Below are 144,179 nucleotides of genomic sequence, written 5' to 3' on the forward strand. Positions count from 1 at the left end.
GTATTAAACCTGTTGTCTTGGAATGTAGCGGGTTAAAAAGGAAGCTGGATATACCGGAATGGCACTCATTCATCGAGAAGTTCGATGTTTGCCTTTTTCAGGAAACCTGGAGCCTACTACCCTTAAATAAATCGGGATATACCACCCACTTTTCGCCACCAGTAAGTAGAGGGAAGGGTAGACCGGCGGGAGGACTCACGGTCTGGATAAAAATAGATCTGGACTGGGAGGTCACACGCCACGATTTGGAGTGCAGTGACATACTCCATCTTTCTTCCAGAGGACACGTAGAGGGATGCAGGCTTGATCTATTTAACGTATATGCCAGAGGGGCACCCGGGGACACCGCCTCTTCAACCCTAGCAGCTCTGGATTCAGCCTTAGCTAACTGCCCTCCAACAGCGAAAATCATTGTGGGGGGGGATTTCAATTGCACGTTTGAACCCCTCCTTGGAGATGATCCCTTGGGTACTGAAGATGAAGATTCAAAATGGTCCATTCCAACTCTGTCTTTGCCCCCTATTAGAAAATGGTCAGCTAGGGCAATCCAACTCAATGCACTAACTAGGGATCACAAGCTAAGAGCCCTCAACGGTAGGACTAAGTCCGACCTGTTAGGTGCACTGACTTTCAATAGACTTACTGGGCCGTCCCGAATTGACTACATCCTAATGGATGTTAGTTTGTGGGCAGACCTTATTGATATGGAGGTGCTCCCAAGTCAGGATAGCGACCATAACCCCCTGTGTAGCAAACTTAACTGGGGCATTTCTAAAGATAGGAGGGCGAATGCCCTTACAAAGACAACTAAAGAAATTATCCCTTACAATAACAACCGCAGATTGAAATGGGATAAGGCAAATTTGAAGGAGGACGATCTAGGGACCATTAAATCCCTGGTGGATGGCTTGTGCTCGGACCTGGAGGGCTGGGATCGAGAAAATCAGATGAGTATGAATCCGCACACTTCCCTTGACTCAGCTTATAAAGCTATAATTGAGCAAGTTAGTCACTTCTTTACCACCAAGGGGAAAAGTTAATAGGAAAATCACCATACCTCCCATTTCAAATAAACCTTGGTATTCAGACCAGTGTAAGGGCAAAAGGAAAAATCTGACAAAAGCCCTACTCTCTAGGGATCCTTTGTTAGTTAGAGCGGCTAGGAAGGATTACTGGAAAGTACTATCGCTGGCTAAACGTGAATGGGAGGAACAGCATTGGCAAAATCTAACTAATGCTGTTAGCAGTAGGAACCCGAATCTCTTTTGGGATCTGATTAACAGAGCCAGGCAGGGGAGATCACAACCATTAGCAGCTCACATAACCAGCCAGCAATGGTTTAATCACTTTTTAGCCCTATATGGCGGTAATGAAGAGATAAATTGCCCCGGGGTTGCAAGTTTAGGTGGTGGGGATGCCACAGGGGTGGACGACCTCCCATTCACGGCCCCTGAAGTAGTAATGGCTATTAGACATTTAACCCCCAAGAAGGCGGCCGGTCCGGATGGGATCCCTGGGGACCTATTGATTGCGGATCCTCTGGCTTGGTCCAATTTAATCGCCACAATAATGAACTTGATTGCTAGGGGGCACCCGGTGCCAGAATCTTGGAAGGGGGCCGAGGTGGTAACAGTGTTCAAGAAGGGGGCAAGAGATGACCCTGCCAACTACAGACCTATTAGTCTGATAGATATAATTCAGAAAGTGGTTGGCAGGGTCATCATCTCAAGGGTTGGCGATTGGATGGAGGAGGCCAGTATACTTTCCCACCTCCAAGCGGGTTTCCGAAGAAAGGTGGGCACGATGGACCAGGTCTTCCGCTTTTTTGTTATCTATTGGAAAGCAGTTACCATCAAAAAAGGCAGTCTATATATGGCCTTCATAGATCTCAAAACAGCTTTTGACCTGGTCCTCCGGGCTAAATTGTGGGAGATCCTGGGAGGGATGGGATTCCCCAGTGGACTCCTGAGTTTAATCGTAAAGCTCCATGATGGGAATTATGCGAGGGTCAGATGGGGTACCCAGAGCCAACTAACTGATAGGGTCCCTGTGAGGAGGGGAGTACGCCAGGGATGTGTTATGGCTCCGACTCTTTTTTCCCTATTTGTGAATGGAGTGGTGGACCATCTGAAAGGGGAAGAGTCGGATGCCCCAACCCTGGCGGGGGAAAGAATCCCCACTTTACTCTTCGCCGATGACACCTTATTGATTTCTAAATCCCCAGTGGGGCTCCAAAAACTCTTGAATCGATTTAGTTCTTTCTGCACTAATAGAGGTTTAATTATCAATACCTCGAAAACTAAATTGATGGCATTCTCCCCCGCTAAAAGATTTAAAAATAACCTTTTGCTAAATGGGGCTCCCCTGGAGATGGTCGACTCATTTGACTATCTTGGAGTTCGGATAAATAGTCGAATGACCTGGAAGGATCACCTGGCCAAAATGTTACTTAGCCACCAAAGAGTATCTGGGGTAACTCTTAGGGAGCTTCGGGAGTCAAGTAGCAAACCTGTCTCCCCGGCCATGGCGATTTATGAGGGCCAGATACTACCGGCGGCATTATATGGCTCTGAGCTCTGGGGGTTCGAAAATGTTTCAGACCTCTCCATAGCGGAAAATACCTTTTTGAGGAAGGTGGTGGCCCTCCCAGCTTCCACCCCGTTGATCCCCCTGAGATTAGATTTGGGCAGAAGAGCCCTCAAGGACTTGGTGAGGCTACGCCCATTGCTTTTCTGGACACGCTTAAGAAGGACTGAGGAGCTTGCTAAGTATGCTGAAGGGCTGGATGACCTTTTAGTGCTCGACACTGGGAAAAAAATTGGATGGCTGAACAATGTGAGAGACCTACCGCTATATGTATCAAGCTATTTAGCATTCGCAAAGGCCGAAATTCTGCGAATTTCGGCCTTTGCGAATGCTAAATAGACAAATGGTATGTATCACACAAGTTTGATGCAAAATAAGGAATAGCAAAATTTGCTAATCCTTATTTTGCGATTGCACTTAAGGAATTGCAAATTTTGCGATTCCTTAAATGCAATGTATCAAACAAATAATATGCAAAAAATGCCATTAAGGATTAGCAAATTACCACCAACTTCTAGTTGGTGGTAATTTGCGAATTCTTATCAAAAAGCTTTTTTGAAAAAAACCAAAGGTGCCATATGACGCCCATACATGCCCTTAGGGCATGTATGTGCGCCATATGCCCCCAAATGTCTTTTTCAGGGGTGCAGCAGGGTGTTCTTGAGACACCCCTGCACCCTTGGAAAAATCCCTAATTTGCGATCAGCAAATTGCTAATTGCAAATTGCACTTTCATTCCTATGGGCCTCCTGGCCCATGGAAATGAAGGGGTAATTTGCGATTAACAATTTGCTAATCTCAAATTAGGAATGCTAAGGAATCGCTATTGGAAAGCGATTTTGTACATACATACCGTTTTGCATTTCCTAAATAGCGATTCCTTAAAATTCGCTATTTAGGAAATGCAAAATGGTTTGTTGATACATATAGCGGCTAGTCCTTAAACTAGGTCTAAGAGATGCATGGGAGACTCAAACGCCGCCGCCCAAGGAAGTGATTAAAAGGCTATATTGGGATTGGGTACAGACTGTGGCACTGAATGGGTTGGATGGGGGTTCACTCACGGATCGGTTCTTGGAATTTAAATGGGTGAAAAAACGGGAACCCTTCCTTGACCTGATAACCAAACCTTTAGATAGAGCGTTATATCTAAAACTAGGTACGGGACGCTACCGGTGCATGATTTCACGATGAGGTGGTCCAAATCTGGTGCCTCCTTGCGTTCGTGCCCAGGTTGTGCAGCACCAAAGGAGACTGTGGCCCACCTATTCTTTGCCTGCCCCGCCTTCAAAGCGGCACGGAAAATCTGGCTGAAACCTGTATGTAGGGAGCTGGGATTGAGGTGTCATAGCCTGGCACTACGTGTTCTTACTACCGATTCATCATCCTCCGCCATGATATGCGGGGTGGCAAAATCTTTGAGTAGTGTTTGGCTGACGCGCTCCCGGCTACTGAAAATGCATTCTAGGCTACCAATGGATTGATGCATGCTACCGAAGTTTTCCTTACTTAATTAATGACTGTGGAGCATTCTTTAGCCCAGGACACTTTTTATCGTTGTACATATTTTATTGTTTTAGTGGGTGAATTGTGAATTCTTATGTATGTGTACTCTTTTATGGTGAACAAAATTGCCGAATAAAGATTATTACTACTACTACATATTATAAATTAATAATACATACATTACCTGGTATTTGTAAAGCGCAAACTAATCACACTTAAGGGTCTCAAGGTGCTGGGGGCCAACGGGGCGATTAAGCGAGCTATTGCCCAGAGCCACACAGTGCTGGCCTGAGCTGCCTCTGGCCCTGAACCTTGAGCCCTGTGCTCCGAATTCAGCCTCCCTGTTTGTGGTGCAACACCTCTTTACTTTAGTTGAGGAGACATATGACGGCCCATCTTGTCTGATTTTTGGAATCATCCCGCCTTGTTCGTCTCTTCCTTATTTGTTCAGGACTTAGCAATGACCTTTTTATTCAGTGTCTGCAGATCTCCCATCTATTTTGACTGTATCCTGCTCTTTAATTCTCTTTGGGTGGTGGTCCAGGCTTTCAGTTCTCAGATAAATGTAGAGTCCCTGACGCACACTAATGGTTCTGTGAGACTACATACAAGATGTGTGCCTCTCTCATAATGTCATCAGGTCTGAGTCATTCACCCACACTATATGTTGTGCTACATTATTATTTTTTGCATTGACATCTTAGTGGAGGGTGAGGTAAGCCAGATGTTAGTGCTCAACATGTCTTAACTTGCAATTACCTTAATATCTCCCAAACTGTTGGCCATGGGTTTTTAAAGTTTTAGAAACAGAATCACAATCTTTCTGTTGCTTTCTCTCCAAGAAAGATTGGATACATTTGGTTAGGGCATCACCCCACCCAATGACACCATGCTCATGGGCATCAATTTACTAATGAGCAAGGGCTTTACATGTCATTGGAATGTAATATTCCTAGAGGTGTATAAAGCACAGTGAATAAATAGTGCAATATAAAAAAGGTAAATAAATGCACCAATGAAGTAGTGTGTTATGGCCCCTCGTTGGGTGTGTCCAAACAATTGACTTTCTGTTCTGAATTTTTATTCTAAGCTTTGACCCTTTGTCCTCATTATTTTTAGTCCTGTCCAGAATTTGCCTCCGTGCTAGGTGGTTACCCTAATGCATCTTTCTAATCCATGTGCACAGTCAGTGGCATAACGTAAAATGCAGTGACTTTCTTCAAAATGTAAAGAGGGGATTTGAGTCTTCCATATCTCACAGCTATTCATTGGCTTTGGCTTGAACCGAGTCACCCCTGAAGGATTGGTGCTCACCTTGCACCACAGGTGCTTGCTCTACAGTTGAATATTCAGGCCTTGCATTTCAAGCAGCACACACCCAATTGAAATTATGTCTTATGCCAGTGCTTCAGCTCCCCAAAGAGGTGTAGTAAGCGCTATTCAAATTCTACAATACAATGGGGCTGATTACGAGTCCCTTGTGATATTCCAACCCATGCGTAAACTCCTGTTGATGTGTGAGGTGAAATTACGAGTTTGAAGATATTTAACGCGTCTGATAATCATTATATATTAACAAAACTTCGATACATTTTGACAGGTTAAACCTATCAAAAGGTAACCTGGGAAAACATAAGGGGCCTCATTTACGAGGGTTTGACGCCGGGCAACACTGCAAGGAATCTTGCAGCGCTGCCCTGCATCAAAAGAAATGGGCAGGAATGTGCTGTATCTATGAGATAGGGCACATTCCTGTCCTTTTTCCCTGAACTGGCACCAATGCAGACACCCTTGTGTTATGGTGCAAGGGTGTCTGCATTTTACGGGTGATTGTTTTTGTGCAGGAAAGGACACCTCTTGCGCAATAACAATCACTAGAGGTGGTATCCTCTTTTGATGTGTGCTGCAGAATGGAAAACACGAGACAAAAGAAGGATATTTCTCCTCGTTGCACCTCCCTTGCGCCTCCCATTGGGAGAAATAGAATTTGGCACATTGCGAGGTTTACGATTCCTCGTGAATCTAGGAATGCTTCAGATTTCATGGGTGTTGCAAGGGAACAACCACAGCAACACCCATGTCACACAGTGTTCTGCGTGAAAGGGGCACATATTTTTAAGATTCATGAAAAGCTAAAGTCGCTTTGCATGGCATTGTAAATATGCTGTGGCATAAGTGACGCTCGGGCGGGGCAAAAGTGCTGTTAGGGAGCTAGTAAATGAGGCCCACCCTATTTACTGCATCATGCGAATTTTACTGCGTTATACAACATTCTCAATGAACTCGTAATAGGTGTTAGTTATCGCACCCGATAAATAACGTACTCGGTGGTATTGTTATTTATCATGGACGATAGATAACGCTTTCGCTTGTAATCAGGCCTAATGTGGTTTTTTTTTTGTTTCTTTATAGGCAGGCGATCAATCCATGGCTCGTTTGTTCCATTTGAAAATGTTCTATCAATGGTAATTGTCCGTGCACGGAGTTTTCAATTGCAGGCCAATACATTTTTCAGCAAATTGCTCAGAATATATGATTGTTGGATGTGTTTACTACTGAGTCTCCAAAGAGCGGCGTGAGTCTGGAGATAACTCGCTGCTCACCGGAGCACGTGTTTTCCGACCTTGCTCCTCAGCAGATGTCGAAAACCAACGAAAACAAAACCCTTGACTCGAAGTACATTTACCTCCGGGGTGGGTCTTGTTTTCGTCGCTCTGGCTCCGGCAGGAGGGATCGGTGGGAATCTCTAGTCGAATCGACGAGAGGGGATGTTTTCCCATCCCCGTACAAGCCTCGTTTCCTTCATGATGAAGCCCCCGTTGACACAATTGCCTCGTCCCCTACCTTCCTGAAAGCGCTGCGACCAGCATGCTATTTGAAGCCGGACAAGTGATTATTTCCCTGAAGCTATAGGAACCCTTCGTAGCCCGAGGCCAGTGAGCTAGTTCTTCGGAGTGCCGAGAAATCGCTGCGTGGAAGTCGGTGGCGGGGGCACCTACAGAGGTCTAATGTAAGCAAGCGCTCTTCCACCGAAGATCATCCTGACCGCTTGATCCCCTGATTGGCATGCTGGGGTTTAGTCATAGATTTGTTTATTTTCAGAAAAATATGCAGTGAACTCATTCGTCCACGTTTTATTTTTGCCTCTACTTTCCCTCTCCATGTTTTTAATTTCCTATTTGACCTTCTGCATTCCTTCGTTCTGCCTTTTTTTACTGTCTTATCTAAAACGTCATTTATTCTTACTTCATTTCTACCTTCCTCATGTCCTTGTTCTCTTACTCTCTTTCAGTGTGGTCTTCTTTGCTTTTGTACTTTTCCTTTATTCCGTTTCTTCTTCCTATCTTAATTTTTCTTTATTTCTGCCTTCCTTTCCAACCTTTTCATTCTTCCACCCTTTGGGCCTCATTTATGAAAAGTGACGCATCGCTGCGTGAAAACAGCAATGCGTCACTTTTCACTGCGCTCTCCCTGCGACACTAACGATGCGTCATATTTACAGTATGAAGCATCATGTCGCAAGGAGTTAGAGATACGTCAGTATTTCTGACGTATCTGTAGGCACAAAAGTGACGCATTGCTGGAGTGTGTCACAAAAGTGACGCAACTCCAGCAATGTGTACTTTCACATGGGCAAATCCCAAGGGGCTCATTTATGAGTCCGTGCGTGACTTTTACGCCGTCGGTGCGTCACTTTTTGTGACGCACCAGCAGCGTAAAAAATGTGCCTTGTTGCACCATATTTACAAAGTGACGCATCTAGGTAGATGCGTCACTTTGTAAACCCCTGCGCTACATTATACCTACGCCAGGTATAATGTATGCAGGGGGGGCGTTCTGACGCAAGACAGGGTCATAGAAGTGACGCAGTGAAATCTATAAGATTTCACTGCGCCACTTCTAGGACACAAATGCGTCAATTTTTTACGCCTGCCTCACAGCAGGTGTAAGACTGACGCAGTCCCTTTCACATGGGGCTTGCCCCATGTGAAAGACACATTGCTGGAGTTGCGTCACTTTTGTGACACACTCCAGCAATGCGTCACTTTTGCTCCATACAGATACGTCAGAAATACTGACGCATCTGTAACTCCTTGCGCCATGATGCATCATACTGTAAATATGACGCATCATTGGTGTCGCAAGGAGGGCGCAGTGAAAAGTGACGCATCGCTGTTTTCACGCAGCGATGCGTCACTTTTCATAAATGAGGCCCCATGTTGTTAGTGCCTGTGTCAGTCTTACAGCTGCCATGAGGGAGGCGTAAGATTTTGACGCATTTGCGGCCAAGAAATGGCGCAGTGAAATCTTATAGATTTCACTGCGTCACTACTATGAGCCTTTCTTGCGTCAAAACGCCCCCCTTGCATAAATTATACCTGGCGCAGGTAAAATGTGGCGCAGGGGTTTACAAAGTGACGCATCTACCTAGATGCGTCACTTTGTAAATATGGCGCAACAAGGCGCATTTTTTACGCCACTAGTGCGTCACAAGTGACGCACTAGCAGCGTAAAAGTGGCGCAGAGCCTCATAAATGAGACCCTTTGTTCCTTCCAGTGTTCATCCCACTTGTCCTCTTCCTTCTTTATTTAATTTCTTAGTTTTTAGTTGTCTCTCTTTGTTCTGATCTCCACCCCGAAATGTTGTTCTTTCTTTCTTACTTTCTTTCTTTCTTTCTTTCTTTCTTTCTTTCTTTCTTTCTTTCTTTCTTTCTTTCTTTCTTTCTTTCTTCTCTCAGTTACAGCATCCATTCTTCCGGACATGCTTTATATTCTCTTCTCTCCATTTGTCCATCTAATATTAAATGTTATACACCTTCTTACCTTTGTTTCTACTTCTGCTCTATCATTTGTGGTCGGATGAACATAGCCTTTTGAGATCACAAAGGGTCCGATTCACAGAATTGGGCAATTAGCAACTACAAAAAGGCCTTTTCTTATGCACAAATCTAAATCGTGATTCAGTAACACATTACCAAGTCTGATTTTATTGATTTGGTATTTGGAGTGGGTGTGTTTAGGGTGTACCTTCCAAATACAGAATTGGATTGGTATGTATTAATGTTTTGCAACTGAATTTGGTTAGCAAAACATTAATATCTTACGGATTACATACATGTAGTGTTAAGCCCACGAACCACTGCCTACACTTAAAAATGTAAGTAATGTTTCTAAATATTTTTTAACGTATCCCATTTGCATTTAAAGAAAATACTTTATTTACAAACAATCACAGACTTGGTGGTCCCATTGGTGGTGTGTGGGTGTTCCCATGCAAAAAACATGTATTTTGATGCGTTCTCGGTTGCACCATATGGTAGACCTGGGAAAGCGCCAAAACGTCCATATCTTCTCTGGTGAAGCATAATGAGTAGAAATATGTTTATTTCTCCTAATTTTGTCCTCTTCCTATGTGTTCTGCATTTTGGCAAATGCCTTGGGATTTTTTTTGTAGAGGAAGGTTCCCCGTCCTGTACTAAAAAATCATGCTTACCTCACAGACACCCTTGCACCATGGTGCAAGAGTACCTGCGTTGGCGCTAGGCAGCACATTGTGCGCCAGTGCTGGGAAAAGGCAGGAATGCACCATATTATGTTAAGTTCAGTGCATTCCTGCACTTTCCCTGTCAGGCAGTACAGTGCAACAAGGTGACCTGCTGCACTACTCGATATTGGTTTATATGCCCCAGGTTCTATTCTGACAAATTGATACAAGCTAGACAAAAGGTTGACCTAGGAGATTAATGAACATTATAAAGATTACACACCAGGGAAATCATAATCAGATTAACCTTCTTACTCATTATCAAAGGTGGCTAATGAGAATCCACAAAATGTGTGTAAAGCTTGCTAAAAGTGAGTCTTTTTGCTTCAAACAAAGCATTCCCTTTATTCCAAATACAATTTCAATTTAAGGTCCTCCGAATAATTATTCCCAAGTTAACAAGCCCACTATCTCTCACTTCTTGCTAGTAATATACCAACCAAAAACCAACCTATGCTTGAAAAACAACAGAAACTTTTTCATATTTACTATTTGTCCTTTTTTCAAAACTGGTAAAGTTGCTACACCTACCCCTTATGCTAATTGAGTTTTCATCTAGTATCACTAAATCATCCCTGTACATAATTCGTCTTAAATTCTTAATTACAGTGTTTGGTGAAAACCTTCTGGACATTGTCATTCACTGAATGAGATCTGCCAAGGATAAGCTAACAATTTGAGTATCTAAGTTATGGTCATGTTTATGGCTGTTAGTTATTAGGAATGTTTGTGTACTCGACCCTTCAGAGGTATGAAGGGCTCACAGGACAGTTATACGGAAAACTTACATCCGAAGCCATCTCCACTAGAGCCACAAAGTATGCTTATAAATCAGATTAAATGAAGTGTAAAAGTTCACATTGCATAAGCACAATGCTCATTTAGCTTCATTGAGGCACTTTTGTGCTATTTATTTCAAGGCATATCACTCGTGGAGTATGTTGAGTTCCTGCTAGGAGCTGGCTTGCTCTAATGATATTTTACACCCCTAGATCTTAATCTGCTGTAGAATCAATGTGTCCTAGCTTAGATCTCTCTTGTAGCAAGAAATTGATTGTCTCAAAAAAAGATGGGAATTTCAGACTGATATTGGATCCAAAGATGCTAAATAAATATGTCCTTTGCTCGTCATTCAGAATGGTTGCTCACCGTACAGGACATCTGCACACATACACACTGGCCACCTGTGTCCCCCTTATCAGATGGCTTTATTTATGGTTTATGACAAAGTCTTGATGTACATGCTTTGCAAGAATGTGCAATTGTTTTATTGTACCTCACAAACTATATATACATCTGGCCAAAACTTATTTTTCAATACGACTGGCGTCAGACACGACTCTGTTGATGTTTTCCCAGCTGCTGCGCTTATTTAAACCAACTTTGTTCCTGTTTTGCCAAATGTCTCTTGTCTTTTCATTTGTTAAGGTAAAGTCATGTTAGAGCAACGCTGATATGCAAAGGCTTTATGCGTGCACATTGATTCTCTCATCAGAACTCTTTAAGAGTATCTGTACTTACTACTGGGCTTCCCAGCTGGCTGCAATCAACGTGGGAACGTATGGGCCTGTAGACAACCCCGGATATGCGATGGATAAGTGGCTCCTCCCTGGAGATAGTTACCACAGGGCTCTGTATTTTAAGTCAACGAAGCTGAACCTGATGGGGCCCACTAAACATGCGGTGAGAATCTGGCACGATGCCACGTGTTCTTTGGGATGGAGGAACCGGTTGAAGCTAACTACCCTACTGTTCGAATCGGAGCGTCTGAGTAAGCTTTGGAATACGGAAGGTTTTGACAGGTGGGACCTGATAGGGATCTCCACCATCGGTGACATCTGGAGCAAGGGGAAAATTAAGACATTCGAGGACCTACGGCCGAATTTGAACTAATGGGAACTGAGTACTTTCGTTATGCGCAGGTCCGGCATGCATTGCAGGCAGCTCTGCCTGAGGAGCCGGACCTGCCTGACGCCTCACCTCTCGAGTATAGAATTTTAGATGGTCATTTACCCGAGAAGACTATCTCCCTGATCTATAAGAAATTGATTAATCATATTGCGAATCTCCGTGGGGAGTTGAGGGATAAATGGATGGGAGATGGCAAAGAATTAGATGATGAGGACTAACAATCGTCTGTTTCCTCTCCAAAAGTGGTTGTGGTACCAGCACGATTGCGGCTTGTTCAGTTAAAAATACTGCACAGGGTTTATGTAACAGGCCCCCGTCTTGTTCGGATGGGATTATCTGAAGTAGGATTGTGCAGACGGAATTGTGGTCACGTGGGTACATTCCTCCATATCCTTCTGGAGTGTCTTTATATCGCTGAGTACTGGGGTAAGATCCACAACACTATACAGGAGGTTTTGGGCGTCGCAATGCTGCCAGAGACGAAGAGATGCCTCCTCAATAGATGGGAGCCTACTGACTTTAATTTGGCGCAAACACAATGGACTACTCTAGGTCTCATGATAGCAAATAGGAATATTGCTCAGCTGTGGGGATCCGAGCGGCCTCCTGTCCTTGAGGCCTGGAAAGACGACCTGGATTGGTGTATGTTTCGTGAAAAGACCATTTACATAGCGCAAGGCTGACCTCAGAAATAGGGTTCAGTATGGGGGTCTTGGAACAGATATAGGGGAGAAATCTGTGTCCCGCATGGAGATTCTGTGTTTGATTTGCCCCCATCCCCGTGAAGTCTTAACATGTATGTACCTGGATTCCCTTCCCCCCCTAAGAGATGTAATGTGATGATATGATGTGATTCCTCTGTACTGTACTCTTTATTTTGATGCCTTGTTTCAATAAAAAGAAATATAAAAAATAAAAAAAAGAGTATCTGTACTGACACCTTTTCCCTTTATTATTCCAACTTAATTTAGATTAGGGAATTTCCTTTATTGAATATGCTTGCTACATTATGGCAATGACTACTATTATTCTAGCTCATGTATTGTTTTACCTTATTTATTTACTTATTTTTATTTATGCAATTTGTTAAGCGCAAAAATACCCTTAGGTGTCTCGGCACTGTGGACAGCTGAGTAGAGAAAGACTGCGGAAGGGTAATTTATTGATTGAATAGCCAGGTTTTCAAGTGTTTACAGAAGGAGAACAGAGTAGGGATCGTTTTGATATGAAGGGGGAGTGTGTTCCATAGTTTAGCGGTGGGGACAGTGAATCTTCTATCGCCCCAGGAGGCCTTTTTCGTTCTGCGGACAATCAGCAAGTGTGCTGCTGATGAGCGTAAGAATCTTGTCGGCCTGTAGGAACATAGAGTTCTCTTGTGGAACTCGGGTCCTGTGTTGTGGATTGCCTTACAGGTGATGCAGAAGGCCTTGAACTTAGTTCTGCTCCTGATGGGCAACCAGTGTAGCTGTCGTAGCACCTTAGATATTGGTTTAAACTTAGGGGTACCTGAGAGAATTCTAGCCACTGCGTTTTGCACCATCTGCAGTTTATGTAGGACTCTTCCCTGGGCGTTGATGAGAAGACCATTGCAGTAGTCTAGCTTAGACATGATGAGTGTGCTGAAGAGAGTCCTGCCCTCATTAGGTGGAAGGTAAGGTAAACGTTTTTTTATCATCATGATGGTGAAAACGGATGAGGAAACCACAGTGTTGGCGTGATGAATAAAAGATAGTTTGTCGTCAAACATGATCCCTAAGTTACTAACTTTTGTGACAGGGGACAGAGTTGGGCCTAACTCCGCTGACCACCAGGAAGAAGACCAACTAGGGGAGAGATTGCCGAAGATCATCACCTCTGTCTTGTCGGAGTTTAGTTTGAGACAATTGTTTGCCATCCAGGTACTTATAGCAAGCATTCCCTCTTGGAAGTTAGCCGAGACTGTCCCCCCATTGTTGTGGATCTCAAGCACAATCTGTGTATCGTCGGCATAGGAAGTTAGTCGCAGGTTGTAGGATTTAATGATCTTGGCCAAGTCCGACATGTATATATTGAACAGGGTTGGACTTAGCGAGGATCCCTGTGGGACCCCGCATGGCAGCGTAAAGAATGGGGAATTAAGGTTGCCGAGCTTTACAAGTTGGGTGCGGTTGGACAGGAAGGATGTCAGGAGGGCCTTGGCTTTGTCTTTGATACCTATGGCTGAGACACGGTCGATCAGGGTTGAGTGATCAACCGTGTCAAATGCTGCTGAAAGTTCTAGCAGCACCAGGACCGCTGCACCTCCCTGATCAAGTGTCATCCTGATTTAGTCATATGTCTTGATGAGGTCAGTTGCGGTACCATGGCCTATCCTAAAGCCAAATTGGGTGTAATCTATGAGGTTGTTGTTGTCAATATAAATGGCCAGCTGAGTGTTCATCACTTCTCGAAGATTTTAGCGGGGAAAGGGAGGCAAGCAATTGGTCTATAGTTCTTGGTATCTGTGGGGTTAAGGTTGTGTTTCTTTAGCAGTGGCTGATGATGGTTTTTTCCCAGATGGAAGGGTGTGTTCCTGTCGTAAACATTGAGTTGCAAATTTTGGCCAGTTTGGCGCCTATGATATCCGGTGTAAGTTTTAATGTGGTAGGGGGGCATGGATCATTGGGGGATCCAGATTTGATGGTGGATATGAGATCAATAACATAATCTGTGGTAAACTGGCTGAATTCGGAGAGTGTGGGGGAGGGGTTATTGTTAGTGGGACGTAGTTCTGGGGAGTTAGTGGAGTATTTTTCTACGTTGGGTGCGTTGGTCTGATTGTTGGTTGGGGGGTTGACAAATTAGTGTAGATGTGGGTGGCTTTTTCTTGAAAGAAAGTGCAAGAGAATCAAAGAAGACTTGCGTGGGAGTTATGGGCGGATTAGTCTCTGGTCCTTAAAGCTTAGTAATGACCTGGAACAGCTGTTTCACTGAGTCTTGTGCTGTTTCGATTTGGTTGAGGTAGTATTTACTTTTCTCTGTGATTAGAAGATGCTTGTATTTGGCCATTACTTCCTTGTAGCGTATTTTCATTGTGATGTCATAGTCTCTGCGCCAGTGTCGTTCTAAGTTTCTACATCTACGTTTTTCCAGTCTTAGTGCCTCAGAGAACCAGGGGGTGGATGGGATCTTTCTGTTTTTAGAGGTGTTTTTTAATGGTACCAAGGTGTCAAAGGCGGTATGGAGCCATTGTGTGTTATGCATGGCTGCCAGTTTGGGTTTGTATGGTAGGTCTTGCTGAGTAGACAGCAGGTGGGATTTTAAGACCTATGGGGAGATGCTGCCCCAGGCTTTGAACTGTTTGTGGAGAAGGAAACTGGCGGGACTGGGAGTGTTGTTTTCGGTATTGATGTTAAAGAGAACCACAGAGTAGTCGGTCCAGGATAAGGGGAGGATGTTCAGTAGGGAGATGTGTTTATTATTGGTGAACAGCCCATCCAGTGTGTGTCCGGCCGAATGGGTGGGCATTGTTACTAGTTGGGGTGTTAAAACTAAGGTCAATGGACAATCAATATTTGCCCGGCGGTATCGCCTCTTTAACCCACATAATATTAACCAATGAAGAGGCAGGCGCTGGAGACTGGAAGGCAGGAAACAAGGTTTATTCTCTCCGGAGGAGAACACATCAGTTCAGACAGCCAGTATCGTCACGAGGTGCTCTACCCGCATCTCTGAGGCCTGGCCTCTTATACACAGTTAAATGAATTTTATTGCAGGTAACACAGTCTTGTAATGCTTTGAAGTATTGAAAGGACATCCTCTGAATCTCCCCTACAGGCCCGTTCCCACACACATTTACAGTTGAAGTCCCCACCCCGGTCACAACAGGTGATGATTATCGCGCAGCTGGACATTCCGCCGATTCACGGAATGTGGGGGTTTGATCGGATCTCATAGGGTGGGGGCTTTGATCAACTCGGGGGTCCTTTGATGAGGGAAGCTTTCTACTGTACGGGGAGGGGCAATAAACAGTATCGGCAGAGCTAGGTGTCGGCCTGGGAAAGAGGAAGACAAACGGGCACACAGGAAAAAGGGGGGGGGGTTGGTATCAAAGAGCCTGGGACCATGAAAAGGAATGAAGGGAGGTGTCGCGTTGGGAACAGGATGGGGTTCTGAGGCAGAGCTGCGTTGAAGGGGGGGTTTATGACCCAAGGCATGCGAGTGTGGGGGTTGTCAGCGTGCGGGCTTTGCGAGGGCAAAGGGCTATGCTGGGGGCCAGTGGCGTGCAGAGGGTGGTTCTGATCGAGGCACCTAAAATGGCGGGTGCACACGACAAAAAGTGTGGCATCCGGGGAAAAAGGCAAGATGGCGCAGATAATGTTTACCAAACCGCACTAATTTTCCACAGTCCTCCCTTTAACATATCCAAGACATCTTGCTGGCCTATTTCCTATCCACGTCTACTGTGGCGGTCATAAGTAAAGAAATGGGAACCCAGGTGAAGAAGCTATAAACATTACATTTAAAATATTTCGTCTTAGGAGGCGGGTCTATCGATAAACTCGTTTGCAGGAAGGTCATAGTAATGCAATATCGGACAAAACGATTCTGTAGTGTGATCATTGAGTACATTTCATAGATACTTGTGGTCATTCGGAATGTGAACTGATAGGTTATTACATATGTAAGTTCTGTTCATTTTTAGTTGGAGCATGATCAATACAATGGTGGTTGGGAGAGAAATGAGACGTAGTAAAAATGATAATCAGAGGCGCCATTGTTCGAAGGGGAGGTCCTATTGTCATGGACCGTTATTAGTGAGTTCTCAGCATTCTTTGTCGTCTTCTGTTGGCACGGTGGAGCGATGAGTCCAGCTCTCTTCTGAGCTCCGCGTTGCAGGGCATGATCTTTTCCTCGCTTTCCTGGTCAAGAAGGTCCTTTTCGCCCTGTGTCCTTTGGAGTCGATTGTCAAAAAGTTCAGGTGGAAGAAGAGTGTGTGTAAGTAGTCCATAGGGTAGGTCGGAGAAAAAAAAGGGGGGATGGAGCAGGGCCAAATCGGGAACAGACCAGGGGGACGGAAAATTTCAGGTAGGCGGGCTCATGACCGAATTCAGAGAGCGGGGACTTTTCGGCACATGTTGAACATTGAGCAGGGGCATCAGGTCAGCCCTTTCCTCTCATTTTGTCGGAAATAGTGCCTCGTCCTGCAACTCCTTTCTGTCGCGGTCTCGCCTTGGCCAATGTCGCAGATGTTCCACGATCTGTAGTCAGGCCACGTGCTCCCACATCCGGTCTCTCTTTCCTCCGACAGCGGTACCCTTAAATGAGTTTGAAAAGACAGTCTTTAGAGAATTGGCAGAGGAAGGTAATCACATAAGTCTATTTCTCTCCCAGCTCCACGCAAATGAGAAACATCCGTTACATTGGGGTTCACAACCATCATATAAATAATTGATGATGGGCTTGTTGGATTTCCTATAACTTTCCTTCGTAACTATTTCTTTGGTGCTTGTTGGCGTTACATTCATTGTCGTGGTACGAAATCTGGTGCCTATTCATCGTATTTTGTGTATTACAGTTACGTCAGATCTTCTGACAGAGACCCACCTTCCTAGTACGTGCCTTACAAAGCTATACCGTTCTCCAGGACTTTATATTTTTCAAAAAAAGTGCAACGTGCTATCACCATGGTCTGATGGGTATCTTTCTGAGGGACGAACATAGGCTAAACATTTTTCCATCCTATAAATGCATCCTACCTTTCAGCTAAACATTTTACTTTCAACAGGGTTAATTGCAACGATTTCTTCATTTCGGCCTAATCTTTAACTTCGCAAACATCAGTCTAGTTCCTACATAGCCTCTTACAACCTTATTACTTTATTAAAAAAAAAACGGGGTCTTATGGAAACAACTAGGGACATAGCAAACTGTGGTTAGGGACTATCATCTTGCTTTGTGTCATAAGGGCGTTATTTATCAGAAGGCCACAGTTCAGTTGGTAAGCGTTCAGTGACATTTCTCGAATTCTACAACTCCGTAGCTTGCTCACCAACAGATCATTTCTAGGAACAACGGCTGGCCCGTGTTAGTTGTAAGTCGACTTGTTTCCTACAACAGGGGGTGAGGGACATTTTTAAAACTCTCGTCCGGGGCAGCTGATACAAAACTGAGGGGGTTCTGGGAAGACGGGGATGTTTCGATCACTTTTTACTGTTCGGGGATTGCGACAATTCGGGATGGGGAAGGTCGCATTATCCTGAGGCAATTTTTTTATAGAAGCCACTGACATGTAGTTCCCTTATTACGGGCCAGATTAGGGAACCTTAGTCGTCTTACCTGTCCTTTCCCGTTTGGCCAATTCTAGGTTTCATCAATATTTAGCAGAAAGGAGAGGTAGTGACACGGCATCAGGGTGATTATATTTAAGACAAATTTTGTGCAAATACTTGCGGTATTTGGAGCCAATTGGGGGGTGCACTAGGGGTGGCGGTTTGCCAATTTTGGTGCTAGTCGTTCGGAAGAGTGAGAGTGTGGAGGGGAGAGAGAGAGAGAGAGAGAGAGAGAGAGAGAGAGAGAGATAGAGAGAGAGAGATGTGCAACAATAGGCTAAATAGTACACGTGTGACTTGGGGGGTGGCCGTGTATTAAGATAGGCTATTCAGCGCATTACACAACATAAGACATTACGGGTCCGTGTTAGAATTTCGAAAACATGCAGTTTGGGACGGACGAGCATTAGGCAGGGTAGAGGGGGCATGCATTGAGTAAAAGACACCATTGTATCGCACTTCTCGCACTCTTGGTCCGCCGACCAGTCAAGTCAGCGCCTCAGTCGCACAAAAACATGTTCTCATAGTTTCAGACATACGTGACACGTGTCCATTCGCACAGCACGGATTAGGGGTGACCGTGTTTTCAGACATACGTGACACGTGCCCATTCACGCAACACGGATTAGGGGTGACCGTGTTTTATCATATTATACAACTTATTAGCTCTTTCGTTACAAGAGCAGTTTGTGGGTGTGCTTAGGTGCCATCTGGCAACGTTAGTCCGCTTCGTGTATCAGACATGGCGGGGCTTCAGATCTTGACCATACCTCGGTCGTGATCTCCAGTGTAACCTGTAGGGGGAGGAAAAGAGGGGAAGGGAGGGGGACAACATTCGCGCATTTCAAATGCATGGGCACGAAAGTTCTTTACTTACCTCATACTCGTCTTGTCTCCTCGGGATAGAATCCCTGGGGTCTTGGTTTCTGAAGCCAGGGGGGGGAAAAAGGGGCAGTGTGTCTTTATAGGTCGCGTGTAGGGAAACGTTAAAATCAGGGGCTCTTAGTGCGTGGTATCTAGTTGGTAGATGTATCTAGCTATCGGGGCCCTTAAATCTTTTCCAATGCTGTGATGGTCTAAGGCATACCAGCTCTTCGGCCAACTCTGTTCCCTAGTACCTTTGAGTGTCGTACCTTCATAACGTTCTATCATTTACACCGCTTCACGTTACCCGTCCTCAGAAGTCGAGGTCCTTCTCCATGCGTTAGTTCCAGAGCCAGTCGCATACTTGGAGGCAGAGTATCGTGTCTTAGATTCGATCCTCCCTCTGGAGCTGAGCAACCATCTTCTAATAACCTTAAAAAGAGAACAAAGCAGGGTGCACAAAAAACTCTCCCGCTGACCCCACATTTTTAAAAAAAAAGCATGCAATACCCATTTCATAGTTCGGAAAACCTTTATTTGCACAATCGTTCAGCATGTAGATATGACAGTGCAATCGTATTTGGCCGGGCACGGCAATGGCTAAAGTGCGTACAGTAGGGGGGTTATTTTGCAGTATTGGGAATATTAAAAATATTAAAAAGGCTTATTCATTCATTTGCAGGGGACTAAAATGTCTATCGATAGTTGAGGGATCAAGGGGCATTCATTTCATAGTTGGCAGTACAGTTGGACTAGTTGCAATCAAATTTCCTATATGTATACCGTGGGTGTGTGTCGTAAGCGAGGTTATGTATCGGCTACAATAAACATCATAATAAATTGTACATTTGAAAAAAACACTTTTCACGGGACCCTTTTACATGTTCGTCGAGTGAACCCTCCCTCTTTTTCGTCAAGTGTACAAAGGATCATATACATATTTCAGAACATCGAGTCTTTTTAGCTAAAAAAACCACCACGAGGCGTTCGCAAGTTCTCATTGATTCCGGCGCCATTTTGGGCGGGGCCGGGTTAGTCCGGAAGTAGCATCAGAGACAAAATGTTTCCCATAACCGGCGGTTGGACCAGAGTCCTCTTCGGCAGTTCAAACACTCGTGCTAACAGAAGGGGTGGCTATGTCGTGGTTATTTTCGTTAGCGACCAAGGCAGTCGTTCCTCACCGGGAGCCGGCAGGGGCCGAGGGCTCCTGGGACTTTTGTAGAATCTTCAAGGCTGTGGGGATGCTGTCGGAGGTGGGGGCTCGTGCCCCGGTGGACAAGCGTCCGAGTTATATTGCTGGTCAAAGTTACTCTAGCGGCCTAGACCCGCCTTCCAGGGGGCCCAGACGCCATTTTGAGGCCTGCAGCAGCCGCCCTTCGTCGAGTCTGCAAGAGTGGAGGAGACCTTTTGGAGTGAAAGAAAAGAAACTCTGTGTCGTAGGAGCAGGACATTCGGCTAGGGTGCAGCTGTGGCGCCCCCACCTGGGGGGGCGAGGGAGACTCGTTCGCGCCGTCTCCCTCTCCCGGTGTACCCCACGCTGCTCTCTTTCATGGGCATGCATGATGGTCACTCCACATCCCGTGTTCCTCAAGTCCCATGTCCAGTGCTGCGGAAGTATGGCCACCTGCGGTGCATGTTCGGTGCTGTGCGAGTATTGGCGCAGCCGTTGCATGTTCGGTGCTGCGCAAGTATCGGCACCGTTGCATGTTCGGTGCTGCGCAAGTATCGGCGCCGCCCGGCTGGAGGATTTCGGTACCGGGCCGGGGGCTGGGAAGCCTCCTACCCGTGGAGGTGGGAGAGGCTCGTCCGCGTCGCCTCTCCCTCCCAGCCCAACCTGGACAAATTTCTGCAGAGGTATTTGTGATGGCCGGACTGGGGCTGGGAAGCCTCCTATCCGTGGAGGTGGGAGATGCTCGTCCGCGTCGCCTCTCCCTCCCAGCCCGACCTGGACTAATTTTCGCGGAGGTATGTACAAGACATCCCCCCCCCAGAGTTGTCGCAGCCATTATTCAAGAAAGAAGTGGCGCCTGGCGTGTTGCTGCTGCCATTACGGAGGAGAAAAGAAAGAAGTGGCGCCTGGCGTGTTGTCGCTGCCATTACGAAGGAGAAAAGGAAAAAATGTCCTGTCCGTCTCTGGGCCGGGCTTCCGGTGGATGTCGGCCGGACGCCCCTTGCTCTGGCCCCATGAACGGGTTCCTTGGCTCATCGGCTGCAGCCGGATCCAGTTGGCCCCAGTCCCCGGCCATTGGTGGCCGGACCGGGGGAGCATGTGGCGGGACTATCTGCAACTATCACGTGCCACCGCGGCCGGACTGGGAGAGAGAGGGAGGAGGGTCGAGGACATAGACATTCCCCCCTTACAACTCTCCAGTGTGGTCAAGGCGATCCCCTGGCTGGGTCCCGCTGGCCCCTGTCTCTCCTCCGGCTCCACCCTATGTTACGATTTCCTGGCCGACTGTTGGCAGCAGGACCCGCCTTATATGGGTTGCTGCCGGCTGGGCGTAGCCGCAACCCTGCCCCACCTTGGAAGTTTCCAGAGTGGGGGGGGGATGTTCTGCTGACTTTCATTTTCTACAGTTTTACCGTTCTTGTTTCTAACGTTTCCTGTTGTTAGGGCATTAATAGGTGTTATTATTACGTATTGTTATTGTTTCTTGCTCGTTATGTTAAATAAAAGTTCATGTTCATCAGTGGCCTACTGATTTCGTTTTCCCATTCCTTTCTTTCCAGGTTGTTTCATGCTAAAGCTTCTGATAACAGAAGTTAAGTAACACGGAAACACAGGCAGAGGGATGACGTAGATTCATGCATCACGTACACACAAACTCAGACGGGGAGACAGTACAAGTATTATATACAAAGACCCAAGACAAACATAAAACAGTTATTGGCCATAATTATCTTTTTCTGTATGCTGCGCATACTTATTGTTCTGAGTTCTTTTTACCTGTTTCTTGTCTTTTTATTCGTTGGCTGCCTTTTTCTGGTGGCTTTGATTGTACGCACTTACGCCTTTGGCAACTGGTCATGAACTAACCTAGTCGGGCTAATGTTCACAGAGGTTTTTTTTTTTCGAGTCACTTTAGCAAGTACGTTTCCAGGCTGAGACAAACCGTTGGTGTCAATTGGAGAGCAATGGGGCAGCTTTTAGTTATTTAGTGCCTATAAGGATGCGGAAAAGGAGGTAGGAGGTTTTCAAATATTGGCAATATCCCTAGTCCTCTCGGCGGAGGATACTCGTGTAACCCTTACCTCGAAATACCCTAAACTTTTCCCTACTTGGCTAAACGTAAGAATGCTTGATCACGTGTGTACATTATTCTTTTTGCTTTATTCGGGGTTTGTCGTGGTTAATTTTGAGCTAGACTGGGTTTACCGTCTTAGCGTTGTTTGATCTATGAGGACTCGAACATGTCGCTGAAATCGGCCTGGCGAAATCTGTGCCATCGGGCATAATCGAACAAGGTGGTTCTATCTGGCCTGTCCATGTCGGTCTGATTCATCTTTGTCTCGCGCCTTTTCCCTTTCTGCCGGCCTGTTATTCCTGTCGGCCCTCTGCTCCTACTCTCGTTCAGTAGAGTCGGACATTGGGCTTTCCAGTGCCCGGCATATTTACAAAAAGCACATTGGTTTTGCCCTAAGTCTGGTCGCCCTGTGCGCAGTGTCGGGGGATTACTTTCGGGTCGTTGTGTCCTGGGGTTGTCCTGTCGATATATTCCTTTACCTACTCTGTCCTCGTCTCTTTTCTTTCGTTGCATTGCTTCTTTGCGCCACATACCGAGACTGTCGAGCATAATAGGCGTTGTCTTATTATTACGAAGGGCTATTTCTAACGTTTCTATTTTATCAAGATCGAAGGATCCTATCAGTGGCCACTGTTTCTCTTGATTTTCTTTGGTATACCTGTGCCACAGTTTACTATAGGCTATGGTAACTAATCCATAGTTTATGAACATGTCTTTATTAGGGGTGCCTTCCAGCGGAGCTAGATGATCCACCTCTAATAAACGGTCCGGGCTGAACCAACTATCGACCAGTGGGGAGAAGACAGACATGACGGCTCGCGAAGAGGACAAAAAGTCAGCACTGCCTATCTTATCACTGCGTGCAAAGACTAGACAGAATATTTCTATTCTACGTTGTTTGCAGGCAGTGAATACCTCATGAACCAATATCAAAACAATAAATAAACGACCAGTGGGAAGAATAAGTAGATTCGCAAAGGTCTGCGTCCTCTACCCTTTCACTATCTGCAAAGGGGAACCTGTTCTTTCCTGTTTGTAGACAGAGAATCTCCAGAAAACAATCCGCGAACAGTAGCTCGGGGTCAAAAAAACAGTTAATCAGTGTGGGAGAGGGAATCTCCCGAAAACAATTCGTGAATAAATAATCAATCAGTGGGGGAGAAAGATAGGCACGCTGGCTGCGTTACTTATCCTTCACTGTTTGCAAAGAGAAAGAGCCCACTGTTTCTCCGTTTGCAGACAGTGAATCTTCAAATAGGTCAACAAAGAGTAATACTAGTATTTTCTGAACAATTAAACAACTATTTCGCAATTCGTCGTGTCTACACGACCTTACCCGGACCGTATGGATAGTTTCTTATCTTCCGAATCCAGCGCCCGATCGTCCTCCTTTCCTCGTATTCCTCGCGGCACTCCTGATGGTTCCCAGTCAGGACCGTAGATCACTCGAGAGAGGTCTGTTCGGAGCCAGTGAAGTTCGGATGATCGGCTGCCAGACGAGGGTCTATTGGGCAAGAGCTCTCCCGATCGTTGCAGTCGTTCACTCTGTCGTCAGGACCTCTCCCACTGGATCCACGAGTCACTGATGGGCCCCACGCTTGGGACGCCAATTGTTAAAACTAAGGTCAATGGACAATCAATATTTGCCCGGCGGTATCGCCTCTTTAACCCACATAATATTAACCAATGAAGAGGCAGGCGCTGGAGACTGGAAGGCAGGAAACAAGGTTTATTCTCTCCGGAGGAGAACACATCAGTTCAGACAGCCAGTATCGTCACGAGGTGCTCTACCCGCATCTCTGAGGCCTGGCCTCTTATACACAGTTAAATGAATTTTATTGCAGGTAACACAGTCTTGTAATGCTTTGAAGTATTGAAAGGACATCCTCTGAATCTCCCCTACAGGCCCGTTCCCACACACATTTACAGTTGAAGTCCCCACCCCGGTCACAACAGGTGATGATTATCGCGCAGCTGGACATTCCGCCGATTCACGGAATGTGGGGGTTTGATCGGATCTCATAGGGTGGGGGCTTTGATCAACTCGGGGGTCCTTTGATGAGGGAAGCTTTCTACTGTACGGGGAGGGGCAATAAACAGTATCGGCAGAGCTAGGTGTCGGCCTGGGAAAGAGGAAGACAAACGGGCACACAGGAAAAAGGGGGGGGGGTTGGTATCAAAGGGCCTGGGACCATGAAAAGGAATGAAGGGAGGTGTCGCGCTGGGAACAGGATGGGGTTCTGAGGCAGAGCTGCGTTGAAGGGGGGGCTTATGACCCAAGGCATGCGAGTGTGGGGGTTGTCAGCGTGCGGGCTTTGCGAGGGCGAAGGGCTATGCTGGGGGCCAGTGGCGTGCAGAGGGTGGTTCTGATCGAGGCACCTAAAATGGCGGGTGCACACGACAAAAAGTGTGGCATCCGGGGAAAAAGGCAAGATGGCGCAGATAATGTTTACCAAACCGCACTAATTTTCCACAGTGGGAGTCCTATTGATTTGTGTTCTGATACTAGGGCTGAAGTGTTGTGATCATTGTGGGCTTTAAGGTGGAAATTGAAGTCACCTAAGATGATAAAGTTAGATTCTCCTGCAGATGGCTCTGATAGGAGGTCTAATGCTGAAAGAAAGTCAGCTCGTAGTCCGGGTGGGTGATACAATAGGATGCCTTTGAAGGATTGTGAATGAGTAAGTGATATTGTAAAAATAACGGCTTTGCAGCTCTTGGTGGGGATTATTTCTGTCCTAACCGAGTATTTGTTTTGGTAAATGATTGCCAATCCACCACCTTTATTATTGATTCTGTCTGGTCTACTGATGCAGAATTTGTCGGGGGTTCCAGTAGAGAAGTCAAGTCTGGAGGAAGGATCACCCCAGGTTTCTGTTATGAATAGGGGATCAAGTTTATTATTTTCTAAGAAAGTAAGTATTTCATGCTTTTGTTTGGGTAGGGAGCGTCCATTTATAAGTGCTGAGTGAGTTGTTCCATGTTTGGTGGATGGAGGGTGGACCCTGGTAGGTAAAGACTTTTCACTGACGTTAAATGTAAAAAGGCATTTCGGGCAGTGTACAGTGAATTGGGTGGATAACGTCTCTGCACTGATGCAGGGGCAGGTTTGTGAGTCAACCTTATATTGAAATATCAAGGTTTGAACTATGTTAATTTCTAACGCTAATGCCTAAAATTTTAATTCTTATTGAATAGAATTGAGATATTTGAGAAATTGAAAATGAAACTTTAACCTGAAACTAAATCTCTTTATGGACTTCACTAAAGTTCTAAAAATTGTTGCTAAGAATTTATGTAGATAATCGCGCCTTATTTCTGTTTTTCTGATTCAACTTCAGTGTATTTGTAAAGTGTGTAGCTACCCAACAGGGTGTCCCAGCACTACAGCAACCGAACCAGCCGAAGCATCAAGAGCACCGTGGCTTTTTACACGGCTTTAGAATATGTGGGCTTTAAGAAGCTTTCTGAACCAAGTGTCCTACTGTTGGGATCTCAGGTCTGACGGGAGATCATTCCAGATTTTATGAACTACAAATAGGAGTGGCCACCATATCTCGCTCTCTTGATTTTCAGTACTGCTAGAAGTCCGTGTGTCTCTGATCATAACGATTTCCTAGGGACATATGGTGAGATCAATTTCTGGGTGATGGGAGAGCCACTTCTTTGAATTATCTGGTGGGCAATACATAGGGCATTGAAGTGGACCCTTTTCTGAATTGGCAGCCAGTGCAAAGCTGCCAGAGCTGTGCTAGCCAATTGATGTTTGGGAATTTTGTATGGAACCTTGGCCTCTGCATTCTGGACCTCTGTTAGTCTTTTAATGACATATTTTGTACCCCCTATGTACTGCTAAGGGATCTTATAATGCTAAAGCAACACCCCGCCAGTTTCTGAGCCTGCATCTCCATGGTAACCAGAAGCCAATACTTTTTATTGCAAGGGTAGGCTTGGGGAAGCCTCCTAGATGTTCCGACCAGCCAATATCAGTCCATCTTGTACGGTTATTTCCAACCACTAGAACCTCTGTCTTTGGCCCATTGAGTTTTAGGCAGCTTGTCGACATTCACTCCATGACCTCCTAGAGGCAGGGACTAAGTTGAGCAGATGTATGATTCTTGTCAGGGGAAAGGGGCATGATCATTTGTGTGTCATCAGCAAATGACATAGGATCAAGGCCGTATGAGCGAACGATCCCATCCAAAGTACATTGATACTAAAAATCATGGGATTAAGGGATGACCCCTATGGAACCCAACAAGTAAGTGGAATGATGGCTGAAGAAAAGACATCCTCACACACCTGGAAACTTCTATTTTCCTACACAGCTGTAAGGCATTTTATGGTATGCTCCTTAATTCCAACCTGCTTCCCCTTCTGGATGAGGGTGGAGTGCAAAACAGTATTGAAGGCCGCACTCAGGTCTAACATAATCATTGCGGCTGAACCACCCTGATCCAGGATGGTCTGCAGTTCCTCGGTGACAGCTAGTAATGCGGTCTCCATACTGCTATTGCATCTAAAATCTGTTTGTGTGGGATGGAGGATGTTGTGAGCTTCTAGAAAATCAGATAAATGTTTATTAACATGTATTTCCACTACTTTGCTTGCTACTGGGAGGAGTGAAATAGGCCTGTTATTTTTCATCAATAGGTTAGCCGTTGTTTTTAAAACAATTTTTTTAATATAGCCTGCTTTCAGGCTGAAGGAATCACCCCACTCTCCAAGGAAAGGTTGAGGATCTCCATGAACAGAGACATAAGGACACTGCTGCCTTTTAAGAGTATGTCCATGTGTGGAGGGTTAAGTGGAGATCCAGACTTAATGGATTTTAGTATTACCTCCACGGTTTCTATGTTGAGTGTGGTGAATACTGATGGTGTAGGGCTCTTCCATGGTCTTGTCGGGCACTCTGTTTGTTGTAGCTGATGATGGAAGGAGGTTAAGAATTTTAATGACTTTATTCTTGAAGAAATTGGCAAACTTATTGCATCGCTCTTCTGATGATGGGCAATTTGTGGCAGTGTGTTGGACTTTCATCAGAGGATTCAAAATCTTTGTAGGAGTTTGGAGTATTGTTGAATTTATCCTTGAAATATGGTGTTTAGCATGCCTTAAAGCGCGTTTACACTCTCTCATTGTTGTTCTATATCTGGTCTTATTTATTTTATTTATTTTACAGATTTGTAGAGCGCATGGCTGCCCGTAAGCGTCCCAGCGCTAGTGACATGAACCAGATGCAGAGGGAGCATTACGGGAACAGCCATGTCTTGAGTGCCCTACGGAATGAGAGAAGGTTAGGCTGGGCTCTGATGCCTGGGGGCAACGTGTTCCACAGTTTGGCAGCATTGTGTGCAAACAGTCGACCACCGGAGCGGGCTTTCTTGATTCTGGGAACAGATGCTAAATTGCAATTTGATGATCATAGCGTTCTCTTGGTGGTATAGGGTGTGATAAGGTTTTGTAAGATTGGTGGTGCCTTACCATGCAGGATTTTGTATGTCGTGCAGAGTGCCTTAAAATGTATTCTCTCCTGAATAGGCAGCCAATGCAAGGCATTCAAGGCTGGTTTGGCTGAGCAGCAACGATGGGTTCCTGTGAGGAGGCGGGCGGCAGCATTTTGTACTGTCTGAAGTTTTGATAGAACTTTTTTAGGGGCCGCCAGATAGAGGGCATTGCCGTAGTCCAGGCGTGACAACACAAGACCGTGGATCAAGAGTTGTTGGGACTGAGTTGGGAGTAGGGGCACAATTTTCCTAGCTGACCGTAGGAGGCCGTGACACACACCAGCCGTTTTTCTTGCTTGGGTGGAGAAATTGAGGCCTTCATCCAGCCATATTCCTAGGCTCTTGATTTCTTGTTTCGGATTGGGTGGGGTACCCATACAAGGCGGCCACAGAGAGTTAGGGTGGTAGAGAGATTGATTGCCTAGGATCATTATCTCTGTCTTGTCGTTATTCAGTTTGAGGTGGGAGATGTTCATCCATTTGGTTGTGTCGCTTAGACAGTTTTGGAGGTTGGTGAGGGATTGGTCTTGCTGACTTAGGGACACTACCAGTTGGGTATCGTCAGCGTAGGTTAAAAGCTTGATCCCAAAAGGGGTGACGATCTTTTCAAGAGGGGACATGTAAACATTAAAAAGGGTCGGGCTCAGGGACGAACCCTGAGGGACCCCACAGCTAATGGCAGTGGACCTGGAAGTGAAATTACCATCTGCTACCTGGAAGGATCTATCGTTAAGGAAGGATTCCAACCAGGCCAGGGCCGTTCCTGTAATTCCAAGCTCTCTGAGCCTGTGGACCAGTGTCGAATGGTTGACGGTGTCTAAGGCCGCGCTAAGGTCCAGGAGGATCACTGCCACTGATCCTCCTGAATCCACGATTTTCCTTGTCTCTTCGACAACTGCCAATATCGCAGTTTCTGTGCTCTGGCCGGGCCTGAATCCTGTCTGAGACGGCTCCAGGAGCCCGTTGGTTTCGAGATACTGAGAGAGGTGATAATTGATGTATTTCTCGGCTATTTTACTAATGCCTGGGAGCAAGGAAATCGGCCGATAATTGCCTAGTTCTAGTGGGTCCAGGTGAGTGCTTTGACAATTGCTTTTTTCCAACTAGGGGGAACAATGCCATAGGTGAGTGAGATATTAATCAGCTTTGTCAGGTAAGGGAGAATGGTGGGCGTAACTAACTTAAGGATGTTAAGTGGTGCGGGATCAGTAGGGGAACCACTTTTGATTGAGTTAAGTATTGGAAGGAGAGTGTCTATTGTCAGGAGAGTGAAGTGTGACAATTGACATGCTGTAGCATGAGGTGCAAGACCGGGCTGATTGGCAATGGAAAGAGCGTCCGACGTTATCGGCGGGAGGGAATTGATTATGTTTTTTGTCTTTGAATCAAAGAATTCTGCAAGTTCATTGCATCGGGTAACTGACGGCTCTACTAGCGGGGGAGGGTCCGGTATTTTGAGAAGTTTCTTAGCTATTTGAAACGTCTCCCGTGATGAGTTGGTAGATGAGCTGATTTTTTCCTCGAAATATTTGGCTTGAGCGATTTTAAGTGCCTTTTTATAGTTAAGAAGGATCTGTTTGTATTCAATTTTTTTAATGGGATCGAAATTTTTTCTCCAGTCTCTTTCTGATTTCTTACATGCTTTTTTTAGAAGTCGCATTTCCTGAGTAAACCATGGGGAGGTAGCTTTACCCCGAGGCTTACAGGAAGACTTTTTCAAAAGGGTTTTGTCCAGTGTCTCCCCTATCCAGATCGAAAACTCTGCGTCTGCGTGAGTGGGGTTGGAGACAAGTTTAGGGGGGGAGCGCTCTAGTTGGAGTTTCCATTTTTCTGGGTCTAGCGTAGCCCAAGAGCGAGTGGGCTTATTAGGTAGGGTTTTGAGGCGGGGGGTATGAGACAGCTGCCAATTTAGTGGGATTAAAAAGTGGTCAGACCAGGGTACCGGGATGTGATCTAAGATAGTAAGATCATTAATGTTGGAGAAGATCGGATCCAACAGGTGGCCCAATGAATGGGTGGGTGATCGATTTTGTCGTTTTAGCTGAAGGGTTTCAAGGTCTGCTATTAGGTCAGAGGCTGGTTTGGCTTCCTTTTTATCGAAATGGTTATTCAGATCACCTAGGATCATGAAAGTGGAATGAGTGGCAGCCAGTGTGCATGTATGTTCCATAAGAGATTCACTGAACTGGCCCAGGGGTCCTGGAGGGCGGTAGATAAGAAGACCCGACAGAGATCTACATGGGGAGGCTTGAATTGAAAACAGGACATTTTCACAGTCTAGAAGTGGACTGCCCTGCAGTCGGCAGGAAAGATGGTCTTTGTAGATTATAGCAACACCCCTTCCCTTCCCTTTGGATCGGTCCATATGTTGAATTAGGAGTCCTGGGGGGAGGGATTTAACGATGTCGGGATCGGAGTCAGGTCCTAGCCAGGTTTCCGTTAGGAAGAGAGCATCAAGCTCATGATTTTCAAGCGTTTGGTAGATTTCTAATGAGTGCTTAGGGAGAGATCTACAGTTGATCAGAGCCATGTGCATTGGGATGGGGGAAGAATGTTTGGGCACGGCGGGTGTAAATTTATACGGGCAGTGGAGACAGTGGTTAGGGGAGTCCCCCGATACAGAGTGTAAGCAAGGGCCCTTTAGCTCTCTATTTAAGTGTAGTAAAGCGTCCCTTGGGTATCTGTGTGTGGGGTGGATGGTATTATCTATAATGTCTGGCTCTGAGCTCTGCCTATGGCGGACAAGCACAGACGAGCTTGCCTTAAGCGCGTCTTCGGCGCGCCATCGTCGCGCCCGCTGCGCTCGGCCGCTGCGCTTCCGTCAGAGACACATGATTTATGGGAGTGCTGGGGGCGTTGGAGGGGGGGCCTGGCCGGCAGAGGGAGGCGTGTCTCGTGGCTCACTCACATGCAGGTAATGGCGGAAGGAAGGATGGGTTCACCCGTGACAGCGTTCAATCAGCTGCTCAGGGAGGTCTAAAGACTAGTGCCCAAAAGATCAGTGCAAGTTTTAAAAACACAGTATTTCACAAGCTAAAAACAATATCTATCGGCTCTCACAACTCCCGGCTTCCGCCTCAGGAGGTTCTCTGTCAATGCGGCACTAGTGATCAGCGCGCGCTATTTAAACCTGGTGAGGGGGGGGGGCGTGGCCAGCAGAGGGAGGCGTGTCTCGTGGCTCACTCACATGCAGGTAATGGCGGCAGGAAGGATGGGTTCACCCGTGACAGCGTTCAATCAGCTGCTCAGGGAGGTCTAAAGACTAGTGCCCAAAGGATCAGTGCAAGTTTTAAAAACACAGTATTTCACAAGCTAAAAACAATATCTATCGGCTCTCACAACTCCCGGCTTCCGCCTCAGGAGGTTCTCTGTCAATGCGGCGCTAGTGATCAGCGCGCGCTATTTAAACCTGGTGAGGGGGGGGGTGGCCAGCAGAGGAAGGCGTGTCTTGTGGCTCACTCACATGCAGGTAATGGCGGCAGGAAGGATGGATTCACCCGTGACAGTGTTCAATCAGCTGCTCGGGGAGGTCTAAAGACTAGTGCCCAAAGGATCAGTGCAAGTTTTAAAAACACAGTATTTCACAAGCTAAAAACAATATCTATCGGCTCTCACAACTCCCGGCTTCCGCCTCAGGAGGTTCTCTGTCAATGCGGCGCTAGTGATCATCGCGCGCTATTTAAACCTGGTGAGGGGGGGGCGTGGCCAGCAGAGGGAGGCGTGTCTTGTGGCTTACTCACATGCAGGTAATGGCGGCAGGAAGGATGGGTTCACCCGTGACAGCGTTCAATCAGCTGATCGGGGAGGTCTAAAGACTAGTGCCCAAAGGATCAGTGCAAGTTTTAAAAACACAGTATTTCACAAGCTAAAAACAATATCTATCGGCTCTCACAACTCCCGGCTTCCGCCTCAGGAGGTTCTCTGTCAATGCGGCGCTAGTGATCAGCGCGTGCTATTTAAACCTGGTGAGGGGGGGCATGGCCAGCAGAGGGAGGCGTGTCTCGTGGCTCACTCACATGCAGGTAATGGCGGCAGGAAGGATGGGTTCACCCGTGACAGCGTTCAATCAGCTGCTCGGGGAGGTCTAAAGACTAGTGCCCAAAGGATCAGTGCAAGTTTTAAAAACACAGTATTTCACAAGCTAAAAACAATATCTATCGGCTCTCACAACTCCCGGCTTCCGCCTCAGGAGGTTCTCTTTCAATGCGGCGCTAGTGATCAGCGCGCGCTATTTAAACCTGGTGAGGGGGGGCGTGGCCAGCAGAGGGAGGCGTGTCTCGTGGCTTACTCACATGCAGGTAATGGCGGCAGGAAGGATGGGTTCACCCGTGACAGCGTTCAATCAGCTGCTCGGGGAGGTCTAAAGACTAGTGCCCAAAGGATCAGTGCAAGTTTTAAAAACACAGTATTTCACAAGCTAAAAACAATATCTATCGGCTCTCACAACTCCCGGCTTCCGCCTCAGGAGGTTCTCTGTCAATGCGGCGCTAGTGATCAGCGCGCGCTATTTAAACCTGGTGAGGGGGGGCATGGCCAGCAGAGGGAGGCGTGTCTCGTGGCTCACTCACATGCAGGTAATGGCGGCAGGAAGGATGGGTTCACCCGTGACAGCGTTCAATCAGCTGCTCGGGGAGGTCTAAAGACTAGTGCCCAAAGGATCAGTGCAAGTTTTAAAAACACAGTATTTCACAAGCTAAAAACAATATCTATCGGCTCTCACAACTCCCGGCTTCCGCCTCAGGAGGTTCTCTGTCAATGCGGCGCTAGTGATCAGCGTGCGCTATTTAAACCTGGTGAGGGGGGGGGCGTGGCCAGCAGAGGGAGGCGTGTCTCGTGGCTCACTCACATGCAGGTAATGGCGGCAGGAAGGATGGGTTCACCCGTGACAGCGTTCAATCAGCTGCTCGGGGAGGTCTAAAGACTAGTGCCCAAAGGATCAGTGCAAGTTTTAAAAACACAGTATTTCACAAGCTAAAAACAATATCTATCGGCTCTCACAACTCCCGGCTTCCGCCTCAGGAGGTTCTCTGTCAATGCGGCGCTAGTGATCAGCGCGCGCTATTTAAACCTGGTGAGGGGGGGCGTGGCCAGCAGAGGGAGGCGTGTCTTGTGGCTCACTCACATGCAGGTAATGGCGGCAGGAAGGATGGGTTAACCCGTGACAGTGTTCAATCAGCTGCTCGTGGAGGTCTAAAGACTAGTGCCCAAAGGATCAGTGCAAGTTTTAAAAACACAGTATTTCACAAGCTAAAAACAATATCTATCGGCTCTCACAACTCCCGGCTTCTGCCTCAGGAGGTTCTCTGTCAATGCGGCGCTAGTAATAATAATAATAATAATCCACATTTGTATAGCGCACAATCACCCGTTAGGGTCTCTAGGCGCTTGGGGCCGTCGGGAAGATTAAGCAAGCTATTGCCCAGAGTCACATGGTGCTGGGCTAACCTGCCGCCGGAGCCGGGGATCGAACCCTGATCCCCAGATTCCAGCGTCAGTCACCCTGGCCGCGGCGCCACACCTCTCCCAGCTAGTGATCAGCGCGTGCTATTTAAACATGGTGAGGGAGGGGCGTGGCCAGCAGAGGGAGGCGTGTCTCGTGGCTCACTCACATGCAGGTAATGGTGGCAGGAAGGATGGGTTCACCCGTGACAGCGTTCAATCAGCTGCTCGGGGAGGTCTAAAGACTAGTGCCCAAAGGATCAGTGCAAGTTTTAAAAACACAGTATTTCACAAGCTAAAAACAATATCTATCAGCTCTCACAACTCCCGGCTTCCGCGTCAGGAGTTTCTCTGTCAACGCGGCGCTAGTGATCAGCGCGCGCTATTTAAACCTGGTGAGCGGGGGCGTGGCCAGAAGAGGGAGGCGTGTCTCGTGGCTCACTCACATGCAGGTAATGGCGGCAGGAAGGATGGGTTCACCCGTGACAGCGTTCAATCAGCTGCTCGGGGAGGTCTAAAGACTAGTGCCCAAAGGATCAGTGCAAGTTTTAAAAACACAGTATTTCACAAGCTAAAAACAATATCTATCGGCTCTCACAAATCCCGGCATCCGCCTCAGGAGGTTCTCTGTCTTGCTTGGATCATTGTATGCTTTCCTACATTTCATTCCATTTCCTTTTCTTGTTTCTCTTTTTAACCTTGTCAGCTCAAGAGCATACCACAGGCCCTGTTTTTTATCTGATTACCTTTATTGGCTTTATAAGAAATGAGCTGATTAAGGGAGGGATTTATCCAGTTCTCTAAAATATTATGCCTTTCTATAGCATCCACTTTTAAAGTGGAAGCAGACTTTGTAAGCACCCTCAGCCATTCACCGTTTTTGTAGAAGGGCTGTTTCAGTGTTCTCTTGGGGATTATGTGATGATCTGACCAAAGTATAGGAATTGCATCCCCCGAGGTAAAGTTGGCGATGTTTGTAAACACGGGGTCTAAAAGTTGACCCTGGGTAAGAGTAGGCCCATCTATGGTTTGCCTTAACTGCAGTGCCTCAAGGTGTTGAACTAACCTCTTGGCTGTTTCACATTTATCTTCTTCAAAATGAAGATTAAGATGCCCTTGTAAAGTGAAATTAGCTTTGTTAAGACAAAATTCTGCCACAATATCAGGTAGTGCTTGAACAAACTGCGACTACTCCCCCGGGGCCTGTACATTGCAATGCCCAAGAAGGTAAAGGTACACGAAAGTTCTAGATAGAGTTGTAAACTCTCAAAGCCGATAATCCTAATGAGAGTAAATGTCTCCTTCAAAGTCTCCTTAAAGACTATAACTATCCCTCCCCCCTCTTGTATCTTCCCTGCTGCAATGTTCTGTGGCGTAGCCGGATGGAAGAGCCATCACTACATCTGGGGATGAATCCTCTTTCAGCCATTTTTCAGTTAAGAACATAACATCTAGCCCTTTTTTTTCTATAAACATAAACAACGCTATACAAATTTTTGAGAGCGATCAAGGGTTTAACAAATAAATGGTTATTATGGTTGTTTTGTGACCCATGTGACTATGTAGGGCTTGGACTGGACTGGATGTAAGTGAATTCTTAACTTCACCTTGCGGGAATTACACCAAGTAGGTAGGTCAAGTGAAGTGATGACCTTCCTACAGTTGTCTCCCATGTCCTTCCTAATTGGAAATAGGCCTTCTGCTGAATAAAGTAACCTTGCCTGTGACGCAGGCAGCATTTCTGGTTTTCTGGTCCCATCCAGATGGGTACAGACAGGCTTGTCTTTGGCACGCCTTCGGCATGCAACCACGCCCCAGTGAAACTGGGACTGACTTAAAGGGAACACCTACACAACAACTGGACCGCCTCCCAAAATGGCAGCTATTGATGAACAAAGGTCCGTATGACCAGTGGTGGGGGTTATTCAATGATTACACCCGAAGACTGAGATGTAGAAAACTATGCTTCCTCAAGTTCTACAATAAATACTTCTTTTTGCATTATAGGTTGGATCTAAACAAAGCAGAGTGGGTATTGAATGTTATAGTTATGTAATTACAATAAATTCATCTACTTCCATTGTGGATAACAGAGTTGCTATTGTTGGTGTCCTTGCTAAGCTTTGGTATATCCTCATTTAGTTAGCACTGGGACAAGGAGCACGAACATGGGGTAATGCTTTTAGTACTTACCAGTAATCTGTATTACCCTGAGTCATAGTGATCCATGTCCCCATTCTCAGTCCACTCTGATTCTCAGCTTCACACCCAAATACCTGTTTTGCTTGTTATTTGCAGGAAACCCTCGGGAGAGAAAAAACGTTTTATAGTATAATTTAAAGTGAAAAAAGACACAAGTCTTGTGGAAAGGGGTGTCTTTGGAATGGAGTCACCTTATACAGTTATGACGGGAATGAGGTGTACTACCTCTCGGTGTAATGAAGATTATCGGAAAGTAATAGCACCATGTACCAATGTGTCATGAACTGTATGCTACAACAGTTTTGTTCGGTGAGTGTTATTAGTGTAGCCCCAGGGCCGGACTGGCCATAGCGAGCACCGGGCATTTCCCCGCTGGGCTGCCAGGGTGGGGCCACTTTTGGAACCCTGGAGGGCTGCTTTTGTTACTGGGGTCCGGGTTTGAAGCATAGCTGCAATATCGGGCCCCTGTAACACAAGTACTGCAGTGTTTTCAATGCATGCAAGTCACCGCCGTCCCTCAGCCATCCCTCTTCCTCCCCCCTCGCCAACTGAATTGCCAGTGCCAGTTTGCGTTCCCAGTCTGGCCCTGTGTGGCTCTATTACATTATAGCCATTTTGTAGTTCCACTTCTATGGCTGCAGCCTATCTTGATTTTATATTTAAAAAAATCAGATCACCCAAGAAGAAAGTTACAAAAACGTCTGTGCAGCATGTGCAATCGCCAGCTCGCCTATGTCATTGGTTTTCAGTTCAAATTTAGACAGATGAGGATTTTTCCATCAACTGTGTTTAACCTGTTTTAAAACTTTCCTCACTCTTGGAACCAACCGCCTTGTGTCTTGCCGGCGGGAACATGTTAAAAAAGAAAAGCTTACTGGTGTATGATTAATCGCGCTGTCTGTTTCTGCTGCTCATTTGCCAGCTATTGTCTTTTCAGTTAGTACCTGTTGGTATTTGCCCCCGAGAGTCCACCGTGCAACGCATATTTTATTCTGCCATTGAAACCTTGATGGGTTTCTAGTGTGGAGCTGCTAATGATTCCCGCAGCATGTGCCGGAATACTAAGAAAGGCATCTGCAAATGAGAAATATATGAGACGTACAGAACAGGATAATGGCAACTGCCGGTCACGCAGGAACACGGGACTTTCATGAACAGATTAAAAACAGCAATGTGACAAGATGGGAGGTCAACGAAGAATATTGTGAGGTAGCCAGGAGAGAATAAAAACACAAAATAGTGAGGTAGAAAGAAAAGTACAGCAATGTTACTTAGAAAAGGGAGCATAAACATTTTCTAAGAAAGAACGTTTATTTCACAAAGTGCATCATTTACAAGTATACAAAAAAACATTAAAAAAAGTATAGAATAAAGCATTGTGACTACATAGAAGAGCAAAGAACAGCAGTGTGGCAAAGATGGAAGAGCAACGAACAGCACTGTGGAATAGGCAAGAGAGCAAAAATAGCATTGTGAAGTAGATAGAAGATCAAGGAACATCATTATGATGTACACAAGAGAGCACAAAACAGAAGATGAAAGAACACTCACTCACGCTGTTGCATTGGTCCTACCCAGAGCACAAGTCCTAAAAAACAGAAGTGATGGGACAAACCAAGTTAGGCACTATGCAGGTGACATCATGGCACATCACATCACAGCGTGTAACATGAAGGCACGTGAAATTGCACGTGGCATCACCGGAAGTGGCATCACAGCCCATGACCTCACAGGAAGTGACATCTCAAAAAGTGACATCAGCTCTTAGGACCTCAAGATATGTTTAGCAGTTCTATTATGAGTATTAAGCGCACATACATGGGAAGCGTGCATTCTTGGGTTGTATAGGAGGACTAAACTGAATAAAGTACCGACCAGATTCTGGGACTTAGGGCTCATCGCTGCTAAACACATGCTCACCAAACATTGGAAAAGAAAGGAACCCCTGCTCACCAAGTTTTGGTGCACTTCCTTTACTAATTGGGCGAGAGCTGAGAGCATCACACTGCACTGTGAGGAAACTGCAGTGTTAAGGAAGTATCCGATCGCACAACTTTGGGACGATGCCTTGAAATCCTTTCAACGGGCCAGTCTGGCCCGAGGGCTCACTTAGAAGTTGGCACGACACACGGGGCGAGTGCCTGCGGGGTGAGACACCTCCTCATAGCCAGACCACACAGGCCCCTTGGCTCCTATGAGCCTAACGGCTAACCTCCCTACCATTCCCTGCTTCATTGCGGACCGACCCCTCCTGACCCACCGAGTAAAAACTACCGCACTTTCACCATACTGATCACTGACCAGGGCGTTCGCCCTCATGCCTACACGTAGACCCACATACTGACACTGTACATCTGTTAACGAGACCTGTCCCCCCACTCTTTCCTTCTACCCCACTCCACGATCACTTCGCGATTCCTGAGACCCTATTCTTTCTTTTAACACCCTGTTTTTAGCCCTGTTTGACCTCCTGTTCCTGAAGAGGTCTTGTTTGGGAGTTGTCATGGCGACCCGGATTGCCACACTTGTTGAATTACTGGATATGTTGAATTGGAGGTTTAGCCACACCTGGTACCCGATACACTGAAGGATGCTTTGCGTCTGGCGCTGCCGCACAGTGGGAACCGAGACTTGGGTACACATGGAACGAGGCCGCCAGAGCATGCCACCTCCCAATGCGCTTTACTTGCTGATTTTCTACTGATACATAGCCCTGCACACAAAGACAGCTACTATGCTCACTACAGATGGAATATTTATAGCAATGGTCACAGCCTCGCTGTCTTACGGCTAGATGTGTATGTCATTTGCTCTGCAGAGTGCTGATACAGATTTACCATACAAATATGTCTTGATTCCTCTGTAACTGAACGTAGAAATATTCCTGTCTTGCTATACTGACATTGTATGACTGTGTATCATTTAACTGCATATTAAACCCAATAAAACATATTCAAACAAAACAAATGAGTATTAAGCGCACTATCAGATTTAGCAAATGAGATTTGCGTCGGAAGCAAAATTGAAGGCCTCAACTTATACACTTATGTTTTTTTAAACTCTGCTACAAAGAAATTAACAACAAGGAAAACATGGCAGTAAATCTGTTCTGTTTGATTGGTTTGAAAGTCTGCTTTTTAAAATAACTTATGGAGTTATGGCATCTGCTGCAGTGATCTTTGTGTGCCCTGTAAATCTTAGGGAATAATAATAAACGATTGAGGTTAATGCATTTGCTGTAGAGATCTGTGTTTTGTCTAGTCCCAGTTGTGAATCAAACTAGCATAGAGGGTTAATGTGTCTCCTGTTAAACACATCATGTAATATGCATATGTCAGATCTTTATTTTATGTAGATAGGTAAGTGGATACAGATTTTAACACAGAGATTCTTTTGCTGCTTGCAGTTCATAAGTTATAATCCTTCTAATATAGCACAGTGTGCTATGAAGGTACATCTTGTGACTCTCACTGTCTTATATAACACATACTGTACATTAATTTACACAGTGAACTAAAGCACTCTAACACCCTGCATTGGGATGAGTTTTGCTACAAAAGAAATAAAACAAAAAAGTGTTATTGAAATTGTTATTTGTGCAAATATTGGGACAGACTAACAAATCTGACATTCTTACAGTGTATACACATCCCATAAATAGGGACTGAATAAAGTCAAAACCATGGCTCTTTACTTGTGAAGTAATAACAAGCTGTGTTCCTTTGTCTCTGTTCCTTTGCATCTAGTTGTGGATCTCCAGATAACTCCCAGCCAGGATACTGGAACCAACCGAGGCCTGATGGCCCCTTAACTTTTGTTTTGGGCCAAGATGGAATTTAGAATACAAAGCCCACTGCTGCTTGCATGTTGCTTCTCAGAATGAAAGCAGACAACATGCAGGTGCTGCTGAATGTGTCCCAGTGTTGTAAAATTTCACTGGGATGTGTACAGAATATTTATGTGGGGCCCAGTTTCTTTACTCTGTAAAAATAGTAGGTGGATCCTATCTCTGTGCGTGTACCCCCACCTTGTGCCCTGGTCATACCCCACATTTGTCATCCCGGAAACAAATTCAAGGACACTTCATTGGGCGGGACCTAGCAAAATTTACTTCAGCCAACACATTGTAATGCCCATTTACAAGGTACCCACCGTAGGGGAACCAATTAGCTTATTGCTCCAGCCAGGGCTCTTTGTGACATCTTGGTCACATTCCAATTATTACTATGAGCACCCAAGGTAAGGCTAGAAGGTCTAAACCACAAACTTATCTGTTAACATTGATGGCAATGTGTGCATTGATACATGTGCGCATAAAAACAAAATCAAATGACTGTTGTCAAAATCTCCTTATATGATCTCTATATCAACTTCAAGTCAGAAATATGTGGTTAGGCAGTCCCTGCGACCTATGTCTGAGGCAACTTATTGACAAATCACAGGTGGGGTGACACATTACCAGCAGAACAAATGTGCGAGCAGGAAGAACCCAGCTTAGTCCCACAGATAGGCAGCAACACCACAATGGTCCAGGGATACTGGCACCACTAAAGCGCACGTGGCCAGAGGGGCGTGCATTCTCAAACCATAAAGTTAGTTGCCATATAAAGTTAGTAAAACCTAGCCAATCAGGACACAGCACATACAGCACATGCAGTGATCACACAATCCTCATGCTGCAGATCTGGACACGTTACCCATTTGCCCTCATTGTGTCAACGTAAGGTGTAGACCCACCTGCATTTGTAATCAGGTGGGAGCAACTTATAACTCCATGACTAGGCCGACATTCCTCTTCTTAAAAAGGATCCATAAATTGTTTAATGATGCTCCGATAAATGTATATAATGGCGCTCAAATCGATTGTACTTTGAGCCAGCCCTCAGACCCATTTCTGTATGCTGTACTCCAGGCTGAAGTGCTTATTAAACCAACTGTTCCTGTTTTGCCGAACGCCTCTTATTTTTGTATATTTCAAGGTAAAGTCCTATTTGAGTAACATTTTGGTGAACCAACCTGGAGAGCCTGGTGCTTCAAAACCAACTGAAGTTGAAGGAAAGAACCCCGCCATGATGTACTTTTGGTTGCCTGAATGCAGCATTTGAATAGAAAACTCTAGATTGAAGAATCAGTTCAAATAAAACTGTATGGTGGTCAGACCATGTTAGATGTAGCAGACCGAGGAATTTAAGGGGAGTATGGTTCGTAAAGATACCATCTAGTGTATGCCCTGCTTCATGTGTAGGTCCTTGTACCATTTGTTCCAGGCCAGTGCTAATCATAGCGTCTAATAGGCATGCCATTTCTGTGTCTGTGGGGATTTCATGGTGAGAAATAAAATCACCTAAAACTGTGAACTGATTGGCAGAAAGTCCGTCTTCCAGGAAGAGGCCTTCGTTAGCTGTGAAAATATATCTTGGACTTGGAGGGCGATAGAGAAGGATAACTTTAAAAGAGCAGTGCTTAAAAAATTCTAACTGAAAAGACCGAGCTTCACAAGCCTCAGTAGGAACCATGTTAAAGGAGGCTATAAATGAATCCCGATAAATGACTGCTAGGCCTCCTCCCCTCTTTAGGGGCCTGTCTAATGTGTAACATACAAAGCCCGGGTGGACGGCCTCAATCAAGTCTGGCCCTGAACTGCTGTAAGTCCAGGTTTCAGTAATAAAGGCAAGGTCTAGCTGCTGGTTATCTAAAAATTCAGCACACTCCACACTATGTTTTATCAGTGATCTGGCATTTAGAAGGACACTCGTAATGATCTAATAATACCTATGATGTTATTAGCTGTGCTCACAGGCAAGTAGTTGCTGGCGGTTTACCAAAGCACATTGGGCAAATGGAAGTGACATTCTTGGCAACCCAATCGAGGAGTATAAGATAGGGAGCTAAAGTTTAAGCATAAGCAGTTGGCCTTCTTACCGTATGTATTCAGGCTGTGTGAATCAGAGCTGGAGTAGTAGATGGAAGGAACCCAGTCTGATGTGGAACGGACAGGGGGGTTGGTGCTGAGCACCTTTCGAGTGCGGATGGGTGCAATCTGGCTTGCCTTAGGTGCACCTTCGGTGCTCAAGCAGTGTGTGCCGAAGCATTCTAACTTGGTTTAAATCTCCGTCCATGCAGGGTGGGTGTGGCCAATTAGCGCTTCGTAGTGCAATGATAAAACTGGTGGGGAATCAAGATTAGTGCTCAGAAACTGGGGTCCTGCAACCCCCAACTCCTTCACAGGCTCCACTGCGAAGAGGATATACTGGTAAAATAAAATCAATTATGGAGGAATAGAGGTTCTCTCTCAAATGCTGCAAACCACACACTAGGTTATACCAATCCACTGGTCAATGGAGCAGGAGGGCCCCGTACTGAACAATGAACTACTAGATCTAAACAGGGGAGGCCAACAGACCAGCAGGCACAGGCAATCTCAGCATCACCCCAGTCCAGTGCTAGAGATCTCCGAAGCTCAACCCCCCGTCCATTGCATTCAACCCATGGAACTCCAGAGGCACAGAGAACGTGCACTACCACCGATCTGGGTGAACGCACTCGGGTGACTGGGAGAGTCATAGCAGTCCTGGATAGTGACACAACAAGTGGGGGTGAAGAAAGGGGTCCCAGTCTTTCAGGAACCAGTGACAAGGGGGGAGCAGCAAAGTATGCTCAGGCAGTCAAAAACACAACAGAAAGTGAGTTTGAGGGCAAATTCCTACACAGAAGAACAGGGCCTAGTTCGGAACGAAGGAGGCAACCCATGTGGGAGTTAGAGGAGAGGAGTGAATTAAGAATGGAGAGAGAGCCCTGGGTACACAACGAGAAAATAGAAAAGTGAGCCCTCCACCTGAGGGGAGCTGGGGTAAGCATAGAGCACTGCTCGGAGAAGAGGCAGAACTAGAAGGGAGGCTTCTGCCTGGGACCCGAACCTCACCAGTTCACCAAAATAGGTGAGGGGCCGACCACAGGTGATAAGTGATCGAGATAGCCTACTACAGACTCAGTTAAGATGCAGGAAAAGCAACATGGCACTGTTGTATGAGCAAGAGGAGAGCAGCAACAATGTTCCGGTCTTCCCCCAAACACACGTGATAGACTCACTGACCCTAAGGGAAATAGTTACCACCTGCTATCTCACTGGACCAAATGGGATGGTCAGTATGATATACCCTGAACCAGAGGACATGGCCATTGCAAAAGATTGAATCTGGCACGGAGGGGAGATCTCAAGTGGAACTTTCCCTACATGCATGATTGCCTAAGAAGATGGGAACGCTACATTAAAGAGAAACTAGCGGCGCTACCCCAAACCAAAATGTGCTCGCTCCTGCAGAAGGGCACGTCAGAGACCATCTATGTGCCATGGGCCCATACGGATTAAAGAAGGGCTCAGACCCAAACTGCCGCCATTCTTGAATGGGTCGGGGAAATGGAACTCATGTTTTGAGAACACACTGTGGGAATAAACCTAGCAATAGACAATGTCAAAAGTCTGCTAAGCAGTGTCCTAGGAGAACAGACAAACACGTTGTTCGCCCAAGCCAGCATTCCAGCTTACAAACGCAGAACATGACAGGGCTGCATTTAGCTCATACAGGAACCCAATATGGACATCCCTGAAAGAACTACTGCCTGACTGCCCTAATGTAGGAGGATGCATGTCCAAGAGTATGAAGCATAGGGAAACCAAGACTGACTTTCAAGACAGAATGAGGGAACAATGGGGAGCAGAGACAGTACAGCCATGAACCGATATGGGTCCCTAGGTCTATTTCTTCAATAAAATCCTCAAAAAGCAGCTGCCCACTGAAAAACAGAATGGACTTGTACACACCTAGTCAAGAAAGTATGTCAAAAACGCGAAGACCGAACTCAGATCAATTTGTTTGTGTAAAATATTATTTAGTTATATTTTATTTCCTAGAACCAAACCAGGCCTGGTACAGGTAAGTATATAATACTTTACAGAAATTATGCTGTAAAATACACTTTGAATGCAGTTTGAATGCTATTGGATTGGTTTACGGGTAAGTCCTTTGTTTATAAAACAGTTGAATTATTTTTCAGATTACTTTTCAAGTTACTTTACAGATTTCTTTTTAAGTTACTTTTTCTACCCAGTGTGATATGCCTAGATGTTACATTGGGATATTTCCAAAAGAAAAGGTAAGTGGTAGTACATTTGCAGTTTCTTAGGTTTCCATTCAAACCAACTCCACACTTAAAAGATTTTTCAGAGAAAAACAGTCAAATCAGTCCTATGGGAAACAGTGGGGTCAGTTTATCAATAAGTATTTATGTTTTGGAGTTGGTATTCTGGGGTTAGAACCAGGGTTCCCCAAGGTCAAGTATGAGCTCTCAAACCACCCTCAGCGGCGCTAGGGCGTCTGGGTGCAGAGTGCTGGGGCCCAATGATATCCAGCGGGGATAGGGGGCATTCAGTTGGTGGCTGCTCACGAGCAGGCCACAATGTTGTCGGAGCAAAGTTCCTGGTATTAGGCTCAGGGTAAAGGGGGATCCGATTTAGAACCCAAGGTGCACCCACAGTGGCACAGGAGCAGCCGGGTGGAGGGTGTTGTTTTGGCGTTGGGTGCCCTGTTGATTGAGAACACTGCAGGCTCGGGACGAAGATCTTCTGGGGGTGACCACTGGTTCCGAGAGGTAAGTTTGGATGCCTGGGGATGCCGGTACACCGTTGGTTGGGCCACGCAAGGCCGTGGAACATCAGGTGCAGGGGGTCTTCTAGCATTGGGGTTCTTTAACGGATCCAGTTGCGGTCGTCGGGATCCTCCAGAAAGGGGCTGCAGGCATCAGTTGGAGACTTGAGGCAGGTCAAGGATCACCAGATCCTAGGTAAGAATCACCGGAGAGATCTACTCATGGTATTGAGCCACTCAGACTCGGGCTGTAGGTGTTGGGTGCAGAGCGATGCTAACGCGAGACAAAGTCTGGTTTAGGAAGGCAGGGCAGTTTCTCCGGGTTCTTAGGGGCTGCTGGCTGAAGAACACACCAGGATTTCACTGTAGCAGGTCGAGGACGAGACAGGCTGGTAGGGTTGGGGACAAGTTAGTTGGTGTCCTCTTCTTCTTCCCCACTGCTCTTTGGTACTTCTTGTTTCTTCTTGTCCGAGGATGCAAGGTTCAGGGTTTCCCCTAAATACTAAATTTAGGGGAGTTGCAGGTAGGTACAGGTCAGGATCAATGGGTCCCTTCCTTGGGGTGGGTACATCCCCTAATATGTCACTCTCCAGTGGGAGGGTAATATAAGCCTCACTCTGGTTGGCTGTGTCCCTCCATCTGCAAGATGGTGGGGACTGAGAGTTGTGCTTCACCTCGCCTCCCCCAACTGATGGGTGGGGTTGGCAAAGGTGAGCACACCTCTCCTCCTAACTTGGTTTTCCAACCGATTCTCCTGCCAAAGTGGGGGTCAGAATTGGTGGGGGCCAGTTGCTGGGAGCAGCAAATGGCTGGCATAGCTCCGAAAGGCGGCAAGCCTTTGAAGCTTCCCCTTCGTGGACCTTTCTCATGCTGGGGGAGGAGGTTTGGCACCTCATCCCAGGATGTGCTTTGTTTCAGGGCTCGAGTGCGTCAGGCTCTCAACGCTGGTGTCCATAAACATATCTGGTGGTGGTAGCTAGTGAGCAGCCACTCAGTCAGGACACTAGCTTTGGGTCGTTTTTTAGGGGGCATCTCCAAGATTCCCTCTGGGTGCATTTTTCATTAAATCCCACACAGGCATCAGTGTGGGTTTAATGTGCTGAGAAGTTTGATACCAAACTTCCCAGTTTTCAGTAAGGCCATTATGGTGCTGTGGGGTTCGTAATGGCAAACTCCCAGCACCATATACTCTTTATGCCATTACTGCACTTACAATGTCTAGGATCTGACTTAGACACAGTAGGGGTACAGGGCTCATGCCCTTGTACCCTCACCACTGGCAGGGTGCACCCAGCTAGAGGGGTGGCTTAGCTATGCCGGACAGTGGGTTGTACTCATGGCACACAGGGATGTGTGCCATGTTGACTCCGTGACGTTCTGTACTAAAACATGCACCCTGCAATGGCAGAGTGGGTGTGTAACGGGCCAGGGATTCTAAGGGTGGCACAATATGTGCTGCAGCCCTTTGGGGCCTTCTCTGATCACTGAGCCCTGGGTACCTATAGTACCATTTTCTAGGGACCTATTTGTGGCCAGAGAGTTGGCAATTGGGTTTTGCAACAATACACTTTAGGGAAAAAACAAAGGCCCTGGGTACCTGGTTGGCAGGAACCCAGGGCAAACTCAGTCAAAGTACATCAATATTAGGCAAAACGTGTGTGGCAACCATGCAAAAGGGGGCACTTTCCTTCATCCACTGAAGAACAGAGTTGACTGGGCAGTGTAGTAGGGTTAGACACTAAATCCCAGTGAGAAATACAGACCCATATATTACATTATTACAGAAAGACAAAGGAAAAGGACAGGGAAAAACAGGAGCAAGTCCAGAGAGACCTCGCCAAGTTGGTCCAACACAAGTTGAAAAGACTGCCCTTGAGAAGGCCACATTTAGCACACATGTACAAATGACACCTGTCTTGAAGGTGGCTCCACTACACAACCCCAGAGGGTTTCAATCAGTTATAATTGAAGAGGTCAGGGAGGTTGGCAGAACCGGATATCAGAGAATGTTATTATTGCCACCGATTGGGCCATGTGGCCACCTAATGCCAATTAAAAGCATATTATGAACAGGGACAAATAAATCTGGGCCAGTCGCCGTAACATCCTCATCTTCAAAACCAGGCCCAAAGTAACCTGATTGCAACTCACCCTGAGCCGCAGGGAGGTCAGAAAGCCACTACTACACTGCAGCAGTCCCACCTATGCAGTAGGCTCACACCTCCAATGTGAATGATCCACTTTACACACTTTAAAACTCATTTTAAAAATAAAGACTAGTAAGCCAACAATAGAAATTCAAGCCGTTACTTGCGTTCAGGTAACTGCTGCTGTACGTTTTGCCGATCTGGAACCTGCAGTATAGTCCACAATTTGGGTGCCTGCAGGGGCCTAGGCAATCTGACAAGGGGGCAGGACAGCTCCCCATCCAGTGCATAAAAGCAGACACCCAGGTCCCTTCACTCAAGTCTAATTGGGGTGGGTTCCACTAACCAGATCAAATGGATCCCACTCTCAAGCTATGGCCAGGGGCCAAAATTCCCTCATGACATGTGGTCCCAAATGCAGCCAGCAGCCTCCAGCCTCCAGGCCAATGGAGGCCCCTTTTCAGTTCGAAAACAGAGCAATGTTCCAGTGTCGGGAGTCAGGTTTCCCACAAACTCGGGACAACGAAGATCCCATAACATCTACAAAGCACGCACAAACTCCAACCGATTGCAACGTACCACATGGCGTTGAGTCAATAGGAAAGTTCACCAGAACAATCGCTTTTCCCAGTACATTCCCCGTATCGGGCACATTTTGAAAAGCTCTGACTTCACACCACACTTTGCATTCAGCAACACTCTACCTACTCCTTTCCCTCAAAGTGTTTTAAACATCCTGCTCATCGGGTCATGTCCCTCCATGAGGGTCCAGTCCATGAACAAAGCCAGTGACAGCAGACCCAAATGTCCTGGATAGGACATCTCTGTTGGCAAAGGTGGTGCCAGGAAGGAGAAGGGCCACAAAATTCCATCACAGTTCTGTGCAAAGAAAATCAGAAATATGCTCACCGCCATGTCTGGTCTAGCAATCAGATTACACACACAAGGCCTTGTACACACCGTCTAGGAGAGTAAACAGCCCAATCTTGGGCATGCCACATCAGAAACACTTGGGGGGCGTGGGACAGTTCTCCGACCCCCTCTTGACCCGACAATAGAAACAAGCAAGTCACATGAAAACCTAAGGAAATGCCCAAAATGAAGCCCAAAATTAGCCCAAAAAGTACCCTCTTGAAAAAGGGCATTGTCAACGCACCTGGTACCTTTAGGGAGAGTCCAATGGCACACCATGTGCCGGAACTGAAGAAATATACACGTGATCCCTAAGCATGTTGCAATCACCAACAAAACCTAATTGTGGCATGCCCCTTCTTTATATATCGCCCAGCCCCCACACACACACTCGGAAAGGTAAGAAATTAGAAGTCCACCAAATTATTAGTTAAAACATCCTAGACCATCCGCATGTTAATGAAGCCCACCGCTTAACAAACCTCCATTTCTGTCAAGGTGAGGGGGAGAACCGATGACCCATGAGACTAGAATTAAGGTGACACGGTGAATTTAGGCCCAGATCTCTGTACTGGGGTGAATGTATGATATTGTTCTGCATTCTGTCCATCAACTGTTGTTTTTGCATTTGTCACCCCGAGTGGGACGGGTATGCTCAGACGTGAGTCCCGTGCTCTCCACGCCACTGGAGTCAAGCTATCCTGGCTGAAGACGGCTGGTAGCCAGAAACCGGTCCTAGGATGCTTGATTCCGGTCCAGGGAAGACATGGCTTGGCAGTTCAGGCTGGACTGTTCCCATGAGGCACAGGGTCAAGGCTAATTTGTATATGGCCATGTCTGAAGTGGGGTGGTGTGGTGAGCAAAAAAACGATGGATTTAGGCCCAGATCTCTGTACTGGGGTGAATGTATGGCATTGTTCTGCATTCTGTCCATCAACTGTTGTTTTTGAATTTGTCACCCCGAGTGGGACAGGTATGCTCAGACGTGAATCCCGTGCTCTCCACGCCACTGGAGTCAAGCTATCCTGGCTGAAGACGGCTGATAGCCGGAAACCGGTCATAGGATGCTTGATTCCGGTCCAGGGAAGACATGGCTTGGCAGTTCAGGCTGGACTGTTCCCTTCAGGCACAGGGTCAAGGCTGATTTGCATATAGCCATGTCTGAAATGGGGTGGTGTGGTGAGAAAAGAACGATGGATTTAGGCCCAGATCTCTGTACTGGGTTGAATGTATGACATTGTTCTGCATTCTGTCCATCAACTGTTGTTTTTGCATTTGTCACCCAGAGTGGGACGGGTATGCTCAGACGTGAGACCCTTGCTCTCCACGCCACTGGAGTCAAGCTATCCTGGTTGAAGACGGCTGATTGCCAGAAACCGCTCCTAGGATGCTTGATTCCGGTCCAGGGAAGACATGGCTTGGCAGTTCAGGCTGGACTGTTCCCATGAGGCACAGGGTCAAGGCTGATTTTCATATGGCCATGTCTGAACTGGGGTGGTGTGGTGAGCAAAAAAACAATAGATTTATGCCCATATCTCTGTACTGGGGTGAATGTATGACATTGTTCTACATTCTGTCCATCAACTGTTGTTTTTGCATTTTTCACCCCGAGTGGGACGGGTATGCTCAGACGTGAGTCCCGTGCTCTCCACGCCACTGGAGTCAAGCTATCCTGGTTGAAGATGGCTGATTGCCAGAAACCGCTCCTGGGATGCTTGATTCCGGTCCAGGGAAGACATGGCTTGGCAGTTCAGGCTGGACTGTTCCCATGAGGCACAGGGTAAAGGCTGATTTTCATATGGCCATGTCTGCACTGGGGTGGTGTGGTGAGCAAAAAAAACATGGATTTAGGCCCAGATCTCTGTACTGGGGTGAATGTATGACATTGTTCTGCATTCTGTCCATCAACTGTTGTTTTTACATTTGTCACCCCGAGTGGGACGGGTATGCTCTGACGTGAGTCCCGTGCTCTCCACGCCACTGGAGTCAAGCTATCCTGGCTGAAGACGGCTGATAGCCGGAAACCGGTCCTAGGATGCTTGATTCCAGTCCAGGGAAGACATGGCTTGGCAGTTCAGGCTGGACTGTTCCCTTCAGGCACAGGGTCATGGCTGATTTGCATATGGCCATGTCTGAAATGGGGTGGTGTGGTGAGCAAAAAAAAACATGGATTTAGGCCCAGATCTCTGTACTGGGGTGAATGTATGACATTGTTCTGCATTCTGTCCATCAACTGTTGTTTTTGCATTTGTCACCCCGAGTGGGACGGGTATGCTCAGAAGTGAGTCCCGTGCTCTCCATGCCACTGGAGTCAAGCTATCCTGGTTGAAGACGGCTGATTGCCAGAAACCGCTCCTGGGATGCTTGATTCCGGTCCAGGGAAGACATGGCTTGGCAGTTCAGGCTGGACTGTTCCCAAGAGGCACAGGGTAAAGGCTGATTTTCATATGGCCATGTCTGCACTGGGGTGGTGTGTTGAGCAAAGAAATGATAGATTTATGCCCATATCTCTGTACTGGGGTGAATGTATGACATTGTTCTGCATTCTGTCCATCAACTGTTGTTTTTGCATTTTTCAACCCGAGTGGGACGGGTATGCTCAGACGTGAGTCCCTTGCTCTCAACGCCACTGGAGTCAATCTATCCTGGCTGAAGACGGCTGATAGCCAGAAACCGGTCCTAGGATGCTTGATTCTGGTCCAGGGAAGACATGGCTTGGCAGTTCAGGCTGGACTGTTCCCATGAGGCAAAGGGTCAAGGCTGATTTGCATATGGCCATGTCTGAACTGGGGCGGTGTGGTGAGCAAAAAAACGATGGATTTAGGCCAAGATCCCTGTACTGGGGTGAATGTATGACATGAAATGAAATGAAATGAAATGAAAAATTGCATTTGTATAGCGCATAACTGCCCTGAGGCCTCGCAGCACTTGAAGATTAAATGGCATTGTTCTGCATTCTGTCCATCAACTGTTGTTTTTGCATTTGTCACCCCGAGTGGGACGGGTATGCTCAGATGTGAGTCCCGTGCTCTCCACGCCACTGGAGTCAAGCTATCCTGGCTGAAGACGGCTGATAGCCAAAAACCGGTCCTAGGATGCTTGATTCCGGTCCAGGGAAGACATGGCTTGGCAGTTCAGGCTGGACTGTTCTCATGAGGCACAGGGTCAAGGCTCATTTACATATGGCCATGTCTGAACTGGGGTGGTGAGCAAAAAAACGATGGATTTAGGCCCAGATCTCTGTACTGGGGTGAATATATGATATTGTTCTGCATTCTGTCCATCAACTGTTGTTTTTGCATTTGTCACCCAGAGTGGGATGGGTATGCTCAGACGTGAGACCCTTGCTCTCCACGCCACTGGAGTCAAGCTATCCTGGTTGAAGACGGCTGATTGCCAGAAACCGCTCCTAGGATGCTTGATTCCGGTCCAGGGAAGACATGGCTTGGCAGTTCAGGCTGGACTGTTCCCATGAGGCACAGGGTCAAGGCTGATTTTCATATGGCCATGTCTGAACTGGGGTGGTGTGGTGAGCAAAAAAACAATAGATTTATGCCCATATCTCTGTACTGGGGTGAATGTATGACATTGTTCTACATTCTGTCCATCAACTGTTGTTTTTGCATTTTTCACCCCGAGTGGGACGGGTATGCTCAGACGTGAGTCCCGTGCTCTCCACGCCACTGGAGTCAAGCTATCCTGGTTGAAGATGGCTGATTGCCAGAAACCGCTCCTGGGATGCTTGATTCCGGTCCAGGGAAGACATGGCTTGGCAGTTCAGGCTGGACTGTTCCCATGAGGCACAGGGTAAAGGCTGATTTTCATATGGCCATGTCTGCACTGGGGTGGTGTGGTGAGCAAAAAAAACATGGATTTAGGCCCAGATCTCTGTACTGGGGTGAATGTATGACATTGTTCTGCATTCTGTCCATCAACTGTTGTTTTTGCATTTTTCAACCCGAGTGGGACGGGTATGCTCAGACGTGAGTCCCTTGCTCTCAACGCCACTGGAGTCAATCTATCCTGGCTGAAGACGGCTGATAGCCAGAAACCGGTCCTAGGATGCTTGATTCTGGTCCAGGGAAGACATGGCTTGGCAGTTCAGGCTGGACTGTTCCCATGAGGCAAAGGGTCAAGGCTGATTTGCATATGGCCATGTCTGAACTGGGGCGGTGTGGTGAGCAAAAAAACGATGGATTTAGGCCAAGATCCCTGTACTGGGGTGAATGTATGACATGAAATGAAATGAAATGAAATGAAAAATTGCATTTGTATAGCGCATAACTGCCCTGAGGCCTCGCAGCGCTTGAAGATTAAATGGCATTGTTCTGCATTCTGTCCATCAACTGTTGTTTTTGCATTTGTCACCCCGAGTGGGACGGGTATGCTCAGATGTGAGTCCCGTGCTCTCCACGCCACTGGAGTCAAGCTATCCTGGCTGAAGACGGCTGATAGCCAAAACCGGTCCTAGGATGCTTGATTCCGGTCCAGGGAAGACATGGCTTGGCAGTTCAGGCTGGACTGTTCTCATGAGGCACAGGGTCAAGGCTCATTTGCATATGGCCATGTCTGAACTGGGGTGGTGAGCAAAAAAACGATGGATTTAGGCCCAGATCTCTGTACTGGGGTGAATGTATGATATTGTTCTGCATTCTGTCCATCAACTGTTGTTTTTGCATTTGTCACCCCGAGTTGGACGGGTATGCTCAGACGTGAGTCCCGTGCTCTCCACGCCACTGGAGTCAAGCTATCCTTGCTGAAGACGGCTGATAGACAGAAAACCAGTCCTAGGATGCTTGATTCCGGTCCGGGGAAGACATGGCTTGGCAGTTCAGGCTGGACTGTTTCCATAAGCCACAGGGTCAAGGCTGATTTGTATATGGCCATGTCTGAACTGGAGTGGTATGGTGAGCAAAAAAACAATGGATTTAGGCCCAGATCTATGTACTGGGGTGAATGTATGACATTGTTCTGCATTCTTTCCATCAACTGTTGTTTTTGCATTTGTCACACCGAGTGGGACGGGTATACTCAGACTTGAGTCCTGTGCTCTCCACGCCACTGGAGTCAAGCTATCCTGGCTGAAGACGGCTGATAGCCAGAAACCGGTCCTAGGATGCTTGATTCCGGTCCAGGGAAGACATGGCTTGGCAGTTCAGCATGGACTGTTCCCATGAGGCACAGGGTCAAGGCTGATTTGCATATTGCCATGTCTGAAGTGGGGTGGTCTGGTGAGCAAACAAACAATGGATGTAGGCCCAGATCTCTGTACTGGGGTGAATGTATGACATTGTTCTGCATTCTGTCCATCAACTGTTGTTTTTGCATTTGTCACCCCGAGTGGGACAGGTATGCTCAGACGTGAGTCCCGTGCTCTCCACCCCACTGGAGTCAAGCTATCCTGGCTGAAGACGGCTGATAGCTAGAAACCGGTCCTAGGATGCTTGAATCCGGTCCAGGGAAGACATGGCTTGGCAGTTCAGGCTGGACTGTTCCCATGAGGCACAGGGTCAAGGCTCATTTGCATAGGGCCATGTCTGAACTGGGGTGGTGTGGTGAGCAAAAAACGATGGATTTAGGCCTAGATCTCTGTACTGGGGTGAATGTATGACATTGTTCTGCATTCTGTCCATCAACTGTTGTTTTTGCACGTGAATAAACACCCCATGCTTTAAAAAAAGTAGGCACCCCAATCGGGGCCATCTTCTGGTGCCCCACTAAAATAGCACGTATGAAGAAAAAAGCACACTCCTAAAAAGAAAGGCAAAGGAATATCCAAGAATGATTTATAATGATCTATTTAAGGATGCAAATGTTGTATAGCCTTAACCAATGAACAATCGCTCTAATCCAACAGGTTCACAATCGGGCCACCGAAGTGCACCACCCATACAGTGGCCCACAATCTCTTCAGAGGCTAGTTCAGTAATCCTAACAAGACCATAGTGTGCAAGTCAAAGGCCACAAACTTCTTCTACAAATATTTTCCACAAACCTTTTGAACTCTTCCAAAAGTAAATGAATGCACGATCACCAGAGGACTACAGACATCATCCCTGGATCCATCCCCAAGACCAGCAATGTTCAATACGTTTTATATTATTGTGTAATTGTATACCCTATGTTTACTGTGGGTGTGGCCGCATCCATACATTGCCAAAGATCTGCCTTGTCAAATGTAGTCCACCCCAACATTTGCACAGATTTTGCATAGGGACCTCAACCCATGTCACTTATAATTACACCAAACTGAACATTAGCATCCCACATGCACTACACAGCACCCACCTGCACAGCACATGGTATCAGCACATGACTGCTGTGGGTGCCCAGACATCAGCCAGTTCAACTTATGTTCAAAGATACTACATGCAGTAGGCACAGCCAAGCTTTATTTGTCCCAAGAGATAACCCCCAAAAAGCTAAATGCCTTCTCCACCTGTACTTATGTAGAATTTGAGCCAAATACAACTCAACAGAGAACAACCCCATAGAGTAGTGGTAAATCTGACCTAATACAAGGCCAATCAACGAGCACTGTTCCTCTTCATCGAGCCTAGCAATATTTAAATAGATCTAGATAGGATGCACAGGAGGGGCACTATAGGGGAGGACAATGTTTGGCCCCAAAACTTTCCAGAAAAGAGATTTTTGGACGTAGCAAAGCCACCGCACCAGTGCACAAACACATCCACTTCTAGTTCTGTCTATGGTCCCAGGGTGGGCCTTAGGATGTCTGGAGCAGTCTTCTTTAATAAAAGATGGATACCAGACATGGAATTCCAGTATAGGGCCATCCACCTTGATGACACAAAGGGACATGAGTCTCATAGAGGAGGGGTTAACACCAGCATTGATAACCCATGCTAGGAAATATAGGGACACTGCGACGGATAGGTACACATGGTTGGAAGGTAAGGGGCAAACCCTAATTGTACAGAAACTTACAGTTTATTCCTGGCATTTCAGAGGTAAAGGAACACTTGCACTCATCACACATCAAAAATGTGGGACAGTAGTACTCATACCAGTCATGCAATGGGGCACCTGCATGCTGATGAATACTCACTGGCAGTGCAGTGAATTTGCGTACACCCAGCTTGTCCCAGGATGGTGGGGTCTATGATCCCTCTTCAGCATACATACCTAGTCCCTGGTCATTCCTGGAGAAGATCTGTCAGAGTTGCTAGAGAAGAAGACAACCATGTTGCATCAGGCTTGAGAGAAATGACCTGCTGAGAATTTTGGCTGGGTACAGTTCAAGAACAATCCAGAAGAATTCAGACTGATTTCTGAAATGTAAGTAGATGCAGGAGATTCCTTGACTTTCCTCACCGCGCAGACGAAACTAAATGCTCACTGGTTGCAAATAACCGGATGGAAAATATTAATAATGATGAACAGTACTGAGCTCGGCTTTAATGCAATCAAGGTAGAAATAAGAGTCGTCTGCCTCATAGTGATGCAACATTGATATGTGTTGGACTTGATGATCGTAATGGAGGTAGAAGTATGTGTCACGAATGGTGCATCCTGTTCCATGTTTATCCCAGGCAATGACTTGGACAATAGGACTTAGACACTTGCCATCCAAGCACTGCACTGTCTACAAAGAGAAATGTGTGAGGAGGGAGGTGCCCCTGTACAGAATGGTCTAACAGTTAATTTCCTGGCTCCTCTGGTGGTTGACTGGTTTGTGTACGTTAGTCCTGCCCATTCTCATATTTATATTGTTTTTGCGTGTTTTCCTACATGTGGGGGTTTCCTGCTGTAAAAACTCAGTCTTCGTATTGTATAGAATGAAAGTAAATAAGGAGGTAGTAATATTTAAAATGGAAGCACGACAAGCCCGTAATAATGTGATGGTAATAAAGTATGGAGTAAATGATACAGTTGAAAATTCAACCAGAGGGAGGAATGTTAATATTGATGTTAATGTACGCAATGATACATGCATAAAAACTAAATCGAATCACTGTTGTTGAAATCAACCAATATGTCCCCTCCATCAACTCTTGAGTCAGAAATATGTGGTCAGGGAGGCCCTTTGACCTAGGACTGAGGCAACTGATTGACATATCACAGGTGGGGTGACACGTAACCAGCAAAACAAACACACAAAGAGGAAAATCACAGATTAATCCCACAGAAAGGCAGATACACCACAATAGTCCAGGGAGAGTGCCCCAATAAAGTGCACATGGCCTGAAGGGAGTCCCCAAAAATACCATAATGTTAGATTCCACATGAAGTTAAGAACACTCAGCCAATCAGGACACAGCACACACAGCACATGCAGTGATCATGTGCTCCCTATGCCGGACATCTGGAGATGTTATGCACTGGCCCTCATTGTGTCAAAACTTCTTCACCTTAGCCTCTGGGATCCGGCACACACCTCCTCACCTGAGGAGTTAATCTTAGTGCCTGGAAAGAATAGTCTGGCCATGGGGCTTTTAATTTTTATGCCCTGCTAGGGACACCCTAACTTCTTGGAAATGTCTCACATCATTCTTGCAGGCCTCGGTGCAGCGGGGCTAAAGGAACAGGAGGTCATTCAGACACAGGACTTTAAACCTACCAGAGCACACACTACACATTCAAGTAAGTGACAAGATATGCTGAAGTGGACATAAGCAATGGTGTTGCTCATTGGCATGCATTAGCCAATCTAGAATGTGTTGTGAGCATCCTGCACTTTATTATACTTTCATCGAAGTCAGGACAAGACATGAAAGCGAATAAGATACATTGGGCCTCATTTATGAGAAATGACGCATCGCTGCGTGAAAGCAGCGATGCGTCACTTCTCAGTGCGCACTCCTTGCGACACACCTGATGTGTCATATTTAATGTATGACGCATCATGTCGCAAGGAGTTACAGATACGTCAGTATTTCTGACGTATCTGTAAGCGCAAAAGTGACGCATTGCTGGAGTGTGTCACAAAAGTGACGCAACTCCAGCAATGCTTCCTTTCACATGGGGCAAGCCCCATGTGAAAGGGCTTGCGGCAGTCTTGCGCCTGCTGTGAGGCAGGCGCAAGATTTTGACGCAACGGTGTCCTAGAAGTGACGCAGTGAAATCTCATAGATTTCACTGCGTCACTTCTACGAAGCTTTTTGCGGGGAAACGCCCCCCCCTGCATACATTATACCTGACGCAGGTATAATGTAGCGCAGGGGTTTACAAAGTGACGCATCTGCTTAGATGCATCACTTTGTAAATAAAGCACAACACGAGGCATGTTTTACGCCGCCGATGCGTCACAAAAAGTGACGCATCGGAAGCGCAAAACTGACGCAAGGCCTCATAAATGAGGCCCCCTGTTTTTGCTAGGACTGCTGGCAGTTTAGTGCGTGATTGTAGAGTAATCTTGAGTTTTCCATATTTGTAAAATATTTTTTTCTTGACATGTCCCTAGTTGAGTAACCCATTCACATTCCAGGTGATGTTGCAAATAGATTACGGGTGGTGTTTCCTATGTCACTGGCTGTTTCATGTCATATTCAGAATAAAATGGATGTGTTGTCCTGTTTTAGCGCAGTCCTTTATTTTTTTAATTTATTGAAAGAGTTTTATATAGTGCTGGGAAGAGCCAAGGTTATCAGACCGCTTTACAACATCGTCAAGGCAGTATCTGTCAATAAAAATACAATATAATTGTAGTGTTAAGAGTCGAATAATTATCAGTTAAGAAGAATACAATATGATTGTAGCGTTGAGGGTTAAATCATTGTATGAGGCATACATGTCTCAATGACATGTATGATTGTAATTGAGAAAGACATGCATATTATGCCAGTGTTTCCAAGATGCTTTAGGTGTTATTTCTCGTAGGGTTAAGGTGCTGATTTAGTAGGAAATCGTTTCATTGTTTCTTGAAGTTCACGAAGGAGGGGTTAGTTCTGATATGTACTGGAGGAGTTTCAGATTTTTGGGGAAATGCCTGAGAAAGAGTGAGAGTGGGCTTTTTGTTCATGTCATGCTTTTTGGGGAGGAAGAGAAGAATTGTGGTGCAGCATCTTAAAGTTCTCGTTTGGCCTTCTTTTGTGAATTTAGATGTAACGTAGTCTAGTTTACCAGTGTGTAAAGCTTTGTGGGTGGGCCTAGCAGTTTTGAAGCAGCAGCGTGCTTCAATTGGTAGCCATTTTAGATTTTACAGTGATGGGGAGATCTGATTGTATCTCCTTATCTTCAGACCATCCTTGCAGCTGCCTTTAGAGTGGCTCTCCGGGGTCTAATTATGCTTCGGTGCAACTGTGATTATGGCATTCCTGTACTCAAGTCTAGACAGAACCAGTGCTTCCGTGGCAGTTTTTGTGCCATTTGGTGGGAAGTAGGGCTTAATTTGTTGAGGAAATTTTGGTTACAGATGGCACCCCTCGCTGTTGACCTTATGTGTGTGCTTATGTTCAAACTTTAATCCAGGGTGATCCCCAGAGATTTGGCAGAGTCCGCCAGAATCAAGTTGAAGTTCACAGCGTCCCTGTAATTTAGCCATTTTTGGACCTGTGATTATTGGCTGTGGTTGGAGAAAACGAGAATTTCTGTTTTTTCTTGGTTGAGATTGAGATGGTTGTGTGACAGCCAGATTTGAACTTTTATGAGTGTGGCATTAAGCCGGCTTATGCCTTTAAAACAAGACATTTCCAGGTAAATCTGGGTGTTTTCCACATACAGGTGGTTTTCATTGTTTGGTTGTTTAAGTATTCCTGTGAGGGGCTCCATATAGATATTGAAGAGTGTCGATGAGAGAACTGTGCCGTGGGGGATACCTCGGGTGATGGCAGAAAAATCTGACGTCTAATTTTATTAGATGGGAGCAGTTATGTAGAAATTAGGTGAAACACTCCAATTGTTGCAGGAAGTTCAAAAGTAGCTTATGCTCAACCTTATCGAAGGTCCCTGATAGGTCTAAGAGGATGAGCAGGCAGCATCTGTCTATGTCTAGAGATTTATGTAAGTCATCTGCTATATTCAGTATCGCTGTTTCCGTGCTGCATCACTTCCTGAAACCCAACTGGTGTGAATCAGCTAGGTTATTGGTCCCTATGTGTTGGTTGAGTCTGGAGAGAACACATTTCTCGAGATTGTTTACCCGGAAGGAAAGATTGGAAACTGGCCAGAAATTGTTGAAGTTCTCCGAGTTTGCACCTGGTTTATTTAGCAGCTGGGGGCTATGGCCATGGTTGAGGCAGTCAGGCATAATCCCGAAGGTCTGGGAGCTGTTTATCATTATTATTATTATTATTAATATTAAGCTTGTCAGGCACCTGGTTACTCTAACGGAGTGTCCCCGCTCTAGGACACCGTAGCCCACGGCAACTGGCCAAGACTCCCCCCCTCCAAGTCTCATAGGCCCTAAGATGCGTGAGGCTTGCTAACAAGTTTTTTGTTTTTAAACATGGTCTCTGATGGACATGTCCTCAGTTCCATAGGTAGGTCATTCCAGGCCTTAGCTGTGAGAAAACCTAGGGAACTACCTCCTGACCGAACCTTACAAACCTTAGGCACGATCAGCTTAGCATTATCCAACAACCTCAAATTCCAAGTAGGTCTATAGTCAGTGATAAAGGGCGCAGATATCTCAGCTCTTTCTCGTTGAGGATCCTATGGCAAAAACACAGCGCCTTAAAGGTGACTCTAGCCGGTATAGGGAGCCAGTGTAATTCCATCAAGGCTGCCCCCACTGATGCCCTCCTAGGGATGTTCAATATCAGCCGGGCCGCAGCATTCTGGACCTTCTGCAAAATATTCAGATATCTTTTGGTTACCCCTAAATAGAGGATGTTGCAATAATCCAATCGGGATATGACAAGGGTAAACACACTGGTCCTTTTGGTGTCTAGTGGCAGTAAGTACAGGATTGTACTCAAAATTATATGAATGCCTCAGCAGGTTCTGGCCACATGATAGGATGTTGTCGAACCAGACTCCCAAATTCTTGACCTTAGCTTTGGGAGTCGGAGTAGGTCCCAGCTCCTCCGCCACCACAAATGTGACCATATGGAGGGCTGCTTGCCAACTACCATCACCTCTGTCTCTCCTGCATTCAGTTGCAAGCAGCTGAACTTCATTCAGTTAGCAAGATCACTCAAGCAGGCCTTGAAATCAGATGCAGTTCCTGCTTCCTTTTGCTCCAATGTAACAACCAAATGAGTGTCATCGGCATATGACACCAGTTTCACCCCATGTTTCAGCACAATGTCTGCCAGGGGCGCATGTATACATTAAATAGAGTAGGGCTGAGGGCGGGCCCTGTGGTACCCCTTGAGAAAGAGGACACACCTTGGACTTAAAAGGTTATTGTAAGACCTGGAATGATCTATTCTGCAAGAAGTGTTTGATCCATTCCCATGAGCTACCACCAACCCCGGCCTCCCACAACCGTTCCAGCTGAAGGCCGTGGGGAGACTGTGTCAAACGCAGCACTCAAGTCCAGTAAAATCAGTGCGGTTGTCCTTCCCTCATAAAACTGCAATGTTCAAGGCCTCAGATACCAAAAGTAAGACTGTTTTGGTACTATGAAGCACCTGAAACCAGACTGGGTTTTATGGAGAACAAGTCTTTCTTCCAAGAATGTGGTCAGTTGAATGTTCAGATTTTTCTACGAAATTTTAGCAAAGTAGGGAAGCAAAGATATAGGTCTCAGATTCTCTGGAAGATCTCAGTCTAGAGATGGTTTCTTTAGCAGTGGCCCCACCATAGCGTGTTTCCAATTACAAGGAACCTGCCCTGAGCTAAAGGACATCTTTAGAAGTTTGGTGAGAACCGGTGCAAGGGCTTCTTTCCCTTGCAGTAAAAGTCTCGGTGGGATCAGATCCAGGGGAGACCCAGATTTAACTACTTCCATAAGTTTTAGGATGACACTTTCTTCAGGAGGACCCAGGAATCCTCTGTAGCTGGAGCAAATATATAATTCCTGCTACCTTCAGGGAAGGCAGCATATATTTTTTGTATCTATTCAAAGAAAAAATCTGCTACTTTATGGCAGTAGTCTGTGGCTACAGGCAGTATTGCTGTGACACGTTCTAAGGAAGTCAATTGTTTGACAACACAAAAAATATTCTTAGTGGAACTTTTTACTGATTCGATTTGCTCAGTATAAAACTCCCTACATGCTCTCCTAATTAATTGATGGTATAACTTGAGTGCTTCTAAGTATTTCAGCTTATTTTCATTCAAATACTTCCCCCTTCAGCGTTGTTCAAGGCATTTGCATTCGGTTTTAGGTAATGCCAGTTCCTCTGAGAAACATTTCGCCAAATGAGTTTGACGGGTACTCTTGCAAGGTTTCAGATGTATTAAAGAGTCCACTACCTCCCTGGTCCATAGAGAGACTTGATTCTCTGCTATCTGAGTGTCAGCCCTTAATTCCGGAGCGCTTAAAGCCAACTTATCCCTAAAGATATCATGGGTTAGAGAAGCCCATTTCCGGGTCATTATGGGCTCTGATCGCTTTCCCAGATTGCAAGGGGCCTTTCTTGTATTCACAATCCTGAAAGGGAGAATAGAGTGGTTGAACCAGACTACGGGCAGAGGTAAAAGCTGTAAGAAACCGACGCATCACCTCCCCACGCGGAGATGAATCAACACATCCCCTACGCAGCAGTAGGGTCCCAACTCATCACCGTTCTTTCTTGTAAGAAATCGACGCATCACCTTCCCTGCAACACTTTCGTTGTATAGCTTTACGCGTTACGCATTCAAAGGTACATTGAACTTAAAGTGTCACATTTTACATCTAAAGAGAACTAAGCTATTTCTACCATTTTTGAAGTACAGTATTGTGGATTTTTGTCGTTTGTGGTCTTGTGTTAAGTCTATATAAAAATACTTATTTTTATAATACAACTTGTGTGGTGTCCATCAGTAGTGTTGTCATTGGGTTACTGTATGTGTTCACAAATGCTTTACACACTGCGTCTGAGATAAGCCTGTCTGATTGTGCCAAGCTACCAAGGGGTTGAGCGGAGGTTATTTTAGGGTTTACCCCCTTACTCTGACTAGATGCAAGGGTCCTCCCACCACTCTAAATGCAGCCAAGGTCTATTCGGCTCAGCTATGAGTCATCTAGGAAAAGGCAGAACACACCTCAACTACTCTTGTGGCTGTCTACGGTGAATGCACATCCCGAGCCCCAGTCACTCCAAAATCAAACAACATGCAAAATAGCAGAAGCACACAAATATGTGTTATTACATTCTAAGTTCAGATAGCCTAAACTCCCCTTCTCTATCTAGTCCCAATGAAAAGTTATACCTGGGAGATGATACAAAATAACTTCCATGTTAGCCTATGAGACAGATAGCCTTTCAATAGAGACCAATGAAATTGGCGGTATGTTCACTATCAGGGCATTAGTATATGTCCTACCTTTCACATACACTGCACCCTGCCCATGAGGTACATTGGGCCTACCTTAGAGGTGCTTCACAAGTAAGAAAAGGTAAGAAAAAGTAATGCCTGGTCCCTAGCAAGTGGTGCACTTACCAGGTCGACATGGCAGTTGAAAACTATGTGCAGGTACTGTAGTGGCAGGTCTGAGATACCTTAGTAGGGCTACTCATGTGGGTCGCACAATCAGTGCTGCAGACCCACTAGTAGCATTTGATTTACAGGCCCTGGCACACTCATGATACTTTACTAGGGACGTGCCCATAAAATCAAATATGCTAATCAGGGATAATCAATCATAATAACTATTTACAAAGTGAGCACTTGCACTTTGACACCGACCCACAGTGGCAAAGTGCCCAAAGCATCGAAGCCATCAAAGCATCAAAAATACAGGTGGTAGAGTTAAAAAGTCATGGATATCAAGTCTAACAGAAGCTGATTCCACGTTGTTGGAGCAGTGTAGGAAAAGACTCTGCCCCCGTATGTTGTGGCTCGAACGTGGGACAGCAACATCTGATAGCTGGATCTTAATGTGCGAGAGGGACAGTAGGAAGGTAGTTTGTCTTTAAGATACTGAGGTGACCTGCCAAATAAGGATTAATGGCCAAGACAACTGGTCTTAAAGACAATGCGCTTCCTGACTGGAAGCCAGTGAAGAGAATGGAGTATAGGTGCAGAAGGAGAGCCTCCCGGGCTCAGCCAAACTATATCTAAGAAATTGGATTGGATTAGTGTGTGCTTCTCATTATTGCAATGGAGGTTGAAGTCACCTAGGAATATGCTGATGACCTTAAAAAGAGAGCAGTGTATTATCTGATCTCACACGCGTTCACCAAAGGAGTGCGTGTTTCCTGGTGGGGGGTAGAGGAGGTGACATTTCATCACTATATTATCTTTTAGCATTATGGTGGTATTGGAATATTCAAATGTGGGATAAGAGAAGGAATTTGATACTGCCATAGTGATACAGTTTTTGTAGATGACGGCTATGCCACTACCATGATGGACCTCACTGTCCTTAATGATGGAGAACCCTGGAGGGACTAAAAGGCCAGGTGTCTGTGATGAACACAATGTCAATGTCGTAATTCAGGATGGCTTCAGCCAGCTCTCTTGCATGCTTGGTTACTGACCTACAGTTTAAGAGTATGCAGTTTGTAATGCTGCTGCTTGTGTACTTCTGGAAGGGGATGCCATTTGTATTTCGAAGTACTGTGATGGATGCTTCGCAGCCGTAGGAGGGTTAATTACTCTGCCATATCTAGTGATAACCTGGATTTGCTGTTGGTTCAGTGTTGTTGTAAGATCGTAAGTTTTCCCTACATCTGTCGCCTGGCTCAGGGACATCTTGGGGCTCATTCTTTTTGGCCTATGAATGTGGTTGTTGAAGGGGGCTGTGAGCCAGGTGTTCAGCTGGGTTTGGGACAGCCTTACGAGTTGCCTAGTGATGTTAGAAGAGGGGATGTGTGAGTGTTGAGTGTATTCAGAATAGGTTTTAAGGTTCATAAGGATGCTGTTGATGCTCTGTGTTACTATGAGGTGTTGGCTTTCAAAGCAAGTTAGACATTCAGTTATGATATTCGTGGGCATAGGGTTCAATGGAGAGAGTGACTTGAAATGTCTTTCCATGAGAGTTAGATGTTCATTTAAGTTGATTGAGTACATCAGGTTCGATGGAGAGAGTGTAGGTGTGTCATGTGCATGTTGTTCAAGTTCATGTTCAGTCATTTGTATAGCGCGCTACTCACCCAGAGGGTCTCAAGGCGCTTGAGGGAGGGTGGGTGCATTACTTATCGATTAGCCAGGTTTTTAGCTGCTTTCTGAAGGAGAGGTGGTTCTGTGTAAGGCGGAGTTGAGTGGGGAGAGAATTCCAGGTCTTGGCCGCTAAGTAGGAGAAGGATCTTCCTCCCATGGTGGATCTGTGGATGCGCGGGATTGCGGCGAGGGCTTGACTGGCTGATCGTAGTTGGCGGGTGGGTGTGTAGAAGGACAGTCGTGTGTTGAGGCATTCGGGTCCTAGTTCGTAGAGGGCCTTGTGTGCGTGGGTGAAGAGACGGAACGTTATTCTCTTGTTGACGGGGAGCCAGTGGAGGTCTTTCAGGTGACCGGAAATGTGAGCTTGACGGGGGATGTCCAGTATGATTCTGGCTGAGGCGTTTTGGATGCGTTGGAGTTTTTTCTGTAGTTTGGCTGTGGTTCTGGCGTAGAGGGTATTTCCATAATCCAGTCGGCTAGTGACCAGTGCGTGGGTGACTGTCTTTCTTGCTTCGGTGGGGATCCAACGGAAGATTTTTTTGAGCATGCGTAGGATGTTGAAGCATGAAGATGAGACGGCGTTGACTTGTCTGGTCATCGAGAGGGAGGAGTCTAGGATGAAGCCCAGGTTGCGTGCGTGATCTGTAGGTATGGGTGCTGTACTCAGGGCCGGTGGCCACCATGAGTCGTCCCAGGCAGAGGGGGATGATCCTAAGATGAGGACGTCTGTTTTGTCCGAGTTTAATTTTAAACTGCTGTTCTTCATCCATTCGGCTACTTCTTTCATTCCTTCATGTAGGTTGGTTTTGGCGGTGTTTGGGTCTTTGGTGAGGGAGAGGATCAGCTGGGTGTCGTCTGCATAGGAGATGATGTTGAGGTGGTGTTGTCGCGCGATGGTTGCGAGGGGACTCATGTAGACGTTGAAGAGGGTGGGGCTGAGTGATGATCCTTGTGGTACGCCGCAGATGACTTCGGTGGCCTCTGATTTGAATGGGGGGAGGCGGACTCTCTGGGTTCTTCCCGCGAGGAACGAGATGATCCAGTCCAAGGCTATTCCTTGTATTCCGACGTTGCTGAGGCGTTGTATGAGGGTACTATGACAGACTGTGTCAAAGGCGGCGGAGAGGTCAAGTAGGATGAGGGCAACTGTTTCACCATTGTCCAGAAGCGTTCGGATGTCGTCTGTAGCAGCGATGAGGGCGGTTTCGGTGCTGTGTTTGGCTCTGAAGCCAGACTGTGAGGGGTCGAGGGAATTGTTGGACTCTAGGAAGGCGGCGAGCTGACTATTGACGGCTTTCTCAATGACTTTGGCAGGGAATGGGAGGAGTGAGATGGGGCGGTAGTTCTTGAGTTCAGAGGGGTCAGCCGTGGGTTTTTTCAGAAGGGCGCTGAGTTCGGCATGTTTCCAGCTTTCCGGGAAGGTAGCGGAGTTGAAGGAACAATTGATGACATCGCGGAGATGGGGGGCGATGATGGAGTCTGCTTTGTTGAAGATGTGGTGGGGACATGGGTCGGTTGGTGAACCTGAGTGGATAGAGTTCATCAGGCGGATGGTGTCTTCAGTAGTGATTGGGTTCCAGGCGCAAAGGTTGTGAGAGTGCTGTTTTTGTTCGGAGGTGGGTGGAGTGGACTGTTCTTCGGGCTCGTTTTTAAAGCTGTTATGTATGTCGGCGATTTTGTTGTGGAAGAAAGAGTCGCAGAGGTCTTGGGAGGGAGTGATGTCGTTGGTGCCGGCGGTGGGGTTGGTGAATTCTTTGACAATGTTGAATAGTTCCTTGCTATTGTGGGCGTTGTAGTCGAGTCGATCCTTGAATGCAAATTTCTTGGTGGATCGGATCAATTGGTGGTGTTTGCGGATGGCGTCCTTGAAGGTGGTCAGGTTGTCAGTGGTTGGTTTTTTTTTCCAGGTTTTATCGAGGGTACGGCATAACTTCTTGGATTTCTTAAGGTCATCGTTGAACCATGGGGCCTTTTTGCTACCTTTTTTGATCTGATGGTTTTTCAAGGGTGCTAATTTGTCAGCGCTGTAGGTGATCCATTGTGTGAGTTTGGTGGCAGCTTCGTTTGGGTCCGATGATATGGCAGGGGGGTTTTGGGTAAGCGATGTGAAGAGTTGGTCGGTGGTGATTTTGTTCCAGTTTCTTCGAGGAATAGGTTGTGGGGGGATGTGGGTCGTGGTCTTTTTGTAGCTGAAGTGAACGCAGCTGTGGTCCGTCCAGTGGAGAGCTGTGGTGTGATCGAAGGAGATGTGTTTGCTGGAGGTGAAGATAGGGTCGAGCGTGTGTCCAGCTAAGTGGGTGGGGGTGTCAACAAGTTGTTTGAGTCCGAGGTTGGCCAGGTTGTCCAGTAGGATGGTGGTGTTGCTGTCGTTTTTCTTTTCCAGGTGGAAGTTGAGGTCTCCCAGTAGAATGTAGTACTCGGAGGTGAGGGCATGTGGGCTGATAAAGTCAGTGATGTCTTCGCTGAATTGTGTGTGGGTTCCTGGTGGTCTGTAGATGAGGGTGCCTCTGAGTGTTGTGGTAAATAAATAAATAATACCCTATTTTTGACTAGATTTATAACATAACAGGTAGCTCAATAAATAAGAGTCAAGATTCGAGGTAGTAGGAGTTTCTGCAGGTTTATTATAGCATAAGGACAGGATCAGGACAACCTGCATGGGAATAGGACAATAAGGCCCGGCAGCTGCCGGGGCTGGGTCTGGGATGAGCGCGCTAACATTCAATAACAAAACACAGGCATATATACATAGCGCGAACACATAGCATTACATTGCAGTAGGTGTAGCAGTGGGTGGAGCAGAAGGCGTGACGCGTAGCAGTCGCGAAAAATAACAGTAAAAAGAGGTGTAACTGGGAGTATACATAGACATGTGATGCAAACGTAACAGAATATGTCATGAATGGGCGGAAACATAGGAGGGGGCTACCTAAGGAGCCGGGACCTCTAACCTAATGGTGCGCGAAAACTGGCAATGACGTATTACTAAGAGAAGCTGGGGGCTATGAACTCTGTGCTAGGAGCAGAGACTAAAGTCTGGAGGGTCGGAGCGACATGTACCTAAACCCTATCTGGTATCTAATGTTTAGGGAACATGTTGATATAAACTAGAAGTCATGAGGGGAAAAGCTAACTTGACTCTAAGACTGGACCATGCATTATTCTACATGTAGTGCGTGATGAAGAATACTAAATGACCATTAAATACAGTATTTCTCTAACGTGGAGCCGAGTAGGCTAGACAATGACGGAAACTATTGATGCAGTTCAGTAGCTTTAGGAATGCAGAAGAGGAGGACTGAACTGATAGCTGGAACTATAACATACTTTTGGCAGACTCAGAGGCAGAGCCAAGCTGCACCGGGCACTGCGAGGCAGGAAGTAAGTGAAGGGTCGAGGATACAGGTGGGGGCTGTATCGCTCCTCAGCGAGGCTTTCAGGAGACAGAAGCTGAATCTGTGGTCCGGGCCCTTTTGAGGCCTGGAAACGAGGACTTTATTATGGAATAACGTGCACACTGGGAAACGTGGCAACATAACTTTACATAGGCCTGATATTCGTAGTATTCACGAGGACTGGAAAATGACATACCAGAGGTGGACACAACTGGAATTGCGTCTTTAAGCGGACATGGGGAATAACATATGCATATTGGTCATGCACACATAACATATGATGGATGAGGCGTAGGGACACAGAACATGGCAAAATTTACTTTTCCACATTCCCTCCTTGTCACTACGTTTCCATCAGGAAACATCAATTTTCATGATACCATCTATCATTTCATATAGTACCATTTGCTCGTCTCGAATTGTCTTGGAACGGGATTTAGAACGGGGCTTGGGACTAGGAATACAAGAGGTAGCACACATGCTGCAAATCCCAGGGCCACATTGTATACAGAGGCAGCAGCTAAATATAATTGCTACTGCAATACCTAGAAAGGACAGGACTTTCCATCCCCAGACGGAAATTATATTCCAGAACCAACCGGACCATGTCCAGGTGCCTGGGTCTTGATGTAACAGATGGGCAATTTTATGGAGTCTGGTTATAGCTGAATAAACGGACGGCGCGTTATTTGGAATGAAAATGCAGCAACTAGATCCGATGACTCTACAGGCCCCGCCCCTATCGGCCAGTATGACGTCAAGGACGAGACGATTTTGCAAAACGACAAATCTCATAGCAGATTGTTCTTCGGTTAGGTTACCTAGAGCAGAGGCAGTCTCATTTACTACAGCTTCAAGGGTTCTTGTTAACCTACGGATCAGTTTACTATTCTGGACAGGTCCTACGAAGAAGAAGAAACCTTTATTGAAATCTGTATACTGTTCTAGAGTAGTTTCAGTATAATCGACAATTGGGGACTCCCTTCTATGTCTAATGTGTACTAGATGTGTGTTTCTGTGATAATCAGATGGGGCTAGGAAAACAGGTGGCAGTAGGAAGGCAATGTAACAGGTTCCCTCCCAATTGAGGGGCAGACGGACATATGCAGTTTGACCACAAATAAAATAAGAATGACGTGAAGCTTTGAAAACAGATTTCCCACTGTCACTATACTTGATAACAGTAGTACAATCACTATGACCTATGTGTACAGAACCATAACTACGGACACATAATTCGCCTTTGACTGGTAGTACTGAAATAGCAGGTAAGTCTGGAGTAGTATCAGACTGAACATTCAGGACCATGAAATTCGACGAATAATTACCTAAATTATAAACTTCATTTTCTAGATCTAAACCTGTTCTGTGGGGGAGACCTTGCTTGTCTGGAAAACATGTACTGTTAAGAAAAGACATATCTGTTGAGGATGACGTTAACGTGGACCATGCTCCACACGAACCATTATGTGAGAATGGATAAGGAAAGAGTGGCAGAACTCCCTTCGGTGTCTGGAAAGGGGGGAGTCGACCACACACCCAACAATTAGTGGCATTGCTGGTCTGGTGTGAATAATGTAACATACGGATAAATGTGTTGTTGCGCATAGCGAGGCGGTAAGAATATTCGTGAGGAGGCAGATCACTAAACGTGTGTTCTACTGTAGCATTAGCAGACATATTTACATGAGGAACTGGAAAACACAGGAAAAGTGCGTAACTAGTGCAGGAAATCATTATGCTGATGAATAATACGAAACTCAGAAAAACGATACATTGAAGTGAACTTCGACTGACTCTCTCACTATGGGGGTCTATTTTATACATGTCAGAAACAGTCTAACCGTTTCACCTAGGGGAGGACTTATACAATCAAACTGACTGACTTATTTTACTAGACCTTAATTTGAGCTTATACTCCTGTTGCGGAGTTTTCTCTAACAAGGGAGGGGTTGTAATAATGTCTTGTGCGGGACAGTCCTTTAAAACAATGTTCTGGCAATCTTTCGAATCCTGGAAATCCTTGGAAATGTTTTTGGAGACTGATTTCAATCCATTGAAAAGTTTTACATGAGAAAGATGGACCCACCCCTTCCTGGCTTCCAACTTGACGGCAGTTCGGGTGGTCAAGAGGACCTGACGTGGCTCCTTCCAACGTGGTTCCAGCGGACTTGATCTGTCGAAATTCCGGACCATCACAAGGGAGCCTGGAACGATCTCGTGCGGTGCCACCTCAGTATTGTCTGGAAATGCGGCGGCAACCTGTGAACGACATGAGTTGAGGGCAGACATCAAGGAAGCTAGGTAATCTGTCAGCATATTACATGAAACATCGGTAATACTTCGGGGTCTAGGAGTACCCCACATGTTAGGGGGGCGGCCGAATACGACCTCATACGGGGACAGACCTGATCTGGAATGTGCGACCATGCGCATATAAAACAAAGCGACTGGCAGAGCTACTAGCCAGTCTACACCTTTGTCCTTACAGACTTTTGCAATGCGGATTTTCAGAGTCTGATTGTGTCTCTCTACGAGACCGGCTGCTTCAGGATGGCGTACACAATGAAACTTCCACTGGTACCCTAACAACAGGGAAACGTGTTTCATGAGTTCAGATGAGAATGGCTGACCATTATCAGAATATACGACTCTAGGGAGTCCATATCTAGGGAAAAATTCACGAACCAACTGCTTGGCAGTGGTCGCGGCTGTGTAATCTGGGACTGGATATGCTTCTGTCCACCTGGACAAAGCGCATACTACTACAAGGACATACTTGAAACCTCGACATCGCTCCATCTGAATATAATCCATCTGGAGGACCTCAAAAGGGTGGTCAGGGGGCTGGAAACCACCTTGTTCCACCGGGACACTTTTACCTGGATTAAACTGACAACATATCATACAGGTACGGACTTTCTGCTTGGCTGCAGCTCGTAAATGCTTGTTGAACCAAATGTTCTGGATACTGTCTAACATAGCTTTTTCTCCTAAATGTGCTGGACTATGTGCAGTATTGATGATGACTTGAACCATAGAGTCGGGGAGAAACCATGTGGCTCTACCCTTCGTTAACCATCCTTGATCTGTCTGGACCCCTCCTTGTTCGGACCATTTCTTGATTTCATCGGGGGTAGCATGTAACTGTATATCTATGACATCTTGTGTAGGGTCCTTAACTGTCATGCATGTAATCGGATCTGGAGTATGTGTCTGATTAACTGGAATGTCTGGAGTCTGTGCTGTAAGCTTGGCTGTGCGGTCTGCTAGATCATTACCTTGGGAAATAATGTCTGTAACTTTCGTATGTGCTTTGCATTTCATGATAGCAATGGATGTCGGTAAATGTATGGCATCTAACAGGGCTTGAATAAGGAGACCATGCTGAATCTTGGTTCCATGAGAAGTCATGAAACCTCTCTCCTGCCAGAGCACTCCGAAGTCGTGTACAACTCCGAATGCGTAACGTGAATCTGTGTAAACATTAACTTTCAGGTTCTTGGCGTGTATACAGGCTTGTGTCAGAGCAACTAGCTCTGCTGCTTGAGCGGACAGGGTGTCAATACGGTGTGTCTCAATAACTTCAGTGTCAGTAGTCACTGCATACGCGGCGACTAGTTCTCCTGTACTAGTTCTCATACATGAACCATCTACATAAAGTGTCAGGTCGGGATCTGATAACGGAATGTCTGTCAGGTCTTGTCTTGGCTTTGTCGTAATGTTAACTACTTCCACACAGTCATGTGTGTCTGGATTTGAATTAACTGATGGCAACAGTGTAGCAGGATTCAGGACGTTGCAGCGTCTAATTTCTATGTGTGGCTGGAACAGTGTCAATTCATAACCTGTTAAACGTGCAATTGTCAAGTGCTGAGTTTGTGTTCGGTTTAAAAGAACTTCTACTGAATGTGGAACTTGTACGGTCAGGGAATGCCCTAAAACTATGGAATCACTTTGTCTGATAGCTAGTGCTGTGGCTGCAACTGACTTGAGGCACGCAGGCAACGCCTGGGCGACTGGATCTAATGTGCTCGAGAAATAAGCACAGGGCTTGTATTGTCCTGCTTGATCTTGTGTGAGAACAGATAATGCTGTACCTTCGCGTTCAGTAACGAAAAGTGTAAAAGGCTTACTGTAGTTCGGTGTAGCTAGAACTGGAGCTTGACATAGGGCTTTCTTTAACTCATTGAAACTAAGTGTATGGTCAGATGTCCAATGGAGGACAGTCGATACGGCTGCCTCCTGAGTCGTTAACTGTATCAGTGGCTTGGCTAGAAATGCATACTGGGGAATCCATTGTCTACAATAAGAAGTAAGGCCGATAAAGGCACGTACCTCCTTCTGGGTTCTGGGCTGGGGAAGACTCGCTATTAACTGGATACGGTCGGGTGTCAACTGCCTACCCCTCTTGGACAGCAAGTGTCCTAAGTATACCACTTGCTGGACACAGAATTGAAGCTTCGAAGGTGACACTTTGTGCCCCATCTCGGCAAGGAAATACAAAACTGTAAGGGATGCTCGCTCGCAAGCACGTTCAGAACGGGCAGTGATCAGTAGATCATCGACATACTGGAGCAGGGCAGTGTCAGTTGGCATGTGAATGTTGTCTAGTTGTCTCTTAAGTGCTTGACTGTAAATACTAGGACTTTCTGTGAAACCTTGAGGAGCGCGTGTAAACATATAGCTCCTTCCATTTAAACAAAATCCGAAAAGAAACTGGCTGTCTGGATGAATAGGGACACTGAAAAATGCATTCTTGAGGTCTATGACAGTGAAAAACATGGCTTCGGAATCAATGGCTGTTAACAGGGAAGAGATATCTGGGACAACTGGGTACTGAGGAATAATACATTTATTAAGCTCTCGTAAATCAATCACTAATCGATATACTGGGGGTGCATTTGGATCAGTACGTTTCATGACTGGAATGATCGGAGAATTACATACATTGGAGTCAGTTTCTACAACTACTCCTTGAGCCATGAGCTCGTCAATAATTTTGGATAAGGCTGCTACAGCCTCAGGTGGCAATCTGTACTGTCTGATTCGGGGTAACACTACACCTGGCTTGAGAGTCACACGATGGGGTGTGATTTGCATGTAACCTACATCAGTTGGACCTTGCGCCCATAAATGCTGCGGAACATTAGACAATCTTGAATCAAAATCTCGTAATACATAGTGACCCTTAAAGTCACGTAGGAACAGACGTATTCCCTCTGGGGAACAGCAAATAACTGCACCTAACTCTTTCAGTGTCTTAATGCCTAACAGATTTTCTGGACATGACTTAGTAAGTAACAGATCAGTAGTACGGGACAATGGACCTACTTCTAGAGTGACTGGCTTTGATATCTCGTTAACGATGGGTTTTCCTGAAAATCCAAGGGAAACATTTCTTGAGCCTGAGAGCGGAGCCCCTGGAACTTCGGCATGACTAATTGTGGTCCTACTTGCCCCTGTATCGATCAAAAACTTTCTGTCTTTCCCTAATACTTGACTGTGAACATAAGGACCTTCTTGATCTACAGGTATCTCGATGAGAGGGAAGCCTACCTCCCTCTCTAGGCTGTTTCATGAATATGACTGGTACTCTGGATACTCGGACTGTGCATACTGGTACATCTGCGATGTAACATGCTGTGTTGCAGCAATAGGCTGCGGTGCTGTAACTGTCTGTTGTGCATTCTGTGACTGAGGAATCTGTGAAACTTGTTCTTGTCTAGGCGGACGTGGTCTTTCTTTAGTCTTACCAGTAGCTATGTTATGTTTCAGAACTGCACACTCGTTTATAAAATGACCTGGCTGTTTACAATAATTGCAGTTCCCTTTAACGGGAGCTGCAGGATGACTGGCTTGATTCGGACCCCTCTTCTGACTGTCTTGAGGAATAGATTGTGCAACTAGCACTTTCATTTTCGTGTCTTTCATACGTTTTCTTTCGTGTTCTTGCTCTTCTCTGATTCTATTCTGGTGATACTGGAGCATCTGGAGCATCTGGGACGGAGTATTTGCTTGCCAGGTGCTTTCGACTTTCAAAACTCGGTTTTTAATTTGTGGACTTGAATTCTCGACTAATTTGGTAACGAAAAGATGAGGGTATGACTCACTACTTGTCTTGAGACCACTGTTAATACTGAAACATTTTTCGAATCTAGAATAAAAATCACTAATATCTTCATCTTGTTTCTGTTTACAGGCTGAGATTGCATCCCAGTCTTCTTTCCTAGTTGTCAATAATCTGGGTAAAACTTGAATCAATAATTCTGGTAATTCTTTACATTTATCTCCAAGACCGGTACCTGGTACTCGTGCCTTGTCTTCAGCTTCTAGAGCTGTCCAATCGATCTTTTTCTCTCCCACCTCCCATTCTTTTTCTTTTAACTTTTCATACACCCCTGCGGGTAACAGGACCTTTAACATTTTAATGATGTCTGGGTAAGTGTATTCTCCCATACGGAGCATGTCTTTTAATTCTCTATGGAACCCTGCTGGATCTTTGTCATGACAGGGAATTAATTTCTTCATTTCAAGAAGTTCCATCTTTGAAATCGGAGTGTATACAAACACTCGTTGCATTACGCCACCCGCCCCTTGGACTGGGTGGACTTCTCGTAACGGATTCTGTCTGTCTATGTAGAATGGCTTATTTTCTGGGGGTGAGACATGAACAAAATGCGGGTTCAGGAACGTTCTATATTTGTGGCGCTGTTCTAGAATGACACTTATTAAATCGGTACCTAGACCTCTCCATCTATACTGGAGTAACTCGTTCAGGATATCATGTAACGGACCTGGATCAGAATGTTGACCCTCATACAGAGTGATGAGGTGCTGGATCATATACATACCCACCAGTCGTTGCTCGGCTGGGGGCAATTTCAGAAACATTTGTGCCACTATTTCGTCTGGAAAAGTGGTAGAATCAGTAATCCATCGGACTGCTGATCGGGCTAGTTCTTGTTCATGCATGGTACTTAACTCACTGTAACCGATTCGTGATTTCAGAATGTGATCGGTAGCTTGAAATACTTGTTCTAGAGAACCTTGTTCTGGTGCTGGATGATGAAAAACAGACTTGGGTTCTAGACGTAAATGGCGATCTGGAAATCTGGATTTTCCTACATACGCTATTCTGGCGGGATTCTCGTTCTCTTCCTCTTCAGGATCAGAGATACTTTCTTTCTCGCTTACTTGTGCTGCTTTACGCTGGTCGTGTAACCTTATTATTTCTTTACGAATTTTCTTGTACATACTCTCCATGGCACTGACGGTCTTGTGCTTACCCTCGGCTATATTATCACTCCACCTTGTCAGGATTCTCATTTCGGCGGGATCTTTAGACGGGTAATCTTGTTCTCTTATTAAACAATTGATCAGGAACTTTAATATCATGAGCTGAATCTCGGCTTTCCTTTGAGACATAATCTCGCCAATACTTTCTGGATCATCCCCTGTACGGATGAAACGATATATTCTGTCTAGATCTTCTTTCATATTCGGCAAGGTGACTAGATACTCGGTCACTCTCCTTACACGTAAGGAATATAAAACCATATTATATTCGCCGGGAACTGGATCATAGACACATTCGTTAAGGGCTTGCCTGATTTCTGTGACAGACTTATTACTTTTAGGAGTACGCTGTGATGCTTGAGCATGTAATTCGAGTGCTGATAAACGTTTGTGTGGCGGTGGGGTTTGAGGAGTAGCTCCTCCTGCGGCCCCTAGACTGGAGTCGTCTACTGAGGCTCTACGTCCTGGCAGAGTGGGAAGTATGAGAGGTGGACCTGTAGGCTGGACCGGGGGTACCGTAACAGGTACTCCGGTGTCTGGAGGAACATGAATTACCTGGTTTACAGGGACTGGCGGAGCGCGAACAGGATTGGCATATTCGGGGACTGTGTCGTCCAAATAGGACGAAATAAAAATATCAGCTGCGGTCGGTTTGTGACGTAGCTTGGTCGGAACTAATGGTGGCGGGAAATTACTGGATGCCTCTGGGGTCGCTTTTGGTACACCTTCGGCAAGAAGAGGATACATACCCTTAATAAGGGCATGCCTCTGTCTGTCTGACTGTTCGGCTTTGACTTGTTCACCTATCTCGATTAATTCTCTTTCTTGGGCTCGTTCCTGGGATTCTCTACTTAACTCTGACTTTCTGACTTCCTTTTCCGTTCTTTTATGAGCTTCCTTACGCCATAACTCGATGGCATCTTTCTGTGACTGTCTGGCTTTCTTTTTCCATAATGCTTCTTCTACTCGCATGATACATTCGGCATCCCATGTACCCGATACGGGCCATCTATACTTTTCTTCTAACTGTTTGGTATACTCTACCCATAAATCTAGATACATTATGGCGCTTATGCCATGTTTCTGATACATAAAGTGACCTGGACTGTCCCTAGGTGGGACAGGAACTGCTTCCTCTAATAAACCCTTTCTAGTTTTTAACTGACGTAACTTGGAAAAGAGCGGCATTCTAAACTTGAATCGGAACACAATACAATACACGAAAAACAATAACAATTGGGAAAACAATTCAGGCATACCACGACATTGGAAATACATTAAACAATATCATAACATAACAGTTCGAACAGAATACTACCTGAAAATACTGAAAACAGAAACAGAACAGAATTCTCGAGAATGGAACAGACTAGAGTTACTGGATGCACTGCTGTAACAGTACGGAACATACCGGTCCCATAAAGGAACGCATCAAGACCCGTATCCACCTAGGTGAACACTTTGTTTGTGGGCTTGGGTACCACCAACCCACGGACCAGGAGTCAATTTAGACTGACCCTGTCTAGATACTACCCCAGCAATGGTACTCACCGGGCAGCACGGAACGGAAGGCCTCGGACTGAACTGGACGACGAACTTCGGACTTCAGTTACAGGTGGGCCTCCGGATACCTCGGACCTTGGACTCTCGGCTTGGGCTCTGGTCGGGACTCGCCGCGTTCCTCCACCGTCTCGTTCGGATGCTGGACCGCCTCCTCCGTCTCCTCCGTGGGCCTGAGGGATACTTGGAGCAGAAATATCTGCCAGTGCACGGTATGGTTCCGTCACGACTGCAGAGGGTCAGGGGGTCGGCGTGGCTTCACCGACGCGTGGGGAAAGGGCAAGTCCCTATTCGGGCGCCATTATGTGGTAAATAAATAAATAATACCCTATTTTTGACTAGATTTATAACATAACAGGTAGCTCAATAAATAAGAGTCAAGATTCGAGGTAGTAGGAGTTTCTGCAGGTTTATTACAGCATAAGGACAGGATCAGGACAACCTGCATGGGAATAGGACAATAAGGCCCGGCAGCTGCCGGGGCTGGGTCTGGGATGAGCGCGCTAACATTCAATAACAAAACACAGGCATATATACATAGCGCGAACACATAGCATTACATTGCAGTAGGCGTAGCAGTGGGTGGAGCAGAAGGCGTGACGCGTAGCAGTCGCGAAAAATAACAGTAAAAAGAGGTGTAACTGGGAGTATACATAGACATGTGATGCAAACGTAACAGAATATGTCATGAATGGGCGGAAACATAGGAGGGGGCTACCTAAGGAGCCGGGACCTCTAACCTAATGGTGCGCGAAAACTGGCAATGACGTATTACTAAGAGAAGCTGGGGGCTATGAACTCTGTGCTAGGAGCAGAGACTAAAGTCTGGAGGGTCGGAGCGACATGTACCTAAACCCTATCTGGTATCTAATGTTTAGGGAACATGTTGATATAAACTAGAAGTCATGAGGGGAAAAGCTAACTTGACTCTAAGACTGGACCATGCATTATTCTACATGTAGTGCGTGATGAAGAATACTAAATGACCATTAAATACAGTATTTCTCTAACGTGGAGCCGAGTAGGCTAGACAATGACGGAAACTATTGATGCAGTTCAGTAGCTTTAGGAATGCAGAAGAGGAGGACTGAACTGATAGCTGGAACTATAACATACTTTTGGCAGACTCAGAGGCAGAGCCAAGCTGCACCGGGCACTGCGAGGCAGGAAGTAAGTGAAGGGTCGAGGATACAGGTGGGGGCTGTATCGCTCCTCAGCGAGGCTTTCAGGAGACAGAAGCTGAATCTGTGGTCCGGGCCCTTTTGAGGCCTGGAAACGAGGACTTTATTATGGAATAACGTGCACACTGGGAAACGTGGCAACATAACTTTACATAGGCCTGATATTCGTAGTATTCACGAGGACTGGAAAATGACATACCAGAGGTGGACACAACTGGAATTGCGTCTTTAAGCGGACATGGGGAATAACATATGCATATTGGTCATGCACACATAACATATGATGGATGAGGCGTAGGGACACAGAACATGGCAAAATTTACTTTTCCACAGTGTGGTCCTGGGGTCGGTGTGGATCTGGAAGTGAAGGTGTTCGGCGGTAGCGAGGTTATCGTCGGAAGTTATCTTGTAGGCATCCGGGATGGCTATGGCGATGTTGGGCGCTGATGAGGCGTTCATCCAGGTTTCTGTAAGGAAGGGGACGTCCGGTGATGTAGTGTCGAGTAGGTCCCAGAGTTCAGTGGCGTGTCTGTGGACCGAGCGAGTGTTCAGCAGGATGCACTTCAGGTGGTTAGAGTCGGAGCTGTGTTCAGAGGAAGAGGATTTGGTGTGGCTCCTGATGCAGGCGAACTTGCAGGAGTGGCAGGTGAATGGTCCATGGGTGTGTCCTGGGGCAGCATCGCAGCAATGAGGAGAGCGTCCGGGGTTAAGGGCAAAGAGGGTAGCGGCGTCATACGTTATGCGGGTGGAGTGGGTTTTGCAAGGGCCAGGGGGTCTGGCGCTGGGCGCGGTCCAGGCGCGGACGGGCGTAGACGGGCTTATCTTTGGCACACCTTTGGCGCGCATGGGGCGCGACCGCTGCGCGCAAAAAGCGTCCGTCAAATGTGGATGGTGGAGGGGGCGGGGGCGAGGGATGGTCAGCTGGGAAGGCGGGAGTGGGGTGGAGAGGTGGGATGGAAGGCAACAAACAACAACAAAATGGCAGCACACTAAGATCGAAGCAGGACGAGATTGGGGCACAGGCACAAATATTGCCAGCAATGCAGCCTTCACAGAAAGTGCCACGAAGTCACAGAGGCATAAACACACAGTGCGTGCGATGTTGGCTATGCGCTAACAGCGTTACAGCAAATAACAATCAATCAGGTAAATTAATGCTAATGATGCGATCAGATGGCGAGCTCAGCAGAGAGCAGCAAAGCGCTACAATACCACAGTGCAGTCAAGCGCCACGAAATCACAGAGCAGCAAAGCGCCACGACACCAGTAGTGGAGCAGGGAGCATGGGGAGCGACCGCCTCAGAGCGAGTCAGGACGGTCACCTGACTTGGGGGCTGTAGGTTATTGGAAATGTGAGCTATTTTACCACTTGTTACTTCTCTGGTGTGAAATGGTATAGGGTACGGGTTTAGAGTGCACCCTTGTGCTTTTTAAGATATAGTTTGAGTGAGGGCTAATGGTAGGTTGGGTTTCTGGAGGCAGGTGCCTCATGATCAGCATTCTGCCTGGTCTAGGAGGGTGAGGGTGGGGAGTTAGGAAGGGGTTGATTGGGGGGAGGGTTGTCAATGTGGGTTGTTGTGTTGAGGTATAGGTCTGGCTTTGGTGATGGGTGCAGGACTAGCTGTCATATTGGGGTTGGCTAAGTGGTCTGCTATGACAGAGTGAGGGGTATGAATGGAGTTGAGAGAGATAGGGGTGGCAGGAACAGAGGCATGTGTCATGAGGACAGTGTGTATGTAGAGGTAGAGATGGAGTGTGAGCTTCTGGCGTATCTCGCATGTGTTACTCCCTGCATTGGGCCATGGGGAGCTGGTTGGGTTGTGATTGGATTGTTAATGGAATGGGAGATGGAGTTGCATAGCATTGGAAATATGTATTCAAATGAGCGCAGGTTGTTGTCATTGGCTTGGATCATGACATTTCCGTTTCTGTGTATAGTTCTGGTAGGGTTGCCTTTATAAATGAAAGCAGCAGTTTTTGACCATTTGGGATGTTGGTGGTATTATTTATTGGTAGGCAGTTTGCTAGGTTGAGGTGTCTTTCTAGGACCTCTAGGACTAGTGATGCGATCTGTGGAAAGATGTCTCAGTGTTTTGAGGGATGCTGCCAGGGATGGAAGTTGTTGGGGAACCTATATTAGAACTCACTAGCTCCAGTTGATAGTGGCCGTTCCTTATAGCAATGGTCCTTGGACTGGCTGCATGAATAGGGCCTAGTCTCTGAGGTCCGAATTATTTGTGCTTAGCCTGAGAATGAGCTGCAGTGACTGGTGACAGACCAGTCAGACCAGATGGCCCCCTTTTTGGGGCTCCAAGAGACTCCTTATCTTCTCCCATAGGTTCAGATGTATCTGACCCATATATAAGATGCAGCTTATGTGAGAGGGGAAGGTGAAAGTGGTCTTTTCCCTGGTGTAATGCTTATTGGTTATTGATAGTAACAGCAGGGCTGTGTAAAGTTTCGTTAATAATGAGCGATTGAATACTCAAAGATGGCTACCACTGTGTGTGCAGAGTGGGGCCTTTTTTGTTTCTATTATTATTCACATTGGTGTACATGGAGCACCCAAGATGGCCACATTTTTGTGGAGGTACCCCACAAATGGAGTCTTGGTCGACTCTGCCAACCGATCAGAAGTGGGATTCCCTAGGTAAGCATCCCACAGGGCCACAGCCAGTCGGGGAAGAGAGCGTGGTTTGGGAAATAATGCTGCATGCACTGTACAAAGGTCATGCTAGAGACAGCTAAGTTACTGGCAGCTGTGATTCTCCCTGCCTTTAACCGAGGGCTTTGTCAGTCAGTCCTATCCGGGAAACATCCTTTACAACGCAACTTTTACCACACAGTGCTATTACAACGCAGGTTTTACAACAAAAACCATTACAACGCATTGCGCTGGGGGTCGCTCTAGGATAGGGAATAGATTTAATTTACTATCCAACACCTTCCCTAGTGTCCACGGGGACTGGAGTTGGAATAGTAAAGTAAACTATTCACTATCCAGCACCCCAAAGCGCTATGCGTTGTAATGGTATGCGTTGTAAAAACTGCGCTGTAACAGCATGCGTGGTAAAAGTATGCGTTGTAACGTCATACATCCGTCCTATCCTCTCACTCTTGTCAGGGGAGATGGGAACTCGTAGCTGTGGGCTGTGCGGCTCCCGACCTAGCTATTATCAGCTGGGACTGTGGCTGCTGTGCCTCCTGGCTGAAGATGTCAACACTCTCTGTCATGGTAGAACAGCCTCGCTGTAGTCGGTCTCAGTGGGCGTTGATGATCCTGGAACAGACTTGGGAACCCAAGCCTGACATGGTCCTCTGATACTGTGTGGTCCTCCAAATGAGCAGGAAGTTCTCTCTGTTCTGTGATGCACTACCACCTCAATGCAGCGGTCCTCTCAAAGCTGCAGTGCTCCTTCCGCAGTAGGCTTCTAGGCGGTACATTTTGTGGTCATTTCTCTGTTCCTTGGACAATCGAATTCCTGGTCAAGCATCCCAAGCTCGACATTGCCCGATCAGGGCAGCACAGCATCCAAATCCTGGACGGTGGAACTTCCCTGATCTAGGGCAGATGTCATATCTATGAACTCAGTGTGCCATCCAGCATCTTCCTTTCCTCCCACCACCCTAAATTCTGAAAACTAGAAGCATTTGTGGTTGGCTCACTCAAGCAGATATGTGCAAGAAAACTCCCCATTCCTGAAATTAAATTGAACTAACATAAACTGGTCTTTGGCAACAGGGTGAATGTGGAGTTAGGGAAGGCTCCCAACTGTTTCACAAATTGTCACTGTTGTTGTCTTCTTACACCGATTTCATCCCCTGAACATTTTAACAGATTTAGTGGGTCTTCGATCTTGCAATAGTAAATGTATTCCTTTGAAGGGGACAGTCCCGTCAATAGCATGGCCACTCGCGACAGAGAAGGAGTCTCAAATTTCCTGCCATGCATTTGGTGCTAACAAGGCTCCAAAAAGCTTCTGTTTCAGTTACACAGTTACCTCTGTTATGTTCGACTTTGGCCAGAAAGGTTCTTTTCTTCCCCTGGGTTGGAGTCAGAACTCAGAACTCCTCATGTGGCTCTTCTTCCTCCCCTAGATATAATTCACTTGCAGTGTTTCCTGTTTCAATTCATAGAAAAGTTCTTCTTTGACTTTGGTGACATCTTTGCCATTTCATTGAATGCTTCTTGCTCCTGGTGCATTTTGCCTCAGCTACCAAATCCCATGCTGTCTCAGGGCGATCAAAGAATTATGACTTGGAGTTCTAAAAAAACCTTCTGTTTGGTTGTGTAGAGAAGTCAGTATTCAAGGTGCATGGCATGTAGTTTTGTTTTACTCCATGAATTGACTGATGTTGTTGAAATAATTTGGTCCAGTCTCAGGATATAAGATCTTGGTGGATTGATACAGAAATGTCCCATCTTGCCTCCTGCTTGTATAACAGAGTGCTGGGCTTTGAAATGTAGTGCCCATTGTGGTGAGTGGTCGAGTGGGTACTTTGAAAGGAGGTTTCTGCATCAGTATGCAGTGGGCCAACTCAATCATGAAGCAGACTGATAGGACCACCTCTGGAATCAAAGACCTGAACCACTCCAGTAAGAATTTCTCTGATTAAGTAATTCTAACCTTTTCTATAAAGACCATCAGTCCTACATTGTTCAGCAGGACAAACCACCATGCCCTCCACCCTTTCTACTAAGATCTTGATAATAGAGGATAGCTTTCTTAATTCAGTTTTAAAATCCAAGACCACATCTTTCATTTCTGAGAGCAATCCTTCAGTGTCACTGACCCTGTCCATTGTATTGCACAGATCATGTCATAGCAGGATAACATGTGAGCCAACTTCTCTGATGTGTGTCTCCAGGTGGGTACTCTAAATTCCCTGTAGAGTAGCAACAGGTCCGTGTTGCTTGCCAAAGTCTCCAACAATTATGAGACATTCAAATTGTTCCCAGTAGTTGACTGTTCCTCTCTAGGTGCCTGTTTTACAAAAGTCTAAATTTTAAGTTCTCCTGAGTTTATCCTTTACAACTGTGCTGAGTAGTGCTGTCAGAAGACCAAACCACCTGCATCCCAGCAGTTGATTCATTCAGAGTGTCACTGTGGTGGCATGTTTTTTTTAATTGCTGATTGTAAGGGTCAATAACTCAGCCACCAGATGGGGCACAACCAACCTGCTAGTATTACCATCTTAGGGCCAAACCTGTCATGGTAAAGGTGTGGTCAGATGCTTGAGGTAAATATGGCCCTACTCTAAAATCAACAAAAAGATAGAAGAGTGTCCTGTTAGGACCCTTCTTTGCCTGGCTCCCATCCTGCATTTATTCCAGTAGTGGAGTACCACCCTTTTCAGCACCCCTGAGGCTGCTTCTCTAATTTCTCCTTTAAGTTCTACAGCATAGGCACAAAGTACTTTCAATCTTCTCAAAAGTTGTTATGAGGTGCACGTTCAACACTTTTGATCAGCATCCATCCACAGTGGTGCCTCAGCCTTCACTCCAGCCAAGCACAGGTACCCTCAATAGACTTCCCCACTCACATTCCACAGTGTGCACCACTCTCTATAGACTATGCTGGGGAGAGAGGTCTATATTTATCACACACCCACCCTCTTAGCCGCCTTTCTTTTGTCTGTTTCCTAGTGGGAGGAAGGGCTATGGAGCTTCTATACTAGCTACCACTACCAGGATCTGATGTGGAGCTGGGTCTCACCCCTGTCATTAGGCACTGACAGACCAGTCACTCTTAGTCCTCTAAAATCAAAGCCCAGCAAGGCTTCACTCTACTCCTATGCAGCCCACATGGATCATGGCTACTCAAACACTGGTACACCTTGATTCCCTGGCACCACTCTGCTGCCTATGCCAGCTGGCAGTTGTCTCGCCTCTTTCCCCCACTGGTATGTGCACCGAATGCCTTTTGGGCCTCTGATGCAGCCTGTGTGCCTTGGCAAAGAGGCCAGTCTGCTGGCCTTCAGTGCTTCTGGTACCACACTGGACACTTTGTGGGTGACTCTGATATTTTAGGCACCCTATGTGGCAGGATTAGAAACGATTTACTGTTGGTGGGCTTGGAGCCTCAGGCAGAAGTGGCAGGCATGATGGATACCATTTCACACTCCTTCCTGAACATACTTGCCTGCAAGTTAGTTTTCACTGGATGCACAAACACTTTAGGCTTTATTCTTGATAAGCGACTGAATCTCCATTCTCAAACAATCTTACAAGAAAGGCAAAATGCCATATAATGGCCTTATTTAGGCAGATGTGAGACATCTGCCAAAAGTGGTGATCGTTTTGGGCACTGTATCTAGAGTGCATAGAGACCTTACAGATGTGAGATCCACTGTTTTTGTGCTGATGTCCTGCCTCTGCCAAACTCTTAAGTAAGGCTTTAGGACTCCAATGTGGGGTGAAATAGTAAATTCCAAAATCTGACCTTAAAATAGTTGTAACTATCTTATCTGGATCCTGCTCGACTACAAGTCTGGGTTCGGATAATGCTGCAGGATGGAGACCACTACCTCACACATCGTAGATGATGGCATTCAGACCATAGATGAAGATAACTCCTTCCTATTGACCCCTCAGCAGAAATATGATTCAGCACTCATATTGCACACAGATTCTCCAGGGAGTGTCCCGACGCAGCACCAACTAGACGGTTATGAGGGGAGCACACATATTTATTGGAAAAAAATAAAACAGATTTTCAGCTTCTTTGTAAATAACCATGGATCGCTTACAGCGCGTAGTTCCAGGGGAAGCTGATTCTATGCAACTGCCCCCAGCAAGCTAAATGATCTGCCGCCTGCTCTCTGTCTACAAATCGAGGGGTGCATACCAGGAATTTATTTGAAGTTCCCAGTTGCCTAGACAGGTTCTAGAAGCCAACTCTGGTAGGACCTTTGCCGTAAAGGGCTGCATTGACCAGCACCAGAAACTTGAACTTCACTCTTTCCTAATAAGAAGCCAATGGAGATCCCGGAGATGCAGCCTGGTGGGCACCCTCCTAGGAAGAATCAGCAGAAGCCAGGAAGCTGCTTTCTGGATCACCTGAAGTTTGTCAAGGAGATATTCTGGAAGGCTTGCATACAGAGCATTGCCATAGTTGATACGGACGTGATGAGTGCTTGAATGATGGATTTCTTAGAATGGAAAGGAAGGAGTGGCAGACATTTCACAGAGATCTCATGATCCTAAAGGAAACTCCAACCAGCCTTTTGATTTGAGGCCCAAATGACAGCATGTCCTCGAAACAGAACCCAAAAATTGTTTACAGCCCTTCTTTGGGATCCAGCAGGGACGCATCTCTGGCCAAAAGGAAAGGCGGCTTAGAGGGGGGAATTCCCCAAAGAGGAGAATTTCCATTTTGTCCTGATCGTATTTCAGTTGTGCTTTTTCTAGCCAATAGGAGACTGAGGTAAGACAGGTTTTTACATGAGAGCTATCCACCTCTTTCCCCTTATTCTAGGAGAAGAGTAACTGTGTGTCATCTGCATAGGAGAACACTTTTGCTCCAAATTGGTCTGCTAACTGGATTAAAAGGGTACGATAAATATTAAGTAGAGAAGCCGTGAGGGACCCCAGTGTCCAACGTTTGTGGACCTGCTGAGTAGGGGTGGTCCAGATTTGTTGGGTTCTTTCTTCCAGGAAGGATTTTAGCCCTTTGCATGCTGAACCTGTCACTTCTCTCCTGCAGACGATCTAATAGAAGGGCACGTGGAACCGTGTTGAACGCCGCCGACAAATCTAGTAATACCAGAGCCGCTCTATCCCCTGTATCCAGGGTACCCATTATAGTGTCTGCTATGTCAACTAGAGCTATGTCAACTAGAGCTGTTTCAGTGCTATACAAAACCCTGAAGCCTGATTGACTTGAATGAAGGAGTCCATTGATCTCCACATACTCCGATAGTTGTCTGTTCATCTGCTCCTCAAGAATCTTAAAAATAGCTGGCAGTAAGGAAATGGCCTGTAATTAGCCGTAGTTTTTTTAAGCAGAGAAAGAATCATTGCCTGCACCTTAGCTGTTTCTGGGGATAAATTAAGCATCAAATTAACCAGTAGGTTAATGACCTCCGACCCTGCAGCCAACAATTTGGGGGGCATGGATCGATCGTGGAACCTGATTTTAAAGTTTTGAGTGTCTTGAGGGAGCCCCCCCAGATAGATGTTTCGAAGGCATCCAGTTTTAGATTAGTTGCACAATTCTTCATATTAGGAGTTTCATCTTCTATAACTAGCCTTCTACCAGCTCCTAGCATTGCTTGAATACGTTGGACCTTAGCATTAAAAAAACGCCCGCCAATTCTTCACACTGTTCCTTGGAAGCCTTCTTGAAGTGAGTACAGGCTGCTGGAGTCAAACAACTCTTGACTATGGTAAAAAACTCTTTTGAGTTATTTCCAGAGTTCACAATCCGGTCCTCGTAATAAAGACGTTTAGCTTTTTGAATGGCCGCATAATAGCTGTTTTGTGCTTTTTCAAAGTCCTCTTTATCCCCTGAATTATATTCCCTCCTCAATTCTCATTCTAATATTTTGCAACATTGATTTTCCAACTTCAGAGTTCCTGAAAACCAGGGTTTAGAGGGGATGGCTCTCGATCCTCTATACTGGATGGAGGGGGCCCACTCTTCAGTAACCTTGTTAATCCTGTTATAGCAGCTCACTGCATCATCCTCAAATATGCCATAAAGCTCAGGAGTGTCCAGAGCTAGACCCTCCGTAAAATCACTGGAATCTATCTTATTAAAGGCTTTCACCCTCTGGGTTTGTCCATTAGGAAGCTGGTTTATTCGGGATCTGCCATGCAAACTTAATCAAAAAGTGATCAGACCTGATCAAAGGTAGAGGGTCATCCATTAGTAGAGCCCCATTGGAGCAGGCTTAATCTAAAAGGTGTCCCCCTTGATGTGTAGGTTTCCCTACAAATTGTTTCAGGTTTAACTGATTCATGGATTCAATAAATTCGATGGTCTCCCCATCTTCAGGTTTATCTAAGTGTAGATTGCAATCGCCTAAAAGCATAAAATGAAAATATCTCAGGGCCAGTTGAGTAATCGCATTGTACAAAGATTTTAAAATGGCATTTGCTGGGCCCAATGGCCTAAATACCAAGGCTCCTGTTACTGCATTATGGTGAGAGGAGTTGATACAGAAACCCAATGCTCCTGCCGCCATCAGCTCCGCAGTCTCATTCCACAGGCAATCCCATTGTCCTTCAACACGATTGCTAGCCCACCTCCCCTCCTCTCCTTCTGGTCTAACCTGACTACCTTACAACCATTAGGAATAGTCATCACACTGACTGGATTTGAGGCTTCAGTCAGCCAAGTTTCTGTAATAAAGAGCAAGTCGAGATAACCCATTTTTAACAAATCAAAGATGTCCTGTGCGTGCTTATGTATAGAGCATACATTGACAAGGGCTGCCCTAACCGTGAGCTTGCCCTGAGCAAAGGTCCCCAGTTGCATCTGTATCTGGATGCATCGCGTGTACTTAAAGTTGCATTCTGAGCTGCAGGTGGAATGCCCCTCCGCGGGATCGCAGCACTCCTTTATACAATTACTGGAGGTGTAGGCAGCAAGAGCTCCACTCTGCTGTATTTAGTGGTAATCGTTTCACCTTCTGTGAATGAACGGGCAGCATGGCTGGTGCAGGCCACTTCCTGGATGCTGACAGGCGCAGACAGACTTGCCTTAGGTGTGCCAGCAGCGCGCCCGCTGCGCCCATCCATTCAGAATGTGTCTTTTTAATCATGTGCTCCCCCAGATGCCTAGAGCATGCACTAACTGAAAATGGCATCTGTAGTCGTCTATCATAGATGACTCTCACATCCCACTCTCATACTTACCTTGGAGTCTTCTCATGGATGCAATGGCAATGTCCTTCACTTGTGATCCTCCTATATTTCCAACCAACACCAGTTTGCTCACATGGACACCCCCAGGTCACAAAAGAACCCTTTCAGCTGTGGAGTCCCCCAGGTACTCCGGTCATCCTCAATCTTTGCAAGGAGTCACTTGGAGCCATGGTGCTCTATTCACAGACAACAGCAGAAAGATTCAGCAAAATACAATTGATACACAACTATACTTGAAAGTCTCCTCTGCTTCGGACATCCAAAGTCAAAAGCACAACTTGAACGTCATTCAGACATGGATGTCCAGCGCCTACCTGAAGCTCAACCCAACCAAGACAGAATTTCTGTCATAATCAAAAGGAAATTGTCATTTCATCCAACAAGAGCTCTCTCCCATAATACCAGATGAAGCATGTAATACTAAATGCATGCAAACTTGAATGTTTTTTTTATATTTTTTCCTCAATGCAATTCTATGAAGCATAATCATGTGATAGAAACATTACTTTCAGCAAAATGTATCTAATGAACAGGTGGGAGGATCTTCTCACATGAAACTGAGACACAATACATGAACTCATTACTGACTTCATTCATGTTTCAAAAATGTAGTTATGGATTTTAGTACCAAAAGTGAAGTTACGCTTTACCACGAGATGTAAATATGGTGGAAATGTATTACTTTGAATAACATTTATTGAAGGCCTACAGGCGTCATTAAATTTGGCAAGAATATGGAGGCTACAGAACACTTCAAATGTATAAGAAACAACAGTCATATTTGATTATAACATATAATAGTGCACACAATAGAATCAAAGATTATGTTTTATACTTTGGAATGTGAAAGAGGAACATCTTCCCCTAGTGCAACCCTGGACAAGCACAGGACAGGTGCAGGAAAAAGCACAACAGAGGCAACCGCATTACAGACTGGTACTCTACTGCTCTCCTGCTCAAATACTCCCTGGGCGTGGCAATACTAATTTACAAACACAATCATAAAAAAAGGTGTTGGACTTGGCCCTTAGGGCAGGTTCACCCCTAAACTTTTTGCTTTTATTTGTGACCCTGTGTTAGTGATTTTTGGGTCTCTGCGCACTTTTTCCCTGTGTCCCAGAGTAAAGTGCGTGCGTGTAGTGTGGCTGGCCTGCCCTCCCATAGGAATGCATGGGGAATGTGTGTGTCCCTGGTAGTTCCTGATGCGTGGGGAGTGCAGGCTCGAGTTTGGTATGTGTGAACTCGTGAGAATGAATGCTGCACGATGGTATGTGCGGCTTGTATGTGTCTAGAAGGGAAGTGCTACTTCTGGACATTGATGTGTGTGTGCAGTGAGGGTGCTGGAGCGTGATTGGCTGGAGCTGGCTCCAGGAAGTCTAGATGGGTCTGCCCGGTGGTGAGTGTGAGATTAGCATGAGTGATGTGTGGGAGGAGTGTACCTGTGTCCTGAATGGGCTGGGTTTTTCCCCACACAATGCTGGCTCCGCCCCCCTGTGGTGTGTCCAACGACCCTAGCCTCCCCAGTGAATGAAAGGGGTGGTTGGCCCATCATGGGTGCTCCAAGACCAGCTGCGACTGGTCTCCCCCCACCCTGCACCTACAAACAAAGGAGTTATGAGTATAAGAAGGGGCTGTGTCCCCATGAAAAGTGTTCTGCTTTTGGATCCTGCCAGAGGGGGCTGCTGCTGTTGCTGGGGCCAGGAGGACCGCCACTTGGACTGTCTCCCTGCCTGGAGACCCAGTGTGCTGGCTCTGGGCCAAGCCTTGCCCCCCTGCCTGCCTCCAGCCCTTGCTGGAGCCTTGTCCTGTCCTCCAGTGCTGGGGAGCACTGAGGATTCCTGGCCTATAGCCCTGAGAGCGCTGCTCTCTGTCCTTCAGCGCTGGGGAGCGCTGGAATCCCTTGCCTAGCGCTTGAGAGCGCTTTATTTGGCTCTTAGCGCTGTGAGCGCTTTATCTCGTCCTGTGGCGCTTGGGAGCGCCTTTCCTTTGATGCTAGCGCTGCCAGCGCTTTGTGTGCCCAGCTGGTGCCCACCCGGCATCTGCCCGAAATTACGGCGCATAGCGAGTGCCTACCTCGCTTCATGTTTTGAATTTATCACGAGGGAGCCCACTCCTCGGATAATGGGACCCCGCCTGCCTGCCTGAAGCGAGCCACCGCGCTGCCCGCGGCGACCCGGAATTGATTGGTTGCTTGGCCAATCGCTGCGCTGCCTCTGAGACGAGGACCGGAAGTCCCGCCCCGCAGCCGAGCAGCAAGGAGAGGAGCCGGGAAGCCGAAGCGAAGTCCCCGGCGAGGCTCCCCGAGTGAAGGGAGAGCCCTGCAATCCGTGAGGAGAGCCGCCCCAGCCGCCGAGAAACAGGAACAGCCGGTGAGTGACTGCTCAGGGAGAGGGGGGCGTCGGGGCACATTGCCGGTGCCCGCCCCTCCCCTCCAGTGCGAGGCTCACGGCGCCACAGTGTTCTCCGAGCCCAGAAAGGCTCACGGTGCCCGTTCTTTGTTCGTGAGCCCGAGAGGCTACACCACCCACTTGATTTACGAGCCTGAGAGGCTCGAGGTGCCATTCCGTTCGTGAGCCTGCGAGGCTCTTGGGGGCATTTGTCCTTGCTCTGAGTCCCCCGTGAGGGACTCCATCGTGCCGCAATTGTAGTTACGAGTCCCGAGAGACTTGTTTAAAGAGCCCTGAGAGGCTCGAGGGCCCATTCGATTTACGAGCCTGCGAGGCTCGAGGCGCCATCTTTGTTCTTGAGCCCCGAGAGGCTCCACCGCCCAGTGAGGCGGCCTTCCTTCGTTCTGCGAGCCCAGTGAGGCTCTGAAGGTGCCAGTTGCTTAGCGAGCCCAGAGAGGCTCGAGTGCCCAGTCTTGTGTGAGAGCCTGAGAGAGGCTCAGGGCGCCATTTCCTGTCTAGAGCCCAGAGAGGCTCATCGCCCACATTTATCCTAGAGCCCAGAGAGGCTCAGCAGTGCCACAGTGGTGGTTCTTGAGCCCACAAGGCTCCAACGTTGCCCTAACTTTCCCTGCACCAGTTGCCCAGCACTTTGTGGGCAACTGCCACGTTTAGGCCCCCTGACTTTGGGACACAGGGCGTCCTAGCCCTAGAGAGGCCAGTTGGCCTAGGGACAGTCACAGGTGGTGACTTAAGTGAGTTTGGCGCAATTGTTCATTTCCTACACCTCTGAATGTATTGTTGATGCATCATGTGTTTTCCTTCCTTACACCTCTGAATGAATGTTATGCATTGCATCATGTGTTATGTTCTTACACCCCTACAGGTATTGTGATACTTAGGTGGTTGTTTGTCTCCTAGTGCAGGTGGTGCTAGTGAGGTCCTGGTTACCAGTGATTACTGGTTGTGTGCTCTATTTTTATATTGTGTGCTACAGTGATTTTACATTCTAAAGTGCTATTTCTGAAAGTGTTACTTCTAAAAGTGCATACCCTTCACAGTGGTCCAGGTGGCCCTGTCCTGTACATTATCCCTTGTAAATTCCGCCCGTGCCTGTTGGCACAGTGAAACAATATGTGTGTTTTATCTAATGTATATTTCTTATAATACAAAGGCTATTTTTATATAACCTTTTGTGGAGTTTCCTTTGTGGTGGGCCTTGGGAGCTGTTGCTGGGGGTGCGCGCGCAAACACTTAACTTACATCGCCTCCAAGTTTAGCCTTGCTGCTCGCGCCACGTTACCTAGAGGGTGAGCAGGGGTTATCTTGGCGTGTAACTCCCTTGCCCTGACTTGGGAGTGGTGGTCTCTGACTGACTTTGGCGAAAGCCCTGGCCAGCCAGGGATCCCATTTCCAACACAAGGGTAGAAAGGTAAATATGAACACTGACAGTAACTAGCCTTTTAACACCGATTCCTAACAATTCTGCTCCAACTGTTGAGCTGAGTATGTGATTATGGCCTGTTGTCATCAGCAGGTCCATCACTATGCAAAGTGTCTCAAGAGATAATGAGTCCCGCTTATTTTCTAGGGCCAAGCAAGACGTGAGCTGTTCTTCTGTGCTTGCCCTGCTTTCAGCTCCTGGCCCATTGACTGGCTGCATGTCCTGTTTGTGAACACAAGCCTGAAGCCAAAATAAATGCTGGTACAGGTTTATGCATCACATGTTACTGCACACAAATGTGCAGCCCCGTTTGTGTGAATATTGGACCATTTTCTCTCCACCCAGAAGCAAAAGAGGCCAAATGCTTGAAGCAAGGCAAAAAATCCCAGAATACTTACTATTTGGGGTTTACCCAAAAGTGGAGGCATAGTTAAACACCCATAGTATGTTTTGGTACAGTTATCGAGACCTTCAGAACATTCTGTAGCGATGGTAATGGAGACGAAGGAACTAAGGGACAGGTGCATTTTTGCAGTTGCAAACAGCCTGATTTGTAGAATCTGGCCATCTATATCCGCACAAATGTTTTTTCAAGTTTACAAAATGCAAACTATGATTTAGAAACTTGTAACAAAATTACACTTTGCATTTGTGATTCAGTATTTGCAAGGGTGCGTTTTGGGCGTCCCTTCCAAATACCTAACCGGTATGCAATGCAAATTCCGGTCTTAAAACAGTATTATTTTATCAGCAGTTTAAAAGTGGTGGTAACCCATACACAAAGGGAAGGGGGTCCCTTGGGGATCCCTTCCCTTTGAGAATGTTAAAAAGTGAAACTTCAAAGTTTCATTTTTTTCTTTTTAAAAGCATTCCATTTTTCTTCAAGGAAAACCGTGTGCATTAAAAAAAATTGCTTTATTAAAAAGCAAGCAAAGACATGGTGGTCTGCTGACCCCAGCAAATCACCATCCCTGTGATAAGTGAGATCCCTAATGGGTTGCAAATTGAAACCTATCTCATTAATATTCATGAGGTAGGTTGATTGAATCTCAATAGGAAATCGGGGTTCCTAATGTTTGTACATCTGGCCCTAAGAGTACATCACAACCTAATGGTTCAATGGCTCAACCCATGAGAAGTGGGGATGTAGCCCACAAGAGTAGGTATTAATCGACTATGCATGTTAGTTTGCATCAATCAGTGTTCCTTTAGGATGAATGTGATTGGCTTTGGAAGAGTTGGAGAAGTGGCACAAGGGTCTTTAAAGAAAGTACTATGACGGATGGGATAATAGTGCAGGTTTTCTGGCTCTGCATCCTGGAAGATGCCACTTGAAAAGCAGTGCTTAATTTGTAAAATAAAGAAGCCTGGTTCCTAAAGCTCTGCTTAGAAACCAGTGTCCGGTGCAATTAAATGTCTACCTACAAAATACCAAGGCTACGTAGTCTTACATCCACATCATGTCTCTCTCATCCACTACCAAAAAAATCCTTCCCCTTTAAATCACTCTTGCAGGTTTCTACTTTCTCCCTTTGTGGACATTTTTCCCCCTTTCTTTTCCTCCTCTTTCCTCTTCATGTGTTTTTCATTCTCTCTGTCTCTCTGGAAATTTCCGATCAGGAAAATTAAATGCTGGTCTATTGCCAGTGGCACTCACCAGCAACCACCAGATACAATTAATCACTGATAAGAGTCCTTTTTCCTTGCTGCCCTTTACCTTAATTGCTCTGACTAGTTACCTTGGGAGGAACATTTAAGAAGGCATATTAAAAGTTGAATGGAAGTATCTATTTACCTGGCCGCTGGCCAAATAGTACATTATCTCTGAAATCTGGCCAGCGGCCGGCAAAATAGTATACAATCCCTGCTGTTTAGGAGGCCACAGGCACAGTAGAGATGGTGTACAAATGTATCCATGGCTGGAGAAATAATATGAATCAGGTCTTTATGTAACAGGCCATGAAGAAAAAAGAGATTCCAGGAAATTGTATTGGGGAAGCCATCTCTTATGGGAATGCAATATAAATGAAGCATTTGAAAATAATTGCATATACAAATGTACAGTTGTTTGTACAAAGTAAATGCATGGATTAAATTAGGTTATTTATAGACGAAAAATAGTAAAATTAAATTTGAATATAAATATTTATGTTATTTTAATATTCAAATAAGAAATGCAGGAATCAAACTTATGTTTTAGGAGCTCAGGACATGGCAAACAGATATTTTGTGCTGCAGTCTAGTAGTATTTGACTTTCTGCAAACAATAATGAGTAGGTTTTAAAGTATTTTACATAAATGCTTTATTCACTCATGCAAATATATATATATATTTTATTGTTCATGATTATCACTTTGATGATTTCTGGGCTTCTTATGGAAGGCTCTATGTTAGCTTTAGGCTTCTTTTTAAAAGAGAGTTTGCTTTCCTAGTATTTGAAACCTGGCAATCCCACAGCAGTCGACAAGCAGTGGCCCAAAGGGAATGCAGACAAATAAATGTAATCTGGGTCACACAGGGAGGGATGCTCACAATAGACAATTAGTTCTTAGGAGCACATTGCTTTGGCACACTTGCAGGAGGTAAACCAAGTAAGACACAGTAATGGAGTCTCTGTGGAACGGGCATGTGAAAGCAGGAAACATGTAAGTAATGCATCTGGAAAGAGCACTGAGCTACCAGCTAAATAAACACACTTATTTAAATCTATTCACCCAGCTGAGTGGGTTTCAGGCGTAGATGCTTATTAGTCACATGTCTTGATTGGCCATTCAGCCTCACTGACATTTTACTTACCAATACAATGTATTTTGGATAATGTAAGTTTGAATATGCTAAGCATGTGTTTGTCATGTCTCTAATGAGCCCTCCTTTCTGTCCTTGACAGTGGTTTCTCAGAACGTGACCACCAGGAAGGCTAGGACGACCAGAGCCGTGATGACCAGGACAAGAAAAAACATTCCTAGTGAGACCTAATCCAGGAGGACCAGGTTTATCGTGGACAGGGGGGACTAGAAACAAATAGATGAAGAGGAACAGGATAAGGAAAAACAGGACTAGGGGTACAGGAATCAGGGTGAGAAGGATGAGGAGGGCCAAAAGGATGGAGAACAGGGTTATCTGGACCAAGTCGACAAGGGCCTGAAGGAAAAGAAGGACCAGAGGTAGGAGGAATAGAAGGACCTGGTCACTGACTAGGAGCAGAGGGACAAGGACGACCAGGGCCAGTAGTAGCAGACCCAGGTAACAGGCCAAAGAGGACCAGTACCAGGAGACAAGTAGAAAGAAGGAACAGACAAACAAGAACCAAAGCCACAGAGATAAGATCAAGAATGACCAACGAGCTCAGAAGCGAATGAACCAGGATCAAAAAGACCACAACCAGAATGGGCTCGGACTATCAGGACCAAAAGACCAGGATGTCCAGGCCAAGTGGGGCCAGGATCAGAAGGAACATCTTTGACGGTCAGACTCATACTTATCCTAAAGCAGGGTGACAATTACTCAGTGAACCAGGGTGAAACAGAAAATGGGAATTAGGAGGGCCAATGCCACAGAAATAAGGATGAACAGACACAGGAGAACCATTGCTGAGAGGACCAGATAGAGGAAACCATGGTAAGATGGAGAAAAACAAGATAGACCAGCAGTTAGTGTCTGAACCTAATCCCATTTTAACACTAAGGGCCTCATGTCTCAAAATCACAGTGTTTGTGACCACAAAAGTACACAGGGCCAGCTTTAGGGTGGTGTGACCGGTGCAGCTGCACCTGGTGCCACCTCAGAAGATGCTCTGTACTCAGAAATAACTTACTTTATAACAGCAACTGCTGTTTCCTTGAGTTTCCAGCAGTTGTCAGGCAGCAGTAAAAACATCAGGATAATGCCGGTGATTCATGTTTCACACCAGAACCTGGGCTTCTATGGGAATTCACAAGGGCATATTATCAAGCCCCTTATCGTCACTTTAGCTGCAGTTTCCTGCCGCTAAAGCAGCGATAATGTTATCGCCGGTCTTGATAATATGGCCCGAAGTTTTTTCCAGTGGTAGTTTTGACTCATCATAAAGTAGCACAAAGAGATTATGGGCCTGCTACAAAGAAGATGCACCATGCAGATCATAGAAATGTAACCCACATTGTTTTCTGTTAAATTTTCTAGATATAGACTGATTTATACATGTAAGATTCATTGCCTCTGTATAATGTGTGTGTGATGTAAAGTGCTCTGATGCTCTAGGGTTGGAATGAGTAGTGCTATAAAAAATGAATGTGAAAGAGGGGCTGTGGAGAGATGAGTGGCACTGTTCAAATTTAGTAGTGAGGGATTCTGTGGAGAAGGAGGTAATGGGGGGGCGGAGTGGGTGCCAAAAACGACTGTCATACCAGGCGCCTACTAGGCTCCTCTAACTCTAAAGCTGGCCATGAAAGTACAAAAACCCTTTTTATGTGTTGTAAATTCTTTCGACTAGTAGAAGGACTTTTGCGATTGTTTCAAAATCGTAAAAGCAGAAGCGTTCATGAAAGTGGTTTTCTCCCTCCCCTTTTTAATTCAGAAAGGAATTAATTGATATTTTTGACTGTACTTGTTGTTCCAAGTTCCCATAATCCTTTCTCTGTGGAAATCATGTTGTCAGCCACAGGAAGAAGTTTTCCAAAACCAGAAACCTTTTTTAAAAACCATGGCTGGTTACTTTAAAGCAGTATTTCCCAAACTGGGGGGCGTGACATATTCCCAGGGGGTCCGCAGGCAGCAGTTTTAAAAGCAATGCAAAGTTCCTTGTAGAATTAGCGGTTTTCAAGCAACAAAAAAAGTGTCAAGATAACACCAGTTATTAATGTACCTGCTGGAGGGAGATGAGAGTTTTGTCCAGTGGCAGGCTTGACTTATCTAATGTAGCGCAGAGGGTTAATATGCCTTCTGCTGCAAAGAACTTGTAACATGAATTTTAAAAAACAGTATTTTATGTGCATAGGTCAGTGGGTTACTGCTTTTGTCACAGAGATTTTTTTGTTTTTCTGCAGCTCATAAGAGACAATCAATCTAGCACAGTTACCTATAAATGGTCATCAAAGAGCTGCTTAAACACGGCATGGTACAGTTAGTAACTTATGTTTTTTCCCAGTCTTTCATTATCCTGATGCGGTTAAAGGAGTTTATTTGTGTGGAAATAAATTGTTATTGTTAGTCAATGCTAACCACTGTGTTATGTTCTGAATCCTGAGTTTGTGCTTTTCCAGACCAAGCACTCTTTAAAAATGCCTACCAGTATGAATGACATGTGAACCCTACAACTTGTAGTCCCCTTTACCTTATGTAACATTTTCTCTACACTGATTTGCAAGCATGATTCATTGTCTCTTTACGTGTGTGATGTAAAGTGCTGTGACATTCTATACTGGTATGAAAGATTCTATACAATAAATGAAATATATGTGCCAGAGGGGCTATGGAGAAATGAGAGCCTCTGTTGAAGGGTTATAATAAGGGAATCATTGAAGAACCCCAACAAAGATTGTTGTAACCAGGTGCATAGTAAGGTCATCATTTACTATTCTTTAAAAGCTAATACAATTCATTATATAATGATAAATATATACAATGATAAATGTGTCTTAGAATGCACCATTGTATCCTAGATTTTCTTGTGTAGGAGAGACTCCCAAAACACCCTTTGTAGTGGCCAGGCTCACTCACTGCACTTGGTGTGCACTGTTTGGGGACTGGTCTGAAAACATTGGCCAGGGCTGCTTTCGGTTTCCACTCCGGCCCTGGCAGGAGCAAGAGCCTTGTACTACGAAATACAACTAACCATTTAAAATGTAATCACGGAGATGAAGCACCAACCTTCCCATTAAAATGTTCTGTTTTTTGCAAAATCTTTCAAATAAAATACTAAAATCCTTCAAATTACACTTTTAATGTTTGAAAATTAAATCATACAAATTGCTGGGGGTCCCCAGCTTCCAGTGGTGAGTCAATGGGGGTCCTTAGGAGTCAAAAGTTTGGGAACCACTGGTTTAAGGAACACGGGCTGCTTTGAAAAAACAAGATTTATATTTTGGAATGCTGTCAAAGAGATGATGGTTTGATGTCCCTTGCAGGCCACCATCTCTGTGAATACAGCCATTCCAAGAGGGTCGGAAAGTAGCACCAACCTAATAAATATTAATTAGGCAGACTGTTCTGCAACCCCCTCCCCCACCCCCCAGCGATTCTGAAATTTTTTAACTGACCGAGCAGTACATATGTTGGGGTCTCAAATACTATTCCATTCAAAACAAGCATTTGCAATGCAAATTGGCCTCACATTTGCTAGAGTTTGAACGTCTTTTACTGAGCTTGTGGCATGGAGGCTTAGGTTGCATATTTTGGGAGGCATGTATAGTGGCATTGCGGTTCTGGAAGACACCCTGTATAGGAAGCAGTAGAAATAAATAATCTGTGAAAGAAATGCTGCATTATATGCCGGTGGCCAGGTGTGTTCTTGGGTAGAGAGAGGTTGAAATGAAAGACAAAGAGGGTTGCATAATGTGCCTGGGTATATTAGCGGAGGAGTTCAGGACTATGGGAGCAGGTGTGTGCAGTTGCACATTTGAAAGCTGCCCCATAAACGCAATTAATAACACAGCGATATTCAATAAAGCTGAAAGGTTTATCCCAGCTAGCTTCCTTTTGGGGCCACAGGTCCATATGCACCTTTACATACTCATTACACTTTGGATCCTTTCAAGAGGTGTGCTCAAGCTCAAATGTAGGTGCCTGCTCTGGCTGTGTGTGCCATGCTGTATATAACACTGTGGAATAGCATAAGCAAACAGTAGAGGGAGGGAAGCTGTGGGAATTCACCTTCAATGTCTCCTGCCCGCTCAGTCGTGTTCTAGACTTTCTGCCTCACTCCACTGCCATGGGAAGACACCATCATAAATAAGCAAGGGAAAACAGTGCTCACGCTTATTTTATGGAACCTGCTGCAAAACACAAGTGCAGCTTGGAAGGAAGCAGACACTTCTCAGTATAGGGACCAACTCCATGGAGTGTCGCACTGAACCCAGACGCCACCTTCAAGAAAAACTTCAAAACCCACCTTTCCTGAGCACGTTGTACAGGCACTACTTCCTACCGCGAAGCTCCCAGAGCCAATCCAGCTCAGGCCTGCACTATATGCATAACCCAGTTACTATGCAGTATTAGAAAGGTGGTCGGATGTGCCCATTTTAACCCCTCCCATGCTGGTGACGGAACCGCTCCGTCACTAGCTTCGGTCGCGCTGTGCTGGTGATGGAGCGGAATTGCAGCGCAGCCAAGGGGTTAAAACAGAGTTGATGAATGGCAGGAAAGTTCAGAGATACAGGCTCTCTCTGATAAAATGAGTTCAACAAAGTGCTACATGCTTACAAAAAGTGAAAAGTGAAAAGTTACAGCAGCAGTAAAAATAGAGCAGTTTAAATAACAGATATTTACAAACAGACATATTTGTGCGGATGTATGACGTTACAACGCATACTTTTACCACGCCTACCATTACCACGCATTTTTTACAACGCAGGATCCATTACAACGCATACCATTACAACGCATGTATTTACAACGCAGGTACCTTTACAACGCATACCATTACAACGTAAGTATTGGTAAGTATATAATATTTTTTAAAATGTAATTTAATTAAAATTAATATAATGTAATTTAATTTAATTTAATTTAATTTAATTAATATAATTTAATTTAATCAATTTAATTTAATGTAATTTAAATTTAATTATATTTACTTTTTACCCTGTACCCCTTTACCCAAAAACCCAAAACTGACCCTGAACCCTAAAAATACCCCTTTACTCAAAAACCCCAAACTGACCCTAAACCCTAAAAATACCCCTTTACCCAAAAACCCAAAACTGACCCTGAACCCTAAAAATACCCCTTTACCCAATAAACCCAAAACTGACCCTAAACCCTAAAAATACCCCTTTACCCAAAAACCCAAAACTGACCCTGAACCCTAAAAATACCCCTGTACCCCAAAAACCCAAAACTAACCCTGAACCCTAAAAATACCCCTTTAACCAAAAACAGAAAACTGACCCTGAACCCTAAAAATACCCCTTTACCCAAAAACTGAAAACTGACCCTGAACCCTAAAAATACCCCTTTACCCAAAAACTGAAAACTGACCCTGAACCCTAAAAATACCCCTTTACCCAAAAACTGAAAACTGACCCTGAACCCTAAAAATACCCCTTTACCCAAAAACTGAAAACTGACCCTGAACCCTAAAAATACCCTTTTACCCAAAAACTGAAAACTGACCCTGAACCCTAAAAATACCCCTTTACCCAAAAATTGAAAACTGACCCTGAACCCTAAAAATACCCTTTTACCCAAAAACTGAAAACTGACCCTGAACCCTAAAAATACCCCTTTACCCAAAAACTGAAAACTGACCCTGAACCCTAAAAATACCCCTTTACCCAAAAACTGAAAACTGACCCTGAACCCTAAAAATACCCCTTTACCCAAAAACTGAAAACTGACCCTGAACCTTAAAAATACCCTTTACCCAAAAACCCAAATAATATTTTTAATAAAATAATATACTTACCAATACTTACGTTGTAATGGTATGCGTTGTAAAAGTACCTGCGTTGTAAATACATGCGTGGTAATGGTATGCGTTGTAATGGATCCTGCGTTGTAAAAAATGCGTGGTAATGGTAGGTCATGGTAAAAGTTGCGTTGTAAAGGTTGTATACCATTTGTGCATGTAGTAGCATGCAGCGGACCTTAGGAGACAAGATAGTTTGGATGGGAGACATGTTTAAATTTTTGTGTTTTTCGTCAGAGTTTCGACTTCTAAGTTTGGTTACACCAGATGTTTGTAGCCTTTCCATTGCCGCTTGCTACATCCTCAGCCCTTTGAGTGCTGCACTCACACACCATACAGATTTTCATTGTAAAATAAACCTCACTTGTTAGATGCATCGAGAACATGCAATGCTACATCTATATGTATTTCATGGCTAACTCTGGAAACAGTCTCCTCTGTTCTCTCCCTGTTATTACGGTGGATAACTGATTAAATAGTCTCAATTTTAAAGTTTCTTTTTTCTCTTCACTGCTGTATTCCAATGTTCTTCAATAAAAAGGAAAAAGAAAAACACAATTAAACGAGAAAAAAACACTGATCATATGGCTTGATTCTTGCTGTGGTTGATTTCAATGTTCTTCTGCGGCACCTGAGGACTCCGGACTTTTGGTCGGGCAGCGTAGTAGTGCAGCATGACTTATATTATTATTTAAAAAACAAAAAATAAAAAAACCTTTATGCAGCCAACTGCGTCATTTTGTAGGAGCATGCCAATACACATGCTGACGCCTGCAAAATGCAGCAAGTACTTTATTTATTTAACAATATAAAATAGATTGGTAAAAGCAACACGAAAAGTGGTATTTTTTACTTTTAGCACAAAGGTGCATAAAAAAAATGGGGAAGCAAGTTGGGGGCAGGTTGTGAAGGCAGGTCACTGTAATAGGGGGAGAGAAGAGAAAGGCAATGCACTGTAAGATGTGGGACGGAGGGTGAAATGAGGTAACTCAAGTTTAATATGAAAAAATGGAATAGCTGTGGATACAGGTGACCATTTTGGAGAAAGAAGACAGGTAGCGGAGACAAGAACCTAGGGGATAGGCCCCAGTGCAGGAATAGGCACGTAATAAAGTGTTCCATGGTGTAGGTGAATGTAACAATAACAGAAGTATTGAGAAATTTCAAGGGCTGTAGCCCCACCTATCTCTCTTCTATGTCACCCCCTCAGCTCCTCCTTTCTCGCCGTTTATTTAACTATGAAGCACAGTAATGCGAGAGGGCCCACTGCTCAGAATGCGTGTAATTGTAGAGAACGTGAAACCTGATAAACACGGAGAATGTTGACCCCAGTGACCCCTCTTACTCTCTGGGCAGTCAGGCAGGGAGAGAGTCTGTGACACACCTCCCTCAGAGGGCAGGGGGAGGTACCGGGACAGATGGTATAAGGAGGACTTACACAGCTGCCCAGAGAGGGGGAGCGGAAATACTAAGTTCCACCTTACCTCCATCTACAGCCTCTCTGGAGCCATAGCATGTCTGTAGAAGATTGTGTTCCCTCATTATTACAATTATTTTAAGTTTGAAAGGCATTTAATCATTAAGAGATGATCCTGTGCCTGTTCCATTGCCGTTGCCGACCGCTCTTCCTGCACTGCTGCTCCTGGCTTCTGCTGCTGAGTAGTGGGGGCGGGGAGAGGGGGTGACTACAGGACGCAGTAATGCTGGAAAGCATAGAGAGCGTCCACTACCGTGAAAGTGAAAGCGCGGTATGGCACCCTGTTAAAAATTAGGAAATCAATTTTTGTAAAGTTTTTTGGGCAAGCAGCGCATAAAAAAACAGAAACGCGGCCGTCATTTCACATATTAACTGCGGTCTGCGCGCTATTAGGAAAGGGAAAGAGTGTGATGGCGTGCTATCAAAAATTAAAACAAGAACAAAGGAAAAGCTGAGGCATGCGCACTGGATAAATTAAAAAGATAAAAACATCGCATGAATGTGTTTTGAAATGAAAGCGCATTCATGCACAAAGAAACAACCAGCTGTGGATACGAGCAACACTACACTGCAGAGCTGTGGTCGAACTGAGCACCATAAAATAAGTGATTGTACTGTGATTCTGGGCAAATCGCTTAATTTCCCGTGCCTATTAAATAATGAATGCGTCCTTAACTGGTGAACTTCGGGCCAAGGTTCACGCTATATAAAACTACACAAAAACAACGTCTGACCTGCAATAACCAGATGGGAGGAGGGAAGAGAGGCCATCACATGCTGTACTGTTTGATGGCCAACCAAACTGCTCTCTGAGTGAAATCGCCGGAAAGAGAGCTAAACACACAAAGGAGGGACATTAGCAGAAATGCACCAATGAGAAACCAGCATTTCTGAATGCTGCAGCTAACAGGCAATAGCAATGGGTGGGTTTGCCAAAGCCACACAGAGAGATACAATAGGTCATCGCTGATGCTCGACCTAAAAAGTATGTGGGTGATTTGTGACCACTTTTTGCAAATGAAATATTAATACAATAGGACCCTAACTTTCATAAGGAGATGCATGATCATCTGGTTCAATATTTGCTTGCAGTTCTAACTGGTGGAATCTCCATAAGGCATACTAAAACAAAATTGAAGCTGTTAGATATTAGCTGGGGAAATAGTAACATTCCTCTGCTATTTGCATGGTTACTGGCCAAGTTATGTACACTGTCTAATATTTAGCCAGCTATCAGGTAAATAATGGCTTCTCTTTTCAAATTATTTGCAAGGCCACCAGCAGATTAGTATGTCATTTCTGCTATTTAGCCAGCTGCCGGGTAAATATTGAAATGTATTTGCTACTTGCCAGGCTGCGGGTCAAATAATATAAAATGTTTGGTATATAACCAGAAGCAACATAAATAATCAGGTTTATTTTAAATGTGCATGCCTGATGGCCTGATTGTACCTGTCTGCTGTTTTGTCAGTAGCAGCTAGGTAACAAGTAAAATATTTTTTGTTTGCTAGATTGCTGGACACATAGTACAACATCTCTACTATTTAGTCAGTGGCCTGGTAAATTGTGAAGTTTACTTGCTAGTTGCACTGCTGCCAGCCAAACAGTGCAACATCTCTGGCCAACTTCTCACAGCCATGTAAAAAGTGAAGCTTTTCTGCTAGTGTATGGCCGCCTGTCGAACAGTGCAGAATCTCTACTTTTTAACTATCTGTCGGGTAAATAATTAAAATTTTCGGCTATTTGCACAGTCGTCAGCCAAACGTGCAGAATCTCTACTGTACAGGAGCCGGATAAATTGTAAAGTTTTTCTACTATTTGCACAGCCAACAGCCAAACAGTGCTGAATCTCCACCATTTAGCCAGCAGCCGGATAAATAGTGGAATGTTTCTGTTATTCGCCCGGCTGCCAGCCACACGGTGCAGAATCGCTATTATTTAACCAGCAAGTGGGTAAATAGTGAAGTTTCTCTGCTATTTTCAAGGCCGCCGTCCAAATATTGAATAATTCCTACTATTTAGCCAGAAGCCATTTCAGTAGCAGACAAAATTCACTATTTACCAGCTGGACGGATAAATAGCTTCTACCAATTTAAATACTGGACGCAGTGGGCGGGTCAAAGGGAGAAGGCTAAGTCATATGAAAAATCATTTTGTAGAAACAAGCTGAACTCCACTAGCACAATATATAACACTGGTGTTTATATTTTTACAAACTTTGCAAAGTAAAGAAATACAACTACTGAAACATTGCACTGCGTTCATGCAACACCCATAAATATAACAGCATACAGCATTTAAATGGCACCCCGTCGTTCTGGAAGATAGATCTGCACTTCACAAAGACCCAAAATACAAAATAAACATTGATAAAATAGCAAGAGGCTGTGCTGCAGATCATTAAAACTCTTGGCTGACAGGGACCAACTGTAAACAAACTCCAAACACATCGCCACAATGCGAAGGGGAATTTGAATGAGGTGACTCAAAGTCAAATATTTCCTTTATTGACTGGAAAACGTGCCCTGCTTCCCCACATCCGGCAGTCTCCCAAACGAGCGTCCTGGGATACCCCCGCGTGAATATGAATGACGATATAAATAAATAAGGAGCTCCAGACAATCTTGCTCTATATTATCCCATGCAAATGTGTATATTAAATGGCCCGAGGTGGCGCCAAGGGAGCTTGCTTGCATTCTCTCAGCAAATGTGGTATGGGGGCAGAAATTATGATCCGAATTGTTCATTTTCATCTAGGACGCAGCTCCTTAAACAATTGTTTCAAAAGTTAAATATCCAGAACGGCGTTTGTGTTTAGCTCTCTCCCTGTTTCTCAAGAGCCTTGCTTCTGAGATACTTATGTGCCCCTCTCATAAATATAGATATTGTAACCGCATATGTTTATTTTATGCCTGGCAGTTCTTTTGCAGGCCATGATTCGCAAAATTCCCCTGAAAGTTGACTTGGGAATGTTGATAGACGTTAGCCATCGAGGGACACAGTCCTCAGAAACAACCTCCATTATCATTTGACGCTCCTTGTCCCAGTTCCAATTATGGAGATTCGGCCGTCTCCTGCAGCGTCCTCACGCACGCAACCTGTGAGGCAGTCCTTCTTTTCTTTTTGACTACTTTTAAAACTCGTCTTTGCCCCCAGGCACATCCTTTCTTTTCTCAAAGGTATGCTTCCTAGCATTCTGAGTTCAATAGATGTTTTAGAGAGTATCCCAGTAGGGCAGGAGAAGGTTGTGTGTGTAAGGTATTGTACATTTAGGTAGCGTGGCCAGCGTGGCTGATGGTGCTTTCCCATCAGCACAATGCCGCTGGCCGCGCGACGCGAAGGGGAGCTAAGCGAAGCCAGCATCTTAGTCCCACATTCCGCGCGCACGCCAGCTCTGGCATGGTGCGCAGGTAAACGGGCGCTTCGCTGTTTAAGGTCGGGGCCGGTGCATTGTAAATTCCGTATGCGGGATTTAGATGAGGAGGTAGGCCTCACCGGAGTGTTCAGCGTAGGCCGCATGGAGTTTTATAGGTTGTCGTAGGTTTGATTTCGAATAATGAGGTAGGCCCAACGGATTGTGCAGCATAGCGGGATCAGGGGTAGGCTGCGTCTGACTGTTCACGGTGCGCAGGTAAACGGGCGCTTCGCTGTTTTAAGGTCGGGGCCGGCGCATTGTAAATTCCGTATGCTGGATTTAGATGAGGAGGTAGGCCTCACCGGAGTGTTCAGCGTAGGCAGCATGGAGTTTTATAGGTTTTTCGTTCAAGGGTAGGCTGCGTCTGACTGTTCATGGTGCGCAGGTAAACGGGCGCTTCGCTGTTTTAAGGTCGGGACCGGCGCATTGTAAATTCCGTATGCTGGATTTAGATGAGGAGGTAGGCCTCACCGGAGTTTCAGCGTAGGCCGCATGGAGTTTTATATGATTTCGTATGCTTGCTTTCGAACGAGGAGGTAGGCCCAACGGATTGCACAGCATAGCGGGATCAGGCCGGTAGAGAGGGCGAGTGGACTAGGCCTCGTCGGACGGTGCATGGGGCGCGGGAGAAATGACACGTTGGTAACACTGCATGCGGGATGCGAACACTGGGGCGCGGGTAAAATGGCGCCTGGTAAGTCCCATGGTCAGGGCTGGGGGGTTGTGTATTCCGAATGCTCAATTGGCTAAGGAAGTAGTAGGCTTCATTGGTTTGAACAGCGTAGCCCCCAACTGAGTATAGCGGTTGGGGCAGACACTGGGTAAATCAGCAAGCATGACGCGAAAGACGGCCTGGCCTCACCGGAATGCGATGGGGAGGGACGGGCACGTCGTGCTGCATTGTCTTGTAGACAAAGATAGTGAGAGCCGGAGTCGATCAGGTAGTTGAGAGTCGGGCCCATCGAACGGTGCATGTAGGCCTCATCGGATTGGCATTAGGGCCGGCGAGCGTGTTGGGGCGGCAAATGCGTTTGGGCACTTTCACGGGCAGTATTGCATGATGGCGGGCTCCATGGACGGTGCATGGGCGAGGGCCGGCGATGGCGATTTATTGGGCAGTAGAGGCGGCGAGCGCGTTGGGGTACTTTTACAGGGTTAGTAGGTCGGCAGGCCCCATGGACAGGCGTGGGTCGAGGGTCGGCGCGTGGTGAATTCCATGTGAGATTCCAAATGAGGATGCGTAGCGGAGGTGGTGTCATGTGGGTAACGATTGCGGTTTTGTGTCGGCGTCAAAATAAGATGGGACAGGCGGCGGCCATAAAAGAACGAACATGGCTCACAAAAGTATGTAGATCTGGCAGGCCTGGATGGGATGCATCGTTCACATGCGAGGCGGTCGGGCGTCATGGGTGGCGGCATCGCGATAGGGGATTGCGGTGTGGCGAGCGCATACGGGTGATTAAGGGAACGCCCACACATATCGGATGCCGTCAACGGCAGGCATAGCCGTGAGAGTAGAAGAGCCCGGGGTTGGGGGGCTGTCGAAGGTATGCTCTTTCGGCATCGCGGTCGCCACCTGGTAGGCGGCTAACCGAACGAGTGCCGGCAAGATGATTAAATAAAAGGTGCAGGCTGGGTGTCATGAGATTCCCTGTATTTTGCGGTTCCACATTGCAGCGTGCAATGCATGTTAATTTCCAAATACTGAGATACCGACAAACACCATGCATCCTTGCATAAGGTGCCGCCTGAGACACAGTAGGAATGGGCAGTACATTTGTTGTCCCTCTTTGAGGTTTATTTAGGCACTTCAGTTACATTTCACGTCACCTTTCCATAATTAAAAGAAGACGGATGTGTAAACTTTATTCGCTACGCTCCCATTTCAATGTAAGCGCCAGGCTCATGCTTATCACTCCTCATTACGCCATGCTTATCAATCCCTGGACTCCAGTACCTTTGATGTAATCTGTTTAATAAGTCCGCATTCATTGAAATTAAATAAGGCAGTAGGGAACTGAGGCGAAGGGGTAGCACCTGCAACGAGGAGTCATGTCCCCTTTCTAAAGGGGTTCGGTCAGCCAAAAATAGAGAGTGCGACATTTAGGTAATTAACTAGGGCAGTGGCTCGTGGCAACGCAATCATGCACAGCATGTAACGCGTCCAAAGCACAGTTGGTGCATGCATCAGGAGTCGCGGTAACGAAGCAGCCACGTGAACGACGGCAGTCATTATGGAGCTAGCGGTTGCAATACAACAGGCCCCGCATTAACAAAGTATGAGCCTGCGGCTGTGAATGGCACAAGCGCTGGTTTGTGTGGGGCTCTGTGAAGGGCGAGCTAATAGCCGGGTGGGCCTCGGGAGTAGCGAGCCACAGGGCCGGCTGGGATGTCAGGCATTTGCGCTGGGTTGGTCTTAGGTAACAACCGGTTCAGAACGGGTGCCTCAGGCAGTTTACAGATTGGTGGCACATAGGTATATGCTGGTAATAATAGTGTTGTTCTTTCAGATATCGGACGCGGCAGCCATAAAGGACAAAGGAATAGCAGCGGCTGAATTTAAGAAGTAGCAGGTAATACAAGTACTGGCGTACGTCGGGGGAGCGGCTATTGCGTGGCGTACTGGACTGGTGAAGAGGGTTTGTGCTCATATAACACAGTGTTTATTACAGATTCCGTCCAGGACTGCGGGGGACAGGCAGCTACTGCCTTGAGGGAGTTGCACACTGCCAGGAGCACGGGCAAGGATTAGCATCGGCTACCCGGGAGGGAGCAGCAGGTAATACAGGGTGGCATGGGTCGGCCGGGGACGATGCGGCGGATAATACGGGTTTTTTGCAGGTGCTGGCAGGGAGTACGTCCCGACGAAATGGGTTGTAAGATTCGTGTACTTTCTCATCCATAGGGACCCGGAAGGGCGGAGGCATTCACGATGAGTTCGCACGGCGCTGCGTTGCCACAGGATGGGCTATGGGCAGAATTCTTGGCGGTCGCGCAGGCTAAAGGGCCAGTCTGGGCGCAGGGCTTCATCGAAGGGCGTCGGCACGAAGAGGCTGGTAGGCCTGCGACCCCCGAGGACGCTCCGGGCACGTCAGGGGAGGGGACTCGCCGGTCCACCCGCAAACGGAAGGGCACCCGGAAGGAATTCCCTGCCGCACCAACACGCTGCAATAATTCGAAAAAATCCGTCCCAGCCGGGCCGCCGGTTGAGATTGTGGCCGCACCTACCGTGGTGCATGAGACAGTGGCAGGAATGACGGACTTAGCCCAAATGGGTAAGACTATGGACGATATGCTGGGGTTGATGAATATATTTCAAAAGCGTTTAGACACCATGGCAGCTGCTCAGGAAGGGGCGGTCCCGCTGCCAGGGTCGGCAAGGGATCCAGTGAGTCAAGTATGGGCTCAGTCGGGGCCTTCACAGTCAGGAGGGTCGCCTTTACTGGTCGGGCCGTCTGTAATGCCACCCGCAAACAATGCTTATATTACCACCATGCAGAGTGCTCCACCAGCTAGCCAGCAGAGCACGGCTATGAATGTTCCCCTAACTGTCTCCCCAATCCTCACGGTCACACCGCAGATTGTTAACACTTTTAATTCACAGAATGTGTCAGCAGTTGCCCAGCCGATTGGTACCCCCGCTGTGCACCAAGGCACGGCCTCCGCATGCCCCATGACGGTTGCCCCGCAAATTGTCAATGCTCCGAATTCACAAGGCGTGTCAGCAGATAACCATCAAAGCGTGGCTCCCGTTGTTCCCCAGAGTGTGCCCCCCTTTCTTCCTTCAGGTACCCCACAAGTCATATCCCAGACCGCTTCTCTCAACGCACAGGCAGTAGGCCTGGCGCCAGTTGCGGATGGGACAACGGTTGGCACAAGGAATGGTACAGGTGGGTCAGTGAACGGCCCCCCTTCAGTCCCAGCAGGGCCAGCGGGTGTGGTGAAGCATGGCACAAAAGCGGGAGGGGGATGCTCTTTGTCCAGACAGGTTCCCCAGGCGGCAAAGGAAGGTATATGGAGAAGGGAGTACATAGACATCCTGACATTGTTAATGCATGACAGTGCGGGGGCAGACACTAGGCGGATGGGCAAGAAGGAAGAGGACAAGGTTCGTTTTCAGCGCTGGCCTGAAAAGACAATAGAAAACTGGACGGAGGCATTTAATATATTGGCAGCTATAGTAGTGCAGAAGGACCCGGCTCAGAGCGAGGCACTAATGGAGTATGCGAATTCCATCCAACAAGGTGCAAGGGAATCCGGAGGGACGGGTTGGTTCACTTACGACCAGGAATTTAGAAAGTCCATGGCCAGTTGCCCAGAAATAGGGTGGGACCACACTAACATTCAGCTTTGGTTCAAACACATGTGTAGAACTGGGAGCAGCAGGAGGGACGCACCTCAGAGGACACAGAGCGAGGGTGGGGATGCCAAAAGGTGGGAGCAGGAGCAAAGGTGGGAACAGTACCCTAGGCGGTCCTTTCAACAGCCCTTTCGGGGGGGGCGGGGGAGGGGCCACGGAGCAGACACAAGACGTTTCAATTCAGGGACATGTAGGCTGTTTAACAACGGGGCATGTACATGGGGGAGGGCGTGCAAGTTCGCCCACGAGTGCAGCAAGTGTGGTTCTCAGCATGCGGCAATATCCTGCACCACCAGCCAACACCCTACCCCCACAACAGCACAAGGAACAGAGGGTGCCCGGCAATAGGCCACAGGGAGGGCAAACTGGACGGACTGAGCAGGACAACGTGGCAATTGACAGACACCCCAGGCAACAAAGTAAGCAGGCAGGATACACCAGGGGCCCCTCGGCTACCATAGAACAGGGCAATGGTCCACCGGACAGCTACGAGCCAACATCTGACGACGCATCTTCCCAGCAGGGAGGGGGGGTGGAGCATTCCAAGGGTCCATCTCCCATAGTGCTGCAGAACATTCTACCTCTTCTCAGGGTCTACCCACTCGTCAAAGAGCGTGAGACGCTGGTCAACGGATTTGTGGATGGTTTTAAGATCCCGTACAAGGGCCCTCTGGGTCCCAGGGACGCCCTGAATCTGAGATCAGCTAGGGAATTACATCAGGTGGTCAGCGACAAGGTCAGGAAGGAGGTTGACCTGGGGAGGGTGGCTGGCCCGTTCCCTTCCCCCCCCCTACACAATTTCTTAGTTTCCCCGCTTGGCGTGGTACCAAAAAAGCAGCAGGGGTCATACAGGCTAATACATCACCTGTCGTACCCAGAAGGCAATTCAGTAAACCATTGGCTGGAAGAAGGGGCATGCTCAGTCTCATACTGCTCGCTAGACATGGCCATTGACCTGATTAGGAGAACAGGCAAGGGAGCATGGCTGGCCAAGGCAGATATCGAGTCTGCATTTCGCCTCCTACCGGTTCACCCTGACAGTCAGCACTTGTTGGGTTTCAGGTGGGAAGGGGCATTCTTTTTCGATCGCTGCATGCCCATGGGTTGCGCGGTATCATGTGCTTTCTTCGAGGCATTCAGCTCCTTCCTACAGTGGGCACTCACCACCAGACACGGCATTTCACAGGTCACCCACTACCTGGACGACTTCCTGTTCTTCGGCAGGGACGGTTCCCATGAATGCGCCGATGCCCTGCAGGCTTTTGAGGCCCTGTCTGAGCATCTGGGAGTTCCGTTGGCACCAGGTAAAACTGAAGGGCCCTCACAGGTCCTCACATTCCTGGGCATAGAGCTCGATACAGTGAAAGGTGAGTCCAGACTTCCAGCAGAGAAAGTAGGCGAACTGCGAAGGGTCATCAGTGCAATCACTGGAAAGGGCAGTGCAACTCTGGAAGAAGTATTGAGCCTGTTAGGAAAATTGAATTTTGCTGCAAGGGTCATCCCGGCTGGCAAGGTGTTTTCACGCAGGTTGGCAAAAGCCACGGGTGGGGTGAAGAAGAAGCATCACCTAGTACGCCTGGGACCGGGATTGAGATCAGACTTGTGCATGTGGGACGAATTCCTAAAGGATTTCAATGGTACAGTAATATGGAGGGCCCCCTGGGAAAGCAGCCAGGGCCTGTGTCTCTTTTTGGATGCTTCTGGTCGAGTAGGCTTCGGGGTGATCTTTAGAGAGAAGTGGTGTGCAATGAAGTGGCCGAATGCTTGGCGCAAGAAGGGTGTGACGGCAAATATCACGGTCCTGGAGCTGTTTCCCATTGTGGTGGCGATGCACCTATGGCCAGAAGACTTGGGCAACAAGAAGGTAGTGTTCTGGTCTGACAACCTAGCTGTGGTCCAGGCGATCAACGGTTCGACTGCCAACTGCCCGTTAGTTTTAAGCCTGCTGAGAGAACTGGTTAGGGCGGGGCTGCGCAACAATACTGAGTTCAGGGCTAGACATGTCGAAGGTGTAAAGAATGTGGCAGCTGACGCTCTCTCTCGCTTTCAGCTGTCACGACTCCGGGAGGCGTGGCCGCAGGCCGGGGAGAAGATGACACCGTTCCCGGCAGCACTATGGCGACTACTTCGGTGGGGGAGCGGCTGAAGAAGATGGGCCAACGTTCACTGGCCCAGTCAACTAGGAGAAGATATGAGGCTCAACTAACAACAGTACGAGCAGTGATACAGGCCTTGGGAGCAGCAACTTTGAGTCCAAGGGAACAAGTGGAGGGTTTTGTAGTTTGGTCCAGGGAGACGGGAAAGTCCCACTCCTGGGTGTCCAGCCACCTGGCGGCGCTCAAACACGAAACACGCTTAAATGGCGAGCAGGACACAACTGGGGAGTTCAGGATAAGGGCGGCACTTAAAGGGTGGGCCAGGGACGAGGTCAAGTCACCTGATAAAAGAGCAGGGATAGAGTTCTCCGCCTTACAGCGCATGGTCGATGCGCTGCCGTCTATAACACATTCAGCTTTTGAGACGCAACTTTTTGCAACAGCCTTCTGTTTGGCGTTTTTTGGTGCCTTCCGGGCCAGCGAGCTGGTGGCGAAATGAAAACTAGACAAGTCTGGGAGGGCGCTAGATATGATAGACGTTTGTGCAAGGGACTCATTAGTTTGTGGTTGCGCAAGTCCAAAACGGATCAGGCCGGCAAAGGAGTTGCCATAACATTGCATGCATTCGAGGACCCCAGATACTGCCCAGTCACCTTAGTTAGGGATTACTTGAAAATAAGGCCCTTGCTGGCGGGCGCCTTCTTAATTCACGCTGACGGTACGCCTTTAACACAGTTCCAATTCCAGCGGGTGATGGCAAAGGCGTTGGTCAAAGCAGGCTTGTCGCAGACGGAGGGTGATAAAAAATTTTCAAGCCATTCATTCAGAATAGGGGCTGCCACGGCCGCATTCAGGGCCGGGTTGGGCGAAGAAGGGGTCAAAAGGGTGGGGAGGTGGTCCTCCTCCTGTTACCAACGATACGTTCGCCCTTGAAGTGCTGGATGCTAGGGGCGGGGGACACTAGGCCCTGCAAAGGAAAAATTCAAGGTGTACAGTTATACTTTCAGTCACAATCATGTGTGTTTTGTGCAGTGTTCTGCGATAAGGAACAGAGTAATGCCAACATGGTACAGTCAAGTAAGTTGGCTTGTGTGCAGTGTCAAAGATAAATAAAAGATTATAAGGTACTGTCAAGTATGTTTGCTTGTGTGCAGTGTTCAGTACAAATAAAAGGTTAATGCCAACGGTGTCCTTTCCTTTCTTGCAGCTGACTGTTGCGTTTGGGTAATGGGCCACTCGTATGTTTCCAGCCTTGAGCAGTGGGCATCATACAGGAAATGGGAGGCTACCTTAACAAAGACACAAGTATTATGGCTGGGTTGCCCGGGCATGAGATGGGGCCAGCTAAGGCGCAGGATCGACCAATGCGTGGCAGCGCAGGGGGGGCCTCCCAACATCCTCGTCATACACTTGGGTGGGAATGATCTGGTAACCATGGGGAGGAGAGCGTTATTCGAGGCTATGCAAAGGGACACGATTGCAATAACGAACAAATTGGTTGCCACTGAACTAATATGGTCGGAGATCATCCCTCGGAGAGCTTGGAAGGGAGCGCGGTCAGCCACTGCACTGGAGCAGGGCAGGAAGAGGGTAAACCGGGCCATGCAAAAATTCATGGAAAGGAGAGGCCTGGGGTTCATCAGACATGCATTGATTCAGGAAAGGACTGGGGGTTATTACGAAAAGGACGGGGTGCACTTGTCAGGGTTAGGCATGGATGTCTTCCTCTTAGACTTGGAAGAGTGTCTAACAGCGGCAGGGTGCCAGTGACCAGGCGGACAAGTACATATGCAGCAAGGCACAGGAAGGCACAAGTGAGTGAAGCATCAGTAGGAAGGGTATAAGGTGGTGGGGGGGCTCTGGCATCGGCGGGGGCCTCCTCCAGAGCTGTGGCGGAGTACAGGGCGATCTGGAGGCAGATGGACAGTAGGGGTACCTCTGCGGCAGAAGGACACAGTCAATACCTCTGCCTGGCACAGTAGGGGTGCCTGAGCCAAGAACCTGGAGCCGAGGGGGTTCCAGCGAACAGCGTCGGCGCCCCGTTAGTCCTTCGGGCGGTCGGGGGGCCTGAACCGACCGGGGGTGTGCCTCATCGCTCCGCCCTGACAGGGGGGGCGGGAGTGAACGAAAGAAAGTGATAAGGGACTGCACCGTCAGAGCATCGACTCGCCGTGCAAGAATGGCTCATTAGGCATGCGGGACGGCGAGGGGCTGCCGCATTGGATCGCCCGTAAGATGACCCACCTTATTTCCACTTGTTGTGCAAAATAAACCTGCACCACTGCTTCCCACAAATTTGTCTCATGGTCTCCTTGGTATGTGAGTTATGGGGCGCAGAGGGGGGGTAAGCGCTGGGAGTGTGGGCACTATGCCGCTGGCCGCGCGACGCGAAGGGGAGCTAAGCGAAGCCAGCATCTTAGTCCCACATTCCGCGCGCACGCCAGCTCTGGCCCGCCCCCCCCCTTTTTTCAAGTCGTCCTATGGGCGCGGGCTGCCAGGTGCGAGGGGCGACCCCTAAGGGTTTATAACCAGCGCGGCAGCGAGGCTCGGCCTTTCCTCCGGCCGTCGCGTTCCTGGCTGCTCTGCGCTGTTCCCTCCCTGACCCAGACCCAGCGGCAGAGCGGCAGGCAGGCATGTTTGGAACTGTTAACGGTCTAATTTTGTGTTGCAGGCGGAGTCACAGGGCGATCTGGAGGCAGATGGACAGTAGGGGTACCTCTGCGGCAGAAGGACACAGTCAATACCTCTGCCTGGCACAGTAGGGGTGCCTGAGCCAAGAACCTGGAGCCGAGGGGGTTCCAGCGAACAGCGTCGGCGCCCCGTTAGTCCTTCGGGCGGTCGGGGGGCCTGAACCGACCGGGGGTGTGCCTCATCGCTCCGCCCTGACAGGGGGGGCGGGAGTGAACGAAAGAAAGTGATAAGGGACTGCACCGTCAGAGCATCGACTCGCCGTGCAAGAATGGCTCATTAGGCATGCGGGACGGCGAGGGGCTGCCGCATTGGATCACCCGTAAGATGACCCACCTTATTTCCACTTGTTGTGCAAAATAAACCTGCACCACTGCTTCCCACAAATTTGTCTCATGGTCTCCTTGGTATGTGAGTTATGGGGCGCAGAGGGGGGGTAAGCGCTGGGAGTGTGGGCACTATGACCGTTGCGCTCCCCGTTCGTATGCATGGCTGTGGCGGGGAGCGATGATGCTGCAGACACTGTGGCAGTGTGTGTGCAGCAGGTATCAGTTTTCAGCGCTACGCCGTAGTGTGAGTGCTGTTGCACGTCTAGGGTCATGCAGTTTCTAGGAGGGGGCAATTAGGTCAAAACATAGTATCTCCATTGGTACACCGCCGCCCACAGCCCCACAATATTCCACAATAATACACAGACACAATGATATTGGAAAGATGAAGCTGCAGGTTTATTTGATATACAAATAAATGGTGGGTTTTCTTACAGGCGATCCCGTCCGCCCCGCAACCCCTCGTTGCAGGGCACCTGAAGTTCAGCCAAGAGAAACACCAGCGGCTATAGCCCGGTGTTGTACCTGGGAGGAGATCTACTCCTCCCACCGGTGAACCTATCGTCCACCAACTCCGCCCTCTGGACAAGGGAGAGGGACTCACACCTTCCACAGCTGGGCGGAGCCTATAAGGCAAGCCCCCGGTTGTTCAGGTTTACAACCGCCCTAAGGACTAACAGGGCGCCGTCGTACTCCAAGTTCCCAAGAAGGACCCCTTGGAGCATGTATGACTTATGCACGGTGCGCTTAGCACTGGAGGCTTCAGGTCCTGTTCCTGCGCCTTTCCTTTCCTTTATCAGGATCACCCTGTAACTCCTCCTGCAACAAGAAAACAAACATTAATACTGTCCCCCTCCCCACTTCCCCCCTTTTTCAGTGGGTGAGCGGTGGGGAGGGGAGATGACAAAGGGGGTTCTAAGGGACCTGGACGGGGAGGGGGACTGGCTACGGCCGGAGCGTCTGAAAGGGCCTGGTAGCAGCCAAGGATGCGACCTGGCGGGAGAGGGGGCAGCAGGCAAAGAGAGCGCGTGGGAGGAGGGGCCACCCCTATATACCCATAGCCCCGCCCCCCTACCCTGTCCCTCGCGCCGCCCCCCCCAGGATGGGCTGGCTGTCTACTGTCCTCTGCGATACTACGGGCCTGCCCTCCTATGGGGTCCCTTGCAGGGACCACGGGCATCCTGCAGTGTAAGAACACTGAGGAAGAAAAAGGAATGAGTGACGTGTCCTAATGGATGAGGGCTTTAGACTAACAATGTAAAGGTTAAGCAGGGCTTTAACTGGGGGGGGTCTGAGCACCCCCAGTTTCTTTGGGGGGGTCTTGAAAGGGGTCTCTTGGGAGCTCTATTTTCGGGTCTCAAGAAATCCTTTGAAGAGAGACACTTTCTCTTGGGATTTCCCTTCTGTTTGAACATGCAGCGCCACCTACATCATCGTGCCATCCAGCGGCACAACCACAGCTTGTTAGAACCTGCACGACCCTGCTTTTACGGCCTGCAGCAAGATTTCTCCAGCAACCAGTGTGACCCTACTCTGCCCTAAAGCATGCGAGGGACGAGGGTCTACAACAGAATCCAGCAGCAGTGAAAAGGAAACTTACCTTTGTGACGCCACCCCTGCCCTACCAGCAGCGTCAGGACCCTGCCTCCGCATCAGAGCTGCCTCAGCCAGGATCCTTCTGAAGCCACACATGACTTGCCCTCCCAGCCAGCAAACGCACAAAACTTGAGTATTCTAATGGCCGTTTTTAGGTCTAAGAAAGCCTTGTTGTGGGTAATTGGTGTGCACAGTGTAATTGTGGTGTGACAAACCTGGAAAGCAAAATTAAATCTATAGGTACGAGTCAGTATCTTTGAGGAAGTCGGAAAACATATATCGGCTATTAATTTTGCCTTCTGATTTTAATGCTTTTCTTTTAGTAGATTAATAAAATCAGTGTTTTTAAGTGACTTTTAGGCTGTGAGCATCGTTCGTTGACAGTCGACCTTTTGTTTTTTCTAGCCTCCTACAGTTCTCGTCCTGAAGCCATAAAACATGTTTCTTTGCTCGGTGTGTGGTAAAAAGCCAGAGACACTCTTTGTTTCTGCTTCCGGGTATTCTGAGCTCTCCTGGGTTTTTAATGCATTAACCTTTGTGTCTTTAGGGGTTTAGGTCAGAGGGTAGATGGAAACCGAGTGAAGGTACAGTTTAGTGGAAAGGTACCGTGTTTAAAGTTTGCTTTTCGACGTATACTATATGGCCCTACTCCATGCCTTTGTTAACCATTAAATATATCACTGAACACTCTAGTGCCGCTGGGTGATGTGCATCTGTCCTTTTGTTCTATTTATCCATAACACGTGAGTTGTTCTGCATTGATGGTGCGGTAAAGCCTGATAACAGGCCTGTTACAGGGAACGAGTATGAGCAGTTAATGTAATAAATCACAGTTTTGGTTGGAAGAAGATGGCCCTGCCACCCGAACGTTGGCTGGCAAAAGGTAGAAGGTCTGCTGAAGAAAATTGTTGTGAGAAACTCCAGCAAAAAAGACACAGTACATATCTTCAAGGGTTTTGGGAAATCCTGCAATAGATTTCTACGTAATGTAAATCATTTTTAATGTTTTTTAAAGTGTTTGGTGTTTTATGGCTTATACTTAATACATATACCTTTTTGCCTATTTTATTATTCTTTGCTGGATGCTACTTCATGATTTTCTTAAGCACACAATGCTAGTTATCTTGATTTAGATCATCCCCCTACTCGGATAGGCCACACCCCCTTAAACAAATTGTCACACCCCTTTTAGAGCACCCCCAGTTTTTTTCCCCACTTAACACCCTGAGGTTAATGGTTCCAGTCCTGATGTCTAAGGGCCTGATTTATGAGTTGACGGAGAGGGAACTACATTGCAATATCGTCAGAGTTCCCTACTTGTCAACATAGAGGTCCACTCACCCAATTTAGTTGTGGGCAGACCTTAAATTTGGCTACGGACCTTAAGCCACAGCCATAGCCAAACTTCTCCGATGGTGCAACGGACTGAGGGCAATGGAGAATTGTCTGTGTATCGATTTGCCCAATTAGAATGAACTGACATATAGCTGTTTTTTACTGTCCATCAACTCCAGGCAAACCCTGGTGATGGGGGACAATAAAAAAGAAATAATGCACCCCTCACCATGCAAGATTATCTTTTTATTGAAAAAAAAGAAAATCACATTTTGGGATACAGGGATGAAGATCAGTCCCACTGGAAAAGTTAATTCTCAAAGTCTGGTGCAAATAGTACTGCTCACTGTGTAGGAGACCACAAGGAGGAGCAGGGACAACATTGCAGATGGTCATCACTGTAGCACAAAGAGCTGGTTGAGCATCGCAGATGGTCTTTGCTGGAGCTTTACGTTGGCAGTCATGGTGGGCTATCGTTGCTGTGGCGTGATGTGCAAATCTTACATTCCTGGAAGGCACTGGCTGTTGCCGTAGTGCAGAGAGACGAATTTACAGGAGCTTCAAGTTGGCAGTCCTCGCAGGTGGCAGAGCATCACATTGCCAGGCATGTTCGTGATATGCCCAAAATGTCATGATTTCGCACTTCGTAATAAGAGGAGCTTAACTAAGGGGATGTCTACGGAGATCCACGCCTCCGTGTAGCCACAGGTATCCCGCTGCCCCACCTTCAGCAATGGCGCCTCATACCTGTCTTGCTGGCTGGCATTCTGGTAATTCCTGCTGAGTGAAGTTTTTGGCAGCTTCTGTGAGGGAAGGCAGGTCCTGGACTTTGATACAGGGACTAGGCGGACTGAGTTGAGGCACCTGGATTGGGGTTTTCTTTCCCCAGAATACTTCGGCTCCAGCTCCTGCTCCAGCCTCAGCGCTCATATCAGGGAGGTGTGGCGACAAAGGGGTTCGATACCATTAAAGGGGGCGGTGGCCTCTGCTACTTTGGCAGCATCGTCCGTGAAGGTGAGGAGGAGAAGGCGGGCTTCCCGAACGGCAGCTGAGATTCTCTGGCGGCTGCCCTATTGTTCGCTGATCCCCGACTGCCTGCGGCTCGGCTGAATCAGGAGACTGGGATCAGTTAAATGAATAGCTGTCGACTCCTCTCTGTTTGGAAAGCGCTTAAATAATCTGCCAGAAATTAAAAAAGGCATTAGCAGGGAGAGCCTTCTGAACATTACAGAAAATAAATAGAGAGCTTCCTGGAGAAGGATATATCTCAAGGTGCCGAAGATCCAAGGGGTAATCTGGTATTAGGAGGGACACTTAAGACTGTGTGGGGGGCAGAGAATGAAGGCAGAACTGCGAAAGGATACAAAAAAGACACATTACATCCAGAGAAACAAAAAGAAACAAACTTTTGAAGCATGTAACTGTAGTCACCAAGGTCAACTCTGCTGCCCGTCTTAAGGCCAAAACAGTCTACCTCAGGCAAAAGAGGCGGCACGTTTGGCTAGTAAGGAGAGTACCACCAACTCTTATGGCCTTGATAGTACCCTCGAGAGCTCGGAAGAGGACCTGCCCCCCACCACCTCTCTGGAACAGGAGGAATTATTGATTGATAATACAAATATGAGCGAAACCGCAGTTATGTCAACCAAGTCCCAGCAGGACAATTCGGTGGTAGAGGGTCTAAAGAAAGAAAAAGAGGCAAAGCAATTTTCACTATTTCTGAAGAAAACTACCCTACAATCCCCCTCTCCAAGCTCTAGTCCAGTTCTGAAATCATCTAAAGGTCCGTCAGCAGTACCAGTGTTGCCAGTACCAGTAATTGACTCGGCTTCTAATGATCAGGATAAATCACGACTCAAATCACAACGCAACTCAGAACCTGATCATTCGGCAGTTCCGGAGTCATATCTGGGTCCAGATCTAAGTCACGATGTGGCGACCTAATTAATTGTATCAACTGAAATGACTGCTCCCAGCACAAATCACTCTTAGGTTTAAGGAACATTAGACAAAGGCAGAAAGATCGCCATAAATATTTCTGTAAACTCAACGCCACCCCAATCTGAGCTTCAGTTACAGTCCCTTTCACCGTCGTACTGCCAGATGGTCAGCTGCCTCGCGAGGATTTCATGGTTAGAAATACGTCTCCTAGTGCAGACAAATTGCAAAATAACCCTAGCCTAGGTATGGAGATATCAGGTGAATATCAATTGGACATCAGAGAAATGCTGAATCTAATACTGGATGAAGTTCGCGAGATGAAGAAAACTCAGGAATTGGAAATGGCCTCTATGCACCTAAGGCTAGGGAAAATTGAAGAAGCAATGTCAGGTTTTCCTATCAAACTTTAGGAGGCCGAAGCCAGAATCTCAGTTTTAGAAGATCAGATGAACATGGTAATTGGGGAAGTGAAAGAGGCAGTAAAAAATAAGAACTATCTGGAAAACAAACTGGAGGATCTTGAGAACCATTCTTGGTCAACTCTTTTATCAAGCAGAAAGTTCTCCCGGAGTTTGAAGGAGATCTTACAATTACTAGGGCTCATTGTGTCCCAGCCCATCCTTTCCCCAACTCTACGATGCCGTGAACAATATTGCTACATTTTGCAGACTTTCAAGTAAAGGAAAGAATCTTGACAAAAGCAATCCAGCAGAGACAGTTGTTAGTAAATTAAACTATTAAATGTCATATATTTTCCGATATGACTGCTGCTGCTGCGCGTAGAAGAAAAGAGTTTGTTAAGATCCTGCATTTGTTCAAAGCCCAGGGTGCCCAAGCATCAATTGCTCAACAATCAAAATTGAGAGTTTCAGTCAAGGGAAAGTTATTTATGTTCTCTGATTTGGAAGAAGCCCAGGCACTATTAAAAGAGATCTTGCAAGGATCTGGGGTTTAAATTAAACGAATGGTGTATATGTAGATCTGTCAGATGGAAATGGGATAAAAATGTAAGGTGCGCTTGCCAGCCTGTTAATTGCTGATAGTATTAAGGTATTGTTGAAGGCCCGGGGGCTAGTGTGGTCACTCAGGGTGTAATACCATGACACCCAGACGGTTAGATGGGAAGGGAAAAATGTGATCAGTGTGGTCAGTAGGGGTTTTTCCACATTTCGAGGGGTGGGCTGTTATCTTTAGGGGTGGGAGGTGTGGGGGTGGGATAGGGTTCACTGCAGAAAAAATAGTAGGAGCAAAAGGTACAGATAATACACAACTTAAAGTTTAAATAGAAAGAATTAATAATGGAAATCAGTAAATGTAAGATCCTATCAGTTAACGCAAATGGCATATTAAACAAAAAGAAGTATGGTGCTCTTATTAGATGGTTGACATAATTTAATCCCCAAGCTTTGTTTTTACAGGAGACACATTTAAAATCTAATTCTCCTTAGTTATTTTTACCCAGGGTCTTTTCAAATGTTTTTTTTTTGCATCTGCAGGCTTTGCCATGAGAGGGGATGCCATTTATTTCTCTGGAAAACTTCTATGGGAATTTTTACAAGTACGTAGGGATGTACATGGGAGATGGATATGGGTGGTAACAAGGCTACAGGGAGGATCTTGAATTTCATAAATTATTATGGTCCTGTGTCGGACGACATCTCAGCCCTGGTCCAAATTAAGGAGCTTTTGATAGGAGCCCAGGCCAGTTTTTTTTGGGGGGAGAGATTTTAATTTTAAACAGGACTTAAGAAAGGATACTTCTAATAAAAACAAAAACCAACTGAAACCGAATACCAAAAAATTATTGGATTTCATTAGACAAGAACATCTACTTGTAGATCCGTGGTGAGAAATCAACTTTGATAGGGACTTTTTATACCTGCAATTCACATAGCTTTCGGACCGCATCACAAATTGATTTTTTTCTTATATCCAGATCCCTCGAGGTCCTAAAGGCGGGTATCGTGTGTAATCCTTTTTCGGACGACGCTTATGATGGGCTAGAAATGGTGCTCGGGGGAGGGAGTAGGGAGCGGCCCAGGTGGCAGCAGGACCGTCTCCTCTTGCAGGATCAGGACTGGGTGAAAGGCTTTAGAGAATGGATCTCTGAATATTTTAAGATCAATGAGAACACCGCAGAGCCCTTTTCATTGTGGGGTGGGTTTAAGGCGGCTGCCCGTGGTCGAATATAGCCTTTACGGCCGCCCAATCAAAAACCTGTAGGCTTAAAATAGCTGAACTACAGACAGAGGTGGAAAAAGAGTATGCCCTCCAACTTCAGTTGCTCCCTAATCAACTTGAGCAGGCAAGAACAGCATTGAGGGATTTTTTTGTTTCAGAGGAGATCTGTGGTTCAGTGGTTCCCAAACTTTTGACTCCTGAGGACCCCCACTGAGTCACCACTGGAAGCCGAGGACCCCCAAGCAATTTGGAGGATTTAGATTTCTAACATTAAAACAGTAATTTGAAAATAATTAACACACGTGTGCATACAACTACTCGAACTACTAATGATTTTAGGGGCATATTTACAAGCCCCTATCACCATAGGAACATCACTTTTTGAGACGTTCCAGTGGCGATAGGGGCTTCGCCTTATTTACAAGGCAACGTTAAGCCACTTAACGTGGCATAACGGTGCCTTGTAACTAAGACCCTCTTTCACCCAATGCTACGCGTGAAAGGGGTGGGCAGTGGGTGTTGCGGTGGGTGTTTCCCCTGCAACACCCATTGATTTTAACGCTGCCCCAATTTACAAGGGCAGTGTAATTGGGAGGCAGTGCCAAAATTAAGACCAGGGAAAACCTTGTCTTAACTTGGCAAAACAAGGTGAAATGCTTAATTTCTTCTCATTTTTGCAAAACGCCTTGGATTGTTTATGTTCAGTTAGGTGACCCTTCCTGCACATCAACAATCTTTAAAAATTTACATTTTGTAACTTCCATGTGTGCTGCATTAAGCAGCACACGTAGAAGTGATAAAACGACATTTCAAGATTGTTTATGTGCAGGAAGGGAGACCTTCCTGTACATAAACAATGTTTCCCTGTTAAGTGTGGCACCAGCGCAGGGGAACGCAGGGCTGCACCATATTCTTGTACATATGGTGCAGCCCTGCGTTTCGGAAGAGGCAGAGTGTGTTGTTAAGCCAAGGAGGCTAACGATACTCTCCACCACTTCTACTGTATTTTATATTGAAAGAATTTGCAAGAAAACAAAAAAGGTTAATGGGAAGGTTGGTGCTGCATCTCTGTGACTAACTTTTCAATGGTTGGTTTTATTTCGCAGTATGAGGCTCCTGCTCCTGCCAGAGCCAGACTGGAAACCCAAAGCAACCATGGCAAATTATTTCAGACCAGTCCCCATATGGTGCACACCAAGTGCAGTGAGTGAGCCTGGCCACTACAAAGGGGGCTTTGAGAGGCTCTCCCCCTAAGAAATTTAGGAAACAATGGTGCAGTCTACAGCACATGTATCATTATATATTGAATTGTATTAGCTTTTAAGAATAGTAAATGAAGACCTGGCTATGCACCAGAATATGAAAATGTTTCTGGGGGTTCTTCAATGATTTCCCACTATCACCCTCCAACAGTGCTTCTCATCTCTCCATAGCGCCTCTGTCGCATGTATTTCCTTTTTTATAGCATCTCTCATACCATTGTAGGGGGAAACATCCTTTACATGAAACTTTTACAACGCACTACCATTACGACGCAACTTTTACAACGCAAACCATTACAACGCATAGCGCTGGGGGGCGCTCTAGGATAGGGAATGTATTTAATATACTATCCAACACCTTCCCTACTATCAACGGGGACTGGAGTTGGAATAGTAAATTAAATAAATCACTATCCAGCGCCTAAAAGCACTATGCGTTGTAATGGTATACGATGTAAAAACCGTGTTGTAAAGGTAGGCGTTGTAAAAGTATGTGTTGTAATGTCATACATCCCATTGTAGGATGTCAGAGCAATTAACATCACACACATATAGAGACAGTGAATCATACGTGTAAATCAGTGTATTGAAAATGTTACATAAGGCAAAGGGGACTACAAGGTGTAGAACTAACATGGCATTCATACTGGTTAGCATTTTTAAAGAGTGCTTGGTCTGGAGAAGCACAAACTCGGGATTCAGAACATAACACAGTGGTTAACATTGACTTTAACAATAAAAATGTATTTCCACCCAAAAAAACCTTTGTAGCAGCATCAAGATAATGAAAGACTGGGAAAAACATAAGTTACAAACTTGTACCTTGCAGTTTGCAAGCAGCTATTTGATGACAGTTTATAGGTCACTGCTAGATTACGATTGTCACTTATGAACTACACTTTAACAAAATAATATCTCTGACAAAAGCAGTAACCCACTGACCTATGCATATAAAATACTGTTTTGTAAAATGCATGGTACACGTTCTTTGCAGTAGGCATATTAATCCTCTGTGCTACATTAGATAAGTCAAAGCTGCTACTGGACAAAACTCTCATCTCTCTCCAGCAGGGACATTAATCACTGGCATTATCTTGACACTTTTTTTCTTCTTTGAAAACTGGTAATTAAACAAGATACTTTGCAGTGCTTTTAAAACTGCTGCCTGAAGACCCCATAGGAATGTGTCAGGGACCCCTGGGGGTCCATGGACCACAGTTTGGGAAACACTGCTGTAGTTCACACATTTTTCAACAAAGGGTTTATGAAGAATGCCAGCTAATTGGTAAATTCCTGACTAATGCTACCAGAAAAAAACAAGAAGCAGCCATAATATCTAAAGTGCTCGACCCCCAGACTGGTAGAGAAGTTGTCAACAGCGGTGAGATCCCCCTGATCTTTTTGGAACATTTCTACCAACTTTACTCTACTGAATATCTTGTGAAGGAGGAGCTGATCCAGGAATATTTCACGAACATGAATATTCCTAAACTTTCAGATAATTGGATCAGTCTAATGGGATCTGAGATGGAACCTGCCGAGATCTCAGGAGCCATTAAAGCAACAGCAGGGGCCAAAGCATGTGGGCAGGATGGCTTCCCTATCGAATTTTGTAAAGTTGCTTTAGGGAAATTAATTACTCCCTTGAAAAAACTATTTATTATATAAAAGAAAGTGGTTTAGTTCCAGCAAGTTTTAAAGAATCAATAATTGTAACGTTTGATAAAAAAGATAAAAACCCGGTGGATGTTAACTCATATAGAGCCATTAGTCTTCTGAATTCAGACTATAAGATTTTAATGAAAGTGTGGGCAGAACGTTTTTTATTTGCTGCTCAAGAAATAATTCATAATGATCAGACGGATTTTATAGCAGGTAGATCAATGTAGGCTAATACTCAGTTTTTAATACATGCCTTGGATTATTTTAACACTAACTTTATCCCGGCAAGTATTGTAATGGTCTATGCCGAGAAAGCTTTCGACTTAGTGAATTGGAGAACCCTGTTTTTTACCCTCGGGCGGTTTGGCTTTCCAGCCCAGGTTGTCAATATGCTCCGCAATATCTGTCAGGGGGCCATGGCTCTGGTAGTTATAAATTTGAAACAAGCAGGGACTTTAAAAATAAACCGTGGTACCAGGCAGGGTTGCCCGCTTTCGCCTTTGCTTTTTACCTGTTTTGTAGAGCCACTGGTGATCAAAATACGAAATAATGCTGCTATCCAACCACCTATCCCTGGTATGGCAAAGTTGAAACTCTTTGCAGATGACATCATTTTATATTTGACCCCTGACAAAGATAATCTTTAAATGGTTTTAAGGGAATTTAAGAAGTTTGAGCTAATTGGTGGCTATAAAATAAATGCTAATAAAACTGAAGTTCTCGCCCACAATACAGACTTAAATTCTTTTCCATCTTGTTTGAGGACACAAGCAACTAAGCTAGATCCAATTAGATACCTTGGGATATTTGTGTCTAGCCAGTACCAACAGCTATATAAATTGAATTATTTAAGAATGAAGGTGAAAATTAAGGAATTTTTGGAACAATGGCTTTTACTCCCTCTATCAATAGTGGGTAGAGTTTCATTAATTAAAATGTCCATTCTCCCGTTGCTTATATTTCTTTTCACTAATGTCCCAATCAAGATAAGCTTGTCTTTTTTTAGAGAAATAGAAACCTAATTTTGAGAATTTGTCTGGGTAAAGAACGTACCAATGGTTAAATTACCTGTGGTCCAATTACCTACTGCACAAGGGGGCTAGTTTTGACTCATTTAAGAACCTAATACGAGGCAGCCTTTTTATACTTAGTGTTCGGACTGATGGGATCTAAATGAACTAAAGATAGCTTCTTTTTAGATGAAAAGACGCAAGAAATTGGTTCGCAAACTCATGTGTTTTTAAAAACCTCCAAACTCCCTAAAAAAACAAGACACAAGACTTTGAAGGATTACGTTTTCAGACTTCAGTCCTTTTTTAAAAAGACGGGCTCTTCGGGTCTCCAAAATATAAAATTTAGAGAATGTCACAGTCTCGGCCTTCAGTTTCAATCAAGACATATAAAAATTATTGGGAAGGCTGTGGACTACTCGAACTAAGACATTTTACTATTAAAAATAGGGTGATTTCTTTGCAAGAGGTAATGGCAAGGGCGGAGAGCCATCGGAACCCGCCTTTTTTGAATATTTACAATTGGCTCACTTTTTAAAAAATACCAGCGGCATTTTTGATGCCCCAAATCAACTTGTGGTAGCTCTTTATAGGGCCAAACTGAGTGGTGTAGGGAACTGGTACTGGTTGGTACATCAACAGGGTCAAGCTTCCGTGCTGGAGAGTCATTTGGTTAAAATAAATTGTGAGACAGGATGTACACTCTCCTTGAATGATTGGGAGGCCCTATGTCATGTAGGAAGTGAATCCCTGCGCGGCAAATTTTAAAAGGATGGCCTTCATATCACGCTGGCTCTCCTAATAAACTCCGGCCGCCCTAAAAAAAAGATTTCCAGGAGTTGAGAATAAGTGCTTCCGCTACCAGGCATTTGGGGAAGGCGGATGGCACCATATCTTCTTTGCATGTCCACGGTTGAGGCCCTTTTGGGAGGCAATTTTTGCTGATAACGAGCTAGCAATCGGGAGAGTGTTTTGCTCGAGGCCGAGGCTGCTTTATTTGGACTTTGCAGAGATAGAATGATGTTAACAGTGGCCGAGAAAGCTTTTCTATTTATTTGTTGTACTGTAGGTCGTTCATTAATTCTTCAGAATTAGAAATCTAGTGAAACCCCCTCTCATGTGAATTGATTCAATAAAATGGAAAAGGACTCGAAATTTTGAAGAAGCTTATGCTAGACGGGTGGGGGCCACTAGGAAAGTTAAAAAAAAATTGACGTTTTTTATTGATTTAGAAAAGTCTACAGAGGGACTTTAACACTTGTTTTATACATTGATGCTGTAGACGCTATTTGTGAAAAAAAGGCACTAGTACCCTGTTTGGTATTGCACTTTAGAAGCATTTGCACTTTTTTCACTGTTGCGTTTTATTAGATGATTTGCACATGGTTACATTCTATGATGTTATCAGCTGCTACTGCTATATTGTTTCTAAAAATTTACCTTGGTGTTGTAGTAGCAGCTGTTACTTCTGATAAAAAGGCATTTGCACTTTAATTGGTATTACACTTTAGAAGCACTTTCAACTTTCTCGGTTGCTGCACATTTGTTTAGATACATTTCACATGACTAATTTTGGACGATGATGATATTTGCTGCTACAGCTTTACTTTTTCTAAAATGTTATCATCTAATTAAAAGCTATCGCATCTGTTTTGTACAAATGGTTATTATTTGTGATTTAAATTAAATTATGTATCTTACGTACCTAATGCTCTACTCAATAAAAAATGTAAAGAAAAAAAAAGGAGCTTAACTAACACCAGCAAATGGTCCAGGACCTCTTCGGGATCAGAAACTCACTCCAGCAGAGACCAGCAAGGCTCAGACAAGTCTAGTTGTGGGACCAGGCTGATCCACTTGCAGCAGGTCAGCCGGGCAGTTTCAGGGAGGCCTCTGGAGCTTGTTGTGTCCCTGTAGCTCAGAGAAGAGGTCAAACAATTGACCCTTGGAGTCACTCAGGTTAGCCTGGGATGAAGGGAGAAGACCCAGTCTTCTATATCAGAGAGCAGGGCAGTCCTCTGGGGGCCAAGGCAGTACTCAAGCAGCAAGACAGTCCTCTGAGGGAGCAAGGCAGTCTTTCTGTAATGTCCACAGATCTAGAAGTGTACTGATGAGTGGTTCACAAGGGCCACTATTTATACCTGTGATGGATTTCCTATATTAATCCCAGATGTTCTTCCCTTCCTTTGGCAAGGCTCCAAGAAGTCTGGGGTGACAAAGGCTATTGTTCAGGTTCCTTTGTGTGTGCTGGAGGCAAGTCTTTTGAAATATGAGAGTGGCACGGCACAGCTTTGCCTCCAGCCATCCTAGAAGGATGGTCCATCCTGCCCACATCTAGACCCTTTTGTGTCACTGTCTGGATGGAACACTCAAACACCAATAGCAGAACCATTCACAGTCATGTGACCCATGACACTGGGACACTGGCTGAAGGCACAAATGGTTAAAACAAGGAAATCACAACTTTCTACATGTGGCATTTTCAGAATTGTGACTTAAATTGAGACTTTATTATTAAAAGAGGATTTAAAATTACAATTCATATGAGTGTAAAGACCTTTTCCTACCTGTTTGTCACTTATTAAATTTAGTAAGTGCTAGTCAGTTTGAGAGATAAGCCTTAAAGTAGTAAAAGCTACTTTAGGAGTTTTTCACTACTAGGACAAGTAAAACTTAAACTAACATGTCCTACTTTTTAAACACTATGCACCCTGCCATTAGGGCTTACAAGACCTACCTTAGGGGTGACTTGTAAGTATTAAAAAGCAAGGTGTAGATCTGGCAAAAACTTTACTTTGCCATGTCAAAATGGCAGTTTAAAACTGCACTGCAGTTTGCAGTGTTAGGCCTTAGTCTTAAAGGGCTACTTTAATGTATGGAGCAATGAGAGTAGCAGGGCCACTAGTAGCATTGATTTTATAAGACCTGGGTAGACGAATTAGCCTCTATTAGGGACTTACAAGTAAATGAAACTTCCCAATTAGGGTGATGACAATTGGACCATTTTTTAGGCAGAGAGCACAAGCACTTTAACACTGGTTAGTAGTGGTAACGTGCACAGAGTCTGAAAGCTTTAAGAAACCAATCCAGCAAAATAGGAGTGAAAGCAAAATGTGTGGGGGAATACAATGCCAAGGATGTCAAGTCTAACAGGAATTTCTCGCACAGTTTTCCTTATACACAGACTTTGGCTCCCTTTGGGTGGTGTCAATGTCATCAGGAGCTTCAATAGGTGGCCATTAGAACTCGGCGCCATCCCAAAGCCCTCAGAGCAGGTGAAAAATTTAGGGGTCAGATTAGACGCGGCTCTGTCCCTCGAACACCACACTAGAGGGATAGCAGGTAAATGCTATGGCATCCTTAAGACTCTGCGTAAGACCCTAGGGGGCATATTATCAAGGGGGTTTATCTTTTTTGGCTTTAAAAGCCAAGAAAGCAGAGATAAAATTATCTCCCTATTACCTAGCTGTCGCTAACACCAGTTAGCGACAGCTAGTAGAAGATAGCGACCATCTTGGGCCCCACTTTGCATGTCAGAGAAATTTATCACTAATGACTTGCAAAGTGGGCGTGCCAAGATGTTAGCGACTGGAAACAGTCGCTAACATCGCTATCTCCTATTACCAACTTTTGGAAGCTAACACCTGCCCTGAGCAGTTCTTAGCCATGTTAGCCAGTGGGCGGTGGATAACATGGCTAAGAGCATTAGCTCGGTAATGCCTGAATATCGCTGACTTTTCAGCGATATTCATGCATTGTGGCCGATTTTTATCGCATTTGCGATAAACCTTGGTAATACCAAGGTTTATCTGCGATATAAATCGCCGCAGGTCGGCGATACATTTTTGTCTCTAACCAAGCAATAGCGATAATTATCGCTATTGCTTGGTAATATGCCCCCAGATTCCCTCCCTGCAACTAGTAGGAAAACTTTAATTCATACTCTTGTAACTCCCCATCTTGACTACAGCAATTCATTGTGCATGGGCCTGAGCAAAAAAGGTCTTCATCGTCTGCAATGCGTGCAGAACGCAGCTGCCAGACTGGCACTTAACCTGTCTAGAAAGTCCTCAGGGAAACGTGCCTTAGCCACTCTCCACTGGCTGCCCATACGGGAGCGCGTCGTATTCAAAACAATGTGCATGACTTACCGTATTGCCCAAGAGAAAGGGCCAATATATCTCCAAAAATTACTGACCAAGTATCAACCCAAACGCCATTTGAGATCCAAGGGCTGTATGCTTTTTCAAGTGCCCAGAATTTACCGGGCTCATATGGGCGGTCGGTCCTTCAAATACTTGGCCAGTAAACAATGGAACTCCCTTCCCATTGAACTCCGGATGGAGCCATCGGAGAGGAGCTTCCGTCAAAAACTAAAAACCTATCTGTTCCCGAAGCTATGAGATTCCTGTCTTTGGCTCCCAACCTCTATTCTCTCCTTCTCTCTGGAGCGGCCCTGTCCTTTGTCTATACAGCATGGGGACACACTGTACCTAGTGTAACCAGGCGCTATACAAGATGTTTCTATTATTATTATTATTATTATTAATAGCTGGTAGATGGCTGCTTTGGCTTAAACTTTGTAATGTGGAACAGTCACAAAGATCTTTGTGTCATCATCTTCTTTCATTGGTTATTTGGTTCACAATTCAATAAGATGTTTATAAAAAAATCAGGAAAGGAGAGGAAAATGTTCTTCCCTTTTTGAACCCCTCTGATAAAGAAATCATTTTATTAGAAGAAACCTGGAAACACTTTGCAGAATAAGAAATTTCCCTTTCGAGGCAAGGGCTGAGGTCAGGGGGCTGAACTCTTCTCAATATCCTGACCATAGTCATCAACCTGGTGAATTCTGACTATATGGTCAAGACAGTAGAAGTCTGGATAGGGGGATCCTATCAAAAATGGGTTTGAATAGTATTGGACAAATGGGTATAGGAGGTAATAAGAGAGGGATATTCCTTAACATTTTCAAGCCAAACCCTACAAAATTGTTTTTGGATCACTCCAGTTCCAAATGAACTGATAAAGAAACAGGCACTGCTTGAAGAGGTACAGACAATGTTCTACAAAGGGGTCACACTGCAGTACCAGACTCCAAGAAAGGGTGTGGTGTTTATTCAGTCACCTTCATGGTGCCAAAATCAGGTGGGAAATACAAGCCAGTTCTGGCCTTTCGTGGCTCAACAGGTCTGTGTAATATACACCATTCAGGAAGCTGAAGCATCAGGGGCCCTATTATGTATTATGCACTTTTATGTATTATGCACTTTTCATGTTTGCTCATGGCACACCTTAAAACAAGTGTGCTATGCGCAAACAGGGAAGTGTTCCCAATAACACAAAATGCACTGCAACTAGGGCAGCAGCAAACTCGTGCTCTCCTGGGAGCAGCGCATTGATTGTAATACGGAGCGGCTTTGAAGCAGCCGCTCAGTGTTTCACTGTACAGGCTGCAACTCGCCTACACTTTCAAAGAGGATTAGAGATCTTCTTGCAGATGGGTGCAGTGAATAACTGCACCCACCTGCAAGGGTGTGTGTGTGGGGTCCATAGCACCCCCTTTCCCTACTCCAGGAAGCTGCTTTCAGGGACGCACTGACAGTGCACCACCTTGTAGGTGGTGCACTGTCACTGTGCCCTCTGACAGCTTCTTTGCCTCTGCGCCTGCATCTATGATATGGTGTGAGTGCCAAGGCAAAGGGATTCCCTCATTTGCATGGGGTGATGCCCCGTTACAAATTAGGGAGCGCCTTCTTGATAAAGCGCTAGAGCTGTATGTGTGTCAGCGCTTTCAGTATTACAGAAAGGCCGCACAAGCCTCTGCATTCCCTTCTGTAATGGGAAAGTGCCCAGGGGTATGCACAGTGGCCACAAAAGCCCATTGCGCCGCTGGGCACTTTGTGCAATACAGCCACAGATGGTGATACTACCGCTGTCGAAACTTGAAAAAAACAGTGGCAGCTATGGGACCTGTTGCCTCACCACCTGGAGTGATCACTATGTTTCAAACAAAAGTTGCCCACCTCACATGACCAGCTACTAATTGGTCATATATTAGATATATTTAAACACAGAGCGAGAGGCAACATAAACATGGTATGCATAGAGAGAATTGTACATAAAACAACAAAAAACAATAAGACAAGTAGGTCCTTAGCTTGTGTTTGTCTTTTTAATCATGTTCTTCTTCATAGAATACAAACTAACACAGCCAACGCGTTTCACTCAATCTCAGGGTTCCTAAGGGCTGCAAATGTACAAGAAACAAATATGTCTATATTCCTTTATCTTGGTAAATACATAGTGCATGAAGTGATTTGACGCATACAGTAACCGAACCACCACCATTAGAAACACACCGAAGGCAAAATAATACTGAAACATTAGACACATGTTAATTGGTCTAGAGATTTGACACAACATGTTATACACATTGGTGAACGCATAAAAAGCAATACCGTGTACTTATACATAAACTTCACGAACAAAACACATGAAAAGAACATACTGTAATAAAATGAACAACAAGCCATCCATCAATCTGGATATTTACAAAATGAAATGAAGCAAGTAAGCATAAGACATAAGAGATTTAAAAAGCCTTTTAAATGCTGTGAGTAAATGAGAAGGTAAAAGTGCAAGATACATGGACATGGGTGAGGTAAATGTGTAAGACAGGATCAGGAAGGCCCTAGTACTCAAGACTATGGGTGTCAAAAGCGCCCACAAAGGAGCTTTGTGAGGGGTAAAAAAAGACATTAAAACAATACTTCAATGAGAGTATTATCTCGGAGAACTTATTTACACTGTAGTAGAACCACCACACTCCATGTACAAGGTGGACAACAATGAGACCAATGTCTTACCAGAAATGTAAAGAACTGTATTGTAGGCGGATCTGAACAAAACAGTGTCTCAAAGGGACTAAAAATCATTCAGAATACACTAAAATGTAAAGCAAAAACGTTATAAGTAATATAGTTCCATTTGGAACTCAGAATCCCCAAAGTTGGTAGCACCAATATGTTTTAGATATAGTAACTGAAAAATAGAAGGAGTCAGAGGTCAGGGGTTCAGAGAAGGTAGGCAGTTCTCACCATCTACCAGAGGTGCTCCCAGAAGAGTTTAGCTTGATACAGAAACCTTAGGACCCAAACAGAAATTTAAAAAAGGGTAGTAGTACCTTATTAAAAGACTAAAATAGATTTCATTGTGCATGTTGAAAAATATTATGGTTCAAGAATTCAGAGTCTATTAAGTTTGTTTTAGTATCTCAATGACTAGTTGATTTATAATTCTTCATTTTTTAAGCTGGATTTCAGCATGAACATTTTTTTCTCCTGTTGGGAGGATCTGAAATTCATACAGAAATATCAGATGTCTAGTATATTCCCAGAATAGGTAAAATACATTTATTGGGGCACTCGTGGATGCAAAGAGAAGGGTGGCCCAGTATTGCCAGAAAGCAAAGTTCAATCACTACAGACAAGGGTGAAACAGTATCACTATCGAAACGAACGGCTAGACACTGGTTGAAATTCCAGGTTTTAATGTCAGCAACAGTGAGTGTAATTCATGGAGCTCAAACTATTTGAAGCTGTGGTTTTTCAACTGTCAAACAGTTGTTCCCCAGTTACACAGGAGTACGAGACACTAATTCTAGGGTCAAGGGAGATAAAGGATCCCCTACAGTAGTGGTTGGATCTGAGGATCCTACTTTCATTACCCAATGCCTTGGTCTTGGTAGGACCAAATGTTGAAAGCATATCAGAACGGTGGGCATAACACACATACTTCAATGTAGTTTAATGAAGTGGAATTTCTTAAACATTGAGCGAGGTTATGCATAATTACGTGACAAGGGTAATTCTATGATCAGCATTATTTCTTAATACAAAAATGCCCCCTCATATCTAAAATGGGTACATGAAAGCATTTTACGCTAAGAAATAGTGCTAAATCCAACAGAACACGAATAGCAAGTGTGAGTGAGCAGCTACTTGCACTTGCTAAATGTGCTCTTGGGGTAGGATTTCATTACAGGACTGGAGGCTACCATTATGCATATTTCTTTTAATGTTAACTCCAGACAGCCACTTAGAAGCAATACATCATAAAGTTAAACAGATCTAGAATAGAATCTATCTTGCCACATATTTCCCGAGAGTCTTAATCATATCTTCACCAAATAGAAGGCCCTTAGGATTCTGTGAGGTTTCTTTGTTGGCCATATTACTTAATTTAAAGTTAATTTGGTGAGGACCACTCTTCCTCTTTCTGCATTCAATCCAGTGTTGGAATCGCCTAAAATGATGAGGGCTCTTTGACTCCATCCTATGGCTAGTTCAGTGTCAAGTGGGGTGACTTTGAAATGCCTTTCTTCTGCCATATCAATTAGTCTAGCCAAAGAGCCAAGAATGTCCAGACATGTTTTTAGTGATCTCTCCACTCCTTTTCTTGGATCTCTTCCCAGTTTGAAGAGGAACTTGTTTAATTTGGGGTCAAGGTTGGGAGTCAGGTAGGCATTTTCTTGTATGGCGGGTCTGATACATTCCTCTTTTAGATGTTCCGTGTTCCTCATTCTAGGGGGTTTCTAAGCCATTTCTTAATGAATTTTGCCACGTGCTCCTGAGGCCACCATTCTGAGCTACTTGGGTGTTTAATATTATATGGAGAGAATACCTCCTCACCTAAGGGGTGAGGTATAATCTCATTGGAGGATGATGGGAATTCTTTTTCTGTACCTTGACTGTCAAATTCTAAATCATCCTTGTCTAAGTCAAGTACGTATTTGTCTATTAGTTTGGAATAGTTGTCCCCTTCTTCGACTATTTCTCTATTTTGGATGTTATAATGAGCACTTAGATAGTTTGTGGGCATGAGAAGGCATTGTGCTCTGAGAAACAGCGCTAAATGTGCTGTCAGTTGAATTTTTACCCCAACTTACTCTCGGCATCTAGCGCTGTTTCTTAGTACAAAGCTCACTCTCACATCCAAAAAGGATGCAATGATGCATTTTTTACGTTAAAAAATTTTGCTAAATGGAGCCGAATACAAATAGCGAGTGGCCACTAATTGTTGCTAAATGAGCTCTCGCTGTGGGGTTGTTATCCCACAAATTAATCTTAGTTACGTGTGCAGGCATAATTGTGTTAGTATCGATAATCTTACATCAAAGAGTAACACAGAATTGCTGAAATTACTCCAAATTCCACTAGTGTAATCAAGATGACCTCCCAGGTCTAATCCGAACAGGCAAGAATGATGGGAAACATAGAGTTTGTAAAGATAGCCATGGAAATTTTCAGTTGGGTGAAAGGTCAGCTGTAGTGTTCTCACTTATTTTCCTGTATAAGAATGTTATTCATGTTACTAGGTTATGCTATTTAGAATGTGGAATCAGCATCATATGAACAGATTGTAAGCAGCAGTTCAGTGAGCAGCTGCAGGGCTTTGATACTGGATGAGTTCGTATGTACTCCTATGTACTTAATAAACCTGCAATCTGATTTAATTACTACTGAGAGGCGATTCTTCTTTACATTTGGCGACGATTAGAAGAAGATACAAACCCCACGTGTATTGGATTTCCACTCTACATTTGAAGACCTCAACACATCAATTCGAAGAAGACATTGAAAAGGTTAAGATTTATCAAATCATAAAAATCAGAGGGTAAGGCTCCAATTGATGTGGTTCTGATCAATGATGCTCCTGTGAAGATGCTTTTTTATTCTCGGGCCAAAATCACCTTGATACCTAAAACGTTTTATGATCCATACCTTTCAAAGAAGATAGTTTTATTAAAACCTGACATACGTCCAAGAGGATATGGTGGAGGGTGATACATCTGTTGGGTTGGTTCTGGGGTACCATTGATTATAGAAGCAGGGTTGTTCCAGGTAAGATTTATGGAAAGATGACTCTTTGTTGAGTTGGTTTCATCAATGGGATCTTCATGTTTTCTTAGATCCCAACCGAACACCTTCAGTGTGCCTGCGAGATTTACCCTCTGTCAATCAAGTAGGGAAAGATTATAAATCCTGGGTCAACTGTTTTCCACAAGTTTTCAAAAAAGAACTGGGCTGTCTCAGAAATTATATGCATCAGCTCAAAATTATTCCTGGTTCTCAACCAAAGGCATCACAGGTCCGAGGGGTTCCGTTTGCAGTAAGGGACAAGATGAAGATTGAACTAAATAAACTCAAAGCAAACAACATTATAGAGGAGGTTGAAGCTACTGAATGGCTTTCTCCCATAGTTATGGCCCGCAAAGCCAATGGAGATTCTAGGCTATGTGTAGATCTCAGAGAACTGAATAAGGCTCTGGTTGTGGATCACTACCCACTCCCGGACATCAATGAGTTGTTATGCTCGCTTGGTGGAGCAAACCATTATTCATCTCTGGACTTGTCCTCAGCCTACCACCAAGTGAGGCTACACCCTTCTACTCAAGACTTAACTACTGCTTACAATCTGTTCATATGATGCTGATTCCACATTCTAAATAACGTAACCTAGTAACATGAATAACATTCTTATACAGGGAAACAAGTGAGAACAATACATCTGTGGATGTTTGTCTTATTAGCGAAGGTATTATTTCTGAGGATGAATGGAGAGGCGCTTTAGAGAAGGATGTTGTTTTAAGGAAAGTGCTGGAGATGGTTGTGAATGGCTGGTGTGATAAGAAGGAGTGTGATCAAACACTGATAGGCTATTGGCAAGTCAAGGATGAACCTACTATGGTGGACGGAATTCTCTTGAGGGGCACCAGACTAATTCCTTCAAATGTTTTATGGTCAAAATTGTTAACCCATGCTCATGCGAGTCATATGGGCATCCGTAAGACGAAGGAAAGGTTGAGGGAAGCTTACTGGTGGCCGGGCATGGATGTCTGGATTGAAAGAGAAGTTCGGAATTGCCAGGAATGTGTGTGTTGTGACAAGATACTGAAATGTAGAACACAACCTATGGTAATAAGAGAAGAGTCGGAGGGTCCATGGATGGATGTGGCCATAGATATTATAGGTCCAATTAAGTTAAGATCCAGGGACGTGTATGTTCTGGTGTGCATGGACATGTATTCCCGTTGGCCAGAGATTAAGGTTGTGAGTTCTGTAGTCCCATCAGTTGTTATTGTATTTTTGGACTCTTTTTGAAAGATAAGGTTTCCCCAAGTCTCTGTTATCAGATAATGGGGTACAATTTACGTCCTTTATTGTGGACAAGTTTTTGTCCTTGAGAGGCATCAAACACAAGAAGGCAGCTCTATACCACCCAGAGAGCAAAAGAGTTGTTGAAAGGTTTGTAAATGTTTTGAAAGAAGCTCTACAGCAGGCTGTTGCAACTGGAGCTGATTGGGAAACCTTCTTGAGGAAGAAAGTGCGGGATTACAGGTTCACTCCACACTCGACTACTGGTGTCTCCCACTTTCAGTTGTTTAAGAAAAGAATTCCTTACACAGAGATGTGTCCCTCTTGGGTCTCTGCAAAGAGAATGCCTGTTGACAAAAATACAATGGATACTGGAGATTGGAAAGAAAGGGAGAGAATGGTCCAGGAGAAGAGAAAGTGTTGGTTTGATGTGAGGAAAGCTGTTAAAAAAACAAAGGTTTCTGTAGGTGATTAGGTAAAAATAAAATCTCCTCGCTTAGACAAGGCTGGCTCAAAGTTCAGTATACCCTTTAAAGTTATTAAGGTGTTCAACAATGCCATTCGCACCAATGATCATAAGGTGTGGTATCTTAACAGAGTAGTTTAGTATCAAGGAGCAGACTCTCAAACTTGTGCTGTATCAAGGGATACCGATGTCATGGTGTCTGCTAGGCCACGTAGGTTTATTCGAAGACCTGCTAGATATCAAGATTAGGTTCAACTCAGTTCTTATCGCATGATTGTGTTTTTCTTTAGTTTTAACTATCTCTGTTATTTTGTGTTATTAAGAGGGAGGTGATATAATGTTCTCACTTATATCCTTGTATAAGAATGTTAATCATGTTACTAGGTTACGCTATTTAGAATGTGGAATCAGCATCATATGAACAGATTGTAAGCAGCAGTTCAGTTAGCAGCTGCAGGGCTTTGACGCTGGATTAGGTCTTATGTACTCCTATGTACTCAATAACCTGCAACCTGATTTAATTACTACTGAGAGGTGATTCTTCTTTACATCAGCTCTTGGATTTGAGGGTGATGTTTTTTCCCTAAGGTGGTGAACTTTCAGGTGGACAGGCTGAGCCACAATGTGCTAGCCTCAGCATCATAATCTGAACAGGGTGATTTTTCAGTTAATAGTGAGGAAGTTTGAGAGGCGGCTTTGTTTAATCCTCTTTACCTCTCTAAATAACGCCATTCTACCTCATTTATATTCATGGATGTGGCATCAGAATATATGGGCAGTAGACACAATGTTGTTTCAGTGGTCATCAGGAATTCTGTTTTAGTTTTCCCTAATACCTCTCCTTCCAATGGTATTTCAAAAGGTTCTGAGAGAGCAGGTACAGGTGATACTGGTTTCTCAGTTTTACCCCAGTTAGCCTTGGTTTCTATTGCTGAAACTATTAAGGGAAAGCAATATTTTCAGCTTCCTCTTTAAGCCTCACCTCTTCAGTTTGCATCTCTGTCACTAGCACAGTTGCAGATGCTACTACTAGAGCTTGGAGGTTGAACGGCAAGCCCCACAGGGTTTAGGGGGTTAAGGTGCAAGGAGGTAGCTCAGGATATCCAGGTCTCTCGAAGCCTTCAACTCTTGCATTGGATGCAAGACACTGGAAATGTTTTGAAAGGTCTTGCAACCAATTCCTTATTTTGGATTTTTTGTGTGATGCTTTTGTGTTCGGTTTATTGCCTTTGACAGCATCAGCAAAGTGGGCAGCAGTTAGAGGGTGCAGAGAGCCATCTGGACATTGCTGATTTTATTCCTTTGGTTTTCAAGCTTTTGAAGAGTTTTAAGTTGAAAGACGACTGGCAAATTCACTTACAGCCACATGTGATTTATCTGTAGTTCTTGAGGGTTTACATAAAAAAACATTTGAATCACAGGAGTCTATGGACATGGGTTCAGTCTTGGTGAAGGTGTTTGTTTCATTGGTGGTAACATCAGCCAAATGATTGGGGGGACTAGGTGTATTGGTTATTAATTACCAGTACCTGAAATTCCGTCCTGGCAGAACTATTTTTAGACCTAAGGTGAAAAGCAGCTTCACTGTTCATACATAGCAAATCGTTCCACCAGTGTGGCTGATGGGGCAAATTCAAGAGAGCTTTGATTTTCTATTTAACAAGAGCAAAGGAGTTTCATTGTGGTAGGTTTCTGTGACATGTTGCACCAGATATAATTGACTATTAAAGTCTATGTGACAGTTTATCAGTGAATAAGAGTCTTTTTTTATACCCTTAATCACTAGGACCGGTACGAGGAGTGATGATGAGGCAGTAACGAGCCTATTACTTACAAGTACTCTTCATTATTCTGAATGAGGAGCTCCTCATCCCAGTCCAGTTTTCAACCCTTCCTCCCGACAAAGCCCCATTAAAACTGGCTTGTTAACACAGTACATTCCTGGGGGCAGGAAGGAGCTTCAAGATTAGTCAAAAACCGATGGTGGACTACCATATGAGTCATTGGGTGTGCAAGGGCGCAGGGCGGGCTGAGTCTCAATCGCTAGGACCAGTAAGAGGATCTCCTGATTTGAAGCAATGAAGAATACAAGTAAATAATAGGTTCATTACAAATTGCGTTGCGTGCACTGCATCGCATTTGGGGATGCTGTGCGTGCAACAAAATTTGTTGTATTTATTTATATGTCTACTTATCTGTAAACCTCTGTAATCCATAGTTTACTACCCCCCACCCTGCCCCTTCCCCTCCCCATGTCACCGCCAGACAGCTACTCCCTCTACCAACCGCGGCTGATTACAACGCTTGACCCCATCGGTCTTTAGGACCTGCCCCACTGCCACAATCCATCCTAGCATGATTTGGTTGATTTCATATATATTTAGCATGCCACCCAGATCAAACCCATTTCACAGGGCACTTGGGAGTGACTGGTGACAAAAAACACTCTTCCAAAGCACATCGCTAAAAGGTTTTTCCATGTCAAGTATGTGATATTGAAACAACTCCCTGCATTTTAGTTAAATGAGATGGCACTCTGTACCTCTCTTCCTGCATATTAAATAGGGTTTTAGAAACGTCCAGAACCAGAATGCAGAGCAATCAGATCGATGTTCCTTTTTTATGGTTGTACCTCGATAAACCTTTGAGCTTAGCAATTACAAATGATTTGTACTGGATGTAGTTGCTACTGTCAGGGTGTTTGAAAGTCTAAAGAACTGCTTTTAAGGAAATTCCAGTCAATGCTGCGAAGTTTTCAGTTTGCTTATGTGTGACATTACAGTGTTTTCAGTGACCATATGTGTGAGACTTCAATGGCTTACATGTGACACTTTGAGTGACATTTTATCTTAAGTAGAAAAAGAGCTGTTGTATCCACTCAATCGGATAAGTTATGTTATGTTATAGGTAGGTTTATAGCGCGCTCAATTACTCTAAAGTATCCTGGCACATGCACATGCAGAGGACAGTAAGCAGAGAATGGAAGATTTACAGTGTCATTTTCAAAAGGTGAGTTTTGAGTAATGTTTAAAAAATATTGAAGTCCTGAATAGCACGGAGCTTCGCGGGGAGAGCATTCCATGCAACAGGTGCTTTCACGGAAATAGAATGTCCGCCTAAACGCACCCGTCGAAATCGTGGCATAACCAGCCGGCATTAATTGGCCGACCGGAGGAGGCGGTTAGGTGCATACAAAGTAAAGCGTCGCCTCAAGTACAGAGTCCCTTGACCGTGAATGGCTCTGTTAGAAAGGATAAGGGTCTTAAACAGTACCCGTTGGACCACTGGAAGCCAGTGCAGACTGCACAGATGCTGCTGAACACTAGACTTCCTCAAGATGTTAAAAAGAAGTCTAGCCACAGCATTCTGTATAATCTGAAGGCGGTTGGTCAGATAGGCTGGAATACCGATAAACAGGGCGTTGGCGTAACCGAGGTGAGAGAGAATGAGGGCACGCGCCACTGTTTCTTTGGCCTCCCTCAGGAGCAGGGGGAAAAATCTGCGGAGGGCTTTGAGGGTACCAAAGCATACACTGGTTAGTTTTTTAATATGTTCATCAAATTTCAGATTTTTCCTGAACCACGCCCCTAGATTTTTTGCCGGGTTTCTCACCGAATTAGGGCAGGGTACATCAGAAGGCCACAATGATTTCCTGAAGTTGGCCGGGAACTGTCCATAAAGGAGAATTTCAGATTTTTCCTCATTGCACTTCAGTTGGGCAAGTGCAAGCCAGCGGAAGACAGATGAAAGGCAAGTCTGGACAGATGAAGTATCCAGATCAGAGCCCGGCCAAGTAAATAGTAGCTCGGTGTCATCAGCATAGGCTATAATTTTTGCACCCAGTCTTCAGCCAAAAAGATCAAAGGGGTCAGGTAAATGTTAAACAGCAGGGGGCTTAAAGTAGACCCCTATGGCACCCCAGTGGAAAGTAGCCTGGCCGAGGACGAATAGGGAGGCATCCACACCTGCTGTGTCCGATTGTCCAGGAACGATGCCAACCACTCCAAAGCAGGACCAGTGATGCCAATGGAAGACAACCGGGTAAGAAGAAGCTGATGGGGTACCGTGTCGAAGGCGGCAGAGAGGTCCAACAATATCAGGGCTGCTCTACCACCTCCGTCTAGGCACACCCTGATGGCCTCTGACATTTCAACCAGAGCTGCTTCGATGCTGTAAGCAGTGCAAAACCCAGATTGAGCATGGTGCAGAGCATAGGAAGCCTCCACATAGGCATCCAGCTGGCGAAATGCCATCTTTTCACAAACTTTGGCCAATGCTGGCGGCAGGGAAATGGGTCAGTAATTAGAAGGAACAAAAGGATCCAATCCTGATTTCTTAAGAAGCGGCAAGAGTTTAGCCTGCTTCCAGCAGGTAGGAACAGTAGCTGTCAGGAAGGAGAGATTAATAATCTCAGTAACATCAGAGCAGACCACCTCCGCCACCCCTCCCAATACACGAGCAGGACAAGGATCAGAGGGAGACCCGGACTTCATGGATTTCAGGACAGCCAAAGTGTCAGCTTCCTCTGGTGGTGAAAATTCCCTGAACAGGTAAGTAGGGGGGGGCTAAACGATGGAGGTGATGCCAAGGAAGCATTCCTCTGATCAAGACAGGCTGTGCGCAGGCTATCCTGAATCCCAGCTATTTTATCAGCAAAGAAGGAAGGCAGGTCCTCGCACCACTGCTCAGAGGATGGCAGCGATGGTTGTTCAGCACAAGGGGACAGAATGCTCTTAACAATAGCAAAAATTTCTTGCTGTTGTTATTGGCCTTAGATATCCTACCCGCATAATAGTTGATTTTGGCTGTCCTACTGGCAGCAGAGTATTCCCTCTGGGCTGCACGGAGAGCCATCTTGCCCGTTGGGTAATAGATACGTCTCCAGCAGCGCTCCAGTGTTTTACAACCCAACTTTATTTCTCTCAAAGCATGTGAAAACCAAGGCTTAGAGGGAGAGGGGCGTTTTTTGGAACTAACACCCGGCTTCACAGAGGACCCAACCCCCCGGCCAATTCAAGAATTTAAACGCTGCCCAGCCTCAGGTAGCTCTGAAATCCAAATTGGGCGGCCCTGAAGTAGAGTGTCAGACAGAGCAGGAAGGTTGATCTTCTGAGGGCATACATTACGAGAGAGGACAGAGGCCCAAGACGGCTACTCTAAGGACCAGGAGAACATGATCAGATGATGATCCAACCAGGTAACATATTCTGGATCCGATAATAATACATCAAAATTGGAGCAGACTAAATCCAGGAGGTGGCCCCCCCGAATGCGTAGGCATCTTAACCCACTGTGTTAGCTGAGCCAAATTTAAGGACTCAAGCAGACTTCTGGAGTCCGATGTATCAGAAGCATCCAAATGGACATTGAAGTCCCCCAAAAGAAGAAACTTACGAAACCTCAGGGCTCGTGGCACAATAACATCCTCCAAGGCATTGAGGAATGGCCCCCATGGACCAGGGGGGCGATATACCAACGTGACTCCAAACATAAAATGGGGGGTAAGAGCGAGAGAGAAGTGGAGAACCTCCCCTTCGCCCAGTTCTTCCGATGCCTCACTAGAAAAGGACCAAATGTCCCTGAACACCGCAGCAGAGCCCCCTCCGCTCCCCATTAAGCGATCAGCCCGAATAATTTTAAAGCCTCTGGGAATGGCGAGCTCCACCACCGGGGCACACAAATTGTTTAACCATGTCTCGGTGATGAATAGGATATCAAGTCGACCATCCGACAGAAGCTCAAAAATATTGGCAGCATATTTGACCATAGATTGGGCATTTATTAGCGCCGCTGAAATCATATTGTTGTTGTTAGTTTGAGAGACGGGAATACCCCAGGTTTGATGGAAGCAAAAATTGCAGGAGGGGCAAATTCTAGAAGAACTATCCACAACTTCCCACTGCGCATCCCCTCTACATTCTGCGGTATTAAGTGCCATTATCTCCTCATGATTGTACCTCTTCATACCTGCCATCTGCACGGAAGAAAATCAGGCAGCATGACTGGCGCTAGGCGCGCCTGAGGCGCGGACGGGCGCAGAAAGGCTTGTCTTTGGCACGCCTTCGGCGCGCCGGTGGCGCGCCCACTGCGCACGTCCGCTGTGCGTCCAGGATGACATACGCAATTATTGTGCGAGCCTCCCTCCCCCAGCTAAAGCGCTACCACCAGTCCAGTTGGGGTCCGGAACTACTCCCAAGATGGCCGCCTGCCCTCCACTCAATTGGCACAGCAAGCTGCGGTGGAACGGGGCAGAGATGGCACACCTTGCACCACCAAATGAAAGCACAGGTAAGCGGTGTCACAAAATACAATTAGCAGTCAGGAGCAACTGAGTAGAAAATTAAAAATGGGCACGAGAGCCTTAGCGCGAGACTCGAGCTCAGTGTCAATAAACAGTGAAAGGCACAATGTTAAAATTAGAGCAAAAGAAACGTATCCTGCCTCTGCAGATCAAACGAGTTTGAGTAGGAGCTGCCACCACCTACCCTAGCCATGTCGATCTTATTTAGAATAGCATCATTAAAGAGTGTTTTTATTCATCTAGGCCCAAGAAGTAAAGATAAGAATTGTGTACTGCACTAGCACTATCAGTAGACAGTTCCTCATAGGCCAATCCTCCGAAAGTGTGGCCGGGGGCGTGGCCATGCGGAGCATAGAGTAGGAAGCAGACACCTCCGGATCTTCCCCATTTGGGCTCATCATAGCTCAAAAGCACCCTACATTGGAGTCCAAACGCCCTCAAGCAACTTGCAAAAGTTAGGGAATGCAGCCAGTGACATACAAACTGAGACTCCAGGAACAGTTTGGTGATCTGGAGGCTTGGCAGTGGCTAAATGGCTGGACGAGGTGCATGGCCACCATCTTCGAAGCAGTGAGTGGCCCTTAATTATGGCAGCACCTGCCTAGCCCTCTCCTCAAGTCCTCAAACATAGATGCTACCTCACCCTCAGGACAGATGAAGGAATGCCTATGACACCAGTGCAGCTGGAAGGTCTGCGGTCAACACTTGGCAACCGAAAACCAGTCATCGAGCAAGTGACCTGGGAATCGGGGAGCAAAATTCACAAGGCTCTTTTCTTGTAGGGAGTCCTAAACTACTCCAGTAGACCCACAGGAGAGACTGTGTACACCTGATGACACCCAACCAGTGACCTCAGGAGTGACTTGGTCACCCCCCGAGCCTCCACAGCAGCCACACAGAGAGAGGAAGTGCAACCACCAACTTGAGGGTCGGATGCACCCACAGACATTGCAGAATCTGCCTCTACTTTTCTGCATGACCCTAAATTCAACTAACAATGACTCCAAATCAGCCACATGACAGGGAAGACAATGATGACCACCATGTGTGGATCTAAGACATGTTTGAATGCAATGGTGCCTAGGACCTTGGGGCCCAACATCCAGGAGGCTCCTTTTTGGCAATTTGCACCCTCTTTGACATAGTTCAATCAGTAGCAACACGGAGCTATAAACCAAAGAACAACCATTTCTTTGCCAGTGCCTTCTTGGGCAGCTTCATGGTGCTTGGTGGCCCTTTAGACTCCTGTGTGGGACAAGTGAGTCCCCACATGAACCTGGAAAGCAGAACTGAGTGACTACAGCAAAAATGCTGCCCCTTAAACATAATGCAATCTTTTCAGCAAAAAGTATCAACTCTGATAGGGACCCACTCCTTCCAATGGGGAAGGTTGCATCCATCAATATATACTTAGTGAAAGGAATAGGCACCGTACCAGCCTAAAACCCTGAGCTCCCTAAACAAAAAGGGGCCTTAATCTTAAGTGTAAAGTTTTGCTCTAATGGTAAGTTGCATACACTCTGATATCGCCTCCAAATAGCTTGAAGAAATCCCAGTGAGGACATGGCTTTCCCTTTACCATGTGTGAGCTCAGAAACCTTTCCCTGACCGATGTTGCCATCATTGAAATATCCGGTACATTTGCACTTGCCTATCATTGCCCCTGGCCCTAGACTAAATGTTCCTGAGGTTGACCTCCCAATTTTGCTATGAAAGAGACAGTCTGCATAATTTTGATTTCACAGTGCCACGATAAGGCCTGGACCACTGGGTCGCTTCATGATAGTCATGGCGCCCATCATTGGCCTGCAACACCCACTCCAACGGGGAATAGAGAAGACCAGCAAGGTAAGGTACAGAGCTTCTGGTTGTCATGCACTATGATTTCCATAAGCCACTTTTCAACCCATTACTTCTGAAATGCAAGGCTGCACCATATTTACAATATGGTGCAGCCTTGCGTTTCCCCGTGCGCTGGTGAAACACTTAGCAGTATAGCGCCAACGAAGGCACACTTGCACCATAGTGCAAGGGTGTCTGTGTGTAGGGGAGGATTGTGTACGTGTAGGAAGGTGTCCCTTCCTGCACATAAACAATCCTGAAAATGCCATTTTGTCACTTTATGAGTGCTGATTCATTAAGCACACACGAAATTCACAAAATGGCATGTCTTTTTACAGATTTTTTATGTACAGGAAGGGGGA

Source organism: Lissotriton helveticus, chromosome 11 (genome assembly GCF_964261635.1).
Source record: "Lissotriton helveticus chromosome 11, aLisHel1.1, whole genome shotgun sequence".
Lineage (NCBI taxonomy): Eukaryota > Metazoa > Chordata > Amphibia > Caudata > Salamandridae > Lissotriton > Lissotriton helveticus.